The 144,179-nt window shown below is 35.6% G+C and overlaps 5 protein-coding genes across 5 annotated transcripts in view; 2 read left to right on the top strand and 3 right to left on the bottom strand.

Annotated features, from left to right (window-relative positions):
* LOC128246495 (protein mono-ADP-ribosyltransferase PARP12-like) overlaps nt 1-24,267 on the bottom strand; it is a 27,285-nt gene extending 3,018 nt beyond the window's left edge. The window contains exons 1-13 of the mRNA XM_052964721.1: nt 24,250-24,267; nt 18,434-19,209; nt 17,368-17,673; nt 15,542-15,847; nt 13,708-14,013; nt 12,924-13,039; nt 12,406-12,487; nt 6,260-6,320; nt 4,877-5,049; nt 4,170-4,344; nt 2,118-2,335; nt 1,794-1,908; nt 798-937 (exon numbers count right to left, since the gene is read on the bottom strand). Of these exons, the coding sequence (XP_052820681.1) occupies nt 798-937; nt 1,794-1,908; nt 2,118-2,335; nt 4,170-4,344; nt 4,877-5,049; nt 6,260-6,320; nt 12,406-12,487; nt 12,924-13,039; nt 13,708-14,013; nt 15,542-15,847; nt 17,368-17,673; nt 18,434-18,543 (2,108 nt within the window). The 5' untranslated portion in view covers nt 18,544-19,209; nt 24,250-24,267. The remainder of the gene's footprint in view (nt 1-797; nt 938-1,793; nt 1,909-2,117; nt 2,336-4,169; nt 4,345-4,876; nt 5,050-6,259; nt 6,321-12,405; nt 12,488-12,923; nt 13,040-13,707; nt 14,014-15,541; nt 15,848-17,367; nt 17,674-18,433; nt 19,210-24,249) is intronic.
* Nucleotides 24,268-37,043: 12,776 nt separating this feature from the next.
* Nucleotides 37,044-38,913, top strand: LOC128245819 (BPTI/Kunitz domain-containing protein-like). The gene is made up of 2 exons (XM_052964043.1): nt 37,044-37,170; nt 38,591-38,913. Exons 1-2 carry the CDS (start codon nt 37,044-37,046, stop codon nt 38,911-38,913), a joined length of 450 nt encoding a protein of 149 aa, XP_052820003.1.
* Nucleotides 38,914-54,987: 16,074 nt separating this feature from the next.
* Nucleotides 54,988-61,935, bottom strand: LOC128245544 (coiled-coil domain-containing protein 115-like). Its single transcript, XM_052963746.1, has 3 exons — nt 61,813-61,935; nt 58,975-59,155; nt 54,988-56,160 (listed from the first exon to the last, which is right to left on the bottom strand). Exons 2-3 carry the CDS (start codon nt 59,124-59,126, stop codon nt 55,668-55,670), a joined length of 645 nt encoding a protein of 214 aa, XP_052819706.1. The 5' UTR covers nt 59,127-59,155; nt 61,813-61,935; the 3' UTR covers nt 54,988-55,667.
* Nucleotides 61,936-62,100: 165 nt separating this feature from the next.
* Nucleotides 62,101-77,119, top strand: LOC128203775 (F-box only protein 42-like). Its single transcript, XM_052905315.1, has 9 exons — nt 62,101-62,381; nt 64,846-64,948; nt 65,617-65,750; nt 68,307-68,410; nt 68,975-69,141; nt 69,794-69,890; nt 70,825-70,899; nt 72,190-72,309; nt 73,915-77,119. Exons 1-9 carry the CDS (start codon nt 62,222-62,224, stop codon nt 74,698-74,700), a joined length of 1,746 nt encoding a protein of 581 aa, XP_052761275.1. The 5' UTR covers nt 62,101-62,221; the 3' UTR covers nt 74,701-77,119.
* A 1,270-nt stretch (nt 77,120-78,389) lies between these two features.
* On the bottom strand, nt 78,390-113,068 carry LOC128246856 (uncharacterized). Its single transcript, XM_052965350.1, has 9 exons — nt 112,929-113,068; nt 100,641-100,831; nt 100,086-100,170; nt 96,698-96,877; nt 94,827-95,120; nt 92,835-92,906; nt 90,251-90,329; nt 88,156-88,320; nt 78,390-87,074 (listed from the first exon to the last, which is right to left on the bottom strand). The coding sequence occupies exons 1-9, from the start codon at nt 112,996-112,998 to the stop codon at nt 86,645-86,647; spliced, it is 1,566 nt and encodes a 521-aa protein (XP_052821310.1). The 5' UTR covers nt 112,999-113,068; the 3' UTR covers nt 78,390-86,644.
* Between the last annotated feature and the right edge of the window lie 31,111 nt (nt 113,069-144,179).

Here is a 144,179-nt window from a genome sequence, read left to right as displayed (position 1 = left end):
ATATTGGTTAGACTAAACAGTATTTACTAAAGATGTTAACGATTTACTAAGCAAGGGTTCATTTAGTTTGTGTTGTAAAATGGATGTTTAAAGATATAAACTGTGTTTATATTGCATATAAAACACTCAACGCATCAGTGTGTTTTTTACTATTGAAAAGTATCGATGCGGTTAAAAATCACAGCCTTAAATGGTATTGTTATAACCTTGAGTTTTAGGTAAGGTCGCCACAACAAGACTAATTTGAGGTAACTCTCGAGTGACTTGAACGATTTAGCTTGTAATCGAACTTATAACAGACATTATGCCCGCACATATTCAGACCAAATTTTGTGATGATTTGTCACGGGCTTCTAAAGTTATTGAGAGGACAAGCCAACATTAAGTTTTTTTATAATTAAAGGGCAATAACTCTTGAGTGACTAGAGCGATATACATGGTTATCAAACTATGCTCATTCACATTCTGACAACATTTGCGGATGATTAGACAAAGGCTTCAAATGTTATTGAACGGACAAAAAAAAATGAGTTTCTTCAATAATTTAAGGGCGATAACACTCGAGTACCTTTGACAATATTGCTGGTTATCGTTTAAGATAATAGGCCAATATATATGATTAAATTTGGTGACGATTGAGCAAAGGCTTCTAAAGTTATTGAGCGGACAACATACTGGACGCCGAGCGAGAAAACGCCCGCCCGCCCGTATGCCGCTGGTAGAACTATAATATTTCCCGTTTTTTTATCAAACAAAGCGTATAAAAAGTGGAAAAACAATATCTTACTCGTCATTACCTAAGATAGCTATACCAAAGGTCACCATTTTCCACCCTGGAGATCGACAAAATAGTCTCCGTCGTGCTAGACATGGTCTCAAAAAACATGCTTTCAATCTTATTGTACTCCGTTTTCATACTGGGATTCCGCTCATCCAGCTGAAAACAGAGACATTTAAATATGTGATTAATTTTAATTCTAATATGATTAATCTCACGAAGTTAACACAAGAATTTCACCCGCAGGAGGGTGTTCAATTCTCAGCAGCGTCACACCAAAGGTGTTAAAATGTTACAGGTAAAATAGCTCTGAAAGCTTATGTTGTCTTTTTATCAAATGCGACATTTTAAATAATACATTTGAATTTATTTACATGGAAGTTGAAGGAATGTCCTTTATGTAATGATTGTAATGAAGATTACGAACACTTCTGCATTAAACATCCAGTTTAATTGACAAATATGTTGAATGCTTTACAAGATATTTTGAAAAGAATGGAAATGCAGAAAGTAATTAAAAATATAAGATATATTGTTGTAGGTGACACAATTGATAAAAAAATACACTATTGTAAACATTGTTTTAAATCATATAACCTATTGTATTTACAAGACCTACTGTTTTATTGAAAATAGAACTAAACCGATAAATAGTATATACCATATAATATGTAATGTGTTGATAGTGCTTCAAATCATTTGAAAAATAAATGCATTTCTCCGAATGAGTTTTTTAATAATAGAAGAATAAAGCAACTTTTCAAAACATTTACTGTTTAACCCAATTATTAAACTGTATTTGTTCTGCTTTATATATATATATATATATATATATATATATATATATATATATATATATATATATATATATATTCATGCAGAAGCAATTCACACCCAACCCAATTTTTATATAGAAATAAGTTAAATGGGAACGTTAAAATCGTAAAAGGAAAAAAAAATACAAATGTCTTTAGTATCTTGTTCAATACATTTTTACATAAAAAACAATCCTTACCGGAACGAGCTCGCAATGGTTCAACAGTTCATCGGTCTTTCTCAGATTCCAGTGAGGCGGAGCGACAGGAACAAACCCTGATGTTGCAGATCCTGCAGGTTTCTGTATTACTGGTCTGGCATGGACAATCAATATAGTTTATACTGTATACAATAAGTTTGAAGTGTTATACATATAGGCATGATAAATATACTTTGTTGTTTTGATGATTGTTTATAATAGAAAAAATACTAATCGAAAAGGTAAAGATCAGGCACTATCAGAAGAGTTTTTTAATAAGTGATAACATTGATTATATTGGCAAATTGGACAAAACAGACTTACTGTTTCTTGCGTCTTTCTAACTCATCTTTTGATACGAACTTTGGTCGTCTTGATACTTCTCGCTCCGTCTTGTGGTGAAGGTTACACTGCACCATTTTTGCAAAGTCTAGTTTATACTCATGCTCTTGAGTACTAAACTTTAGCTGACCATCAGGGTTTGAGATGTAAGCTTGTTCTAGGTCCTCGCTCGAGATTGTGGAACGATGTCCATCTGCATCCTGAAAAAAATATTGAATGTTTCTCGGTGAATTCTTATGTTTATATCCCTACTGTAAGTCCTTTTTATATTTTGACTGATTTGATATAAGGTTTCTGTATTGGATTTTAAACTTAATGTCAGCTCGCCAAAGTTGATTACTTTATATGGTTTCACAGAACCATTTTCTGTGACATCATTTGAAAAGCAATGAACCTGAGCTCTTAAAACGCTTAAAACCCAGGAGCTTCCCCAGACTTTACGTGTCGATACTATGAAATACCAAGAGGGAACCCATGAACTATTTTGTTCTGTAAGTGCATTATATTTGTACTTCAGTATATGATAAATACTCTCCATAGTGTATCATTAAAATATAAGTTAACTATATAGAATGTGGGTACTTAATACGAACCGGCCGAAATGGAAGGTTCAAATGGCTTTTGGGCCGGATCAAATTTGACATAAAAACGTCATTTTGCTGAAAATAGTACCCTTTTGCATCTTAATATGCACCGACGGACTGGTTTTATTTATCCAATAATGTTTTGATATTGATCTCCAAATCAGACGCACTCTGAGTACTTAGTCTGAATCGGATTGAAATTAATCTACGAAGTATAAATAAAATATTATTGACGTCAAAAAAGTTAACTAATGCTAGCGCGAAAGTTATCAATGTTGATGGAAAAAATCCTCTGGGGCCGTATTCATAAAGCATGTTAATGAAAATTGTCAACTCAGTAAAAATGCGTTTTTTTTCTAAGCTGATTTTAAAGAAAACAAAAATGTTTTTACACTACAAATAAGCAAGAAAAAAGTAAAAGTGATAAATGCAAATGAACAGATGTAATGAAAATAAAATGAATTAAAAATATTTGTTGTTAAAAAAAGTCGAAAGGTAAAAAAAATGTTTTGGAAACGGCTCCTGGTCTTATGTCAAAACCCACTGGAGTTCTGAAAAAAATGTCCAAATTCCCTGGAATTGCCACCAGAAATATGGTATGTATGGAAATGATATCATAAGGAGCCAACAATATGTTTACCGTTACAATTTTATGCGACCAATAGTTTATATACATAAAAGTTCAAAACATATTTACACATTTTCAGTTTGTGAAAGTTTTTGCAAATTTAAGAGATTTATTTCGAATTAGGACTCTACAGGAGAGGCACATTGTTTTGGCCTGTGAAAACTTGAACATTAAGAATTTGACAGAAAACGTTAGGAGTTGTGTTTTTTATTGAAGTAATATTAAGTTTCAACTGCCAAATATGTAATGTTTGTATGCATTTATATTCATAGCTTTAATCAAAACAAAATAAATATTAAATTAATTTAAGCAATTAATTATGTAAAGGCAGAAAGGTTCACATGCTGAATTAAAGCTGCACTCTCACAGATTGAACGTTTCGACAACTTTTTTTTTTATTTTTTTGTCTTGGAACGAGCTAATTGTTGTGAAAATCCATTGAACCGAGTGATACAAGTGACAAAAAATTAGATCGCAGATTTTTATATTTAAGTCCAAAAATTGATGTTGTATGCATTTTTTCTTAAACCGTTAGTAACGGTTTAAACCATAAAACATTTTTTTTTTAACGAAAATATGAAAATCTAAGATCTGTTTTTCTTTGTCAACAACCTTATATTATTGGTTTGCGGATATTACCGCAAATATTTGCTCTTCCAAGACAAAAAATAAAAAAAAGTTGTCAAAACGTTCAATCTGTGATAGTGCAGCTTTAAGGGCAGAAGGGTGCTGCCAAAAAAGGATAGACAGCAGCACCATTCCATAACTCTTTCACTAAAACGCTATAAAACATTAAACATAAAGGTTTACTATGACACTTACATCACCATATTTCTTCCATTCCCCACTCTCTGCCATCCAAAACCACTGCCAGCTTGTTGCAAGGGGGTGTGAATCCAAAATTGCCGACGACTCTGTTGACACCCGATGGAATGTCAGGTGCTTGCCTTCACCCTCTGCTTTCATGGTCTTGAACTTCAGTTGCACCGACACATCTCTATGGTGGAGAACAATTATTATAAGATAGAGTAGTATTAAGATTAGAATTTCGAAAACCTAATATGTCACATGTCGGGAACGCCCATCACAATTTTTCTACTGGTAAATCTTACAATTACCTTGAATCAACTGACCAATATATACATATATACAAGACATGACATGACCACGACCAATATACCAAGTTTAAATATTCTTTAACGATTATCGGAAGAAAAGTAATTGATCAGAAATGCCATGTGACACAAAATATGACGCTGTGGACGAGAATATCACTGTCAAAAGTGTTGTTGCAAATATATGTATATTAAATAAATGATTTGTAGATTGAATATCAATGGTTTTCTCGAATTAATACACAATACATAGACTTTTCTTCTTATGAAAATCTCTAGATAATAAAACGATCAGACAATTTCTTACTGCTACAGAACAGTTTCAGTTTGACAATTAACATGTTTTAATTCTTTAAAAATCTTCCATTAAATTGACAGAACGACAGCTTTGTCAAACTTAATACACAAACATACTCAATAAACAGACAGTATTCAACGTTGGCTGGATCGCTGTAGTGCAGTTCCATACGCATGTTTTCCTGGGGTTCGACTGTCTTCCAGTTAGAACTGTCATCAAACCGGTAGAACCACTGGTACAGTAATTCACAGTGGTAATTAAAACACTGCGCAAAGTACGAGCATCGACTCTGCAAAACAAGAAATCAATAAAACTCAACATTAACATGCAAGGCGCATTGATGAAACGTATTAGATTAGATATAGATGTGTTAACAAGGGTTTAGCTAAGTTGGATTGTGCAAACTACGGATCGCATTAATAAAATCGAATCTCAGTGTATTGATTTTTCTTAAAGTGATAATGTTCTCATCAAAATTATTTAAAATAACCTCTACTGTTCATTAAATTCATTTATATGCAACCTTTATCTGGACTTTTTTCCATTCGGAACTCCTCGGCCATTTTATCGAAAACAACCTCGGATGTATTTGGACGGTTTACATACTCGAAAAGTGGTACGTTTAAGTCCGCTGCAAGTAGATTTTATTTAGCAGTTAAACTTTGTGACTTAACTCATGGGATTCTTAATTATGTTTGCAATAATACAATTCAATGGCAATCAATTTCGACTTAGATCAATAAATACAACTCTAAAACACTACATTTAATTTATGATATAATTCAAAATTTTACGAACTACTTCAACTGATGTACGTGCATACATCCGAGGTTGTTTTTGAAAAAAATGGCCGAGGAGTTCCGAATGGACTATTTTCTTGCTTATTTTCATATTGTTGGTGTACAAACATCGTTAATTCTTTTACATTTCAAATTAGAAAAAAGGCAATTTCCTCAATTAAATGTTTAATCAAAGTTACTTTTTAAACACAGCCCTAGGAACAGGGCCCAGTCAAATGACCTAACCCCCTTTTTATTGTTTTTGGCAATAATGTTCTATCACTGTTTTAACTAACGTGCCCAGTGTGAATGGCCATATAACTGACAGCCCCCTGCACTTTTAATGCAAATTCATGTCAAATTCTTGAAGGTTTTCGAAGCAATGACCAGCATTAAGCCTTTTGTACCACCAAACTAGGACATCAACACTATCGACAAGACCAGGAAATCAGCTTCAAACTGTTTTCTTTCTTTAATTTACAGACATCAGTCTGTGGGTGATTTTTTGAATTGTCAAAGCCAGAGTTATGGGCCTCACAACACACGTACATAATGTCGTTGGTACGCCATCTGCATTAAGAATTGAGTTAAATTATTTTATATTTTCAATTATGACATAGGTTAAAGTGTTTGCACAACGCCAGCGTTAACACCATTGCTATTGCAATAACTCAACTCAATTCTTCCCTTCCATAATCAGACAAACAGGTTAACACTCACCTTCAAATTGTAAATACATATCTTCTTGTTAAGGATGTTGTCTGCCGCAGTTTCTGATACCCTTATGGGGAAAGAAAAACCATTGGCATTTCATTCATGTCATTTTCATGGTTAAATGAATAAAAACAATAAATATAAGACTACTTTTTATGATAACATGAATAAGAACTCGGAGTCTCAAATTTTCAAATATTTGGCCGTTATGATATTTTTCTGAATGCAACGTTGTATCAATGTTTTCTTTTTAATCTAAATATGTCAAATTCATGTTTTCTAACTTTGGCTAGAACAATTATAACCTCTTAAATAAATACAATAGAGAATAACACATGATCCTTAAAAGAGAAAATTTCAAGTTCGAAAGTAAATTCAGAATCAACAACTCATAAGAACGAGTTCTTACTCTGCCCATAAACTCATATACGATACACAATATCCGTTAGACATACCTGCCCATGGATCTTTATACAATACACAACTCACCATTGGCATTACTGCCAAGAGGACTTGGGCCTGCCCATAAAACCCGTATACGACACACAAAACCCCATATGTATAACTGTCAATAGGCTTCCGGCTGCCCATAGAACCTTATACGATACCTAATATCCCATTGGCGTTACTGCCAATGAAACTTGGGCTTGCCCTAAAACCCGTATACAAAACAAAATATCCGGTAGGCATACCTGCCTTCAGGACTTGGGCGTGCCCGTAGACCCGTATACAATTCACATAATGTATATAGGTTTAATCTCACCTCCTACATGAATGACGCTATCCGATTGGCCTAGAACGATCACGTGCACGACGTGTATAATCCATAGCCCCCGTGTAATTTCCAGTATTATTCATACTACCCCTGTAACTTTCATACTCCGCAAAAGACATAACAAAATGGCGGCCGAAAAATTTGTAACTTCTCTCTCGGCTTATCTTTTCACTGTACGTTATTGAATATCCATTTTATTCAAGCAATCTGTTGTGTGTAACCGACTGTTTACATGAGTCAATGGTTACAAAATGGCGACTAAAAAACGGTTTACAAGCACAACACGCGACGAATCTCTCAAAAAGGTTAAAATTAAATTCAGAAGAGACGCTTCGATGCAACAAGAAATCTGCAAATGTGCTGAGGAGATACCTTCAATACATTATTAAAAAATAAGTGTTAAAAACAGTTAACTGTTGTTGTTTTTCTTATTATTACATTTATTGACTGTGATACATCTTTCTTGTACATTTATAATTTAATGTAACCTTACTGAGAAAATATATATGCTGTCAAACAATGTTATTACTATATTTACATTGTTATTGTATTAATTCCAAATAAACTTGATTACATAAACTTTTTGTATTTCTTAAAATATAATTTTGAGACACTATTTAAGCGTCACTGAATATTTTCATAACAAATACTTTATATCTTAATATAATCTTATTATTAAAGGTACTCGGTGAGATATATTCGTTACACTGTTAGTAGCTGGGGTGGGGGGGTTCGCATGGTATGAAACCACTGGGGGTGTATATCACATACCCCCCCCCCCCCCGCTACTAACAGTGTAACTAAAAATACCTGCCAAAAGGACTTGGGCGTGCCCGTAGACCCGTATATATATATATATATATACATACGATAAACAATATGTATATAGGTATACCGGCCAAAAGGACTTGGGCGTGCCCGTAGACCCGTATACGATACACAACATGTATATAGGTATACCTGCCCACAGAACTTGGCCATGCGAATAAACCCGTATACGATACATATCAAGCCCATATCCTTACGTGAAAACAGGACTTGGGCTGCCAATAAACCAATTTACGATAAACAACACCACAAATATATAATTGCCAACATGACTGGGGCGTGTTCATGACTCACATAAAACAAACTGCACCCTAAAGGCAAACCTGCCTGCAGAAATTGGGCATGCCCATAAGCCCGTACACGATACACAACGTCCTTAATGACTTCCTGCCCATAAGCCCATACGATACACAACACCCCGAAGGCATACCTTCTCCATAAACCCCTATACCATACACAATGCCCTTTTACCTGTCCATAAACCTTTATTCCTTTCACAGCAACCTTAAGGCATACCTGCCCATAGACCTACATACGATACAAAACACACCTTATGCATACCTGCCCTTAAACCTGCATATGGTACACAACACCCCTTAGGCATACCTGCCCTTAAAGCTGCATATGGTACACAACACCCCTTAGGCAAACCTGCCCTTAAACCTGCATACGATACACACCACCCCTTAAGCATTCCTGCGCATAAACCTGCAAACGTACGATACACAACACTCCATAGGAAAACCTGACCCAAAACCTGCAGAGGATACACAACTCCCCTTATGCATACCTGCCAACATGACTTGGGCGTGCCCATAAACTCGTAAATGATACACAACACGCATTAAGCAGACCATCAAAGAGGACTTGTGCGTTCCCATTGACACAAATCGGATCGCATACCTGCCTCTAAATCCTTATACCATACATAACGCCCCTAAGACATACCTGTCTACAAAACCTTATACAATAAACAATCCCTTAGGCATACCTGCCCATAAACCCTTGTAAAATACACAACCACGTTAGGCTACCTACCATAGACCCTTATATGATACACAACACCCATGAGGTAACCTACCCAAAGACACATATTCGATACACAGCAACACGTAGGCATACCAGCCCATAAACCTGCATACCTTACACAACACACCTTATACAAACATGTCCATACACAACTATAAGATACACAAAACCCATTAGGCATACCTACCCGTAAACATGTATACGGAACATAACATTGCTACCACATATCTGCTCATACCTACATACGATATACAACACCCCTTAAACATACCTTCCAATACACCCTCATACGATAAACAACACCCCTATGGCATACATGTCCATAAACCTGCATACGTTACACAGGCCAAGTAAGGCATTTCTACTCATAAACCCTTATACAATGCACAACCCTCTTAGGCATACCTACCCATTAACCCTTATTTGATACACAACACCCATTAGGCAAACCTGTCCATAAATCTGGTATACCTACACATAAAACCGTAAATCATACAAAACATCCGTTAGGCATATCTGCCCATAAAGCAGCATACAATACACAACACACCTTAGGCCTAACTACCCTTAAACCCGTATAACATACACAACATCCCTTAGTTATACCTGTCTATAATTCTGCATACAATACACAACACCCATTAGGCTTACCTCCCATAAACCTGCATACAATACACACCATCCCTTAAGTATACCTGCCCATAAAACTTTTTAAGATACACAAAAACCCTTAAGCATACCTGCTCATAAACCTGCAAACGCTAACAATACCCCTTAGGCATACCTTCGTATAAACCTGTTTACGACACTAGCACCCCTAACGCTAACCTGCCCATACACCAGCATACGTTAAACACCCCCTTAAGGCATACCTGCCCATAAACAAGCATAAGAAACACAACACTCTTTAGATATACCTGCCCATACATATGTTTACGATACACCACACCCCTTAGTCAAACCTGCCAATAAACCCGTATACGATACACAACACCACTAAGGAATACATACCTGCCCATAAACTAGCATACGATACACAACACCTCTTATACATACCTGCCCATAAACCTAATACGATACACAACACCCCTTAGGCATACCTGTCCATAAACACTTACATGATACACCCCCACCCCTAAGGCATACCGGCCAATAAACATGCATACGATACACAACAACCATTAGGCATATCTGCCCATGAACCTGCATACGATACAAAACACCCTTTAGGCATATCTGCCCATAAATCTGCATATGATACACAACAACCCTTAGGCATATCTGCCTATAAACATGCATACGATACACAACAACCCATAGGAATATCTGCCCATAAATCTGCATATTATACACAACAACCCTTAGGCATATCTGCCCATAAACATGCATATGATACACAACAACCCTTAGGCATATCTGCCCATAAACTGCATACGATACACAACACCCCTTAGGCATACCTGCCCATAAACATGCATATAATACACAACGACCCTTAGGCATATCTGCCCATAAACCTGCATATGATACACAACAAACATTAGGCATACCTGCCCATAAACCAGCATACGATACACAATAACCCCTAGGCATATCTGCCCATTAACCTGCATACAATACACAACAACCCTTAGGCATATCTGCCCATTAACAAGCATACGATACAAAACAACCCTTAGGCATATCTGCCCATAAACCAGCATACGATACACAACAATCCTTAGGGATATCTGCCCATTAACCGGCATACGATACACAACAACCCTTAGGCATATCTGCTCAAAAACCTGCATACGATACATTACAAGCCTTAGGCATATCTGCCCATTAACCTGCATACGATGCACAACAAGCCTTGGGCATATCTGCCCATTAACCGGCATACGATACACAACAACCCTTAGGCATATCTGCCCATAATCCGGCATACGATACACAACCAATCTTAGGCATATCTGCCCATAAACCTGCATACGATACACAACAAGCCTTAAGCATATCTGCCCATAAACCAGCATACGATACATAACAACCCTTAGGCATATCTGCCCATAAACCGGCATACGATACACAAAAACCCTTAGGCATATCTGCCCATTAACCTGCATACAATACACAACAACCCTTAGGCATATCTGCCCATAAACAAGCATACGATACAAAACAACCCTTAGGAATATCTGCCCATTAACCTGCATACAATACACAACAACCCTTAGGCATATCTGCCCATTAACAAGCATACGATACAAAACAACCCTTAGGCATATCTGCCAATAAACCAGCATACGATACACAACAATCCTTAGGCATATCTGCCCATTAACCGGCATACGATACACAACAACCCTTAGGCATATCTGCTCATAAACCTGCATACGATACATTACAAGCCTTAGGCATATCTGCCCATTAACCTGCATACGATACACAACAAGCCTTGGGCATATCTGCCCATTAACCGGCATACGATACACAACAACCCTTAGGCATATCTGCCCATAATCCGGCATACGATACACAACCAATCTTAGGCATATCTGCCCATAAACCTGCATACGATACACAACAAGCCTTAAGCATATCTGCCCATAAACCAGCATACGATACACAACAACCCTTAGGCATATCTGCCCATAAACCGGCATACGATACACAACAACCCTTAGGCATATCTGCCCATTAACCTGCATACAATACACAACAACCCTTAGGCATATCTGCCCATGAACAAGCATACGATACAAAACAACCCTTAGGCATATCTGCCAATAAACCAGCATACGATACACAACAACCCTTAGGCATATCTGCCCATTAACCTGCATACGATACACAACAACCCTTAGGCATATCTGCCCATAAGCCTGCATACGATACACAACAACCCTTAGGCATATCTGCCCATTAAACTGCATACGATACACAACAACCCTTAGGCATATCTGCCCATTAACCGGCATACGATACACAACAACCCTTAGGCATATCTGCACATTAACCGGCATACGATACACAACAACCCTTAGGCATATCTGCCCATAAACCGGCATACGATACACAACCAATCTTAGGCATATCTGCCCATAAACCTGCACACGATACACAACAACCCTAAGGCATATCTGCTCATAAGCCGGCATACCATACACAACCACCCTAAGGTTAACCTGCCCATAAACTAGCATATGAAACATAACACCTCTTAGGCAGACCAGCCAACAGGACTTGGGTGTGACAATAAGCCAGATTACGATACACAATAACCCTTAGGTATAGCTGCCAACAGTACCTGGGCGTTTCCATACCCCCTATACGATACACAACACCCATAAGGCATACGTGCCAACAGGAATTGGGCGTGCCCATAATACCGTCAAAGATACACAACACTCCTTAGGCATACCTGCCAACAGGACTTAGTTGTGCCCATAAACCCGAAAACGATACACCCACCCCCCCCCCTTAGACATACCTGCCAACAGAACTAGGGCGTGCCCATTATACCAATTAAGCATACCTTTCAAGACTTGAACTAGCCCTCATCAAATTAAAAGGTATCCCTTGGTTCTGGGTTCTTCTGCAAGACGCGACTGCTTCTGCTAAAATTTAGGAACACGGGACAGATGTTATAAATCAGGGGCCATTATCAAAGTAGAACATATACTTCAGTCTTTCGGCAAATTAATTTTACAGTCCAATCAAAACACTTAAATTTCTGTTTTAAAATTAAGTTGAATCTGAATTAAGTAGATTATTGAAAATTGCCCTAGATCTATGAATAGTGTTCAAGGATTTGCATTCCAATTCAAAGTTTCAGCGTATATTACATCTCATACGCCTTTCTCAGTTCACAAATGTGCAGTACTCCTGCCAGAGTTATGTAACTTTTTTTCTTATGACCTTATTAGCGTTCTGAACATGGATAGATGTTGCATGACAATAATGACTTCTAAAGATATTTCCATATCTTGACTGCTTTGGTACTTGCCTAAATTTATCAAGAAATGAATTGATATAAACAAAACTATTTCCTACCTCCGCCTAATTGTGCAGGAGACAAAGGGGGTCTTCTGGAAGTGTGCCAAACTCCCCTGTCCTGTATAGTCATGCCTGACATCGGTCTTGTCAGGGTATCCGGAAGTGGCCTGCCTCTGTTGAAAAAGAGAAATATGCTAGCTAGAAAGTTATTGCTTGGATGCAATTCTGTTATTTGTTAATTTATAGTATGCATTTTAGCTTCTATATAGAAGGGCTTTCATGCAAGTGCATACAAGACCTCAATATAATAATCAAATATAAAACTTACAACATCATCAAAGTGCTTGAGTTTGGTGCAACACAAATCCAGAAATGCCATTTCGTGATCATTCAAGAACCATAACCCTGGTTTTACTAATTGCAGCGGGAAACAATATCCCAGGTGCACAACTTGATTAATCAATTAATATTTTCCTAAGGAATCATGACTCTCGGTGAAATAGTTTTGGAAATTTGAGCGGAATCACACACGCATGCACGAACGGACGGAAAAGAGCAAATCTGTTTGCCCGCCCCATCATCCCCGATTTTAGTGAGGGTTTTTTAAGAAATATTATTTTTTTCACTTTAATTTTAAAACATAAAGTCCCCTCAAACTGTCAAGTGATAAAATGCATTTGTAATTTGTTGTTATAATTTCAAAATAATGAAGCCAAAATTCATAGAATGAAGTGTTTGTATAGGCATGAAAAATATTGATGATTAATCGATAATTGATTGGAATTAATCATTGATATTCGATAGAAAACTTTTGTCCGATTCCCAAAACCAATGTACATACCTTCCAAACATCGGTTCAGGAATAGGTCCATCTCTTCCGGAGTAATTCCTGTCATTTGACTGCATTATTTTTCTGAATTCTGCTAAATTCTTCTTTGGTATTTTTCCCATACTGATGCCATGCTTCTCTAAGACATTCCGTACTGTACTTTCATGGATGAAATGGCTTCTTTGGCAGTTTTCTGTCATACATTCCCGTGTTATGTAGTTTTTACACAAATGCAGATATTGGCATGGTTTTCCGGTTTTATCATTTCTGCATCCCCAATTCTTGTTGTAAGACTCACATATCTTTGTGGCAGCATTTCTGTTGTTCAACAAGAGACATTGGTAGCTGATTCAGTAGGTGTTGTCTCAGAACTTCCATGTTGTTGGAAGTTGTTCATTCATGACCAAAAATAAAATGACTGAATTTGCAGTTTACATATCAAATATAAAACCTACAAATATGTTAGCCTGTGCAGAACGAGATGTTTCCCAGACAGGTCTGCATTTTTCGTATAAGTGCTAACAAGAGCGCAATCTGTTGCAAAGTACCTCCGTTTTATTTTATGACACCAAGTTTGATGATAACTGCTTGTACGTTAGCCGAATTTAGAGAGCGGACAATATTAATTTAGTTTTTTACAAATTCAAGGATCATAACTCTGGTGATGACTAAAGTGACATGGCTGGTTATCGATTCTGACCGAGATATTGATATTTTGCCCAAACACAATCTGACCAAACCTAGTGATGATAGGACACAGGCTTCTAAAGTAATTGATCAGACAAAACCGTTATTATAGAATTTCTATACTCAAAGGGTGATAACTCTCGAGTGACTTGAGCCATATGGTTTGTTTACGAACTTGTCCATGTTATATTGCCCATAGACGTACAGACTGGTTATAAAGCTTGATTGAGATATAATTTGAATATATTTGGACAAAGGCTTCTTAAGTTATTTGTCAGACATTATAGAGAAAACTAGAAATGTGTCCATAGGACAAGGAAGTCCTATACGCCGCGTTTGTCACAAAAGGAAGGGCAATTATCTTGTCCATTAACCATATATTTGCATCAAACGTTTGTGCTCCACAACTTAACAACATCAAATACCTTCTTAAAAGATATCTTGATTGTATGACAAACATTTTTAAAGTTATAACGACACAAGTTCAACTGTCATAAAATGCCAATTTTTGCTTATTCAAGGGCCATAACTCTGGATATTCTATGTACAACAGCAAACAAATCCACAGGTGCACAACATCATCACAAGATTGACATTCCCGCATGGTTTCATTACTTCAAGTAATAAAGTGTTTTAGTTTTGTGCGACAGAAATCCAGAAATGCCATTTTGTGATCATTCAATGAATATAACCATGGTTTTACTAAGTGCAGCGGGAAACAATTTCCCAGTTGCACAACTTAATCAATCAATTAATATTCTCCTAAGGTTTCATGAATCTCGGTGAAATAGTTTTGGAAATTTGAGCGGCACGAGTTCGGACGGAATCACAAACGCATGGACTCACGCACGCATGCACGAACGGACGGAAAAGAGCAAATCTGTTTGCCCGCCCCATCATCCCCGATTTTAGTGAGGGTATTTTAAGAAATATTATTTTTTTACTTTAATTTTAAAACATAAAAATCCCTCAAACTGTCAAATGAGAAAATGCATTTGTAATTTGAAGTTATAACTTCAAAATAATGAAGCCAAAATTCATCGAATGAAGTGTTTGTATAGACATGAAAAATATTGATGACTGATCGATCATTGATTGGAATTTATCATTGATATTCGATAGAAAACTTTTGTCCGATTCCCAAAACCAATGTACATACCTTCCAAACATCGGTTCAGGAATAGGTCCATCTCTTCCGGAGTAATTCCTGTCATTTGACTGCATTATTTTTCTGAATTCTGCTAAATTCTTCTTTGGTATTTTTCCCATACTGATGCCATGCTTCTCTAAGACATTCCGTACTGTACTTTCATGGATGAAATGGCTTCTTTGGCAGTTTTCTGTTATACATTCCCGTGTTATGTAGTTTTTACACAAATGCAGATATTGGCATGGTTTTCCGGTTTTATCATTTCTGCATCCCCCATTCTTGTTGTAAGACTCACATATCTTTGTGGCAGCATTTCTGTTGTTCAACAAGAGACATTGGTAGCTGATTCAGTAAGTGTTGTCTCAGAACTTCCATGTTGTTGGAAGTTGTTCATTCATGACCAAACAAATTGACTGAATTTGCAGTTTACATATCAAATATAAAACCTACAAATATGTTATCCTGTGCAGAGCGAGATGTTTCCCGGACAGGTCTGCATTTTTCATAGAAGTGCTAACGAGAGCGCAATCTGTTGCAAAGTACCTCCGTTTTATTTTATGACACCAAGTTTGATGATAACTGCTTGTACGATAGCCGAATTGAGAGAGCGGACAATATTTATTTATTTTTTTTACAAATTCAAGGATCATAATTCTGGGGATGACTAAAGCGACATGGCTGGTTATTGATTCTGACCGAGATATTGATATTTTGCCCAAACACAATCTGACCAAATTCGTTGATGATTGGACACAGGCTTCTAAAGTAATTGATCAGACAAAACCGTTCTTATAGAATTTCTATAATCAAAGGGTGATAACTCTCGAGTGACTTGAGCCATATGGTTTGTTTACGAACTTGTCCATGTTATATTGCCCATAGACGTACAGACTGGTTATAAAGCTTGATTGAGATATAATTTGAATATAATTGGACAAAGGCTTCTTAAGTTATTTGTCAGACATTATATAGAAAACTAGAAATGTGTCCATAGGACAAGGAAGCCCTATATGCCGCGTTTGTCACAAAAGGAAGGGCAATTATCTTGTTCATTAACCATATATTTGCATCAAACGTTTGTGCTCCACATCTTAATAACATCAAATACCTTCTTAAAAGATCTCATGGGTGTATGACAATTTTTTTTGAAGTTATAACGACACAAGTTTAACAGTACAAAAATGCCAATTTTTGCTTATTCAAGTGCCATAACTCAGGATCTTATATGTGCAATACCAACCAAAACCACAGGTACGCAATTTTATCACACGATAAACATTCCCTCACAGTTATAGTACTTTAAGTAATAAAGTGTTTTAGTTTTGTGCGACAAAAATCCAGAAATGCCATTTTGTGATCATTCAATGAATATAACCATGGTTTTATTAAGTGCAGCGGGAAACAATTTCCCAGTTGCACAACTTAATCAATCAATTAATATTCTCCTAAGGTTTCATAACTCTCGGTAAAATGGTTTTGGAAATTTGAGCGGCACGAGTTCAGACGGAATCACACACGCATTGACTCACGCACGCATGCACGAACGGACGGAAAAGAGCAAATCTGTTTGCCCGCCCCATCATCCCCGATTTAAGTGAGGGTATTTTAAGAAATATTATGTTTTTACTTTAATTTTTAAACATAAATTCCCTCAAACTATTCAAGTGAGAAAATGCATTTGTAGTTATAGTTTCAAAATAATGAAGCCAAAATTCATAGAATGAAGTGTTAGTATAGACATGAAAAATATTGACGATTAATCGATAATTGATTGGAATTTATCATTGATATTTGATAGTAAACTTTTGTCCGATTCCCAAAACCAATGTACATACCTTCCAAACATCGGTTCAGGAATAGGTCCATCTCTTCCGGAGTAATTACCGTCATTTGACTGCATTATTTTTCTGAATTCTGCTAAATTCTTCTTTGGTATTCTTCCCATACTGATGCCATGCTTCTCTAAGACATTCCGTACTGTACTTTCATGGATGAAATGGCTTCTTTGGCAGTTTTCTGTCATACATTCCCGTGTTATGTAGTTTTTACATAGATGCAGATATAAGCATGGTTTTCCGGTTTCATCATTTCTGCATCCTCCCTCATTGTTGTAAGACTCACATATCTTGGTGGCAGCGTTTCTGTTGTTTAAACAAGATACATTGGTAACTGATCAAGTTAGTGTTGTCTCAGAACTTCCATGTTATTGCGAGCTGTTAAGTCATGACCGAAAATACAATGACTGAATTTGCAGTTTTCATATAAAATATATAACCCACAAATATGTTAGCCTGTGCAAAACGAGATGTTTCCCGGACAGGTCTTGGATTTTCATAGAAGTGCTAACAAGAGCGCAATCTGTTGCAAAAAAAACGTTCCATTTTTAGGACACCAAGTTTTGTGATCACTGTTTGTACGTAAGCCCAATTGTGAGAGCGAATACTGTTAATTTAGTTTTTTGCTAATTCAAGGATCATAACTCTGGGCTGACTTAAGCGACATGGCTGGTTATCGAACCTGACCAAGATATTAATATAACGCCAAACACAATCTGACCAAATCTAGTGATGATTGGACATAGGTTTCTTAAGTAATTGATCAGACAAGACCTTTCTAACGTAATTTATACAATTGAATTGTGATAACTCTCAAGTTACTCGCGCTATATGGCTTGTTTACGAACATGTCCATTATGTAATGCCCATACACGTCCGAACTGGTTAAAAAACTTGTTTGAGATATAATTCGTAGTTATAATTTCAAAATAATGAAGCCAAAATTCATAGAATGAAGTGTTTGTATAGGCATGAAAATATTGATGATTAATCGATAATTGATTGGAATTTATCATTGATATTCGATAGTAAACTTTTGTCCGATTCCCAAAACCAATGTACATACCTTCCAAGCATCGATTCAGGAATAGGTCCATCTCTTCCGGAGTAATTCTCGTCATTTGACTGCATTATTTTTCTGAATTCTGCTAAATTCCTCTTTGGTATTCTTCCCATACTAATGCCATGCTCCTCCAAGACATTCCTTACTGTACTCTCATGGATGAAATGGCTTCTTTAGCAGTTATCTGTTATGCATTCCCGTGTTATGTAGTTCTTACATAGATGCAGATATGGGCATGGTTTTCCGGCTTCATCATTTCTGCATCCACCCGCCCTGTTGTAATACTCACATATTTTGGTTGCCTTTCTCTTGTTGGGACGTTTAAGGAGATCTTCAACAAGAGGCACTGGTAACTGATCCAGTAAGTTTTGACTCAGAACTTCCATGTTATGGGAAGTTCTTAAGTCATGTCCAAACATACAAGGATTGTTTATGCAGTTTCCATATAAACTATACTTCTTACAAATATGTAAGCCTTTGCAGATCGAAATGTTTCCCGGACAGGTCTGGTCTAAACAATGGATTTCACATACCTCAACTTTGATAGCAAGACGGACAAATAATTGTCCATCTTTAAACATCTCAAACTGATCGGCATAGTTTCTAAGCAGATTTTCAAATTGCCTTTCCTCGATGAGCGACTTGAAGTTAGCATGTAGATCTGTAAATCCTATCACATTTGTCGGTTGTGACGCCAGAAATCTAATCACTCTGCGAACAATGTCGTCCTGATCTTGATCCATAGCCATCTCCATTTTAAAGTACTATATGCAATGAAGCTTTGTGTGAATTGAAAATGAATAGATATTTTTGCAACAAGCAGATAAGGACCGAAAGACTGGTGAATTGGGGATAAAAACAAAACTACATGATATAAGTCCCAATGCCAACGTTGTCACAACATTTAACCTACATGTTTTAACATACGATTTAAAATTGCTCATCATTGTGTTTTTTGCGACTTACAAAGAATCCAATCCTTTTTAATAACATTATGAATATAAGACCACTTCCTAGATTTAAATCAATATGGTTTTAATTTAACAGAGTATTGAAGAGACCTAACAAATGTCTATCAGTCTTCAACTTGTCTTCTTTTGTTTTCAATCCAGAACTTTAAACTGTCGGTTTATATAAAAAGCTTGCTAGAGATTTGGAATAGAAAGTACATTGCCAAATTACCTGGGCATAGATTTTCGATCAAAAGTAGTCTTTTATCTAATAAGTTTGCTTATAATAACGCATGTTATCAGTGAAGCTGACACATATTTCATAAAACATAATGTTTATTAAAATTATGATCCTCAAATAGCCAAACAATCTGTTTTTGGTTAACGGTAACATCCCAAAATAGGGTATTTTTTATTGACTTATTTTTTTGCAAAATATTCTTTATCAATATCATGTTCGTGTACTTTTTCCTGCAAATGTTGCTGGGGTATTTTCTGTCAAACATTGGTAAATGTTAAAAAAGAAATTTCTGGTTTATTGCGGAATTCCATCATATAGCTTTTTCTTTCACATTTCGCATCGTGTATAATTCTGAAAGCTTGCTTTAGCTTGCTTTAGCTTGGACAGAGGTATTTCAACATTCAGTCAAATTAGACATTGTAAATGGTCATCTTGATTAGTCTAAAATGACTGGGTGTTTTTGTTTTTTGTCATTGTTTAAACCTCAGATATGGATGAAATATGGCTAGGGTGGTCTGATTTCCCAATTCAAGCTATTTTATATTTGGTATGTCATAGTTCAAACAGAAAAACTTGAAAAATGAGACATAAATTGGAAAAATGCTTCACTTTGCTTTACAAAATCCTTGAACTGAAATTCAAAATTTAGCGAATTTGAGTTTGGATTCATAGTTCAATTATAATAATATATAATCACATGTTTCCAGTCCAGACAGAAAAATCCGTCCAAGGGCACGCTAGTAAGCCGGTTGAGAGTAAAGCCGGGTTACCGCTCATGCAGCATGTCGGAGGGTCAGATTTTCCATTCTGGACCGGAAACACAATCATATGTGGGTTTTTTTTCTTTCTTGCATACATGCAATCCTCAATTCGTGTACATAATGACGTACATAATGACGGGAAAAATGTTCCAACCTTGTGCGCGCTGACGTTTGATTTTGAAGTGAGAGCGGGCTAAATTTTCAAAACAGTGAACAATATCAAAAAGTTTAATTTTTTGAACGCATTTAGAATATAACAAAAACGTTCGGTCATATTGTGAAATGCTTCATATGTTGTAGTATTGACATTTCTTCGTCTATTTTCTAACTATTTTCTATAAAAAAATCAAACAGAGCGTGGTTTCGATCCACGGACCGCTGGGTTATGGGCTCAGCATGCTCCAACTGCGCCACTCTGCTCAGTCATGTATAAGAAGACATCAGTTCAAAATTGATTCATTTGGCTAGTGAAACGGTGGAAGTTGTATGGAAAATGTTTTCGCATTATTTAAATGATTGAGGGAATTTAAAACCAACACTTGCCCTAACTGATCCTAACCCTTTACGTTATTCCAAGAATATCAGGGGCGGTATTCAGAAAACATCCTAAGTCATTTCCTAACTGCTATCGAATTTCTAAAAATAACTAGCAGAGCGTAGATTCGATCCACGGACCTCTGGGTTATGGGCCCAGCACGCTTCCACTGCGTCATTCTGCTTGTGTTTTTTTAAATGTTGGCAAAATGAAAACTATCAAATTCATTTTTGCATGTCCCAAACTTAGCAAATTTATTGCACTATCGATACAGCTAAATAATTATTTTTGGGGTTGACCGATGTCTCATTTTCAAGGAGGCAAGTAACTCATTTTTGTTCAATGTCCGGCATGTTATGTACCAGTCAATTGTAACCACGACCCCCAGGTCCGGGGAATAACGGAGACTTTGACCGTCGGTCCAGCCAAGCCCGGATAAGGTCCCCGCCCTGCGGAGACGGACTGCTAGTAAAATCTCCACAAAATGCCCCCGAAACCAAGGGACCCTAGGTAAGGCCGATTCCCCGCTATTTTTGGAGCGAAGACAATACCACCGCATTCACCCAGCACTGCGGGGCTACCTGGAAGGTAAAAACACGGCCCATTTCCCCGGCTATCCCCTGTATACCTCCGGACCTGGGGGTGTGGTTACAGTTGACTGGTACATTATTCATTATTTATAAAAAGAAGTTCTAAAGTTGACATTCAATTGAGTCTATTCGATTTCATGATACCCCTAATTGATGACCAATCAATAACCTTTGAAGGTTGCATAATTATTCAAAATATTAAACAATCCACTCGGAGTGTATGTTAACCAGGCAACAGTCAGTATTTGAACATAAACACATGAACATTTTGTCACGTGATCCAGAAGTGCGTAGAAGACGGAATAATAAATACCAATTTTATCGAATACTAGCTTGATTTGGTATTTGGTTAGCGTTAATTTGGCGAATATCATCATTGGAAATCCTTAACAAACAAAACGACATTCATTGAAGAATGTAACAATTGAATATTCTTTTTCTGCGTTTTATTGTGTGAACTGGCGTATTTTAACACCATGACATGTACTTGTATGATATCTTTTTTCGACATAGTAAGGTTAGTCATACGTGTTTGTACCTTTTCTATTTAGCGCTACATTGTGTGAAATGTATTCATAAATTGTATAAACTTAAACCCAAGATGAATGTCTTACTTTACCGTCTACATTTAGTCTAAACAGTAAACATCCTCAGCCAATATCGGGTTTCATTTTATTATGTTAATACTAGCCATTAACTAGCGACATGAAAGCAATGATTATATTCAGGAATTATCAGTTACTGCTATGAATCTAGCTTATTTTATTTAAACTTCATTAATATGCATTACCTATACTTATGTTATGACAGGCACTTATCGCTTATGCACCAGTCATTTGTAACCACGCCCCCCCTTCAGATCCGGGGGGGGGGTATATCGGGGAAAAGGGCCGTGTTTTTAGTTTCCTGGTGGCCCCGCAGGGCCGGATGACCGCCGCGGTGTTTTTGTCATAGCGCCAAATTTGGCGGAGATTGAGCCTTATATAGAGTTTCTGGGGTGCCGGGGTTTAACCATCAGTTAGTCCCCGCAGGGCGGGGATTTTACCCGGGGTTGGCTGGACCGAAAGTCAAAGTCCCGGCTATTCCCCGGACCTGGGGGCCGTGATTACAATTGACTGGTGCATTACAGTTTGGGGCCACTCAAAATATTTCTTGGATCGATTTCATTGACTAAGTCTTTTTTATTTTCAGTATTTATCCATTTTTGAACCATTTTTCTGTCAAAGTTCATTGACTTGATTGAAAATGAAACTGTGCATATTATCAAATTGGTTTTTCTCATTTTTCTCTTTAAAATATTAAATGATTGGTGAATGCTTAAAGGATTACAGTTATCTGTTATACTCTCGCAAGGTAGAAATACCGTGTTTTCTGCACATGTATTTCAAATTAAACTCGTAATTCTTCAAAAGAACCATTGTTTTGGACATTTATTCATCCTTTCTGGTATATTTAAACAATTGTAATAATTGTGGTAAATCTTATTTGGTGAGTAATAGTGCATCTTTAAATTTAAAGGAACTAGACACAAGATGTAAAGCATTCAAAAAATATTCTAATTCCAAACTTTTCATATCTAGTTTCGACATATTTCCAGGGTAATATCGCAACATATCAACAATGCCAATATGTTTTCCGCACTGTTTTCCAGAAGTGACTGTGGATGATTTTTGAAAACTGCGTAAATCACAGGAAATTCCATGGAAAACATATGTTTTAATGGAACATCCATTACACGTATGTACTCACATTTTACCTGAGCCCCTCTGTAAGATGTACAGACGAGCTATGCACTCGCTCAGATAAATGTATGTATTTGTATTCATTTCTTGCTGCTTTTCTAACTTATTGTTACATTCAACCAATTTGTACTTAATATATTTATCTGACATAAAGACTATCAGATGAGAAGGATCTTTATCTGCGTCCAATAAATGCATGTTTATGTGTCATATTTTACTGAATTCAATATTGAATTAGGTGAATAGACGTTACCACACTTCTTCTACAAGAATTGTAGTATGTAACCTAAGCTTTTTTCAGTTTGAAACTTTTGTTTGAATACAACGAGATTGAGATGAGTAAATGTTGGCAGATGGTAAACTTGATACTTGATATTAAGCTTTTATTATGTTTGTAATTGAAAGATATACACACACCTGTCATTAAATTTTACTGTACTCTTCTCATTTAGTATTTTTACCTTCATCCAATAGAATGTAGCAACAATAACATGAAAAATATAGACCGGAATTTTCATTGCTTATTTTGTCTTATATATATTGTTAAACTACATGTGAAAACTGATGTAAATACTTCCTTATTCTGATTTAAATGCATCGGGGTCAGTAAAATTAGAACATGTTTAGGGTAGAGCGTTAACTTGTCACGGTTGTAGGTTTTCGTTCTAGATTACACGTTTCTGTTTCCTTGTTCTCTTTTTTTGCATTTTAGTTTCATGCTTTTCTATATCTATAACCTTTTTCCAATGCATTACACAATGTGAACATTGAACATATAAACGGTTTATATGTCCGTGGCGTTCATTGTTATTTTCTCCACATATTTAAGCTACTTTCGCTTTTGTAGAGAGAAAAACAACAAAAGTATGCCGTATGAAAACGAATTGACAACAAGCAAGAGTTCAAGGCATGCAATATGGCATGACAAGTTCATTTTCACCCAAACACTGCTTATTATTTTTCTCATGTTTTCGAAAATTTATTTAAAATAAATTGTTACCTAGGATTCTAAACCGACACGTACATCTTCCGGTGATTAATCATACCCATAGTAAAGTGCTGACAAGTGACAGAAGATATTGAAATAGAGTAATACTGCTGACCATATATTGAAACGTGCTGTCAATATATTCTAACTACTAAAATGAAAAGATTCTGAAGACTTATTTTATGTACTATTAGGCCTTTTTTTTTAATAAGTTGGTTAACGGATCCGCCGCCCAATATTTTCGAAAACAGGTAAATATTGGAAAAAGTAAATCAGTTCGGGGTTTTTCGCACATGAATAATGTAAAACCTGTTGCCAGTTCCTTTGCAAAATAACGATACAGTTCTAAAACTTGTTTTCAAAATGGCGGCCTCAATTGAGCTGAGATCATACAAAAAAAATAATTCTCATTTTCAACATACCATCTGAATTTAAACTATTTTTTGGAATAACTGATATCAAAGCTGATGTCTGTATCAAAGGTAACAAATCACATATAAACCATAGTAACTGATAAAATATATTGTCCTGTGTTTGTCCCAGGGGGCATAAATTGTTAAACAAATTATATGGAAATTACTATTCAAGTAATCAAAATCTGTGGTAACTTGAATTTTGTTAAAGCTGCAGAGAACTATCTTAACTTCAAAGAATTCGTTACTGAACAGAAAGTCATTTTTTAGCTCGACTATTCGAAGAATAGCCATCACATGATGAGATTAGATAACTCCATATTATTCTTTACATAGATTATAGCCCCTAATTGACTATGGAACTTAGGATAAAGTTTTAGGGCAGGTTGGGATATTGCTTAATTACTTCTATACCCTTCATTCAATTGACTTAATACTTCACACAATTGTTCAGGACCATCACCCAATGAGGTTACATAACTCATTATCCTTAATACAAGTTATGGCCCCTGATTAACTTAGATTAAAGTTTAAGGCAAGTAAAAGTTAAGGGCAAGTTGAGATGTTAATAAAACAAATTCTATACCGTTCATTAAATGCACTTAATAAAATTCAAAATTATTTACGACCATCTTACAACAAGAAACATAACTCCATTTTAAGCCTAAATACAAATTATGGCCCTTGAATTTTTTATTATTATTTTTTTTTAATTTCCTTTGAAAGGCATATTTGTATATTCTTAACCATATTTTCATAATGGGAAATCAAGTTATTTTTAATGACTTGCGTCATTGTTTTGGCGGGCTGGTGGGAGGGCAGCATCAAATTCACCTTTTGTATCGAATAATTTTAGGTAGGTTTGACACAAACAGACCAAACTGGATATTATTACATCGTTATTGAATTATAAGTCAAAGCGGCGTAGTCGAGCGCGCTGTCTTACGACGGCTCTTGTATTATTTACATTTCATATTCCATTTAATAAATAATTGAGTCAGTGAAATTTGTTACATTGTGCTTTTTCTGTTGAGAAGAAGTAGTGCCCAGCAATGAGGAGACACAGGAATATTCATTGTAAGGTTGTTATGTGGAAATAGTATTGCAAATAGGAAAACTCTTGCAGTCAGAATGTGCTTCAAAAACATCAACAAAAAGTGACCGTAAAACTGAAAGTTTGTAATATATCTTATTATAATATTGTCTTAAATGTGACACTTTTATAAGGTGAAAGTGTATAAAATGCTTATAATTTTAATGATTACATTATTTTGAATTTGAAATTGGTTGGAGAGAAAATTGGACTATAAAGCCAAACATATGAGTATGACAAAGTGAGCATTTGAACATATCAATATTCATTCTATGAACATGTCTTCCCTTTTTGTTGTTATTTTGATCTTTTGGGTTTGAGTTTGACCACAAACGCTATGAAAAATGCATGTACATGTATTGTAAAAAAATAAGTATGAGTATGAAATCCTTTTTTTTTTTTTTTCGCACCACCCGTCAAACATTTTTTCAAAAAAATCCGTTAACCAATTAATAAAAAATGGCCTTATGTACTTGTTAAGTCCGAATAGTTGTTGTTAGTTGTTTTAGAAAGGAATTTGTTAAATATTATATAAATAATGAAATTATAAGAGATCAAGAGTGTATAGCACATTTTTCAATTGTTTGACTATAATATAGGGGCTAAACTACTAATTACCTAAAATTGATGGAAACATGAAGACATAATTAATGTTGTTGGACCTACTATTAAAAAACAAGACAATGTAGTAGAGTGTGGATTATATGCCATTGAACATGCTACATCTTTCTGTGTCGGCAAAATCCTTGTTTTGACTGAATATTTTATTCGTTTTAGCTCCGAGAACATTTATCATGCTTTGAAAAAGAAGAAATCTCCACTCACGTCAAAGAGTGTCAGTGGACGGCGGAAACAAAACAACATCAACTGAAAACTATTGTGTATGTATCTTGCAAGCCAGACCACGAACAGTGTAGTAAGTGTCCCAAATCGTACCACAAACACTGCTTTAAAGCTCTAATCACATGCTGACATAATTATGCATTTTCATTCATCCCTTCCTTCTTTTTGGTGGTCTGTCTGTCTGTCTTGTATGTGTGTCTGTCTGTCTGTCTGTCTGTTCATTTTTTTCGTTCGTTCGTTCGTTCGTTCGTTCGTTCGTTCGTTCGTTCTTTCATTAATTCATTCATTCATTCATTCATTCATTCAATCATGCATTCGAGCATTCATTCATCCGTGCATTAATTCATTCGTGCATTCATTCATTCGTGCATTTACAATAATTCACTCAATCACATGCTCAGTTAATCTATCAGTCAGTCACTCACTCACAAATTCGCCGATTTACTCTCTAACTCATTTAACAACACACGGGCCATGACAAGAGCACAATAACGTAAAGTGACCTGGATTTGGATGGAGACTGTTCATTTTAAAAATTCATCCATCATCAACTCATCGTTCTTAAAGGTAGAAATATCGATTTTGACAAATAAATAATCCATCAAAACATTTTAATAGTAAAATTTCTTATTTGATCTATATTGTAAGCACTTTTCAATATATGGTCAGCAGTTTACTTCTGTAACGGGTTCTATCAACTCCCTAAACCGGAAGTCAGCGATGCATGCCGGTTAATGTGTACATGTTACGATATTTGTTTCCGTTCTGCTCTATAAGTTTATGACATTAATCTTAAGAATGTTTAACAATTTATATTTGATTCAATATCATACAAAATTTAACTTATTTTCTTATTTAATTTATTTCAGATTTTAGCTTCAGCTGGCTATTGATAACTTAATATGCAGAGCATGTTCGTTCTATTTGTATGCGCTTATTATCGATATAAAATGTTGGCTAGTTTATTAAAGGTAGCTCCTTTTGAATAAGTTCTAACATGTTCTATTATTACACACCTATTAGGTCCGTGTAAAATTGTTAAGCTTTGCACTTTAGTTGATTAAATGATCAAATCCAGCTATGGGTTCTACAAAACAGATTTTTGCGGGGTTTACGGTGTACTTAATTAAAAACTACATCAATGTCTGTGGTATTTCAATCGTGTGGCGATACCTCCGTCATTATGTTATACATCAAGTTAGTATTCGGTTTCCCACTGGGCCATTCACCTTTTTCACGATAGGTTTTCAAATTTAAAAGTTTAAATTGTTCCTGAGATGTTAACTAACATTGTTGATAAGAGTCAGATATCATTTACTTTTGTTTGATTTTATAAAACAATGTATTGTTGAGTGTCGATTTTCGACAATAATCAATAATATTTTAAAAAGATTAATACATCAACTGACAGTCTTAAGTGTGACACAGACACATACAGTTTCATACTAGTATCACATTTATAAAGTAAACATTGAAACGGTATTATTGCCAATTAATACATGGCTTGAATATTTAAAAGATTGAATAAAACATGGATACATATCAGTCTTTTCTCACTCCCAACCTCCCTGCATTTGCCCTGTGTCGAACCAAGTTTTGCATTGAGGTTAAGATACAAAAAAAAAATAAAGATAACTTACCAATATGATATATGATCACGATGTTGCATGGTGGCAGTGATTACTGTACTGTAAGGGAAGTTACACTGAGTGGAGTTTGTATCAATAACTGTTACCTTAGACAGGTACTCAGATTATATTTTCTCCAAAACATTGTTTACCAAAATGTAATGAAGGGTACAATATTTATAAAAAAGCTACTGTTTATGTAAACTCCACTTTTTTTGTATGACGAAATTAATTGTTGTAGATCGTTTGGAGTGTTAAAGCTGCACTCTCACAGATTGAACGTTTTGACAACTTTTTTATTTTTGTCTTTGAACGAGCCAATTTTGGCGAAAATCCATGGAAACCAGTTATATAAGACGGCTGACAAAAAATTAGATCGCAGATTTATATATTTAAGTTCAAATTTAAATGTTTTATGCATAAAACATAAATTTTCGAACGAAAATATGCAAATCTGCGACCTTGTTTTTTGTCAGCAATCTTTTATCATTGGTTTGCAGATATTTACGCAAATATTTGCTCTTTCCAACTCAAAATATAAAAAAACGTTGTAAAAGTGGTATTTCTGTTAGAGTGCAGAGCTCTTTAAAACTAAGATATCAAAAGCTGGAACTATTCAGCAAATGTAAATATTTGCTTACAAATCGTCTTTGAAGACCACATTTTCATTAGCGTTAACAACGAAATTGGTCACTAATGGTAAGAGGTCAAACTATCTATCACTTTTGTTAAAGTCATGATGCCCTTGTGGTTTAGGCGTCCGTTCTCTAGTGTTTTCTTGACTTTACTGGCGTGGGTTCGCACCTCAATAGAAATACCTTTTCGTTATACTTTGACTGTATTTTGCCTTCAAATTCTATATCAAAGAGTTATATAATGATAAAATAAGTGTTATCAGATGCATTACCGGGAAAACGTAATTTTGGTCCAATAACTCGTTATGTCGAGATCGTCGGGACCAAGGAAAACGGTTCGAGATAACGAACATTCGACAAATCCGAAATACAAAAAATAGCACCAAACCCAACACATTTGAGTCCGATTTATGTCTTATTCTTACATCCGCAATCTAACGGTCTTGTTATATATTTCCGGCGGAAAAACAGCAAACTCATTATTTAGAAAAGAAGTTATTTGTGTGAATTTTATTTAATTCACGTTTATGTTTGATTTTTGTTAATTCACGTTTATGTAAACACAAACACAGATATAAAACAAACACTATTAAATGACAGGATTCATTTAAATTGGTTTGAAAAAGGGTTTTATGCCTATGATTTTCTACATGCAGTGTAGAGGAAATTCTGTGTAAAGTTACTTTCAATGCGGTCGAATTTCCCCATGATGTCATCGGAATTTTTCACATAATGCTGCTCCTTCTGATGGAGATGGTGGGGTTGGAGTAAATGGTTCTTTCTCGTCGTCTTCTTCCTCGCTTGGGTTTTTGGCGTCGGCTGATCTGGCGTCTAGGAGGTCCCTCATAATATTGCAGTCGTCCAAACAGTCCTTTATTGATATTGTTTGCCCGAGGATGCTTGCGAGCTGCGCCAGTGGTATGTCGTCGTCGGGTTTGGTTTCTTCATATTCTGTGACCGGCTCAGTCGATTTCGAAAACTCTGCGTGCCGATAGCAGTTTGCTATGGTAGCTGGTGTTACATAGCTTCATGCAGTACGCATCATTCTAAGTGCCTCTAGTTTTGTTATTGTGCACTATTGGTTTTGACGATGACTTTCTGGCGACAACTTGCAACATGTAGTAAACGTTCATGTTCCGAATGACACCCTGGTCCATCGGCTGTGTCACACTTGTTGTGTTTGTTGGAAGAAATACCAGTGTGATCGCATGCAAATTTTTGATGTGTAGGTGTGCTTGGCAATTGTCAATGACTAGCCTTATTTTGCGTTGTATTTTTACATTTTTAAACAAGCATCTAGGCTTCTTGGACTTCCCGATGACAAGCAGCGGAAGTTTTTCTGTGCCACTCATGTTGGCACAAATCATAGCTGTCAACCTTTCCTTGCTGACCTTGCCCTCATGACACGGAATCGACTGAAATTGTTTTGTCAGATAATGCCCGATCAAAAATGGCAGTTTAATAGGCATTTAACACATCGTTTATGTGTCTAAAATAGTCTGCAGGGGAACTTGCCAGCTTGTGAAGGCAGCAGCGGATTTGTCGACCGAGTTGGCCTCACTACTGATGTTCTGGTGGACAATGCCATGATGGTTTATTAATGTTCAAGCCAGCTGGATGATAAATCAAACTCAATCTCAGAAATGCCTGATTCTGTGGCTTACCATCTGGCCTTTGTCCTCATTAACTCGCCATCGATAGTGGCATTTTTCCCCTGGCGTTCTGGAAACAATTGAGAAGCGCAGTTTCCACTCTGGGATATTTTGCCCCACAAGCTTTTTTCCCTTCAGACTCGACGTCGCCAGCCAGGTATTTTACCTTGATCTGCTCTTTAGTTTTGAGCCATGTTGTTAGTATGTTTTGGGGAACGCCGTAATCTGGTGCTATCTACTTCTTGGTCTTTCTGATATCCTTCTCGACTTCGATGATGGCTTGGTACTTCTTGTTGTAAAATTTTGATGACAGTTTTCGTTTTGAACACTTACTCCATATGACCGACCCTGATATTCCACCACCCCTCCGAATTTTATACGTGTCCTTCTCTGAATGTGACGGCCAGAGCAGTGGAACTATTTATATACATGTATATCTGAAAAGGTTCAACACACCAGTTTCCGTTCTGTAAAACGAACGGGCTAATCGCAGAATTTATTGCTATTTAAAAACAACGTGTCTTGACATAAAAACGTCTTCATTATACGATTATGTCCAACTAGATGATTTACTGCACAAGGTCTTTGAGTTCTCTTGCTTTCTAATCTTGGAGAAGCCGGAACACGTACAAAGCTGTGACCCCGTCGTGGACCACATTAAAGTATATATACTGTGTAATTTGCCTGGTTTAGATAATATTTTCAGAGATTAAAGAAATGCTCAGCTTATTTTCCATCGTTAAAAGAATAAAGTATTGGTAGTTAATGTCATAGCACTGGGAATATAGTACTTCACGGTGGAGAATCGAGGCGTACTATTCACTAAGGCGTTGAAAAGGCTTTGTTTCCGGTTTCCCGACCTACCTTTTTTTGCCCTGCCCATTAACATTTTTTGCCTTGAAAAATAGTTTTATCAATTGTTTATTTTTTTTATTTTCTAACAATTTCAGTGATGCATATCTTAGTTGTATGGATGTTCTTTACCATATTATTTATCGTTTTTGGTAACAGACAAATCTAAAGACATAATTTATCTATATATATAATTCTCTTGTAACCAATCAATGTAACTTTTGGATTTAAAAGGATTCAAGTTATATATAGAGAGACAATTTGTTTTTTGGTTGTACTTAAATTGGGAAAATTTTGAACACCTTTTTGTCTGAAACCGCTAGGCAGACTCTTGCTATTTTAAATCATTCATCATTTAGTGGTTCGCTACCATGATTGTTCAAATTATGCATCTGGGGTCAAAACTGGCCCTGCCCTGGGGTCACAAGTTTCCTAGAGACTTATATAAGAAATACCTTCAAAATCTTCTTGTTTTAAAATACAAGGCTCATACCTTTGATATTTGTTGTGGAGCATGATATGATGACCATCTACCAAAGCAGTTGAAAAAATGCTCCTAGGGCAAAGCTGGCCCCACCCCTTTTGACCTACTTTTTTATTTTTAAAGCTTCAGCAATGAAATTTGGACCTTGTGTACAGTTTTGCAAACGAACATCATGTTGTCCTCGGATGACCTTGACTGTGACCTTTTGACATACTTTCTTATTTTTGATGCTACAGCAATGAAATCTGGACCATGTGTACTGTTTCTTAAACAAATATTTATTTTGTACTTTGATGGCCTTGTTTGTGACCTCTTGACCTACTTTCTTATGTTTGAAGCTACAGCAATAAAATTTGGACCACGTGTACAGTTTTCCAAACAAGTAAGAATGTTGTTCTCGGATGAATAATTGTGACCTTTTGACCTACTTTCTTAATTTTGAAGCTACAGCAGTGAAATTTTGACCATTAGTACACTTTTGAAAACAAATCTTATTTTTTTCCTCGGATGACCTCGACTTGGCACATATTAAAATAGTTCAAGCAATCTGCTTACAATTTTTTTGTCCTCAGATGTTGAACGCGCAACGTTTTCAGCTAACCAAAACACCAAATGTGAACTATATGTTTGTTGCCTATTACCCACACATAAATGCTTTGGATTGAAAATTACCACAAGATTCATGCCCGTAGGTCATAGGCCCTCATGAGCCTCGTATTATTGTAATAACACAATTACCTCCCATGATGAAGACCGTCGTCTGTAGCCTGTAGCTCATGGAAACCCTGTCTTGGGGCAATGTTTAAAAATCAAATTAATTATTTCTCCCTTCAAATGTTTACGCTTCATTCAAGACATAATTCTGCACTCTTCTCAGAACTATCTAGAGAACGATTTGACTGTTTACATAATCTGAATCACTGAGCGCATATCCATGACAATTACAAATAATCACATATCTAAAGCAAATTATTTTCATTACGCACAAAACACTTCCAGTGATAAATTGCAGTTTAACTTATTTTGTTTAACTCAGGTGGGAGAAAAAGCATCTATCATAGTAGAGCGGCCATGGAAGATACTTATAATTTTACCATGTATCCTTCATCTTTTCTGGGAAAAGTTGGTATTTAAAATCAATGTTTAAAAGAAAACAATATTAAGGGCCATTATAATTTAAGACTTCGTTATCAATTAAAGTATACAGTTCAAAACACACTGTCCTGCATATGTTGTCGTTCAACGGGGAAAATATCAAAACCATTTTTAAATTTATGAACTGGTCCCTTAGTTTAAGCTACATTTTGGACAATATCAAAATATAGTCGTTGAAGGAGGGGAGGTGAGCTTAGCAATTTAAAGATGCACTCTTACTCCCAAACAAGATTTACAACAAATAATACGATTGTTTTAATATATCAGAACGAAATAATAAATGTCGATATGAGACTATAGTAGATCACAGTAAATCTTTTAGAATTCACCAATCATTTAACAAAAAGCGTTTTAAGCTATTAAATACACAGGTATTCATTGATTATGAATAAGAGTGTCACGGTGAATCATGATTTTCAAAAAAAGGTAATTAGATATTTTCTGATCTTGAAATTTAATATGCGTGCGTGATTCCAGTTGTGAAATAATGAAGTATATTTGTATGGGGTTGAGTTTCATAACATTCTTATGAATAGGCTTAAATGGCAGTGATATCTCTGAATGGAATAATCCATATCGTTGATTTTATACGTTTATATATCTCCTCTTAAGTATAAAAGGCGATTGGAATTAGGAATATTGAAAAATTGTTTTACAATATTGAGGAAGAGAACCATCATAAACTTTATAGTTTATGACCAATCCAGAGATACAAACTTATCATGTGTAGCTGCAAAACGTTTTTGAAATGTGTGACTCTTCTCTTTATGCTCGTAGACATTCCAATAAGCTGGTGGAATTTTTACCAACTCTTCAAGGAGTTAGAAACAGTAAAAAGTAATTTCAGAAATTCTACAATGCAGAGTGCTGTCGTGATACTATTAAATCAAACAATGAACACCACCAATTCAACAGGCGAATTACCATGTGCCAACATCGATGCATTCTGGATAAGCGCAGCAGTGTTTGAAAGTTTTGGAACATTACTTAAAATTGTAATTGTTTCTTATCTCTTTTGTAGTATCTGCCAGGAAGATTTATATCGACATGTTAAAAGCCCTATGAAAAGTCTCGGTATGATTCTAGTCTTTTACTTGTATATAATTGCATCAGAAGTGATAGCAATTTCATACAGAGAACTGTGTGTGTGTCCTGCTCCTATTTCGACTAAGGACATTGGAGATACAGTAAAAGTTGCATTAAATGGAAGTGGTGTGGCGGCCTTAAAACTGTTTGTACGTTTTGTGCAAATAGTATCACGTGTAAAAAATGTACATGCGCTAGGCATATTGGGGTTGTTATTTTGTTGTCGTCAAAACAATCAGTACAGTGAAGAATTGGATAAGAAATCCAGTGCCTATATGTGCACGTCTTTCCTGTTGTTTATTATGTATGTGGCATTATTGATAACGGATATGGTTCTAATTTGGAAACAATAACTGTAAGTGTCAGAAGTATAAATCATTACAAACTATCAAACATTTATAATGGTTCTTAAGGTTTAAAATGTGTATTTTGAGGTCCAATCAATTTCATTTGTAATAAAAAAAGGATGTTTACTGCGACTTTATATTTGTATTGTTGTTTGGTTTGCATTTTCATTATATTATTGTCATTATATATTATTGTCATTATATATTATTTCATGCATATCGGTAAATTATAACTTGATCATTTCACTCTGGCTTAAGTATTTTTAAGATATCTTGTAGTGCTCGGAAAAGGCTTATCCAAAAGCTGAACGATAAAGGAGTCCCGCCTTATCAAACAGTTTAGATCAGCGGCCATAAAAACCTAAAAAATTAGAGCGGATTGAAAACCAGCCAGGCCATGGCTATTTCCGACATCGTGTCGTCGAAGAAAACTTCTGAAGTCTGCGCTCCATCCATCTCAAAAGCTTCTTAGGGCCCATCCTCGACATGCCCTCTGGGATATTTCGTAAACACAACATTTAACGGAAACGTGACATTCAACTTTAATAAATATGAAACTAATCCGCTATCTCTAATGCCATGCGGCTGCACACCGCCGTGAACTCGCCACCGAGGAAACAACGTAGGTCTCAGATAATTCCTGATTATGAGAGCAACAGTGAATAAATAAACACTACAAAAACACTGAACACAAACTCCGTAGCTTTTACGCATACATGCTATTATAAGTATATATTTGCATACACAGTATTTGTTAAATCCGTTGAAATTGTTCGTTAATGTACAAAAATATGTCACATGACTAAGTCTCATTCACTTGTATTTCTACGCGATATATTTTTTTCTTTCCACAATGCTTTTGCTTAAATATTTGTTTTGTGCCTTAATAAATGTTAAAAATCTTAGGTTTCGTTGATGGTATAAGTGTTTTTTCTAAAATTAATTTCAATTGCAACAACAAATTTCAGAAAGTAGGGAACTTCTTTGTGGACGTACTGCTCGCGCGAAAAGGAGTAAACTTGACACGGCGGTTATGCCGCAGTTACTTCCCTTCGCAAAGAGGACACGGAGAGGGACTGTCGCCAAACAAGAGTGTATCCAGCAGGAAAATATATTGAAAAAAACACGCTAGGTGCATGAAATAAAAAGAACATTTGTTGAATTCACAGTTAGATCATACTTTATATCACTAGGAGTAACAGAAAAATAATAATTTCTCTCGTGGCTATGCCACTCGTGAAAATATTTGTTGTGACCACTCGTGAAATAAAATACAATCTTACACGACTTAGCTCGACTTTCAGAAATACAACTAGCATTCTCGGATTTATCTAATTAGCACGACTTTCAGAAATACAACTAGCATTCTCGGATTTATCCAATTAGCACGACTTTCAGAAATACAACTAGCATTCTCGGGTTTATCCAATCAGCAAGACTTTCAGAAATACAACTAGCATTCTCGGATTTATCCAATAAGCACGACTTTCATAAATACAACTAGCATTCTCGGGTTTATCCAATAAGCACGACTTTCAGAAATACAACTAGCATTCTCGGATTTATCCAATAAGCACGACTTTCAGAAATACAACTAGCATTCTCGGATTTATCCAATAAGCACGACTTTCAGAAATACAACTAGCATTCTCGGGTTTATCCAATAAGCACGACTTTTAGAAATACAACTAGCATTCTCGGATTTATCCAATAAGCACGACTTTCAGAAATACAACTAGCATTCTTGGATTTATCCAATAAGCACGACTTTCAGAAATACAACTAGCATTCTCGGATTTATCCAATTAGCACGACTTTTAGAAATACAACTAGCATTCTCGGATTTATCCAATAAGCACGACTTTTAGAAATACAACTAGCATTCTCGGATTTATCCAATAAGCACGACTTTCAGAAATACAACTAGCATTCTCGGATTTATCCAATAAGCACGACTTTTAGAAATACAACTAGCATTCTCGGATTTATCCAATAAGCACGACTTTTAGAAATACAACTAGCATTCTCGGATTTATCCAATAAGCACGACTTTCAGAAATACAACTAGCATTCTCGGATTTATCCAATAAGCACGACTTTCAGAAATACAACTAGCATTCTCGGATTTATCCAATTAGCACGACTTTCAGAAATACAACTAGCATTTTCGGATTTATCCAATTAGCACGACTTTCAGAAATACAACTAGCATTCTCGGATTTATCCAATAAGCACGACTTTCAGAAATACAACTAGCATTCTCGGATTTATCCAATAAGCACGACTTTCAGAAATACAACTAGCATTCTCGGATTTATCCAATTAGCACGACTTTCAGAAATACAACTAGCATTTTCGGATTTATTCAATTAGCTCGACGTTTAGAAATACACCAAGTATGAACATTCTACGAGCACTGTCAGTGTCTTGCAAGTTAATGCATGATTGATAGAACTGACAATATTCACCGAAAAATCAAATGTAAAGTACAGAAATAAAGCAATATTATATTTTTGTTCGAAATGTATACTTTTTATATTTTAGATGCCATTCTAATAATAAGCGGTATTCCACATGCCATTCCTAGAATAAGCGATAATACGGAGGCTAGTCCTAAAATGAGTGGTATTCAGTATGCCGGTCCTAAAATAAGCGATAAAACGGACGCCATTCCTAAACTAATCGGTATTCTGGATGCTAGTCCTAGAATAAGCGATAATTCGGAGGCTAGTCCTAAAATAAGCGGTATTCAGTATGCCGGTCCTAGAATAAACGATAAAACGGGTGCCAGCCTAAAATTAAAAGTATTCCGGATGTCAATCCTAGAATAATCGATAATACGGATGCAAGTCCTAAAATAATTTAATATTCTTAATGGCAATACTACAATAAGCGATAATCTTAATGCCAGTCCTTAAATTAGTGGTATTCAGGATGAAAGTACTAAAACAAGCGTTATTCCGGAAGCCAGTCCTAAAATAATCGTTAATCTGGATGTCAGACCTAAAATAAACGTTTTTCCGGATTCCAGGAAGGATGGAGGTGACACTTTCACGTAAACACTTGTTTAACTACATTGTTTCATGTTCTAAACATCGGCTTATGTGCAATGGTCTGAATGAGCTCCATTTACGAGTGGTCTCGGGTAAAGTGTTAATGGACTAAACATTAATTTAAATTACCTTAATTATTGTTACAAAGTATGTGTGTATATAATAGTAAACTTTCCAGTGATATTATTTTCAGCACATTTCAACAACACTGCCCTAAAAAAGTAAAGTAATACAAGATTTGCTGTGTTGAGAGACCGGCGTTTGAACCTAGACCTGACATTAGAATGTCCGTAAACATGGCCCAAGGTTACAAATACTCTTCTGTGTTAACGATCTATAACGCAACTATTCATTAATTCTAAACATATGACAAAGATATTGGAAAAAGTAGTGATTGTTGATTTCGTTCATTTAAATAATACATTAGCTTTCAATTAACACCGAAGAACGGAAATGTGTAGAAAAGGACTGAGTTTTATTATTGCAGCCTTAATATGGACAGTGATATTGGCGGACGGTGGTAAGATGCTTTAAGATGCACTCTTACTCCCAAACAAGGTGTAACACAATTAATTCAAGTCTTTTAATTTACCATAAAGGTTGAATAAATATCGAAAACAATGGTTCGTATGAAGGATACCGTGTTTAATTTCAAAGAAATGTGCAAAAAACTTAGTATTTCTACCTTATGAGACGAGTTTATCACTGTAAATATTTTAGCACGCACCAGTGATTTAAATTTGTGCGTTTTCAGCTAGTAAATACACGGTTACAATCTTGTTATCAGTGAGTAATATTTTCCATAAATGCCTTATTTAGTAAGTAGTAAAAGGTTTATTACTCAAAATTTATGGTTTATTTTTATGTACTGATTTTTAATACGAGTGTCACTTTAAAATTAAATATGTTTTTATTTCACTTTTTGAGAATGTTAGAATCCTATCGACAACATTCATGATGTTGCATGATCGTAAAAAGTAATGTTTTTCACAGACATTTCCAAATGAAAAATATTTTACTGATAAAAGCGTCAGTTTTCGTAGGTGGAAATATACAATCACACCTACTGTAGCCTAGATACATACTTGTAAGGAAACTGTCGTTTCTTTCAGTATGCACGGAGCCGAAAAAGGTCGGTCCATGCAAAGGTGCTATACCAAGATATTATTACAACTCCTCAACGGAGACATGTAAAGACTTCCTTTGGGGAGGATGCAAATCAAACGGCAACAACTTTGGAACGCTAATGGACTGCGAGGACACATGCATCACGTGCAGGCTGCCGAAGAAGAAGGGGCGGTGCCGAGGGCGCTTTCCCCGTTGGTATTTTAATGCCGCCAGAAACCAGTGCCGTAGATTCTTCTACGGGGGCTGCGGGCGCAACGCCAACAACTTCCGGACAAAATATGCCTGCATGAGGGTGTGTGTGGCGTAATCATAACTTGGGCGGTGTCGGTTCTATTTTGTACATATTGCTACTGTAGTCGTCATTGTAAATGGTATGTGTTGGAATATAAACAGCCGCTTGTTATAAGGTTGTGCTAGAGAAACCGATAGCTGGTCAAGTGTTAGTTCACATATGCTATTCTATGCAAATAAAATACATGTACGTGTATAGTAAAAATGATTAGAAGTCAAGATTGCTTTTCATTACTGGAGGGAAATATATAAGTATGTATATATCACTGAAAAATGATACTTTATGGGAGTTTTCATTCATTCATGGACTGTTGTGAAGGTAAAATGTTGCTTATCACGAATAAATCTCTAAATGTCAGAGTGTTTAGATATCATACACAAACAGTGTTTAATATTGTCCAGTAAGAAGGCAGTACTTCCAAAGACATTCTTTGTATATATATATATATTGTTACTTTGATTTGCATTGTAACATGTATTATTGGCTGGGGCCTTTTATTGAATAAAATTGTGTTCGGTCATACTAATAGGTCGAATATTCAACATATTCGTCGTTCATATTAAAAGTGTAACTGTATGGGTAGTCTTTTTATTGTATATTAACCAGACGCTCTAAATGAAAATGACACTGGCAATATTGCTGTAGGACGAACAAGAGCAATTTTCGTCAAGTACTTGTGTAGAAAACCATGGCTGCAATTGACAAAATACTCAATATACTCCATTTTCCAATATGTACACCTCAACTTCCATTCCTTAAATAAACTGACGTTCGGCAGTTGCGTGTATCAATCTAACGCAACATCTTCGGATCAATTTTGTTCGGACTCCACACACTTTGACCAGCCCAATTGCGTTCATACCCCGATAATGACATCAACCCCGCAATTCATTCCTTATTTTAATTCGCAAACACATGTTCCGTGTAAGCTGAAAAAGATCAAAATTTGATTGGAAGTCGGTAATAAAATAAGTTAAACAATAATAAGCGTTTTTATGTATTTGGAGGTCTATACGATGCTCAATCGTTCGTCTGGTCCTCCATATAAACAATAACCTATACTTTTGTAATGTGCATTTTTGTGATGGCGAATGACAATCAAGTATTTTTAAATTTTCTTTTTATCAATTGTACGTATATCGAGTCTAACAAATGCACCAATAAGAGTTTCAAAATTTCAGTCAGTTTATCTAAATACCGTTAAAGGTAGCACATACTTTTTGTTCGCATTTTTATGTGGGCCAATGACAATCGACGACTTTACAAATTTTCTATTAATTCATTTTATGTACATCGATTCTGATGAATGTACCCAAAACACCAAAATAAGTTAGAGAGTTATAACATATACTATGTTTAATCATAGGAACTAATTTATGTGTGTGCGTGCGTGTGTGCGTGCGTGGGTGCGTGCGTGCGTGCGTGTGTGCGTGTGTGCGTGTGTGTGTGTGTGAAAAGTATTAAAGAAGAGTTAAGTCAAATGAAACACTGATTTCATATCCTTTAGCTGTAGTTGTCTATAGCAAATTATAAAAGACTATTATATTTATAAAAACGTTTGGTCCGGTGTATGTCTTATATTATTGTCCTCTAAAGGTTATATTATTAAATGCGATTGAGCTTGGTCAGTTATGAATCAAGAATGATTCACTAGTCTACAAATACAAATGGTATAAATAGATCATGTATGTACGCTCAAAGTCTTGGGGGTGTTGTTTTGTTGTCAAAAGCATCCATACAGTGGTAAATCTGAGAACAATTGCTATCTTTTGAACACTGACTTCAAATCCAGCTGAGCTTTAGATGCCTAAAATAAATTATAAAAGAATATTTCTTTATATGTATTTAAATGTTTGGTTCGGTGTCTGTCCTATACTATTAACTTCTATGAGCTGAGACAATTATGAAATGAATCACTGGTCTTTACCAATGGTATAAATATATCATGTTTTTGAGATTATTCATGTTTTTTTTTTAAATGACAATCGGAGTTTTTATGGTATTGGAATTCAATATGAGTGATTATGCAATAATGCAATGTTTTAATTTAGTAGTAAAAGAATACTTATAAATAGATTTCATTTTATACAGACTGATAGTTTGGGATCCCTGAATGTAAAATTATATAGACATTTATATATGTATATATATGATATATAATCATTCATTGATTTTGACGTAGTTGGCATTAGGTATTGTGTCCATTGACTTTGGACTTTGATTGTTTATTTATCAACACCTTATCAACGCGATTGCGGTTGTTAAAATCAATCTCAGTTATGCTTTTTCTTGCAGAATTCTGTGAATTTACTAAGTCAGACAACTAACAACACGAAATCCACAGTTGAAATACAATGACGTTAACTGTAGTCTGTCATGGTTCGTTATGAGTATTCGAACCAATATTTGAACTTCAGTATAGTTGTGCTCTCTAATTTGTATTTGCAACGACAAAGGATAACAATCGGAATTTCTATGGTCTTTGAATTCCAACTACGTGAATATGCAATAATGAAATATTTGAATGGACAATTATGTTATAAAGTACTTGTTAATATATTTAAAATGTTTACAGTTTAGGAACCCTGAATGTTAAATTCCATGTATCAAGAGTAATTAAAAACATTTATTGAACTCCTTCACAGTATAAAAGACGCGCTGAATTATTTTAGAAATATGATATCGATACCTTTGCCCTTATTGTCAGACATGAGAACAACAGTTGAGAAGGATAGAAGCGAAAGAAGGGAATGGAATAAGAGGTGGGATGGAAGTGAAAATAGAAAGACAAGAAAATTTAAGGAGGGGATGAAGAGAATGGGTAGAGGAGAAGAAGGGGGAAATAGAACAAGAGGAGAAGGGATAGAGGAGAACAAGGGGAAGAGGAGAAGAAGAGGAAAAAGAGAAGAAGGGATAGGAGAGAAGAAGAGAAGAGGAGCAGAAAGGGGAAGAAGAAGTGATAGAAGGGAAGAAGGAGAAGAACAGAAGAAGGGAAAGAAAAGAAGAAGGGATAGAGGAGAAGAAGGGAAAGTGAAGAAGAATGGATAGAGGAGAAGAAGGGGTAGAGGAGAAGAAGGGATAGAGGAAAAGAAGGGATAGTGAAGAAGAAGGGATAGAGGAGAAGAAGGGATAGAGGAGAAGAAGGGATAGTGAAGAAGAAGGGATAGAGGAGACAAAGGGATAGTGAAGAAGAAGGGGGAAGAGGAGAAGAAGGGGGAAGAGGAGAATAAGAGAAAAGAGGAGAAGAAGGGATAGTGAAGAAGTAGGGATAGGGGTGAAGAAGGAATAGGGGAGAAGAAGAGATGGAGAAGAAGGGATAGAGGAAAAGGGATAGAGGAGACAAAGGGATAGTGAAGAAGAAAGGGGGAAGAGGAGAAGAAGGGGTAGAGGAAAGGGGTAATGAAGAAGAAGGGATTGAGGAGAAGAAGGGGTAATAAAGAAGAAGGGATAGAGGAGAAGAAGGGGTAATGAAGATGAAGGGATAGAGGAGAAGGGCATTAAGAGAGAAGTTATATCCACGAGAATGTTTCTTCTTATATTCAAACATTACATTTTTACTAAATTGGCCATACAGTCCAAACTCGCTATGTCGACGTCGGATATCTCGACTTTCTGGTTATGTGAACTTTTTTCTCCGGTCCCGAATTTATTCCTTCTTATTCTATATAAAATAAATCTGCTTGTGTCGATTTTTCTATCTCGATTTTTTTGCTATGTCGACCACCTATTTTAGTCCCATTGATCGAATTTCATACGTTTTACTTGTCCCTTATGTCGAACTGTAGATCAAGTTGTAGGTGCTAAAATTGTCATGAAGGTTTGCGGCATGTCGCTAAATTATCGTGCGTGTCAAAACAACAAACTTTCATAATTCGAGGTTAACTGGTTAGTGTGAATAATTAAAGTTCTCTGTTTATGTGTTTGATTAAAGAGACATTTATTGACCAAGCTATACATTGAAAAGCACATTTAAATCGACAATGACATCAATAAAATTCGACATGTTTCGTGACGAAGTAATTTCTCTTTACTGCATGCAGAAAACAAACGGGCATATCATATGTGCTTTACCGTTTTCTTAAATATAAAAGTGTATATAATTGTGGTTTAATATTTGATATGTGTAATCCAATAACGTGAATAAAATTAATTTTGCACAAAAAATAGTTTTAAATCACTTTATTCTTGCTGTGTCCATGACCATAACAAGACCGTTCAATTCAAGTTGGATGTCGAACATATATCAAACTCATATGTGTTTGGATTGGTGATACATTTTTGTAATTCGGATGTGTCGAATGTTCGTTATTTCGACTTTTTTTCCCCTAGGTCCCGACAAAGTCGACATAACGAGTTTCGACTGTATATAATAGCCATCTGTTTTTATCATTTTTAGCTAATTCTGAATGTGTATGGGTCATTTTGAATGGTAACAGAATATAGGGTTCATGCAACGGACTTCAAGTATATTGAAACGGTTAATTAAACAATTTCTGAATTGGAGAGTACAAAAATAAACTTAATCTGTACATTATCCATGTTAACTAAATCAACATTAATATCCTTATTTTTATCATAGAGCATATTCTTAGTGGTTGGTAGGCAGAGCCTATCGTTTACACATGTAATTCAGACTCAACATTTTGTTTACATGTAAAACTGATGTTTCTACTACAAATGTAAGTATACCTCTTGAAATTTGAAGAGTTAGTAATAATAATAAATGATTAATATTTTCAATAAATGCATTATTTAGTAAGTAGTTAAAGGTTTATCAGTCAAAATGTATGTTTGTTATACATAGTTATGTATTGATTTTAAATAAGAGTGTCACTTTAACGAATTGTGTGTCTTTCCGTATGATCAGGTTACTCCATTACTTTGTTTTCTTTAGAACTCATGTACGTATTTAAAATTGATTTCATTTTGATCTACGTGAGCGTAAATTCCGATATTGTAATTAAGAAGTATTTGTATGAGATTGAAATTCTACAATAAATTGAGAATACTAGGTTAGTGCCGTGGATGGAGGAAGTTTATCTGGCAAAGCGGAGGAATTTATCGGGTGAGCCGAAGGCATTTATCCTGTCACTTGTATACAAATCGGTCCAATAACAAGGTGCCGTGTAAACTTAAGTTTATTAGGATAGTAGACCACGTGATGTTTATCTACAGTCAGGTGGTCATGTGACCGCGAAAACGAACTTCTTTTCTATATTCTGCTATGTCAGAGAAAAAACACAAAAACTGTTTCAGTACCATTATATCAATAGACCGCCACCAATCGAACACAACAATCACTCGCCCATAAACTCCCATCAATCTGCATAATAATGACACCGACAAAACAAACGATCTGAAAATCTACATTTGATGTGAAAATCTTAACTCACACGCAAACACAGTTACGTGATATTTTGACTGCATTTTTGGCCAGTCGAGCTATCTCAGAAAGTTTATCAGGCTCGGCTACGGATTTTAATTCTTCCGCCTTGCCAGATAACCTTCCTCCATCCATGGCACTTACCTAGTATTCTCTATATAGTGTCGGACATACTGACCGTTTGGAAATCGGGGGTCGTATATTGTTGATCCGCTCGAAAAGTATAAAAGAAAAAGAGTTCAATAAGATAAAACACTGATTAAAAATCCTTAATTTGTAGTTGCCTAATGAAAAAAAAATCATAAAATAATATTGTATTTATATAAGTGTTTGGTCTGGTGTCTGTCTTATATTATTTCAGTTTAGCAGTTATTTCTTATTTTTTCCTTTAAAAAAGATTACTGGGAATGTCTACCAGGTAGAATTATTTCCTTATGCGTGATTGGCTAGTCGGTGTCATCACGTGATATTACCGGGGTAGGTGTATACCTTAATTATGTCACCAAATTAGAGTAAGCCGTCGTAGCTCAGTGGTTAAGACGCTGGACTGCAATTTTTGGCGACACGGGTTCGAACCCGGTCTCAGACACAATTTATTTTTTACATTTTGGTACTTCTTTTACAATTATGATATCAAAGCGTAACACACTCTATTAGATAATTGTCCTGAGATTCGTTACAGAAAAAAAGTTTTTGGTGTCCCTCTGGTGTACAGTCCCTTTAATTGCGATAATACTTAGTCAATTATGAAAGGAATCACTGCTCTTTAAAATGGTATAAATAGATCATGTTTTGGAGATTATTCATGGTTTTCGGGAAATAGCAAGCGGAATTTCTAACGGTGTTGGAATTCCATCTGCGTGATTATGCAATACTGCTATGTTTAAATTTAGTAGAATAAGAATACTTTTGAATTGATTTCATTGTATACAGTCTGGTAGTTTGGAATCCCTGAATGTAAAATGCTAAAAATATATATGATATACGTAATCATTTATTGATCTCCTCCACAGTATAAAAGACGCGTTTAATAAAGATTTGAAAAGTCGTGTGAGACACTTAAGGTTGAGAACAGTCTGTCAAGTTTATGACAAGATATTTTTATCATTAATTAGATATTTAAGAACCAGCAGGGTAACACATATATATACATAGATATATTATTACAGCGCTATCAGAGACCATGGATTACAAAATGGTTTTGACATGGTTGACATTAGGTATTATTTGCATTGATTTTAGAGTTGGATTGTTTAATTATCAGCAGCTTTGCGATGAGATTGCGGATGTAAAAAGAAATTCCAGCTATGCTTTTTTGCAGAATTCTGGTGTGAATTTATTAAATAAGGCAACAAACAACACGAACTCCACAGCTGAAACGCAGTGCAAATACATTGACGGCTATTGTAGTCTGTCGAGGGTAGTTGAAATGATTGGGAACATTATAAGGTTTCCAGTATTAGTTTACCTTCTACTTTCGATTTGCAACGACAATGCAGATCAACTCTTCACAATCCCCATGAAAACTGTAGGAATAATCGTGCTGTTTTATCTGCTGTACATATTTCCTTCGGAAGTGATAGGAATTACATATAGAGAGCTATGTATACGCCAAGCACCGTTTTCGTTCACCAGTTGGGTTAAAAACATCGGGGGCACTTGGAGGATCCCTCTGAATGGAGGTTGGGCTGTGGTTTTGCAGTTGCTTATACATTTGGCACATATATACTCACGTGTGAAAGAAGTCTGTACGCTCAAAGTCTTGGGGCTATTATTTGGTTGCCAAAAAGATTCGAACAGTGGAAAATCGGAGGAAACAAATTGCTATAATTGGACATCTTATGCGTTCTTTGTCGCTTATTTTGTTGTATTCATTAAGTAATTTTAATTTGGACTTGAATAAATGTGATAAATGTTCGTGTCAAATGTAGACAGTATTGTCTATAATTATTTTAGCTAGTTGAAGAACACATGTATGAATAAAACAGTGTTGTTGTTGTTTGTTTAAAATGATCAATACTATTTCAGTAACAGTATAGTTGATATAAACGTACATACTTGTATACTTATGTCTTTGAACTCCATTTTGGATTATTTATTTGTAAAATAAGTTGATGCTAGTTGTGTATTATGATGTAAAATGTTATTTGATATATTAATAATGTACGCATATATATATATGCACTATATGCGGACGTTTTCCTTTGTGTGTTTCTTACGTGGTTAGTTGCATTAAATACCGGTGTAAGCTATTAACCAAGTCTAATCATAGATACCCTAAACACTGCTACAAAATGTTAAAATCGATTAATGACGCCTGCCGGAATCGTTGGGCATCCAACATCAAATCTTTATTATTCACATACAGTTTTTGGTAGCATTAGACAAGATTAATTGACTGTATCGTCCAAAGCTGACATATCGATTTTAGTAATTCTTCTTTAGTAAATGTCACCATTATAAACATTACAATTATAATTAAATACAGAAAGGAACCTACATCTAGAAATTCCATTAAAATATCAGATTGCTTTTGCTAGATGTTCATGTACAAACCATAAACTAAATATGGAACTTTGTAGATATATAAATACGCCACAAGATGAGAGACTTTGCATTTTGTATATATTGTATGGATCAAAATTTGACAGCCATTGATTGTGATTATCATGCATTCTTTCAATGTCATAACTTCGATATTATTCGTAGACAATATATTTTGAATGGGCATTCATCAGGTAATATTGTTAATGATTTTTGCCCTTTTATGTCTACTGCAAATGATAATACAATGTTTAAGTTAACAATCTATGTATACCATCTGTTAAACATGATATTTATGTATATCTTATGTTGCAACTACAATACTATGGTGTGTTGCTTTTTGTAAATGTTGTTTATTTTAGGCATGTGTCCTTCGTTCACTTGAATAAACTGAATTGAATTGAATTGAATTGAATATATACTGTATGAAACACTGAATACAAATCCAGCTGAGATTTTGACGCCCTTAAAACAAATTATAGAAGAATATTATCATTATTTAAATGTTTGGTCCGGTGTTTGTCCTATATTATATTAAAGTCTATGAGCTAAGACAATTAAGAAATGAATCACTGGTCTTTACAAATGGTTTAAATAGATCATGTTTTGGAGATTATTCATGGTTTTCGGGAAATAACAATCGGAGTTTTTATGGTATAGGAATTCAATATGCGTGATTATGCAACAATGTTTAGATTTACTATTAAAAGAATACTTATAAATATATTTCATTTTATACACACTGATAGTTTGGGATCCCTGAATGTAAAATTCTGTAGACATTTATATATATATGTATTTTTATAATATATAATAATTTATTGATTTTGACGTAGTTGGCATAAGGTATTGTGTCCATTGGGTTTGGACTTTGATGGCCTTATTATCAACAGCTTATCAATGAGATTGCGGATGTTAAACTGCAGTTATGCTTTTTTTAAGAATTCTGTGGATTTACTAAGTCAGACAACTAACAACACGAAATCCACAGTTGAAATACAATGACGTTTACTGTAGTCTGTCATGGTTCGTTATGAGTATTCGAACTATTATTTGAAGTTCAGTATTGTTGTGCTCTCTAATTTGTATTTGCAACGACAAAGGATAACAATCGGAGTTTGTATGGTCTTGGAATTCCAACTAAGTGAGTATGCAATAACGAAATATTTGAATGGACAATTATGTTATAAAGTACTTGTTTATATATTTAAAATGTTTACAGTTTAGGAACCCTGAATGTTAAATTCCATGTATCAAGAGTAATTAAAAAATCATTTATTGACTCCTTCACAGTATAAAAGACGCGCTTAATAAAGAATTGTGCAGTTGTGTTTATGACAAGATATTTACATAATTTATGTTTGTTTAGAACATACAAGATTATATCTAATAGTTAGATGACCGGAAGTAAATTCTTATTATTAAGAATGGGCGGAGTGAGTGTAACTGACTTAAAACAGAACCTGATCATAGGCTGATATATTTTCAACACGAAATCTCATACAGGGAGTGTTTATGACAATAGGCGGACCTTTTAATGGACTGTACACCTGATTGGCACCAACAAAATGGGTTTTTTCTGTAACGAATCTCAGGACATTTATCTAATAGATTGTGTAACGCTTTGATATTATAACTGCAAAAAAGTACCAAATGTAAAAAAAAAATATTGTGTCGGAGTCTGGGTTCGAACCAATGTCGCCAAAATAGCAGTCAAGCGTCGTATCCACTGAGCTACGACGGCTTCCTCTGATTGGGTGACATGATTAAGCTATAAACCTACCTAGGTAATATCACGTGATAACACCGACTAGCCAATCTCGCATAAGGAATGATTTCTACCTGGTAGACATACCCAGTAATCTTTTTTAATAGAAAAATACGAAATATCTGCTAAACTTCAATAAATTGTAAACTATGTGGTACTTCAGTTAATAAGTTTCAATGCATTGTACACATCGATGCCAAGTTTATGTCAGTTTTCGACAACTTTTTGTTATTTCCGCTAGTTTATCAAACAGAGTACAGAAATTCTTAATGATTGAGACAAGAACTAAAGACTCCGCTTATTGCAACTTTAAAAAACTTGCACACCCTATCGGCAAAATATATCTGAAAAATATCGAATTATGGCTTTTTTTCATTTACTTTGCTGTCTGATCTTTCTTGAGTTCTAATCATTTCTGTTTTATTTGTTTATCGAAATGAAATGCGTTATTCTTTTTAATTATGTTGAAGTATGTTATCGATACCGCCGTCCTCATTGTCAGACGGTGAAGAACAGTTGGGTAAAAGAAAGGCGAAAGAAGGGAGGGATAAGAGGTGCGATAGAAGTGAAAATAGAAGGAATATAACAGAAAGGAGAGGAGTAGGAGAAGGAGGGACAGAGAAGAAGGACGGGAAGAGGAGAAGGAGAAGAAGTGTGGATAAGGAGAAGAAAAAGGGGTAAAGGAAAAAAGGGGTAGAAAAGAGAGATAGAGAAGAAAAAGAATGGGTAGAGGAGAAGTGGTAGAGGAGAAGAAGGGGTTGAGGAGAAGAAGGGGCTGAGGAGAAAAAGTGGGTAGAGGAGAAGAAGTGGGTAGAGGAGCAGAAGGGGTAGAGGAGAAGAGCTAGAGGGAGAAGGGACAGAGGAGAAAAAGTGGGTAGAGGAGCAGAAGGGGTAGAGGAGAAGAGATAGAGGGAGAAGGGATAGAGGAGAAAAAGTGGGTAGAGGAGCAGAAGGCGTAGAGGAGCAGAGATAGAGGGAGAAGGGATAGAGGAGAAGAAGGGGTAGAGACGAAGAAGGTATTGAGGAGAAGAAGGGAGTGGGCATAGAGGAGAATGATGGGATAGAGGATATTGGGTAGAGTAAAAGAAGGTGGATAGGAGAAGAAGGGGTAGAGGAGAAGAAGGGATAGACGAGGTAGAGGAGACGGATAAAGGAAAAGAGATAGAGGAGAAGAACAGGTAGAGAAGCAGAAGGGGTAGAGGAGAAGAGATAGAGGGAGAAGGCATAGAGGAGAAGAAGGGGTAGAGATGAAGAAGGTATAGAGGAGAAGAAGGGGTAGAGGAGAGGGCATAGAGGAGAATGATGGGATAGAGGAAAAGAAGGGTAATAGAAGAAGGAGAAGAATGGGTAGAGGAAAAGAAGAGACAGAGGAGAAGAGAAGAAGAAGGGGTAAAGGAGAAGGGATAGAGAGGAGAAGGAGTGATAAAGGAGGACGGGTAGAGAATAAGTGGTAGAGTGGATAAAGGAGTGGTAGATTAGAAGAAAAAGAAAAAGGGACAGGAAGAGAACGAGGGATAATGAAGAAGGGACAGAGAAGAAAGGGAAGATGGGGTAGAGAAGACAGGGTATATTTTTGAAAAATAGGGTAGAGGAGAAGGAGAAGACAGATTAGGAAGAAGGAAAAGGGGTAGGGTGGAAAGAAGGAGGGGTAGAGGAGAAGCAGAAATGTTAAGAGGAAAAGATACAAGAGAATGAGTAGAGAAGGATTGGTTAGAGATAAAGTAATGAGAAAAGGAAACAAGAGGAATCGAGAAATATAACGACCATAACTTAAGTGATAGTATTAAGGAAAAGGGATTGGAAAGTGTTCGTAACATGAGCGACCACATACGCATGTACGTTGGAGACTCCGAGAGTCAACAGAAATACAGGAGAGAAGACAGATCTCGTACCATGCACGACCACACGTACGAGTGGTGGCTCTGTCGTGAGCCAGGCTCGAGAACCAGCATCGCTGGTTCCCGTACAAATTTGTCCCAGATTGGAAACCTGAGAAGATTGTGTCACAACAGAAAATTAGCAGGTTTAAATGGCCGATTTCTATATCTCTGTCCGTGAATATAATATTTGTATAAACGTTCGCAGTGGAGCACAGAAAACGAACATGTTGTAACATCATATTTTCAGAGCCTTATTCTTGAGCGATAATTCTTCAAAATTTATTTTTCGGTTCTATTTTAGCGATTTAGTAATAGTTTTATGTCTTCCGGTTTGACTTTCTTCAGTATATTTATACAATTAATAAACTTAATAAATAATATTCTATAAATAAATGTATGATTATAATAACAATGCTTTACTGTAGCGCGTTTGGCCATTACAATAAAAGGTGTGAATAAATTGCCTTGGATGTAACAAGGTTTGAAACTTAAGTTGCATATCGGTTGTACAATTCTCATAGTTTATTTATGTCTCATATGTACAAAGATGACAAAACATTACATACATAATTTATATCTAAGAATTCAGTGCACAACCATTCATAGAATTAAAAAACAGAAGATTGAAAGTCATATCTTAAACTTGTTGATAAAGATAAAACAATTTACTCTTTCCTAAAATAAAAACTCGTATTTACGTGTCTTTTTTAAAAAGCTAAGAAACTAGTATACATCTAAAAGGAGTTGATATTTGTTTGTACAAAAATACTAAAAAATATAAATAAAGCATAGAGGTAGTTAAAAATGGGTGTCACTTATCAGTATGCACAAAGCATTAAAACGGACTTTAAGTATATTGAAACAGGTTTTTGCGGACAATTTATGGAGAGTACAAAAATACACTTATGTACTTCATTCATGTCAACAAAATCAACATTGATATCCTAATCTTTGTCATATACTATAGCATATTTCTAAGAGGTTGGTAATCAGAGCCTTTTCCCATAAAACATGTTATTCTGATTCAACAACTTGTTTACATGTGAAACTGATGTTTCTACTACAAATGTAAGTACAGCTCTTGAAATATGAAGTGTACTTGCTTTTTTATTGATCCAGAGTACGTCACAAAATACGTATGTATCGAACTCAACGGCATGATTTTGTTGTGTGCGTTTTTTTAGGTAAAAATATGATATAATCATTTTATATTAGTGAGGCATTTTGAAACTTATCCTGATAGCTTAAAACTGTTAATTTGAAAGTGATATCGGATTTAGACTAAATCATATTTTTTTAACAACTTATGAATATGTTGGTTTATTCCATACTGACTATTTGGGATGATTTTATGTGAAAACAATGATGAAAATAAAATAGAAAGCCCGGGACACTTTGTAATAGTAAGATTGCATAGAGTAAAATCTTAATCAATAAGAAGTGGGGGTTGCAAACGAGCCTTTCTTAATCATTAAGATTTTACTTCAGATCATCTAACTGACTATGAATATAAATTCATTGGCTGACCAATTGTCAGCGCAAAATCTGACACAGGGAGTGTGCATCGGATGAGTGGCAGTAGGCGGACCTTTAAACACCCGCGAAAGTTGAAATTCTTTAAGATTAGGTCTAGTACTTAATGATTCCCTATATGCAATTTCATTGGCTGATAATGTTGGTTGTATTCTAAATTGATAGCGAGCCTTAAGGTTAAAGTCGTAAATTATAGACCACAAGATAAAACAAAACAAAACTTATTGAACATTATAAACATATATTGCCATTGGAAAAGACGAATGCGGCTGTAGCGCTACTGAACAAGCCGATTGGACGCGGGCAAAGTAGCGGTATTTCCGGTGGTAGCTGATCACGCGCAGACGGGCTTTTTTGTACATACACACTGCTGAAGGCTTCGTGGTGGACGGTATACAGGGGAGCATATACTTCCTGGAGCAGCAGCTACGGTTCTGGTAACCCAAGTTTGAACAGGTGGCGACAGTGTAATTTTGTCATCACAATGCGAACATTCCATGAGGGGGGGGGGGAATTATCAAAGTGTCATAGATTAACTATTTCGCTACATGTTAGCATACATACATGTAGTTGAGGATTTTTTTAGATTAATTGTAATTTGTTATGTTTATACATATTTCAGATAATTAAAGTTACGACTAAATTCATTTGCTGAAACGGCCCCCGAAGCTTTTTGAACTGTACGCCAACAAACTTGAGTGAATCGTGGAGATGTGAATGTCGGTGGTCTCTAAATGTTATAAGGCGTAAGAGCGGGGCAGGTGAATGTCGGTGGTCTCTAAATGTTATAAGGCGTAAGAGCGGGGCAGGTGAATGTCGGTGGTCTCTAAATGTTATAAGGCGTAAGAGCGGGGCACGTGTCCCCTTGAGATTGTGTTGACGAATACAACAAAGAAAGAAAAACAGCACAACGTTGTTTGCATCTACAACTCATTCGCCTTCAGGTCTTTTTTTAATTCCTAATTACGAAATTAAGCACTTGTTTTTTATGAGGAACCCAAAGTGATTTGTACGCCCGGCCGTTCTGGAGTATGGCTAGGTACACCACTGCCAAAGATTAGGAAACTTTATCTTTAGGTTGTACGTGATCTGTAGCTGGACCATGTTGTGTTTTTGGTGGTCAGTATATGTCGAAAGTCAATATCCAATATTGTTTGGAAAACTTCGTCTGTGTAATAGCGTTAACATAGGACTATAAAACGTCCTTGTTAGGTTGTCCTTGACAATTATTAAACCCTTAAACATTTAGTTTATGGGTCATTTCTTTGGGTCAATATTTAAAGGTCAAGCTCATCGTCAACAGTGTTATAAGACTTTTTTCACAATATTTAAAAAAATGGCATATGATCATTAAACTTCACTGATAAATTCACGTAAGAATTTTATTTTTGGTGTCCCTAAATCAGTTTGCAAAATTAGAAAACTCTAGGGAATGTTAAACTTGACCGGTAGGTAAACCATATTGTTTTAGAAGCAAGATGATCAAAGGTCAAGGTTACAGATTGTGTCGAGTTGCTTCTTCTTAAAACATTATAATAATGCTTTCTAAAATTGTTTCTGACAATACGGGCTACAGGTACTAATGTGTTTCACCAATACAGTCGAACCCTCGAGTTCTTCGTTAGCTCGAACTGGATGTAAAGGACCGATTTATTTATATTTTAGGTAAGCATTTCCGGGATTCGATCGATAAGCCATGCCATTCAAACATTCGTAATACAAACCCGTTCATACCGACCATGACCTTTACCCTATCGATGAACTTTGTAACACTGTTAAATGGTACTGATGAAAGGCGAGGTCTTATAACGCGTACTGCATGAAGGTATATAAAAAAAAAACATGTCATGTATGTAATTGTAATACAGTTTTAGTTACATTTACTCACTTGAAAATGTAGTGTGTTGGTAAGAAAACGCCTCCCTGTTGGTTAAAGCGCCGTGCTAGTGTTCCGGCGGTCGTGTGTTGGAGCCCCGCATCAGCCACGCTTAACCATCCATGTTCATTTTACAGAAAGTCAGAAGTAAAAGGCAAGAGTGTCTAAAATGGGAATGGGGGTGGAGTGTAGTGTGTGTGTGTGTGGGGGGGGTAACCAGCCGCAAGGGTAGCTCAGTTGGTTAGAGCGTCGTGGTGGCGTTCCTGCGGTTATAGGTTCTAGCCCCACACTGGCCACACGTATCCTCAAGGGATTTACTTTACTGCTGTCAGACGTAAAGGGCAAGAGTGTCTGGATCGGCCTTTAAAGTGAATGGACAAGGAATGTAGTGTGTGTAGGTAAGAACCAGCCGCAAGGTTAGCTCAGTTGGTTTGAGCGCCGTAATAGCATTCCCGCGTTTTATGAAGTATAACAGAATTAAGTACTCGAAGTAATATGCTTAAAAACATTGTAGCAAAATTTCCGTAAAGATTGGATAACCAACTCTCAAGGGCAATAACTCTGGAGTTAAAAGTGTGCTCTTGCTGTTGAGATATTATGCCAATAAACAGTGTGACCAAGTTTGAAATAGATTGGAAAACAAACTCTCAAGTTAGAAAAGGCGTCCACATTAAAGTGTGACGCTAATGTGATAATAAGCAGACAATGGCACCGAATAGCATAGCCCCTCTATGTCTGCCATGCTACGAAGGCAACATAATACAATCAGTTTAGTCAATTGTTGTATAGTCTAAACACAAATACACTTATGGTAAATGCATGAACCAGTTTTTATTTCACAGATGCAGTTTCACGTCAAAGGTACATGTCAGGAATGGCGAGGTTTTTATACATTTGTATACTTAGGCCAAGGTTTCTGCTAACATCAGGTAGGTGGGCATAACTCTTTTTTTGAGAACCGGGATACTAAACCAAACCGACCTTTAAGTATGCAATGGTCAAATTTTAACATGTTCACTCCAAAAAAAAAAATTACACTACAGAAAAAAGGTGTAGGGTTTGGAGGAAAATATAAGGTAGGTAGGGTTATTGGAAACAAAAAATATATTTTTATGACTTTTATGTAAAATAACAACGATTGCATAGCTAAATTCGAGTCCATTTATACACAAAACAGCCATGTTGGCACTTCAATGAAACCATACAACAATCCATGAAGTTACAGGGAAAAACAGTTTAAAGACTGGATGCAATGTAAGTTTTTTGAAAACAATGGGCAGTTTTTCAATCAGCACCTTTATAGAACAAATAGAAATGACAACTGTTTATAATTACATTCTTCTTTCTTATATTTACAATCATTGAAACGTGAGTGAAAATGTCTGAAATCCCCCCCTCCATTTCCCTACAAATAGATTAAATTAACTCAACATGGCGTTGTTTGTGGGTTAGCATTTTTGACAACTACTTCACTTTTAACCACTATGTGTTCTTTGTAAAAGGATATAATTAATGATTCTATGGCCATGAACACTATTTCTGAAATGTTTATATTCATGTTTACAGCATTATACATATAATATATTCACTGAACACTTCATTTACATAAACAATTAAAAGATCATCAAAATTCACAAATACAAATAGAATTAGCCAAAAATTCACATAAATTTAAAAATATCTCCAAAACTCACAAACGCAAATAGAATATCCCCAAAGTTCACAAACACAAATAGAATATCACCAAAGTTCACAAACGCAAATAGAATATCCAACACATTATATTCAGCTCAGTTCTTCCTTTTTCAACATAAGTTCTTTATATTCCTTTTGCAATTCTTGCAGCTTTATTTTCAAGTTAGCAACAGTAACAACCGCATCTACAGTTGCCTTAAAGTCTGATTGACTTTGCCTCAAAGTTGTTGGCACCAGAACACCGAACCATTTTATTGGATCAAACACTTTCTTCCTGGTTTTATCACTAAGGTCTTTTAGTTCTACTCCATTCTCACCAGCTTTGTTAATAAATTCTTCAATATGAGAGTCCTTCTTTTCATAATAATCTCTTTCCGGCTTTCTCACATTTCTTTTCCGTAGATTCGACTCAGTGTCAGGAATTTTACCTTCAAGGTCAAGGTCGCTAAATTGAGATTCAATGTCAAGGTCAGGGTTATAACTCTTCAGCTGGTTTTCTGGAGTGACCTTCACCTTGACCACAGCTGACATGTTGTTTTCATCACACTGATCCATGCTCACAGATTTAACTCCCATGGTGTATCTGGTGAGAAAAAAGATAAAAAGTGAATTCGTAAGTAAACATTGAATTTTGACATTGTAATTAAATGGACTCTTTCTCGTTTTCATTTTCTGTTATGGAATAAGCCAATTTTTGTGTAAATCTCTGAAAACCATTGATATAAGACAGCTGAAAGAAGGTCAGATCGCAGTTTTCATATTTACGTTCTAAGTGTTACTAAGGCTTGAATTTTTTTTACTGATTCTAAGACAAACAAGAGCTGTCACAGAGTCAGCGCGCTCGACAATTAGGCCGCTTTTCAGTGTAAGGATTGAAAAGTTTTGGCGAAACATGCATGGATCACTTTTAGATTAGATTTCAATGCAATACATGATGTGTGGAAGTATTAACATAAATGTGGTTACATGCAAAATTTTAACCAGAATTTTTAAGTGTAATAATAAAGGGTCATTATTTGCAAAACACAGTTATCTAACTTGGTTATTCAATAAGGTTGGGGGGTTGAATACCATTGTATAAAGTCTCAATGCAATACATCAAGTAGTTGCTGAGATATTATGTCCTCACATGCAAGACCTTAACCAGAATTTCGCATAATAAAGGGGCAAAAATTATATAATATGAAAGATAGAGTTATCTTACTTGATTTAATAAGAAGGTTAAATGGTTGGGAGCCTGTGTGTAAAGTTTCAATGCAATTCATGATGTATTTGCTGAGGTATTGACTTAAAAGTGGTTACATGCAAAACCTTAACCAGAATTTCTGGTATTGACTTAAAAGTGGTTACATGCAAAACCTTAACCAGAATTTCTATGTCAAATAAAAAAGGGGCCATTATTTGAATTTAATGCAAACTAGAATTATCTTACTTGGTTATTTAAGTAGATTGGATGGTTGAGTACCATTGTATCAAGTCTCAATGCAATACATCCAGTAGTTGCTGAGATATTAACCTATGTGTGCTTACATGCAAAACCTTAACCAGAATTTCTGAGTCGAATTATAAATGGCAATTATTTGCATTAAATGCAAACTAGAGTTATCTTACTTGGTAAATTAAGTAGGTTGGATGGTTGAGTACCATTGTATCAAGTCTCAATGCAATACCTCAAGCAGTTGCTAAGATATTAACCTATGTGTGCTTGCAAGCAAAACCTTAACCAGAATTTCTAAGTCAAATAATAAAGGCCTATAATTTGCATTAAATGCAAACTAGAGTTATCTAACTTGGTTAATTAAGTAGGTTGGATGGTTGAGTACCATTGTATTAAGTCTCAATGCAATACCTCAAGTAGTTGCTGAGATATTAACCTATGTTTGCTTGCACGCAAAACCTTAACCAGAATTTCTAAGTCAAATAATAAAGGCCTATTATTGGCATTAAATGCAAACTAAAGTTATCTAAAAAAGTCGTCAAAACGGTGAATCTGTGAGAGTGCAGCTTTAATGGGGTCATTGCAAATCTGAATCTTGTGTGAAATGTGAACACATACATATTTTAAAGGAGATTTTTTCACTGATTTTATGTAAATAACTATTTAAATTTTGTTGAAATCAGATATTTTAATCACTTTTATCAACTAACACCAAACAACATCTGACAGATATTCGTTTAAACAGAATTTTGTAAATCTAAACTTAAAATTATTTTTCCATAGTGTTACTAAGGCTTATGTGCAAAATGGAGCATTTTCTATCTCATTTTTAATTGGTACAAGTCAATTTAGGAGAACCGCAAACAGCAAAAACATGTCTTAATAGTCAACTTGACGTGAATTGGAAAGATGACATCATTGTTTCCTGCAACTAAAATAGAATGGCAGTATACATATATTTAGGATCCATGAATTTTTAAGGTTGTTTACGCTTCCTTTTATGGAAAAACTTACTGGACGGTATTTCATACGATAACAAAACTGATAATTCATAAATTTACGATAGGGGACCCATAGCTGCTGGTCAAAATACGGGGAACAGAAGCAAATTATTTTTTTATGTTTTCCTAGCCAATACAATGTATGTACTATTTGGAAACTAGTCATTTCGTACCCTAACCATTTCATACCCTCCGATTTTTGGTCATTTCTTACCCTCCGATTTTTGGTAATTTCGTACCCTCCCATTTTTGGTCATTTCGTACCCCCCGATTTTTGGTCATATCGTACCCTACGATTTTTGTTCATATCGTACCCTCCGATTTTTGGTCATTTCTTACCCTCCGATTTTTGGTCATTTCATACCCTCCGATTTTTGGTCATTTCATACCCTTTGGATATAAGTCATTTCGTACCCTCTGGATATAAGTCATTTCATACCCTCTGGATATAAGTCATTTCATACCCTCTGGATATAAGTCATTTAATACCGTCTAGATATAAGTCATTTCGTACCGTACCTATAGTCATTTCGTACCCTTTTATTTATACTTGGAAGTTATTTTTTTCATATGAAAAACATTTAATTGAATGAAAATAGATGTATTGTATTAACACATTTATAAATCTTATATGACTTTTGTGTTTTAGTTCGATCAAAATTAGTTAAAAAGACTAGTCTTATACCAATGAGAACTATAGAGATCGTTCCATTCATACTTACATTCATCATAAAATTCCATAAATGTAATTCCTCGATTTACACTTACGTCTTCAAACATTTAGATATTATTATATATATATATATATATAGGCTAGGAAAACATAAAAAATAGTTTGCTTTATGTGTACATAGTATGTACAGGCTAGGAAATCTTTAAAAACAGTTTGCTTCTGTGCCCTTTGATCGCTGATTCAAGGCATGTACACTTAAGGTTAATGTATTAACGATTATCATACCTTGCTCGGGACATGTTTAGGAAGCCACTCTTCAACGAAGCTTCCAATCTCGCCTGTTCAGCGTACAAGTCTGAAAGCGTTGAAAACACCTGGATCACAATGTTGTCCAGCTGTTCACAGACGGTCTGCAGATTGCTTTCAACTTCTGCCATGTTTCTAAACTGCTTCTTGATCAATGGAACTGAAGAAAAAGAATCATGTTTTAAAGAGTCATTTTTTAAATAATTATTACAGTCTTTGCCATAAAAAAATTTCAGCACTTCTCCTTTCGGGCAAGTAATTGAAAAAAAAACACTTAACCCAAAACAGTTGTACTTGCCCAAAATAACCAATTCATGGGTAAATATACGAAGGCAATATTTCAATATAATAGTAATGTTCAATCAGGACTTGTGAATTGTTGCTGAAGAAATTATGAAAACAGAGAGATCTACATTTCGGAAAATGCACTTGCCCGTTCGAGCAACCACGTGGAAATTTTGACTTGTCCGAAACAGTATTTACTTGTCCCGGGCCTTGGGCAACCCAGTTACGACAAAGACTGTTATTAATTATTAACTACCTTTTTTTGTTAAAGGGGCACAATATAAAATCATATCATATGACATTGGTTGATGCAAACATTTTTTTTTAATTTCACTGCATTATTATGTAATTATCTCTTTTTACTTGAAAGATAAAAAAAAAAAAAAAGTATATAATTTGTGTGCAGTTAATTTTTTTAGCCTTTAATTAAATAAATAGCGGATTATATAGCTGTATGAGCACAAATCCATTAGTTAAACATTAGGCGTTGGAATGAATCAAGTGTCAGACATCATTTTAAATTCTGAATACCACTGATATTATAAAAATCAGGACCAATGGAAATGCTTAAAATTGCATTGACCGGAATTCACCTTAAGAGTTCGGACACTCTACATATTTCGGACACCCATATGTCATCAATCATAACTTTCACAGTTACCAATTTTCACATACAAAGATTATTGATCTCATCTTAACATTGCATTTGCCTGGCTAGATTACCTAACCGCATACACAACTACAACTTGTAACCATCCTAAACCATTTATTGCCTGTAGAAAAAGGAAGTGTGATATATTTACTGGAGGATTAAACAAACAACAAGGGCAAAAACAAGGACATGAAATGTTTGCATTAAAAACGATCTGCCAATAAACTTTGAAACTTGTACTACATTTATAGACTGTATGAAGTAATAATCATACATGTACAGTTATACTCATTGAAACCATTAATAGAATGATAAAAGTCAACACATTCAATGAAACAGGTAACTATTTAACATACATGCCATATCCCCAGGTGGGGGGAAAAATCTCCCGGAATTTCGATCCATCCCCCGGTCTCCCGGCGGGAGATAAAAATCCCCCGGAATTTAAAAAAAAAAAATTTTTTTTAATTTTACATCAGGCAATAATGACAAAGTGAAACCACAGTATGTGAGTGAAACTCTCCAAAAGGAAGCTTTTACAACAAGTGATCAATTAATTTGTAGTAATTAAGGCAAAGAAATATTACTCTTTTGGAAGGAAGAAACTAATAATATTTACTCTATTCTCTTATTGTCTGAAAGTCATCAAAGCTGATAGAATTAAGCACAATTTTTTTAAAGACTTTGGAGGAAGGTAAATTTAATTTAATTGTCTCGAAAACATATTTTTCCAATGACATATTTTGTGCTGCAAGTGCATTACAGTAGGACATGACAGTGTATCATAAAAATATGATAAATCATGACATAAAATAATTCTGTATAATGAAAAAGTTCAGAAGTTTTCAAAGCAAACTATATGTGAATACATTTTTTCATACTAAAATGCGTCTAAAAATACTTTAAAATTTCGCCAACTTAGACCTGCTAAAAAAATCCCCCTTAATACAACCAAAATCCCCCTGAATTTTCAGCCTTTTGAACAAATCCCCCTGAATGGTCTCCAGAAAATATATAATGTATGATTTAACGTTAGTTAATTAAAGTTAGAAATGCCACACTGAATTTACAATCGAAAACACCTCTCATCAAACATTAATCCTGCATAACAATGTCCATCCTCTCCACGAGATCCTCGTGGGTAAAACTTTGAGTTATGTGCGTCACACAGTGTGATCTGAAGCTGATAGAAGGTGTTGATTCATTTCAATGCATGTATAAATTGGTGTTTAATAGAATTTTATTTTCTTGATGAAGGATTTACACAGGCGTAATAAATAACTTTATAAATATTGATAACTATGGATAAATCAATAAGTGGTAAAATGCAAACACGAAGAAATAAGGCAGGTTTTATTTTTATTTCAGACAATGTAAAAAGGTAATTTTCTATGAATTCAGACAGCTAAAAAATCTTAAAAAGAAATCATGGGCATCTATTTATATAAGCCACAATAATGGGCATTATAAGGGAACTGCGTAAGCAATTGGACATTCATAATGTTCCCCTTAAGTTAACGGACAGTTGCAAAAACAAAAATTGTCAAGGACTATGAAGCAGCAGCTGTTTATATGGACTACTATTTATACGACCCTGAACACCCAGATTGAAGTGATAAAAAAAAAAAAAATCATCAAATTAAAAAATATATATTAGTAATAAAAAAATAAAAAAATATATATTACACAATACAATGATTCTGATGTCACATGATATGACCACATTGCACACATCAAAAATTGACAAATAAAACACAAATTTGCTAATTTTAAAGTAAAAGGGGGCGTTTCCGAAAGAGCACAACACTATGAACAATATATTATCCAATAACACTTTAAATAAAATATGAAACTATATTTAAAATAAAAACGATATTTACATTCAACCACAATAAACGGTTGTGTTGTCCCTCAAATACGGATTTGTTTACAGTTCATTGTTTTGGGCGGAAGTCGGCACATGACAGATGTTTTGACTTAATAAGCCTAAATCAGTTAGGTGTATTTTCGGATCTTAAGGAAATCGGTAGTTAATTTATAATTAATTTATGGAATAGAACTATAATACTTTTCTTCTTTCTTAAATATGTCTAATATTATTAAATTTCATATGTTGATCCATCTGTAATCTCTTATTTGCTAATTTAGGCTTTTGACAACACCAAATATTTAAGATGGCCGCGCCCATGCACAAATAAGTTTATTTCGGAAACATTGCATTTAATATTGTGTCAGAACATTTTAATTGCCTTTACATCGCACAACACATAATATTAAGATTTATCCAAAATGGAAACTTCAGAACAATCCTGTGAAATTTCCGACAGTAGTGGAACAATCACTGATTTGCCTGAGGAAATTCTGGAGTTCATTTTTATGAAGTTGTCACCCTACAAAGACCTTAAATCTGCTAGTTTAGTGTGTACACTGTGGCACAGATTAGTTTCAGGTATTGTTTTTGTATATATTGGGATTTATTTTGAATATCCATTGGAAACACTCTGCTTCATCATGTCTGATGGTATAAAATGACTGTTCATGGTGCCACAGAGTGTTATTGACAATGTTTTCTTTGCAGACTCTGACAAGGTAACTCAACAAATTTCCAAACATAAAAACGTTTACCTAAATACTCATTGTTAGCTTGACTAAACGAAGAATAAGGAGAGCTATATACTACTAACCCTTGTGTCAGTGTCGGCATCGCATGTTGGTTAAGGATTTTGCGTGTAAAGATTTTTATGTCAATATGTCAAATACTTCATGTGTTACCTTGAAACTTGTTCCCAACAATCTATCCTGCTTATTAAAGTAGTCAAGATAACTGTCTTGAATATTATACAAATTATTGCCATGTGTACAATGTTAGTAAAATAGACTTTCTGGCTTTAAAAGTATTGCATGTAAGCACGTTTTACAGTATACAATTAAGCCAATATTTCAGCAACTACATGTACATGATTTATTGCATGGAAACTTAAGACAAGTGTTCCCAAACATCCAACTGAAATATTGATTATGCTATATAACTGTCTTGCATAAAATGCAAATTTGCAATTCTTGTTAAGTTTTTGTAGGTAAGAATATATAATTTAATAGCTAAGCAACTTTGTACAATCAAGTTTGATAACTCTTTCTAGCATATAATGCATATTTTGCCCCTTTATTATTCAACTTGGAAATTCTTCGTAAGGTTTTGCATGTTAGCACATAGAAGTCAATATCTTAGCACTGCATGTTTCACTCAAACTTTGCAATCCTTTAACTTAAAAGTGGTTAAAAACCGTAAATGACTGGGTATTAGACGCACTTTTTTCCCTCAGATTTTGATGCAAAAAAATGCCTGCGTATAATACCCAGTAACAATTTTTTGAACTTTTTTTCTGATGTCAATTTCAAGCCGAGAGTTTGTTAAGATTTATGTAGAAAGGGATGTTACTCGCGTCATATTGATCGAGTATATACGGGTTAAAACGGCAGTTGAAGATCGGGATACGGTATATCGTAAGACGTTTATAATTTCAACAAAAATATTTTATATTTGGACACCCATAATTATTTCCCAAAATAATTTATTTTGCGTACCTAATTTTCGGACACCCAAAGGACATCAATCATAACTTTCATAGTTACCAAGTTTCACAGACGAAGAATATTGATTTTTATCTTTACACTGCCTGGCTAGATTACCTAACCGTATACACCACTGTGACAATTTAATTAGTTACTACCCGTCCTAAACGATTTATTGCCTGTTGAAAAGGAAGTGTGATATATTTATTTGAGGATTAAACAAACAACAAGGGCAATCAAGGGATTAAGAAAACATCGACATGGCATGTTTGTAAAACGATCTGCCAATAAGCTTTTAAACTTGTATCACACTTATGTGATACAATATATGAAGCAATAATCGTACAGTTAGTTATACATTAATCCTGCATAGCAATGTCCATGCTCTCCACGAGATCCTCGTGGGCATAACTGTAAGTTATGTGACGTCACACAGTGTGACTCTTTGATCAGAAGCCGATAGAATGTGTTTATTCAGTTCAGTGCATGTATAAAATGGTAATATGTTTATGACCATTGATTACTACGGATAAATTAATAAAATGGTAATATGTTTATGACCATTGATTACTACGGATAAATTAATAAGTGGTAAAAAGCAAACATGATGAAAAAAGGCAGGTTAAACAAACATGTAAATAAAATGTAAAAATGATTTTCTATGTATTCGGAGAGCGAAAAAATTAATTAATTTATGGTGTCCAAACTCTTGTGAATTATGGTATTCAATATTATTTTGAATAATAAATTGAATTAAACAATAATCAAACTTACATATAAAAAAGCAAAGTTGGGCACTGTCAAAATATTTTTTGCTTAACATAACTTTTCATTCTCGACAGTATGGTTTTAAAGATAACCATCGCCATTTTCACGATTTTTTTTTTTTTGTCACTGTCAACAAACATGGTGGCTGAAAATGCCGGACGATTTTGACATTTTTTCTATGCGTCTTTTAACCAAAAACATAGATTAAATGTTTTTTTCTCAGATTTTTCACAGATTTTTTTCCCTGCGTCTAATACCCCCTATCGTCTTATACCCAGTCATTTACGGTAGTCAACAGTGCTGTTTCTGTGACAGTTCTCTTGACTGGTCAGCTTAGTGGGTAGACCATCCTAGTATTTATGTTCTGGAGGTCGCCGATATGAGTCCCACACAGTGCTTACTTTTCCTACCAGGTTTAGCTTAGTTTCATTGCTGCACATCATATACCATACAATCAATTTTTCTACTGCAACCAAAAAGGGAAACATGTATACTTAATTCATTTGTGATTGCAATTTTTGTTTTCATATCATATATTATATATACCTTTAATTCATTCATATTTATTACAGTTGTTCAGAGAAAGCTGAAGAGCTACTATGAGCAGTGTGTGTTTACCTCAAACCTTGAGTGGTCTGTCATTCGGCCTGAACCAGGTTGCAGAGTCACTGAAAGGTATTAAATTATATATACATTTAAATTAAATGATTTAATGGTCTAAATGAACAAAGAAATAAGTACAAATTTGTATTGAAGTTTTACTCAAGTCTAACAGATGTGTTGCTGATGAAAGAAATGCAGGACGTTCTGCCAGCAACACAACCTAAAATGAACTTTAAAGGGCCGAGACACCAGATGATACAATTGCTAGAGAAAAAGAAAATTGTCAAAAACTAACATAAAATTGACGTCGTTGTGTAAGACATATTGAACCTTACTTAATGATATATCACGCTGCTTATGACATGCATCTTTCGAATTTTTCTTGCACATTTTTCCAATTTGAAATTTTCAACAGTTGTCTACCACATAAATCCCAGTAAGTTTAAAAGTAGCTGCAGTATATTTTTCTGTGCTTATAAACAGATACGATTTAAACTGGGAAACTGTTATGCACTATTTGAAACGGAGAAACACATTTGAGACAGCAACATTATAGGTTTATTATTTAACCATGTTAAGTGATGGATAATCGGCCTCTTGGCATTGACAATTCTAGGCATGTTTTGAGGACATTCTGTATTTGCCGTTTTTTGGAGCATCTGGTGTCTATCCCCTTTAACATTTACTGTAAAAAAATATAAGTTGATATAGTAGGCTTAAATGATTTTCCCTTCAATCAGGTATTCCCACAGCTGTTGTTACTTCGACAAAAGTCTGTACGTATTTGGAGGGTGTACGGCCACCAATACAACATTGAATGACCTCTGGAGGTTTGACCTTGCTAATAGGGAGTGGATTAGGCCCTTGGCCAGTGGTAAGATTAAGGCCTGAAAAAGTAGATGTAGTTTAAACATAATATATTTTACAACGATTGTGAAAAAAGTTATGCTAAATTATATTATAAAGTCACTCTCGTTGGCCGATGTTACATGATGTAACGTGTGGTCTTGTGTTTTGAGGGAAACCTCTTGGTGACCACTAACCAAACTCTCATGCACCCAGGCCGGAAATCGAACCCGGGTCGCTTGGTGAGCCATAACCACTGTGCTAACCGGACAACTAAAATTAAAAATTAAATTTGTTTCGGATGAAAAAATATGGGCGATATTTTTGCTCTTTGATATACTGGGGAAATTGTGGCGACCTAGCTTTTAATTGAAAAAAAACAACATTTATAAAGGCTTTTGCTGTTTTCTTTATCGTTAAAGTAAAATGAGTTGAACATGAAAATTTATTTGTGTGCATCTGTCAAAACTGCGTTCCTTTGATAATCCTGTACATGATTCAATAATTTATAAACATTGAGCCTACTTCAATAAAGATTTCAGTTGTAAAACAAAAAAAATATCTTAGGTAAACAATTTTATCTTTTTGGTCTGTATTTGTTCCAGTTGTAAATTAAAAATATTTTAGCTAAACATTTTTATCTTTTTGCAGTACATGTATATTTATTTGAAGTGAATGAAATCAAGTGGACAGTAAGAGAGTGGAAGCGAAAAGGTTCTAAGTGACATTGAAAATTGAAGTAGTTGGCAATTACCACTCAAATAACATAGAAGTTAATAACATTATCGAGAAAATGAAAACAATCAACTCATTGTCATCCTTCTAGCAGATTCTTAGAAACGTGAAAGTTGTCAGTTCAAGTGAGGGTTTTTGAGTAATTTCTATTTTATTTCATTGAAATGAACCTAAGGCAACAACATTTGGGCCCCAGTATCACGAAAAAATCAAATTGCAATCTCGATCTCATCTCATTTTCCCACATTACAGTATAACATTATTAAAAATTACTAATATTTTACTATTTTTAAAAGCACATTTTCACATGCACTATGTTGATTAACATGATTGGTCAATATTCTAAAAATAATAATTCTACAGCACAAAATGTACTTGTGTAAAACTCACAAATAATAAATTTGACTCAAGTACAATTTTTGCTCTCATATTTTTTCTCCTTTTTTTCCTATATTGACCAAATTTTTTTACCATATATAATGAATGAGAGAGTGCGATTTTAAAAACAGTAAAACATTTACAATTTTGGATCATATGATGCTGTAATTTGATAAAAAGAGTTGAGACTGAGATTGAGATTTGACTTAAGTAGTTTCATGATATTGGGGCTAGGATTTTGTTTCTTGACTACCTTCTGTATTCATTTTTATACTGGCTAAAAGTACAGTTCACACAAATACGTTACAAAATAGCGAAAATATGACACTAGGATAGTTATAGTTTATGACATTTTCATGACAAAGATTGTCTAAGATCTATCTAGGCATTTATCAAGACAACTGAATCAATCTTTGTGACATTTATACAGATTTAAGATTATTAACGTTTCAAGTAAGATCCTTTAGTTTAATGGGCCCAGAAGCCCCGTATCAGTTACATATCTTAGTTGTAAATCTTTCGCTGCTTAAAGCTGCACTCTCACAGATTTACCGTTTTGACAATTTTTTATTGTTTGTCTTGGATTGAGCCAATTGTTGCCTAAATATCTGCAAAACTAGTGTTATAAGATTGCTGACAAAAGATCAGATCACAGATTTACATCTTTCTGTTCGAAAATTAATGTTTTATGGCCTAAAGCGTTACTAACAGTTTAAGAAAAATGCATAAAACATAAATTTTTGAACTGAAATATGAAAATGTGCGATCTGATTTTTTGTCAGCAGTCTTATATCACTTGTTTCCATGCATTTTGGCATAAATTGGCTTGTTCCAAGACAAAAGATATAAAAGTTGTCAAAACATTCAATCTGTAAGAGTGCAGCCTTAAGAGTGCTCAGGTTTACCCATAAAGTTACTGAAAGAATCTATGCAATAAAGGTCATTATGATATTTTTATTGAAACAGAGTTTACACCAAAAACAAGGTTACGCCTGGTAATTAACAATCTAAAGCACTAGTGATGTTCCGATGATCGATTATAATCAAAAATCGATTGGTTTGGCCTGAAATCGGCGACAATCGATAGTATTTAGTTAATATAATCGATTATCGAAAAAAAAAAAAAAAAATAGTAAGTGTTCAGATGATATCTTAAAAAAATGGCTGATGAAAGCCACAATGAGCAAGAAAATGAACTATTTTTTATACAACAACATTTAATAACTTCAATCATAGACATAAGGTATATATGCATATAATGATTAAGAGTTTAAAACTGTACATGAATAAAACTACAACTCGGGTACTATCTAGTATTTTAAAAAACGATTGTACTATCGATAATCGGTTACTTGAGTGGAACCAATCATCGATAGTAAAATTGCAACCGATTCCCAACACTATAAAGCACTATGATCTTTATTGGAATACCGGGCCGAGGTTTTCATTTCTAAGTGATTTTATGATTCAGGTACATACCCGTTCCCAAAAGCCTGTGCTACAATGGTGGTATACAAGGACAGTCTGATTCTGTTTGGAGGTTGGAGTCACCCCACCCCCTTCCCATTACACCAGGTACATGGTTATAACAGTTATTTTATATACACAATGGCAGTTAATGCCCTTCCAATTACACCAGGTAACGAGGTACACAGCAAAAAAAGCACTTTCATACCCATAGTGACTGTTTTTTTAAGAGAACAAAACATATTTACATAAGTAATTATGTGACCTTTTCTAATTATTTTTTTGGCACAAATTTGGCCCCATTTCCCACTTTAAAAAGTAAATATTTTTCCCCAATTTTGTGTCTGACAGATTTCTTCTTTAGGTCCATTTTTATAAAAATATTTCAAAATCAGACAAAAAAAGAAATGCATTTTTAAGCCTGCAATGTGCTTTCATTAGAATCAATTTATACTAAATAAATGGTAATATGATTGTTGACACAACAATATACTTACAATTAATCAGTCATCAAAATTAGACTTTTTGTGTTAATTCAAAATTCTGTTTTTCTGTAAAAAATCAACTTTGATAGCGCCCTGGAGCCATTCCCCGAGAGACTGCCCTGTGTATATATGAGTTACATTGAGAACAGAAACCTTACACTTTAACTTATTATAATAATTATTCCAGGCAGCGAGATTCTTCTCAGAGCTACATGTCTATAAACCGTCCCTGAATCGGTGGACCCATCTCACCACTCTGTCCCACCAGAGTCCCCAACCATTGGCTGGACATTCTGCGTCTGTCGTTAGAGATACCATGGTGGTGTTTGGAGGCTCACAGGTTCCCGGTGTTCGGTAAGGGGCTTTTGTGTTTGCAGGCATGTGATTTGTTTGTGGAGTTCCGATGAACCGATAACTCCAGGGAACCTCACATGCAATAACTTAAAATTTTCTGAAAAACCTTTCATGATATTCAAAAGATACATGGATCACATGTTGCCAATGACTATGGGCACATGTACAGCAAGGGAAATAACTCAGGCTTTAATAAGGATGGATTTATGCCTCTTTTTCCACTGAAAAACAACAACTAAATATTGGCATTTGTGCTGCAGCAAGAGACTATAGGCAAGGACCATAACTGGCTTGAATAATGATTGAGTTATGCCCCTTCTTTGACCGAAAAATAACAGACAAACAGTGTATTGGCTGCATCCTGTAGCAAGAGACAATAGGCAACAGCCATAACTCTGACTTTATCAGTGATTGAGTTATGCCCCTTTTTTGACTGAAAAATAATGGAAAAACATTGGCATTAGTGCTGCAGCAGGATACTATATGCAAGGATCATAACTCTGGCTTTTATATTGATTAGTTATGCCCCTTTTTACTGAAATATAACAGACCAACATTGGTGTTCGTTCTGAGTGGCTCTTGTTAAGGAACTGACCTGCAAGTCTCTGTAAGGCTTTATGGAGACATAGCTTTATACTGAACTTTGTTTCAGAATAAATGAGCTGTGGATGTTTGATTTTAAAACGAGCGAGTGGCGATTTCAACGGGTCAAGGGACGGCTTCCTGAACCAAGATATGGACATACACAGGTAGAGACTTAAAAGTTCTTTTATATCTCAAAATAATGTCAAATGTCTTTAAATGTCAAAACATACTTGTTTTGATTTGGGTGGTTTTTACTGCAACTATTGTTTTCATTCGTCAATATATATAAAAGAATGTCATTCACTTATTGAAGTTACACAATGACCTTGAGTATCCTCAAATTCTAAGTTTCCTTATTTCCTTAAAGTCTCTTAAAATTCCTTTGTATGTATCCTGAAATTCCTGTGTTTATCCTGAAATTCCTGTGTTTATCCTGAAATTCCTGTGTGTGTATCCTGAAATTTCTGTGTGTGAAGCCTTAAATTCATGTGTGTATCCTGAAATTCCTGTGTGTGTGTATCCTGAAATTCCTGTGTGTATCCTGTAATTCCTGTGTATATCCTCAAATTCCCATGTATATCCTCAAATTTCTTAATGTATCCTGAAATTCCTGTGTATATCCTTAAATTCCTGTATGTAATCTGAAATTCCTGTGTGTGTATCCTAAAATTCCTGTGTAAATCCTCAAATTCCTATGTATATCCTCAAATTACTGTGTGTATCCTGAAATTCCACTGTGTATCCTGAAATTATTGTTAGTATCCTGAAATTCATGTGTGTATCCTGAAATGCATGTGTGTATCCTGTGTGTATCCTGAAATTCATGTGTGTATCCAAAATTCCTGTGTGTATCCTGTGTGTATCCTGAAACTCATGTGTGTGTCTCCTGGAATTCCTGTGTACATCCTGAAATTCATGTGTGTATCCTCAAAGTCTGTTATGTTTCCTCCAATTACTGTGTGTACCTCAAGTTCCTGTGTATTTCCTTAAATCCTTTTTTCATCTTCAAATATCTTTGGGTATGCCTTAATTCCTTTTTGTATGTCTCAATTCCAATTAAATTGAATTTAATCTATACATTCTTTACCATACCCTCAGGTGACCCTGGATGACAGTCATGTGCTGATCCTGGGGGGCAAGGGCGGAGGAACGGGACAAGTCATTCCCAATGTGGTATATTAATAACTGTTTTTAGTTCTGATTTTCGAATGAAAAAAATTGAGTCATTGTCATGGCCTGAGGCAAAGTCATGCTTTCTTGAAGCTAAGTCTTTTGTCTTTGTCTGACTATGTAAAATGTATAAGATGAATCAATTGGAAATCTTTGACGTTGTTTAGGGCAATATTGTTCGGGGATTTCTGGACATGTTTACCATATATATTTTAATGATATTTTATATTTTATGAGTAAACTTCTTAAAATTGTATTGAGATGTCATAATATTACTTTCTAAAGGACTTATCAAAGGACGGAAGGGCCATATTTTAGTGTCCATGCTATGTGACCATCTTCTTTGTCAGCACTATCCTTATGTAAAAATTTAAATTTGGTCCTAACTCTTATAGATATTCCAATGAAACTTGGTACATATGATGCCAGAGTAAATAGGCATATATTAAAGAAGGCCCACAACTCTGGCTTTAGTTATTGTTGAGTTATGCTCAATTGTCCACTGAAAAAAAGAGAAGGGCGTTAGCTCCGTGTTGCTCGTTTTATGTTTGTTAACATTTATATTAGTGTTGGGAACCAGTTTGACTAATGATAACTAGTATCAATATAATTAGGCCTAAAAAAATAAATTTGGTTCGGGTTACCCGACCCTACCTACGGAATAGGCACCGACCCTATCGTTTTTATAGTCAGTTTGAAAAAAAATGAAAAACTAAAAAAAATAAAAAAAATAAAAATTTCTGAATTGCTTTTCAATATGTAGTTTAAACCTTAAATGCTTCTACAGAAGATACTTTTTACACCATTCTCCAATGATGAAAAATGATATTCTTATATAAAGCCTAATAAAAAAATAAAATAAAATAAAAAGCCTACCTACCCTACCTATTTTTGAAAAGGATGTAACCCTAACCAAACATATTTTTTTTTAGGCCTTATCAATAATACAAGCGGCTTTTGACAAAACCTTAATTGTTGTTTCATAATTGTATAATATCTTGTAATCCTTCTTTTATCGCAGGTTTTACAGCATTTTTAGTACAAAATTACTCCTCTGGCCAATATCCCATCTACCAGTGGAGGCCAAACTCCCCCTTTGGCATTAAGTCATACTTAAAGATGTGATGGGGTCAAGCCATACCGCAGCCTTTAAAGGGCTTGTGCAAACCTTTATAAACTCAACAACAACATCTCTAAAACTGCAAAGGCCAGATAATAAAAATGGTGTACTAGTTTTCCAAATGCGTATATCAAAGCCAGCTGCCTGAACATTTCCTATGTCTTACACAACAGGTATTCAAAGATTGCTGGCTTCTGACCATTGGTGATAATTCAGAGTGTAAATGGGAAGAAGTGAGTGTTGAAAATGAGGACCAAGGACCACCCCAACTCTGGTGCCATTCTGCTTGCAAGGTAGGTGTAGAACAGGTTGTATCATCCATCTGTTAATAGGAGAGAGTGACCATTGAAAACACTGACCATGGTCCGTCCTAAATCTGGTGCCATTCTGCTTGCAAGGTAGGTATATAACAGGTCATATCATCCGTCTGTGTTGATAGAGTGTTTAAAGGTCAGATTGAACATTGAAAACTACCTGACTACCTGACTATGGTGCCATTCTGCATGCAAGGTAGGTGTAGAACAGGTCGTATCATCCATCTGTGTTAATAGGAGGGAGTGACCATTGAAAGCACTGACCATGGTCCACCATGACCAAGTAATACAGTTGAACACCGTTTATCCGAAATTATTGCTATTTCAAAATTATTTTTCGGGTTCTGATTTTACTCCTTCTTTGTTTAACTAAATTTTTTACCTTTAATCTGAAATCGCTATTTCGAAATAATCGCTATTCCTAAGTAAAAATTACAGTCCCGATTTGGTATTTCACACCCATTTATCAATTCTTATTTCGAACTCGATGATGTCATAGTTTTTCACATCATACTGCGAATGCACTCGGGCATCAGCTTGAGGTGACAATGGAGCACAATTAGCGCTTGTTAAAGAATGACATTGAGCACGTGTATGTTACAAAAATCTATGTCAGGATATGAGAGATTCATTTGGGTGATGAAGTGTGTTACTGTGTATATAATAGCTGGTTCATACAATCTAAATATCATTAGAAAAGGTCTATCTCAGCAGTATAAACCGTGCTATGTTGCGAATGCATACATGTGCTATCATTTTGTTTTAAATGTTTTATGTTGTTTTAATAAATGAAGTATAATAACAAATTATTTGTCAATTAAACACTTAATCAACAAATATTTTTGTATACGAAAGATAGCTCAAACCAAGTGTAACGTGTAACTGACATTGCAATCTTCACGACTTAGTATTTCACGTTGTTATTTGCGAATGCTGTCATTTGCGGAAAATTGTTAATCCGAAATATCGCTATTCCGAAGTAACTTATTGGGTCCCTACGATTTCGGATTAATGGTGTTCAACTGTATTTAGATGTAACATTTTAATGATCAAGAATGGGCAGAATGAGCATAACAAACAAGTCCTTCTTAATCAAAAAAATATTTCTTTAGGCCATCTAACTGTCTAACTCATTGCCTGACATATGTCAATGCAAAATCTGACGCAGCGAGTGTGTATCGGACGAGTGGCAGTAGGCAGACCTTTAAACACCTTGAAATTTGAAATTCTTAATAATTAAGCATAGTACTGAATGATTGCCTATGTGCAATTTCATTGACTTAAAATGTAAGTTGTATTCTAAGGTGCCATTCTGCATGCAAGGAAAACCACATGATTTTACGCCATATGTTAACAGAATGTTGATGGATATTTCGGACATTTTAAGCTGGAAATGACTGTTAGTCACTTATCATTATTTCCCATAAACAACCAATGCTTCAAAATCAAGCACAGGATGGCAGCTGTAGGAATAGGTATTTAACCTTTTAATATTGTGACCATAATATATTTGGAAATTTTCTTTAAACTAATGGAAGTGCTAATGTCAACTCTTCTTTATCTTTTGTTTGTTGTTCATTTCAGATAGGAAATATGATAGTGACTGTCTGTAGGCCTTCAAAAGTCCCAGAATCCTTAACAAAACCGCAAAGAAGTCCCAAAATATCAGTGAAGCAGAAAAATGTTTGGATCCCTCCTAGGGAAGACCAAATTAACCCACCAGCCAATCAGAACTCAGAAAATACCTCTGAAGAAGATATGGACCAATCAGGAGCCTCTGGTTGCCCACGTGATGATGCATCATCCAATGAAAACCCTTTATTTGAAAATTTGAATAGTGCTGACCAGTCAGAGCAATCAAGTGATTCTCTTAACCAAATTAGGGAAAATGGAAACACAACATTTAATATAAGGCCAGGATTACCAAGTGTTAGACCAAATGCAATGAAGAATAGACAAAAACAGTTAGAAGCTTTGTTGAAATACGAGAAAAAATTCCGTCACTCAGAAAATTCAGGACCCTCCGCTAATCTCAATGAACAAAAACCAAGTATGTCTCAAACACCAAGTAGCAACCAAAATAAGCCAACAAAATCTGTAAACCCTGCGTCTTTAATGGTTCTTCATGTCTTAGACATTTCAAAGGTATTGGAGACAAAAACTGTGCAATGGCAGAAATTGAACTTTGACCATCTGGCTGGGTCTTCCCCGGAGACATTGTTTTATTCACTGGTCGAGGGTCGGGGAGAAATTCTCATGTTTGGTGGCATTGAAAAGGACATTCATTCCCTACAGAGAGGGTTCGGGATAAAATCCCATACAGTGAGAAGCTCACTATATGTTTTGTCCCCTGTGAAACAGTTACTGTAACTGATTTGGGAGAATGTTTTGTTTTTTACTTCTTGGCATTTAATGATGTTGTTTTGCATGTGGTTTAGTTAAGTAGATGTGATACATGTTGGCTATTTTAATGAAAAGACACCTGGACTTAGAGATTAATTCAATCTGGGAATTTCATGTCTGGTTTAAATCACTTAAAAGATGTTAACGTAATAAATTACAATTGAATGACATACTATTTTGTATTAGGACATCATTGGAACATCACAACATGATACTTACTGTGAAATCATTAATGTTCGTGGGCATGAAATTTCGTGGTTTGCCGAAAAAAAACAATTTCGTGGGTACTTGAATTCGTGGATTTTCTTTTTTGAAAAAAAAATAAATCGAAGATGCGATCGTCCTAGATCGTCTGCATAATATCCACGCGCTGGCCCGTGATTTCTGTCTTCTACGTCACTCGGTTTATGACACTCGTTAATGTGGTACGACATGCCAATTAGTGCATATACCCATGTCACTTATCGATTTAATTGGGAATAAAGGTAATAAAAGAAGATGTACCCTGATCATAAATACAGATAGGGGAAGCCATTGAATGCCAATTAAGAATTTTGCAAACTGTGAAAACACCGAAAAGGTGCTTATATTGTCACGTTCGGTGCTTAGTAACCTTCAATATACTAGTAATTGATTAATTATTTTATTAAATAAAAAAAATCGAGTATGGACACTCATCACGCACATCTTGTAAACTTGGATAATCTTGTAAACTTGGATATTTTCATTAACAGCACACGTTTAAACACGTGCTTATAACTGTCATTTGCTGCATAAAACACATTTAATTGATTTGGTTCGTTATTATTTGTTAAAGGCAGTTATAATATATTAACAGAATAATGATCGTAAGTTATACAGTGAGACAGGTTTTAACACTGTATACTGACACCTCTGTAAAGAATATACTAGAGTATGTACGTAAAAAGGCAATTGAAAAAGTGAATAAAGGGTTTATATTTCGTGGGATCTTGAATTCGTGGATCACCCAACCCACGAAAACCACGAACATTAATGCCCCACGAACATTAATGATTTCACAGTATCATAGTTTAAGTTTAGTAGAGTGGAATGCTTTAGCTTAAGCACTCCACGAAAACCATTTAAATTACTACGACTTAAATTGTTACTGCATATAATTTTATGCCACCACAAAAATGGTTGCATGAAGATTTGCTCTCGTCCATCCGTACGTCCATAAGTCTATAAGCTCGGGCCAACTTAGGGTGGTTTAGGGAATGAGTTCATTAGTGTTAGGAGTTTATTTGTTATGTTTTCTTTTGAAAAACCCATAAAAATACATGTTTTAGGTGCTTTTTATGTTAAAGAAGGAAAAACCACATACACAAGAAATGTTGAAACGTCCATGTATTCGTCCGTCCATAATTCCATTCTTAAGTATTATGCGAACTTGTGTCACTCAAAACTCCAAAACCACATAACCTGGAGTCATGAAACCTTAGGGAAATATTAAGTGATTAAGTTGTGCACCTGGGATTTGCTTCCCGCTGCACTTAGTTAAATCAGAGTTATGGCCATTGAATGAGCTAAAATTGGCATATCTGGTCTTGTGTTGCCACAAAACAACTCCAAAATTGTTTCACCAAGAGTCAACAAACCTTTGGGAAATGTTAATTAGATGATGAAGTTGTGTACCTGGGATTTCGTTTCCCACTGCACTTAGTTTTTGAACACATAATTTGGATGCACGTTTATAGAGAATAGAATAGAAAAAATAATGGCCCTTGCTTTCTTACGGACACATATCTAGTTCATATTAAAAAAACCTTGACATATATGACTTATTTACAGTGTTAAAATATAATTCTGGAGAACGGAACAATTTAATTTCTCCCTTTAACAGTCTTGTATGGTTCAAACAGTTTGAATCATTCATGTGTTATAGCCCTTTAAAAATAGAATTACCTAAAATTGGTATTGTCCAATCATTAACTTTTGACGCCATTATCAAATCATCACCAAATTAGGTCAGAGTGTGTATGGCTAGATTTTCTTGGTCAGGTTCATTCACCAGCTACATGTATGTAACCTCAGTCACTCAAGAGTTATGACCCTTGAATGGCAAGAAACATATTTATCGGGTCTGCTCTCTCAATTTGGCTTTACCTACAACCACATATCACCAAATTTGTTGTCCTTTAATAAGCACACACATATTTTGTGACAGTTGGCGCTTCTGTTTCACGTAAACTCATTATATTGCTTAATTATTGCTTAAGTCTGGATGTTTTTGAAAACCACACACAATGTTATAATTTAATGTACACACAATGCTATAATTTAATGCATTGCATAATTTTGTTTTGTTAGAAATTTTACATGTTTAAACACATTTGATTTCAATAAAATTATATACTTGAATCCATTTTTGACTAGCCTGGGGTTTTTTTTAAGATAATTTTAAACAAGTGGCAAATCTACAGCAAATTGGAAAAGGCATGACTTCTATGTAAGGGCAGCAACGGCTTACTTTTCAAAAAACACTTTATGTAAACAAGAGCTGTCCTAGGACCACATGCTCGAGTGCTCGACTATATGCCGCTTTGTCTTGGAAATGAATACAATAATGATGTTATATGTGCCTGTCAAAAGAAATAAAAAGAAAGACTTATAAAAAAATAAACAAGAAACATGCTGGCAATGCCACGAAACCAGGTTTTCAACAACTAATAACAACTGTGGGAAATGTTAAGTGAAATGAATGAAGGGTATTGGAGTTCTAAGTGAAAATGCCAACTTGCCCTTAAACTTTAATTAGACGCCGTCTTTAATGCCAACAGTGAACACCGGGGCGAATATTCTTCAATAGTCGAGCTAAAAATAGAATTAGTTAGTTAGGAATGGAAAATGTGTTAAGCACTATTTCATTTCATGATGATCGTGTTGATCAAGTTTCAGAAGATTACATCAGTGGGACTTGGGTCTAGTCTCGTGTGGAATTAGGTATCGCAACAAAAATTTTGCTGCTGGCTGACCGACCCAATTTTATAGTGACTGAAATATACCACAATGTAAATATAGGCAAGGTTAAACCATACCTTTAGAAAGTCCACATGGATTTAACAGTTCATTTAAGATTGAGATTTTTTATACAATGACGTGTAACACGCCAGACTGCAAAATTCTCCCCACAGCCACTTATGGCTTTCAGTCGTAACATAAATATGCATAGAAGTTGGCCAGAGAGCAAAAACCACACAACACAGCCATTGTTCTCTTTGTTTTGGTTAAGTCTTAATTCTTCCCACAGGGATATAGTTTAAACTTATTTATTTTTACAACGATTGTTATACAAGATATTGCAACTTATATTAATCACTCTCGTTGGCATTATGTTACACGAGTGTGGGCTTGTGTAGTTGGAGAAACCCGAATAAACCCACTTGTCGGACTTGTTGACCACAAACCAAACTCACATGCGCTCAGACCAGCAATTGAACCCAGGTCGCCTAAGTGAGAAGCCAGTGCGCTAATCACTGCACTAACCGGACAACCAAAAGGGCTTTTTGAAGTAACGTAACTTTGTACAGATGTTGGCCATAGAGCAAAAACAACCCAAGGTTCTCTTTACTTAAGTATAATCTTAAGGACATTCAAAATACTTTAAGTATGATTCTCGCATGAACAACAAACACTTATTCTTTAAACATTTATTAGAAAATGTTGTAAATAATGCGAACAATTTTTAATATTGCCAAGTTAATACATTATACATTAAATAATAATACATTACTTCATTGTTACATCAAAGACAGAGAAAGAAATTATTTCTTTATTGCTACAAATAAATGGATTAATAAAGGATAAAATACATAATCTTGTTAACAGTAAAGGAGTAAGATTATTATTAAACAATATCTTGATACAGATCATGGATTAATTTAAGATAGAGGGTTCATAATCTCAATGAGCGTACAATACGATCAATGATCTTTGTAAATAATTAAGTCAATGTCACAAATTAAATCAAATGTTTCAATAAACTTTGTCTGAACTGACCAATTATTATTCCCGTAATGATATTATTACTACATATAAAAATTGTTTTGAAAAAGCTATCATATGATACGATTCGTAATAATATGGCCACAGTAGGGTCAATTAATTAACAAGTGTACCACAAAATATCGTTACGATTAAGAATTTCAATTATGTTTTTAGTGAGTATCACACATCAAATTAAAAGTTTGAACTTGTATAATGATATTAACTGTCCCAAGGCTGACCAATAAAGCTTGTTTAACTAAGTTTCGAAATAGATATTAGAACTATTCAAAAATATTAATTTAAAAAAGTGACTGTACGATAAGATCGCTAATAAGATGCCAATAGACCGTTAACATGTAACTAACCTCAAATTCTTCTCTAAAATTTGAAAATCTTAAAATTTTATATCTTAAAATTTTAGATAAATATAACAAAAAATCACAAGAGGAAAGACCAAGAGAACCGCGGAGGGAATCCCAACACTAGTCTGTTTTTGTTCAGTGGAAAACCTAGCGATAATTTATAATTATTAAAGCCAGAGTTATCGGCCTTGGCTTACATGCGGAAATCATCTCCGGCAACATGTGTGTCCAGTTTCTGGCAATATTTTTAAACTGTTTTTTAGATATGGCTTAAGTTAATGTTATTGCACGTCAGCAACAACACCAAGGCTATGACATTACCACAATAGCTCAAATGTTTATCGGAAAAAAAAGACAAGCTTAATATCTGATAAGAATAAATTGGAAGAAGAAAAAGATCACAAAAAGCATGCAAGTTTTGGCACGAGGATATGCGAGACCATTTCATGAGATTTGTGAAAGAATTTCTTATAATTTGATTGGTCAAAAGAGATGTTGCACCCTCTTTATTATGTATTTCTCTTGTAATTCTTAATGCAAAAGCCCTCAGCTGGTCAACAGCACTGAACATGAGAAATTTTCGAATATAATTATTCGCTATCCCTGTGATGGATGTGGTAAAGTGACATCAACCGTGACCAATCTTGCTTTAAGGCCAATTTCTTTTTAATTAGTTTGTTTTCGAAAAAGTGCCTTGATCAGATAGGTTAGGTAGGACAGGAACTGTTTTAGTGAAATCAAACTGTGTCAAATAATTATTTTCACACTTTCTTTGCTGTGCAATAATCTTCCAGAAATATACACCCAAAATGTGAAAACTTTCATTGGCATAAAATATTTATCAAAAGCTTAAACAAAATTAGGATTGGGGGCAAAAGGTTAGGGTAGGTCAGATAAAAAGAATGAACGCCTAATAAAATTCTGCTCACTTCAGAAACTTGCAAATCTCATGAAATGGTCTTCTTTATGATTTGCTCTAAATGAATATAAAATCTACTTACAACTTTCATACAAATGCTAAATGTTAGATTACATATTCTAAAATGCTTGAATACTTATGCCAGAGATCCTCTTATATACAATCTCGACTATTAAACATACATACATAATTATTTCTATGATATATTACTAACAAAAAGCAATGAAATTACACAACTATATTATTTACAAGAAATTCACATAGCTAAAGTAAGCAAGCAAGTGCATACGCACCAAGACTTTTGAAGTTCGAAAAGTGAAAACAAATTTGATAAAACTCTCATTGAAAATATATACCGTCAAGAAAAGGTAATGTGTACATGTATAATGCATCTGGGGGCCAATGTCATCAAGAATCTCAAGGGGGCAATTTTATACCTAGGAGAGATTTTCAACTGTTTAAAATCCTTTCAGTGTTGTTGTTTTTTCAGACCATATTGGGGGCTGAAATTTGGCCCCTGATAAAGGTTATATGTTTTTCCAACCTAGATTAAAAAAATCTCCCCACCCCCAAATAAAATAAAAGAGTTTTTTTAAGGAGAATTGACCTGTATTCATTTAATCATTTAGCAACTATAGTGATTTAGTGCCATTCATGAATATGTTGATATATTAAGGTTTGTTGAGTAAATGGTTTGACAACAAGTTGAACATTAAATGAATCATATAAGTATTTTTCAAAAGCCAAAATGAAGCTATTTTTCTACTATCATTTAAGGGCCCTGCCACCATTCCCTTAAAAGTGGAAAAACCCTGCCTTCCTAGGTATTGAATAGTTCCTTGAATTCTTGATGAAACTGTTCCCAGGTATACTTAATTTACTTATCATTATGAAATTACATAAAATACATGAATATATTTCTTTTATTCCAGAGTGATATTAGGCCAAACAAATAATTCTTTGTTTCTGATTTCAAAGCTAATCTAATCTATTTTTTAGTACCTTAACTATAGGGCTCTATAAAGTCAATACATTTAAGCATTTTTCTTATTCAAGAAACTATAAAAACAAAAGGTGTTCTCAAAAGGAAAATAAAAAATAAGTTCAGAATTTTTTTTCTCCGATGATAATAACAAAATTCGAGTCAGGTGGATTGTGTAATATAGGTTGTGAAAGAAGAAACAAAGTAAATGAATAGTTACATCTTAAAATATAATACATATTTGAAAGTCCTTTACTAATGTAATGTAATGAGATATTTGTTAGGGTGAATATTAAAAAGACAAAAAAAATGATAACAAAAATACAATTCATGGGTAAATCAAAAGATATGTACATTACTGCAAAAAAATTCCAAACATAGTAAAATTGACATTTTTTTCTTCAGTTTATGATATATTTTTTTCTGAATTTTAAAGCTATACTTTATATATTGTCATTTATAAATTTTATAATCGCCTTATTAGTATAAAGTACCGGCAGTCACTTAGTAGCTAAACTTGAATTAGATTTTCACATAAAACTTGTTACATAGATATATATAAATAATTAATTTTTTTTAATGGGTGAGTCATACAAGATTTTTTTTAAACCCTTTACTTTATCAGAGGGTAAAGAGTGTATTTAAATCATAAACATTAAAGATGCACGATTGAGGCTGATTAAAAAACAGCTTTACACATGCAGTAGGTTATAAATAGCAACAAGTTTAAAAGTGAAACTGAAAGTACAAAATTCTTAAAAACTATGTTACACTTATGCATTCTTGATTAAGTTGATATTTAGATGTATCTACATTAGGCCAACATCTGCTTGAATACACAGGTTAAAAAACACAATTCTTTTGTCTGGATTAAGATAAGGTTAGTTTTCATTATGATTGACAGTGGAACCTTAAAATTAGAAACACACATTGAAGAGGACCAATTACTTATATAATAATAAGCAAACAATTATTTCTCAGCAATTTTGCTATGAGCTTTTTACAGCCTAGACAGAGTTTCACAAAATAGCTTTAAGGTACTCGCTCACTTTAATGCTTTGAAAACACTAATTTTACCATTATTTTATACCATGATATTGAAACAGCAGAAAAAAATAGTTATTATCTAAAAAAAGTATTTTGGTTTAAGTGGGGTGCAAGCCCACGCCCATAGAGTCAAGAAAAAACTAGAAAAACAAGACCTTAACCACAAGCTCACCAGAATGTCAACAAAAGTAGTGGATTTTTTTACCTCTTAACAATACATTGATAACATCATGTGATAATGTAAATGAACCAATCACGCAACAACAAAGCTGTTATTAAGTGACCAATTGAGTTGTAAATGCTATTTAAAAATTGTGGTCTTCAAAGACGGTATTTAAGCAAATATCAACATTTGCTGATGGGTTCACGCTTTTGGTATCTTAGTTTAAACACTTCCAATGATTTGCCACACTTTATTTCGTCTTACAAAAAAGTGCATTTTACAAAAATATGAGCGAGTACATTTAAGTCATAGAACAAACTAAGCATGAACTCTTCTGCTACCTGATTGGTGTGTGATCATCACTGTACAAAAAGATTATAGGATAATGGATTGGAATCAGGAAAATCTTTTCTCATGCATTTCCTAAGTAGAAACCAGTACAGGTGTCCATTTTGAGCGACCATGAGAAAGTATCCCTGGTGGGGCTCGAACCCACAACCTCTTGGGTGAGAGACGGACACCTCAATCATTAGACCCCTCTCACCCAGGTGGGGCTCGAACCCACAACCTCTTGGGTGAGAGACAGACACTTTAATCCTTAGACCACTCTCACCCAGGTGGGGTTTGAACCCACAGCCTCTTGGGTGAGAGACGGACACCTAGATCATTAGACCCCTCTCACCCAGGTGGGTCTCGAACCCACAACCTCTCGAGTGGGAGACGGACACTTTAATCATTAGACTACTCTCACCAAGGTAGGGCTTGAACCCACAACCTCTCGAGTGAGAGACGGACACCTCAATAATTAGACCCCTCTCACCTACATCTTGAGCATAGACATGATATATTTCTTGAATCTGATCATTGGTATTTTAAGATTAATATTTTAACATGATCTAAAAAAACAATATTTTTTTCTTTATTCAGACTTAATATTTAGGTTTGTTTCCATTCTGAACACTGAAAACATTACCCGTGAGATGACGCTTAAAACTATAGTCAGGAACTCTTTGGTGTGTCTTAATATACATTATAATTCAAATTGAAACACACAAATTTGAAAGTGTTTGAAAATGTTTGGTAGGCAACTCATGGAATGAAAAGAATGGAAATTTACTTCCAGTAAAAAAATAAAATCATTGAAGGTCTAAGTAGATACGATTTTATACAAACTAATATTTTCTAACGCTTGAGATCACTTATAATGAAACATCTTAGAACTACATCTGGTAAAATAATTCATTTATAATCGAAAAATGACATTCAAAACAAACATTTCCAAGAAAATACAGAAATTAAAAAAATATAAATATTCTACCGGTAAGATGTGTTAAATATTCATTAATATTTCAAATCATATAACTTTGACAAGTAATACTTAGTCTAAATAAAAATGGAAGAAGTTAACAAAAATTTAAAAAATGCAACATTCGTCTTATTTTGCACACACAGAGGGTAGTCCAGAAAGTTCCGAGAAATTTTATCCCAAGAATAATGTTGTTGAATGTGTTTGTGTACTGGAACAATTTATGTTTAAAGCTGATCTCCATTGATGGTTAAAAATTGGTGCAAGTTACCTATCTCTTCAAAAAGAACTCTGGTATCCATGACAACACAAAAGCATTTGGGGGGTTTTCAGTTAATGTTCTGTAAACTTCCAGAACGACCCTCATACATATAACTGCGGGCATACACAACCAGCTAAGCAAATTGACTAAAAATAAAAATTATAATAAGCATTTTACTAGCAATTTCTTGTGGTTGATTGCAAACAAATAAAGTTTTGCTAGCTCGATTGTTACACAATTTTTAAGACTTAATTCATTCAGGTGTTGATATTAACAAGAGCGCTGTAGAGAGAACACAAACGTTTGTCTGTTCTTGATTTTCCATTTGAATAAGGGGCTCAACCAATCATATTGTGCACAATACCATACATATGCATACATGCTATATACCCCAGCGGGGGGGATAATCTGCTGGAATTCCGACCCAGCCCCTGGTCCCCCGCTGGGGGATCCATATCCCCTGGAATTAAAAAATAATATTGTAATTAGGGTTTGTGTGTGTTTCTGTATTCATTCTTATATCATGAATGTAGAGCCTCTCAGAAATATGGCATGTATGCATTATAAGTAATGCCACTGACAACATGTGTACCTGCCATCTTCAATTTGAACATCTTGAACGATTTTTGGGTTATGGGAAAAGTTAATATTTTGCATGACAACGACGCCTGGCAGCGACACCCAGGTTTTATATATATCACAATAGGCAGACATTTTTTCTTCAAAATATCAGGATAGGCAAATATATATTATTTCTACTCTGATAACATAGACAATTTAGTTTGAACTCAAATCCAAAAAACAACAACCTGACTAGATCCGAAAACTTTTCACTTCAAAAGCTGTCATTATAAATTGAATCAATAAAAATATTGTGATTAATATTACAAACAACTCTCAATTAACAAACAAATATAAGAAAATTTGAAAACACCTGACAAGTATTCCTTAAAATTATAATTCCCTGTATGTTTTAACTTAAATCATATAATTATAAATATAAACATTTTATACTTCACATACATAACAAATACACATTAATAAAGCCTTCTTTATGTACCTTGTATAAAGTAACAAGAAAAAACATTAACAGATAAAACTCACAAATACGAGGCTTATTTAAAAAACATGGAGCTTAACTCATAAATAAGGGGCTTAATTAATGCATATGGGAGTTAACTCACAAATAGGGGGCTTATCTCACAAATAAGAGGCTAAACTCACAAATAGGGGGCTTATCTCACAAATAAGAGGCTAAACTCACAAATAGGGGCCTTATCTCACAAATAAGAGGCTAAACTCACAAATAGGGGCCTTATCTCACAAATAAGAGGCTAAACTCACAAATAAGGGCCTTATCTCACAAATAAGAGGCTAAACTCACAAATAGGGGCCTTATCTCACAAATAAGAGGCTAAACTCACAAATAAGGGCCTTATCTCACAAATAAGAGGCTAAACTCACAAATAAGGGGCTTATCTCACAAATAAGAGGCTAAACTCACAAATAGGGGCCTTATCTCACAAATAAGAGGCTAAACTCACAAATAGGGGCCTTATCTCACAAATAAGAGGCTAAACTCACAAATAAGGGGCTTATCTCACAAATAAGAGGCTAAACTCACAAATAGGGGCCTTATCTCACAAATAAGAGGCTAAACTCACAAATAAGGGCCTTATCTCACAAATAAGAGGCTAAACTCACAAATAAGGGCCTTATCTCACAAATAAGAGGCTAAACTCACAAATAGGGGCCTTATCTCACAAATAAGAGGCTAAACTCACAAATAGGGGCCTTATCTCACAAATAAGAGGCTAAACTCACAAATAGGGGCCTTATCTCACAAATAAGAGGCTAAACTCACAAATAGGGGGCTTATCTCACAAATAAGAGGCTAAACTCACAAATAAGGGGCTTATCTCACAAATAAGGGGTAAACTCACAAATAGGGGACTTAACTCACCAAAAAGGGGCTTAACTCACAAATAAGAGGCTTATTTCACTAAAAAGGGGGCTAAACTTGCCAAATAATTTATTTATAGGTGAAGCTTAAGGTTCAAGTTTTGACATGAATCCACTGCAAAAATGGAAGCTAATAAAAGGCTATAACAAATACCTTGATTTTTTCTGCTTAAAATGACATATCAACCAATTAAATTACAATAGAGTTTTTACAGAAATTACTCAAATTAAACATTTAACCCTGATAAGCAACTATTCTTAGAAAGTGAATTTTAGTTTTAATACTGAGTATAGATTCTGATTAAACAAAGTATGTTCAATGACAACCTGGTATTTGTATAAAAAAAATTGTAAAAGTTTACAAAATACAGTTGAATATTTTCTGAAGAATTAAAGCATATATTAGGTAAGTAAAATATAATATAATTATGATACAAATGTCATTGAATAATTAATGTATAGATGTTTTACAAATGGTACAAAAAAGTTTAAACAACATATTACAAATTATGATTACAAATCTATAAATTCAAATTTCTATGAAAATGATGGCACCTTATATTACAACAAGCCAAGCCAAGTCAAAACGTTGGCACATATTCTTTCATTTCATATAAACCCAAAAATAGTTTGTCAGCATTATATATGAGCCTTTCACCACGGACAACAATACATTTTGATCACACAAAAACTCAGAAATGGTGTTCTGTAATATTAATTTTTGCAGCATTCCATTTTTCTTTTACATTGCAACTCAATGAGCGCTTCAAAGCTAACAACATAAATTGCAAATTCTACTTAGCTCCAGCCACATATAGGGTCAACTTTTACCTTTCTGAGAAAAAACTAAACCCATGTTTTTTACAGAAACACCATGGCAACACGTTCCAAGCATTAATGTTATTTATGGTAGCCATAGAGATTGTTGGAGTAAGCCTGGGAAACATCAGTATCTTTCTTCAGAAATTCTGGAGAAAAGGGCGTACCCCCAAAGTGCCTGCAAGGAACAGGGGGTGGCACACCTGTCATTTCTGCAGCTGCCCCCTCAAATTCACTAAACTCCTCGTCGTCCTGTTCCGCTCCAATGACTCCGCCCTCTGGCTCATCATTTGACCTTGACCTAGATTCTGCACTTGGCTCCTCCTCATCACCGTCCTTCTCTGACCAACTGTCTTTGACTGTGTCATAGATGTTTTGATTGACACAATTTACTGTAAATGACTCCGCCTCCTTGTCTATGTCTTGACAAGTGGGAAGGTCTACAAATTTAGCTCCCTTGACATTGGATAATCCACAAGGACCATTTCCAAGGTCAGCTATGTCCACATACCTGAAAATACAACATTTTCCAATGAAATCAAAAAATATTTAACTTAACAAGAAGCCTGTTCACAGCACTCGTCCTGACCTTTTCAAACAAACGGTCAACATTATAATAATGTTCTGACAATTGCATGGAAAATAAGCTATTTGACATTGTGTAATGACAAGCAATTATTAGTCTGTTCTGTGATTAAATATGGCAGCTTTTCTTTAAACCACTACGGACATTGAGACCAAGTGCTAAGCAAGTGAGGTGTTCTTTTACTTGAAATACCAGTTCAACAGTATCTGTTTCATTGTCAGTGTGGAGGTCATCTTTCCTATGTGAGGCCAAGATGATATTTGTGTTCTTGACCTTAAGAGATCAGATATTCATACTGACTCAGAGCCTAAAAATTAAATTTTTCAACAAGGCATACTTAGGATCTGTCATGGTCATCATGCCTTTATTTGGCCAAGATCTTATTCGTGTCCCTGACCTTGCGAGGTCAGATATAAAATAAAGCAGCATTGCCACCTGTATAAAAAAATCAGCAACACCTGTGGTTTGTATTAATATCAAGGTCATTGTGCCTCTGTGTGACCAAGATGATTAACGTATCTGGACCTTAAGATGTCAGATATTCATAAAGACTGATACACAACTGCCACCACTATAAAATTCTTCAACAAAGATACCTGATCTCTGTTTCAATGGATAATATGGAGTTGTCTAACCTCATTATGTGATGGGCGTGAACAATTGTGTGAAGTATTTAGTCAATTGAATAAAGGGTATTGGACTTATAAGTGAAAATCCCAACTTGCCCTAAAACTTTAACCGGACGCCGACGCCGAAGCTGGGGCATGTTGTATAGCCCTCCTTATTCTTCGAAATAGTCGAGCTAAAAACCATATTCTAAATATGAATACTTCACATTTTTACACAATATTACCTGTGCTCTGACTCAGTGTCAGTGTCAAGGTCATCATTCCTGTGTGTGGCCAAGATGATATTTGTGTCCTTGACCCTTGAAACTCAGACAGTGAGGTAGGCTTATAAAACACTACTCTGAATATGAATACCTCAAATTTTTACACAATATTACCTGTGCTCTGACTCAGTGTCAGTGTCAAGGTCATCATTCCTGTGTGTGGCCAAGATTATATTTGTGTCCTTGACCCTTGAGCCATGCAGAGGAGATGTAAGGGCAGGCTCATACAGCACATTGTTGAAACCAACAACCATGCTTTCTTCATACTTGTTTCTTCGCCTGTAAATTAACAAGGCAACAATGAATAGATGGAACTTCAATAAATACAGACAGAAAAATTGATCATCCAGTAAAGGCTTCTGTACACTCATAAACATTCTAAAATAGTGTGTGTACAAAGCAACAAAATGCCATGGCTGGATGTTCTTTTTTGTGTGTGTGAATTCATATTCCACAAAAGTACACAAAAAAATATTTATATCTTACAACAGTATATCAAAACATTTGACAGGAATGACCTGGATATTCTACCATTATTTAACAAAACCAAAAAAACAACTTTGACAGAGATAGATTCTATTTTTCATGGTAAAGGTCAGGAGATCTTTATGATATAGTTTTCCACCTCGCACAAAGACATCAGAGGTTTGGGACTCACTGAAGGCACGTTATTCGGACCCTGTATGTATGTATGTATTGTATGTATTGTACGTATGTACGTATGTACGTATGTACGTATGTACGTATGCATGCATGCATGTATGTATGTATATCTTTCGACATTGCGGTCAAGGATAACCCATAAAAGTGCAAGCACTTATTTCCAACTGGATCCTTTGTTTTTGCTGAAGGGAAATGTTTAGCACATGGAAGAGATAGTGGTGGGATACAAGGAAGACCGGGTGTGTTACCCTAGCTCTTCTTCGAAGATACTCCTTGGTTCTTTTATGTGCTCGGTGTAAATACACAGGATACAACTTTCTTGGGTTGAACCAGTACTGAGTCCACCACTTTTCCAAGCACTACCTTTTAAATGCCGAGCGCCAGGCAAGGGAGCTACTTGTACTTGTACAGCCAGGGATCGAACCCACAACCTACTGTCTCAGCGTCAGACGCCTAAACCACTTGGCCATGGAGACGTATTCAAGCCAAAGTAATGGGCCTTACTAATCAATTGTGTCATGTCTCTGCCAACAGGTGTATTAAGTTTCCTGTTAATATCTCGGAACATGGCCAACGATAAAAGATTTGCATGACACAAATACAAAAACATCAAAGCCACACTACCATTAGGCCTAAAAATAAAATATGTCTGTTTTGGGTAACCCGACCCTACCTATAAAAATGCACCGACCCTAACTATTTTTTCTGTTTCTGAGCAAAAAAAAATATTCGTTAACGAATAGAGTTACGAAGGGCGGATAAATGCAGATTTTAATAAGAATTATTGTTTATATGATGAAACAAAATCAGGCAATGACAGTAATGTAGGAAATACTGCCATGTGCAAGAAAACACTGAACTTAAGACAGATTTTGAAAAAAAAAATCAAAAAAAATCCCTACCTACCCTACCTAGAAATTTTGGGAAGGTTACCCTAAACAAACAATTATTTTTTTTGGCCTTACTCTTTTTTCTGACTTGCTAAAAATAATCCTGATGTCAGTTCTGATTTCTACCTAGGAAATCTTAAAGTGATACTCGTATTTAAAATCAATACGTACACATGTATAACAAACATAAATTTTGAGTGATAAACCATTAACTACAAACTAAATAATGCATTTATGGAAAATATTAATTACTGCTTACAAGATTGTAATGGTGTATTTAATATCTGAAATCGCACAAATATTAAATGACTAGTGGTTCCTAAATTATTTACATTGATCAACTATCGTCTCATAATGTAGAAATACTGTATTTTCTGCACCTTTCTTTTAAATTAAACACAGTATCCTTCATAAGAACCATTGTTTTCGGTAAATTTAAACAATTATATTATTTGTGGTACATCTTATTTAGGAGTTACAAAAAAGAGTGCATTTTTAAAAAATCGGGTGAATTTCCTACCTTCCACAGAATAGTATTGGGATGACTAGACATTCTAACCAAGTTTGGTGATGATTGGACAAAGCCTTCTAAATAATTGATCAGAGAAGACCGATATTAGGCAATTTCTATATTTGATTTGATTTCCTATGTATACCTCCTACAGAAGAATAATCCAATGACCAGCCCAGCGACGAACACGAGCACAAATGACACAATCAGTGCTACCAGACTCCCTGAAATCAAATATAACACATTATGGACAGAGTGCTCAGAACTTTGTTAAAGTAAGCAACGTTGTTAGCGTCATCATTGTTAACTTTCAAATCTTTACTGTTCTGGAAGTTTATTGGATACACTTGTGATCTGCAGTTTGTCTAATAAGATATCAGATAACTGTTTCAGCTGTGCTTGTTTTATTTAAATTTCAAATTGATGAGCTTATAATTAAGTATTTAAAATTTATTGCATTATTCACGTGACGGTTGTTTATTTAAAGAATTTCTGAACAATCAGCCCATCGAATCACACAAACCGATGCCAAGAGCAATGTGTTGCAAGAGTGAGCAGAAGACAGACATAACTTTATATAAAAATATAAGGAAATACGTCTGTCTTCTGGGTAGCCTTGCAACATGCTGGGCCGATTGTTCAGAACTTTGTCAAAGTTAACAACATGATAAATGACATCGTTGTTAACTTTTTAATATAAAACATTTGATGATGTCCTCACATATTCAAATAAAAGTACTTCAGCTGATACATTTGTCTCCTATGTCTTGTTAGAAAAAAGCAGATCACAAAAGTATCCAGTAAACTTCCAGATCAGGAACAATTTTAACAACGATAATGTTAACAATGTTGTTAACTTTAACAAAGCTCTGAGCAATCGACCCGTTATGTCGTTTCTTACATACATATCTATGCAGGACACTGCTTCATTGCTTTGCTCGCTCGATTTTGGTTTTGTAAGATGACAAAATAAAGATATCAAAACTTGTCTCCTCAACGTTCCATAATTAAAAGTATCATTTATAGATGATCGAGAAACCAGTTTTATCTAATGTAAAACTGGGAAAGAAACAAGAAATGGGCAAATTTAAAGGATGGCTAAATAAGTTGTGAATAATGGGAACCAAGTTTGAGTGAAATTGGTGAAAAGAGAGAAAAGTGTGGTGTACAAAATGTTTATAAAGTATTTAAACATATTTTAAAGCTGCACTTACGAACGTATAAATGAACCGTTCTGAAATAATGAGAGGAAAGACAAGAAGAGCTGTCACAGAGAAAGCGCTTGACTATTCCGCCGCTTTTCAGAATGTTAGAATTGAAAAGTTTTGGTGAAACATGCATGGATCACTGTTAGATTAGATTTCAATGCAATACATGATGTGCTGAGATATTAACATAAATGTATTAACATGGAACATTTTAACCAGAATTTTTTAGTCTAATAATAAAGGGCCATTATTTGCAAAAAAAAGTTATCTAACTTGGTTATTTAATTACGTTGGGTGGTTGAATACCATTGTAGAGTCTCAATGCAATACATCAAGTAATTGCTGAGATATTATCCTATGTGTGCTAACATGCAAGACCTTAACCAGAATTTAGTCGCATAATAAAGGGTCAAAAATTATATAATATGAAAGATAGAGTTATCTTACTTGATTAAAGAAGAAGGTTAAATGGTTGGGAGCATGTGTGTAAAGTTTCAATGCAATACATGATGTATTTGCTGAGATATTGACTTAAAAGTGGTAACAAGCAAAAACGTAACCAGAATTTCTATGTCTAAAAAAGAGGCCATTTTTTGAATATAATGCAAACTAGAGTTATCTAACTTGGTTAATTAATACGGTTGGATGGTTGAGTATCATTGTATAAATATTGTGTGTTATATTGTCTTAATGCAATACCTCAAGTAGTTGTTGAGATATTACCCTTTGTGTGCTTGCATGCAACACCTTAACCAGAATATCTTAGTTGAATAATAAAAGGCAATTATTTACACTAAATGCAAACTAGAGTTATCTTACTTGTTAATTAAGTAGGTTGGATTGTTGAGTACCATTGTATCAAGTCTCAATGCAATACCTCAAGTAGTTGCTGAGATATTAACCTTTGTGTGCTTGCACGCAAAACCTTAACCAAAATTTTTAAGTCAAATAATAAAGAGCAATTATTTGCATTAAATGCAAACAAGAGTTGTCTAACTTGGTTAATTAAGTAGGTTGGATGGTTGTGTGACATTGTATCAAGTATTAATGCAATACCTCAAGTAGTTGCTGAGATATTAACCTATGTGTGCTTGCACGCAAAACCTTAACCAGAATTTCTAAGTCGAATAATAAAGGCCTATTTTTTGCATTAAATGCAACTGGCAGTTTTCTTACTTGGTTATTTAAGTAGGTTGGATGGTTGAGTACCACTGTATAAAGTCTCAATGCAATACCTTAAGTAGTTGCTGTGATATTAACCTATGTGTGCTTGCATGCAAAACCTTAACCAAGGTGTGACGCCGACGCCGACACTTGGGTGAGTAGTATATCTCTCCATATTCTTCGAATAGTCGAGCTAAAAACCAACTCGCCATTTAAATTGATGATCGATTATGTCCAAATAGAATCGTTTGCCGCTGGTTTCAGGCCCTACCAATCAATTTTCGATTTTAATCGATTTTTACAACTTTAATAACCTGTTGTAGGAGTACGGCCCCAAATGTTGCCCAAGCCTCTCACCTGTTTTGATCCCTGCGGAGTCCTCCTCCATCTTACTGGCCTCCACCTGTCCAGCATTACCCACCACTGGCTCTGAGAAATAGAAAACGGATTAAACATTATCATATAGCGGCTTATCTGTGTGAGAAAACATTTGGTCAGTGCACATAAAATTGTAAAGCCTGGGAATGTTATTATCTACACTCATTATTTAGTCTATACTAATTTCTTTTAGCTTGATTGTGAAGAGAGCTGACAGCTTATAGAATCATGCTCCAGTACCTTTCCTGGGTAGAAACAGTACTGGTGTCCTTTCTTGAGAGGTCATAAGAAAGTACCCCTGGTGGGGATCGAACCCAAAACCTCTTGGGTGCAAGGCGGACACCTATACCACTAGAGTCTAAACTGTCACTCGATCATTATTTGCAAAGTTGTTTTGGGATATTTATCAAACAAAAACACAGTAAATTGAAAGCTTAAAAGACAGATAAACATCATAAAAAGTAAGTATTTCAATAGGAACACCACTGAACAAACACTATCACTGATCTGTTGTTGTTTTTCAGTTCATAAAGGGGCTTAACTCAAATAATTATTAAGTCAGAGTTATGGGCATTGCTGTGAAAGTGCTTATTGTCCCTCGCAACATTTGTACCAAGTTTCATATCTTGAACAATTTGTAAAATTATGGTCGAACATCTTTATACAGACGATATTAATCACCAAATATGTTTGACGCAGTCTGTATTTGGTCTGAATCATATAGGCGCTAAAATATAAGAAAATGGTCAAATTCGGAGATGCAAGCTTCTAAATGATTTGACTTCCCCATTGTGAACTGTCAACTTTCCAACAATTTGAACAGCGTATGAAACATGAAGAAGAGAAAGATTGACAAGAGCATGTATTATATGTACACAGGTTCAATTTTTACATAAAATTTTACTTTAAAATGTGCCATAATATGGCCCAGAATGTTGGAAATGAAGCCCTCAATTTGAAAAATGTCAAGGGAGTCATGGCACCAGACCCCCCTAGCTGGCCAGTTTACATTATATTAGGCACCTTTAAACCAAATCATATTGAGAACCCTACTCCTCAGGAATTAACAGTTCAATTGTGCAGTCAGTCAAAACACGTGGACAGGGATTTATCAACTTCAGAGTTTTTGTTAGCCCAGCGGTAAACTGTATATTTGTTTTGACAGTTTGACAATGGCTTTTGGCACCCACTGTGAGTGTGAAATCAGTAAACCACTCTGTTAATATGCACAAAAACACTATCAAACTATCGTTTGATATTGACACACCTGGTAACTCTAATATGACCAGCAAGTGCTCTTGTAAATGATCAAATATAACTGCTGAAAGAATGAAACCTTGCATTTAATGGCATGAATTAACTGTAATTCATATTTTTCACCTTTAACAAAGTGTGTAAATTCAAAAACACCCAAATTGACTCATTTTTGTTAAGACTGAAAAAAAGCACCTATGAATTTAAAGTCCTATACAGTTCATCAAATATCTTTATCTTGTAAATTTCATAACTGCTGTGCTCCGGCCTGAATTTGAAAAAGGTGAGAAAGGGCATTTTCGATGCGCATTGAATGAGCCTTAATGGGGCACTTGCAAGGGTCAATGTTCAATTCTTATTGTAATGTATGCTATAGGCATAATTACGTGTATGTATTAAAAGTTGTTGTTGTTGTTGATGATGCTGTTGTAACTTCTTTCAATACTAACAGTTTGTTATGAATACCTTTAAGTTAGCTGTTGTCTTTACTTTAGTGTCTAAATTATGTATATTTATCTTTATTTTATTCTTATTTCTGAAAATCAACTCTGTCAAACAAAAAAGCACAGCAAGGTTGTTTTGTTTTTTGGTGTTGTAAAAAGGTGAAGTCAGCAGGGTGCTGGAAAAGGGCAGCGGGTGCCCCACCCTGCTTTTAAAATATGCCTAACTGAGGCACCAAAATTTTACTTTTTATATCAATAGGATCAAACTACACACCTTCTACATCTGGCCTCTCAGTTGTAGTCTTTAGGGTAGTGTCTTTTACCAAGCTGTCCAATATGGTAGTGGATTTGCTGAAATCCTTGGATGTCTGTACTTGAATCGCCGGTGAAGTTTTAGATGGTACCGCTGTCGTTGTGGTGGTCTTTGTTGTTGTTGGTGGTGTTGTTGTTGTTGTTGTAGTTGTTGTTGGCACTGGTGTTGTTGTTGTTGTAGTTGTTGTTGTTGTTGTCAGGCGTTTGATGGGGGAAGTAACAGCCGGTGGTTGAGGTTTCGGTGTACGAATAACGTCTGAAAGCATAGAACAAACAGTGATAAACATTTACTGCAGATGTGAAAGGGCAGAAAAAGCGAGTAGGGATTATTAAATGGCACCCTTAAGTTTTAAAGCTATACTCTCACAGATTGACAGTTTTATCCACTTTTTTTATTTTTTGTCTTGGAATGAACCAAGGTTTGCGTCAATGTCTGGAAACCAGTGATATAAGACTGCCGACAACAGATCAGATCACAGTTTTTCATAATTATGTTCAAAAATGGATGTTTTATGGCAAAAAGCGTTACTTACACTTTAAGATAAAAAAAAATCGGCAGTTTTCTAAACAATTCAGATGTGTTCTTTAGTGAGATTTCTTATATGACTTAATTGAATGCACTGATGCCAAAATAAGCTGATTCTGAGACAAAAAATAAAATAAATTTCAATGAGAGAGTGCAGCTTTAAATATTTTTGATAAACAGAAAGAATAACCCCACTTTTTATCAAAATCTCTAACATGATGGTTTATGATTAATAATTTCCTTCTTGATTACCGGGTAACTGGGGCATTCCTCTTCCGAACACACAGGCAACTTTTAAATTGCTAGGATTATGATTACGTTTTACATCTTTTAGTATATTGTGAATTTATGGGGTTATTCTTTCACATCTTTTGGTATAGTGTTAATTACTTGTGTTGCGTTCGCACGTTTTAGTATATTGTTCACTACAAGGATTGTGTTTCACACGCTTAAGTATACTGTTAAAAACTAGCATACATTCCGTGTTTCTGGAAGATTACCAAGATAATTTTGCTTAGAAAACCAGGGGATTTTTCTGAGAAAACCAGGGGATTTTGTTGAGACACAAGGGGATTTGGCAGAGAAAACTAGGGGATTTGTTGAGAAAACAAGGGGATTTTGACACTGACTAGATTATCATCGATCAACATGATTTGATCTGGCAAGAGTATTTTCTTGTTTGTGTTCTACTTTAGAATGCACTTTATTTAACTAGCAGTTTATTCTTAACTGAAAACCACTGTATTGTGTATGTATCAGGGTGAGGAATCACATGACTTCAAAGGGGTTCTCACATGGGTCACCACGGGTAACAACTGATGTTAACAAACAAGTAAATGATGTTGGTTCCTAAATACCTTTATTGACAGAAAAGATACATCGAATATGACCCATGGTGACCCATGTGACAACCCCTTTGATGTCACATGATTCCTCACCCTGTCTTTATTCTACATTTTTCCCAATCACACACTACATAAACCAAATTTTTTTTTATTAAAAATCAATAACATAATATTTATCCTCTCCCAAGGAGGGCCCCAGGATGGAGCGAAATTCTTAGGACACCCCACCCGCCCAACAAAGTGGCATGGGATCGAGCATTTATGTACATGTACTAGGTTTATTTTTCCGAAACAAATTAGCATGCTTAACTAATAAAGTTTAATTGAAGAACATAAAAATAGATTACACATTTAAAACAATGTATTGAAATATTGTTTGTACTGATTCTGTTAATTGGGACTTAATTTAAAGTAGCAATTTAATATTTGAGCTAATACATAAAAAGAATGAATGTCTCTTACCATATTCACAAGCAAATCCATACTTAAATAAGTCAGAGGAGCACAAATAATCATGCCACTTGTAGCCCTCGTCAATTCTCAGACACGCACAATCCTCGTGGCACAGGAAGTTCGGGAGAAAGCAGCTCGGCTGACCATGGTCCCAATTTTCAAATTCTCTGCCGCGGTACGCCTTTTGACCTTAAAATATTCAAGTTTAAACTAAGAAGTCCAACTTCAATATAAAGTTATTAAAATGATGGTCAGCCATGATGGCCTTCATCTGATTGTATGTGCATAGTACTTACTAGTGTCTTAGCTAATGTGGACAAGACTGTGGCTGCTCTTCCCTTTTTAACCCCCTCCTTCTTCCTCCTGCCCTATTGTATTTTTCCATGCCTTCTTTGGCCTTCTGTTTTTTTAGATTGTTGCTCAAAACCGTGATACACAAGGTCACGCCTAAATATGAATTTTATTGGTCAGTGATGCAGTCGCAGTTATGATGGTTATTGATCAGCACGCGAAATAAATCGGGGAGGGCATGATAGGTGATGATTCACGCCAATAAAAGGTGCTATTTGTGGGTCACAGTTACAACTTGCAGTCGCAGCTATGGTGATGTGACTGATCAGTATATAGTGCCCAAGCTATGCCTTAATAGTAGGGTGGGGCACCCTTTTCCAGCACCCTGCTGCCTTTTTTTTCACCCTGCTCATGCCCTTATGTTTGATGTTATTTTCAGAAAAAAAAGTATAAAAATAATAAATAACCATATATTTGACACTAAAGTAAAAAATAAGAGCAAAGGTTTTCATAACAAGCAATTAGTATTGAAAGAAGTTACAACCCATACACAATAAGCTCCATTAAGGTTCATTTATTGCGCATCAGAAGTGCCCTTTCTGACATACATGTATTATGGCACCCTGCCCAGTCCTCAAATCCTGGCTGGAGCACTGATTATATGATATAACCATGCAACCTATACCTGGGAGGGCCTGATAGATGGTTGTTCAGCCAATAAGGGTGCTAATTACGGGTCACAGTTAGAACTTCATTGCAGTCGCAGCTATGATGGTGTAACTGATCAGGATATGATAAGCATGCATCCTTCATCAGGGTAAGGGCTTGATAGATCTATGTGATTCACGCCAATAAGGGTGCTAATTGTTGGTCACAGTAACAACTTTATTGCTTTTTCAACTCAAGCCTGTGACATTGAAGTGGTACAAAAAAAATACATTATAGGGTTTAAGCAAGCTGTTTAAAGCTGCACTCCCATAGATATACCATTTTTTCAACTTATTGTCTTCGAAAGAGAAAAATTTTGCGTAAATATCTGCAAACCAATGATAAAATATTGCTGACAAAATATCAGGTCGCAGATTTTTATATTTCCATTCGAAAATTAATGTTTTATGACTTAAACCGTTACTAACTGTTTAAGAAAACTGAATAGGACATTGATCAATTTTTTAACTTAAATATAACAAGAGATGTTAGTGAAACATTTATGCCCCCTTGGGAGCCAAATTGTTAGTAGGATTTGGACACTTAAATAAAATATGGACAATCAGAAAACCTTTTTTCAGCTTACAGTCACACTGACCTTGACCTTTGACCCACTGACCTCAAAATCAATAGGGTTCATCTGCTGGTCATGACCAATAAGCCTACCTAGTATGAGGTCCCTGGGTCAAAGCGTTCTCAAGTTATTGATCGGAAACCGTTTTTCATGTTAAGGTCACACTGACCTTGACCTTTGACCCACTGACCTCAAAATCAATAGGGTTCATCTGCTGGTCATGACCAATAAGCCTACCTAGTATGAGGTCCCTGGGTCAAAGCGTTCTCAAGTTATTGATCGGAAACCGTTTTTCATGTAAAGGTCACACTGACCTTGACCTTTGACCCACTGACCTCAAAATCAATAGGGTTCATCTGCTGGTCATGACCAATACACCTACCAAGTATGAGGTTCCTGGGTCAAAGCGTTCTCAAGTTATTGATCGGAAACCGTTTTTCATGTAAAGGTCACACTGACCTTGACCTTTGACCCACTGACCTCAAAATCAATAGGGTTCATCTGCTGGTGATGACCAATACACATACCAAGTATGAGGTCCCTCGGTCAAAGCGTTCTCAAGTTATTGATCGGAAACCATTTGGTTAAACCGTTTTTCATGTAAAGGTCACACTGACCTTGACCTTTGACCCACTGACCTCAAAATCAATAGGGTTCATCTGCTGGTGATGACCAATACACATACCAAGTATGAGGTCCCTCGGTCAAAGCGTTCTCAAGTTATTGATCGGAAACCATTTGGTATTCCGACCGACCGACAGACAGACCGACCGACCGACCGACCGACCGACCGACCGACCGACCGACCGACCGACATGTGCAAAACAATATACCCCACTTTTTTCAAAAGGGGGCATAAAAATCTGCAATCTTATTTTTTGTCAGCAGTCTTGTATCACTGGTTTCCATTGATTTTCGCAAAAATTGGCTCGTTCCAAGTTAACAAAAACAAAAAGTTGTCAAAATGTTCAATCTGTGAGAGTGAAGCTTTAAAAGGATTGGGTGTTTCAGAAAAGGGACAGGGTGATTATGTTAAAAAGGGCTTATTGTATTGAGCTGTGAAGAACTTAAGGAAAACGGGCGAGGTGCTGCGATTAGTGATGTTCCGATGATCGATTATAATCGAAAATCGATTGGTTGGGCCTGAAATCGGCGACAATCGATAGTATTTAGTTATAATCGATTATCAAAAAAAAAAATTAAAAAAAAAAAATTAAAAAAATAAAAATATTAGTAAGTGTTCAGATCTTATCTTTAACAAAATGGCTGATGAAAGCCACAATGAGCAAGAAAATGAACTATTTTTTATACAACAACACTTAATAACTTCAATCATAGACATAAGGTATATGCATATAATGATTAAGAGTTTAATACTGTACATGAATAAAACTACAACTCAGGTACTATCTAGTATTTTAAAAACCGATTGTACTATCGATAATTGGTTACTTGAGATGAACCGATCATCGATAGTAAAATTGCAACCGATTCCCAACACAAGCTGCGATACGACTCATAAGTAAGTTTCAACTTATTTATTTTACACAAGGATTGTGAAACAAGTTAATATTTTAAGATTATATTAATCACTCTCGATGGCATGATGTTACACAAGAGTGTGATCTTGTGTTGTGGGGGAAGCTGGAGTACCTGGAGACCCACTTGCCCGGCTTGGTGACCACAAACCAAACTCACATGCTCCCAAGCCAGGAATCGAACCTGGGTCGCCTAGGTGAGAAGCGAGTGCGCTAACCACTGTGCTAGCCGGACAACCAAGTCGGAAAAAGTTATTTCACAGACTAAACAATAAGTTCCACTTACCCGTGACCCATATCCAATTCATTTCATCGTGGCGATCATGAGCTCCAATCCACATCCCGTTATTCCTCCATATTTCACGTAACACCTGGAAGAAGACGTAAGAAAAGTAAATAATTATGTAAGGTTATATGAAAACATTTAAACTAAGAGATTAATTACTGTACAGAGTTGTGATTGACCTAGTGGCTGGAGAAACCATTTCAGCAATGGGTTTGGGCGGCACTTTTGGCTCCTTGAAGGATGTCAAAACCGGGTGAAGCACCATGCTGCAGAAGCAAAACTGGCTAATAAGAACTCCTTTGAGGGTTTTACTTAAATTTGAAGCAAACTCGAGTCTCAAATGAATAAACACACTTTAGAGAAAATATGAGAAAAAAGTTTTTGACGGCTGAAAACTACTATAACTTCATTTAACGCAATCTCTTACATTTCCTGTTAAATTAATAATAATTTAAGCTTTTTACAGCCTTAAATGTGCCTTATTCTCCCTTTTTCTGCAGCCCCCTATCCTTTATAATTACGATTTACAAAGTAAATATTGCTAATTTAAATTACCCCTTCTACGAAGATCTGCACGTCCCTACTACGTATTGTGATCAAGTCTCCGCCTGACTGCCTGCATTTGGATCGAGCCTGGTTCCATTCAAGTTCCCGAGTCTCAAAATAGTAGCACTTGTCCCCATTGCGTCGCAAGTACTGATTCCGTAACAAATGTGGTGGACATTGGCTCACATCACTGGCACCGGCTGAAATAGATGATAGAACAAAATGTATACTATACGTCTAATTTTAGGGGTTCTCGTGCATTTACATAGTGCTCCAGCTTAAAGCTTAAATAGCAGGGTGGGACACCCAACTGCCCATTCCAGCAATCTGCTGACTTTTTAGTGCACCCTGCTCTTCCCTTTTGTTTGACAGAGTCAATTTTCAGAAATAATAATAAACATAATAAACATAATTATGACACTAATGTAAAGAAAAAAGCTAAGGTATTCATAACAAACTATAAGCATTGAAATTGTTAAGAACACAAACACAATATGAACTGAACATTGGCCATTGCATTTAGTGCCCCATTAAGGCTCATTCAATGCGAATCAAAAGTGCCCTTTCTGGCCTAGCTTTAAAAAATCTTGGCGGAAGCACAGCTTACAATACTTAATTTAACTGTTTGATTGAGCAGACACATATTAAGGCAATCTGATCTTTGACCTTTAACTACAAGTGTGACCTCGACCTTTAAGATAGGAGCTGCAATGGAAGCTGAAATCTGCACTTTTGATTGATGTGGTGTACATTTCGATTGTGCAGTCAATTTATTTTGAAGCCTTCCATCAATTAAAAAGTTATGAAGCAGCGAGACACAACAAAAATGGATATCTGAACTTGACCCATAAATGTGTATATGACCTTAAAGCTAGGTGACTGGTGGAACATGAATACTGCACTAATTGGCTCTGTAGGGTGAACATATGTGCCAAGTTGTTTGAAATCCTTCTCATTGGCTCTTACCTGGTGAACAGTATAATCAAGTTTTATTGAAATTCTTCTCATTGGCTTTAAATTGTGAACATTTTTGCCAAGTTAATTTGAAATCCATCCTATTCGCTCTATCTTGTGAACATTTGTGCCATTTTGAGGAGTTATGGAGCAGACACAATTTGTAAAGTACTGCATAAGAAGTCAGGACTGCCAGGTTTAACCAGGTCTTATATTGACAACTTAAAATCTCATGAAATACAAAATGTCAAACAGTTTGTTATTGTTCATTTAAGTTGTGGGAAAATAGTATGTATTAACCAAAATAAATGATTTAATGTGATAAATTTGAGTTTGAAATTACCATCCTTAATGTATTATACATATTCAATTTCAAAACAGAAACAATATAAAAGTGACAGAAAAATTTACAAATTTGAAAATGGACAAAAAAAATATATCCATCATTCTCACTTACATGAAATGATGCAAATTTCAAACTCTTGTCTTATATCAACTTTATTTTAGTAAATGCATACTTAAAAACCTATAGCCATCAAGTGGTTGAGATTATATTTTGTCTACTTGCCCAGCATCCGATTAAACCTAAGATTCACCTGATTAAAATTGATAACTGCTGATCTTCAGAAACACATGAATAGTTTATTTGATAATACTTCAATCCAAATAGACAAAATATAATTATGACCACTTAGACAATCAATTTCATTTTCATTTTTTGCAGTTAAAAGACAGAAACTTAGATTTTATATTATGACAAACCAAGAAATTTATGGTAAGAAGTTCAACATGAACTTGCCAATACATAACAATTCTATCCCTCATTTGTAAAGTACATTATATATTTAGGCAACTATTTATCAATTTCATAAGAATGAGCACAAACATATATTCAATGGTGAAACAGTCATCTAAAAAAAATACAAAATAAAATGTCCCCCCCCCCCCTCCGCCTCCATTTAAAAAAATCGTATGAAAATCTAGCAATTAATTTATGTCAGCCCTAATATTCACCCTGTAGAATCTATCATAGTACTAAATCTTTGGTAAACACCTCATTTAAGAGACATTATTAAACGCCCACTCACTCGGAATGACATGTAAATAAATTTGAAAATATATATTACATGACTGTATATATAAATAAAGCATAAACAGCTCACTGGATTTATAGTACATCGATATAAAGAAAACGCCAATCCCACAGCTGTTTATATTGTAAGTTGATTCACAAACATGACTAAATGTAACTGTATTTAAATGATCTGTATAACATGTACAGGGATGTGATTGACCTGGCGCAGCTGGAGGGCTGAAACATTTTCGGCCATGGGTTCATGGGGCGCTCTTTGGGTCAAAAGCGCACTGCTGTAAAAGAAAAAATGGCCTTTTAGAGGCTCTTTTGAGGGCTCTCCTGACTTTAAATTTGAAGCAAACTGGAATACTAACTTAAACAACTGTAAGCAAACAAATATTTTTTTTCAGGTAAAAAAATATTTTTTTACCTGAAAAAAAATATTTGTTTGCTTACAGTTGTTTAAGTTAGTATTCCAGTTATATATATATTTTTTTTCTTTTTTGGTGGGGGGGGGGGGGGGTCTCTGGGGCCATTTGATCCACAGAATTCCGTGAATCCGCGGACATATCACATCCCTGATGTACATCGAAGTACTCGATTAGCTCATGTTATAAATCAAAGATTTAAACATACAGTTAGATATTTCATTGTGTGGTAGTAAAAGATTTCAGCATTAATGAAAATTAATTTAAGAATTATGTATTTTATTCCTAATTTAATTTGAAAAAAAATATTAAGTGGGGTTTTTTATTGGAAATACAAGCTGAAACTTGCTTCTATTCAAGATCCATTTGTTTGTGTGTGTGTTTTTAAATAGACTCAAATTTCACAATCCTAACCAAAGTGAAAACAAAGAATACAACCTTCATTTTCAGCCAATGAAAATGCAAATAGGCAATTAATAAGTACATGTAGTAGATTTTATCATAAGAATATCAACTTTCACGGGTGTTTAAATGTTCGCCTACTGCCACTCATCTGATACACACTCCCTGTTTCAGATTTTGCATTGACAAATTGTATCATCCGATAAGGTTGTATTCTTAGTCAGGGGACTCAGTTCTGAGTCGCTACGCTCACTCAGCCCATTCTTAATCATAAAGAATTTACTTCATGTCATCTAACTATTACTAATACAACAATTAGTAAAAGTAGTATTGATTATGTTTAAACAAAATCTTTATATTTCTCATGAAAGATTTAAAATCCAGAATCATCAATGCAGCCACAACTTTTGAGGTTTTGTAGAAAAAGTACTGATGGTTAATTCACAAATTAGGCATTTTGTTGCCATTTTCTGAATATAGTATTCTACATATATGTTCATGTATAACATTGGATATTTTCAGTTTGTTCTAGTAGTTATATATATATATATATATATGTTAGTTTCAGGGGCGGATCCATTTGATTATATAAAGGGGTGCAGCTCACGGCATATGCCTCAGTCCCCTGGAACCCCCAAAATAGGCTGTATAAACCAAAACAGTCATGAAAAAAATAAAAAATAAACTTATGCTTTCACCACTTGGCCACAAGGACTGATACAATAGCTGATGTATATTTTAACATTTTGCTAAAGACTACTTTGGATCATGTGATAAGATCCATCAACTAATCACGCTACAAAAAATGTTGAATTGTGTTTAACTACTTACTGTATTCATAATTGTGACCTTCAAAGACAATATTAAAATGAAAACCAACATTTGTTGAAGGGTTACAGCTGTTAGTATTTTAGTGTTGACATTTTTGATGATTTGCCAGACTTTATTTTGTAAAAAAAAATGTTAAAAAGTGCATTTTACAAACCATGAGCAAGTCCATTTAATTAAAGATGTAAAGTGGTTTGAAACATAAAATTTAATTTCTGAAAACAACTCATCTTTGAAACATAAATTCAGCCTCTTTTTTCAAGTTTATTTTACACTTCGTATAATTAAAGATTTAACTAATTTGGAACCCGGTAACCCTTATTTTCAATTCCCTGACTCCCTATCCCTTTTTTTTGCACCCAATTTTTATCTGTACATTCTTTACAATATGTGTGCCAATCTTACATGAAAGCGACAGGCAACAATTTTAGAGAATAAGTTCACCACAAGACCAAAGCAAATAATACTGTGGTTCCTGTCACATGCTGACAGAAATAACAGGCTATGTACGTAGGGAAACATTTATTTTTGAGAGAAAAATGAGTTAAAAGTATGTTACATATCGCTGTATTATTTACAATGTACATCAGTACACATTCTTAGAATAATGATGCCAAGAAAGCAACACACAATTTAAGAAATCTTTGAACTTAAAGAATACAAAATCATGCCAAAATAGCTAATACCAGTAGATTGCTCTTTTTTTTTATGTCTCTCCAATTTTGTGGTCACAGGTGATAAATATTCAATGATAGACATGAAATTAGTACTTTTGGACTGGAGACTTATAAACATAGGGGTCATCTACTTAAGTCATAAAGTTTGAAGTTCCTGGATCCAAGTATAAAGTTTCTGGGTCGGAGTTATGAAGCTCCTGGGTCGAAGTATTAAGTTTCTCGGTCGAAGTATTAAGTTCCTGGGTCCTGAATAGCATTCTTCAGTCATTGAGCAGAAACAAGTATGACGTACAGAGAGGTGACCAACAAATTGGTTTTCAAATGCAGGTCACTTTGACCTTGACCTTAAAATCAAAAGAGGTCATTTACTAATCATGACTAACTAACATAGCAAGTATCAAGTTCCTGGGCCCAAGCATTCTTTAGTTATTAAGCGGAAACCCTTTTTTCACCTCAAGGTCACCACCGTGACCTTGAACTATGACCCCACTGATCTAAAAATCAATAGGGGACATCAACTGGTCATGCAACTCGTATACCAACTCGCATACCAAGAATTAAGTTCCTGGACCCAAAGGATAACCACAATATTATTTCTATTTTGCCTTACTTTTTGTTATGAATTAAATCAGACAAAGTTTGCATGTGAAGTAGCAGTTTTATTACAGAGAGAAACCACAACTAAGACTTTTCAAACATAAGTGCATATTAATTGCGCAGGAAATGGAGCCCTTATTTCAGAGGGCTGTTGATTATTGATGTTGTTTTGGTTGTAGTGTTTTTTTTCTTCAAAACTGCACTGAACGCTTCTGATAAAAAATGTAGTGCATCACCACACAACACTGAACATTGGCTTACATTTAATAAACAATCAACAAATCATGGTATATATATTGTAACAATGAACATTGTACTTTCAGTTCATAAAAAGATGTACAATACATGGCTTAAAGGCCACAGGGGCCGGGTACGTTGTTATGCCACACCTTATGACCCCGCCCCCCCCCCCCAAAAAAAAAGAAAGAAATAATACAAAAATAAAATATTCTCAGGCTTATCAATTATAATGATGGGGAAGGCAAGCTAACAAAAAGTTTGGATAATTTTAAAGTGCATAATTTTCATATTGACATTAAATGTTCACAAAAAGAGTTGGGTGCGCACCATGTCCCCCCTTACCCCCATCCCCAACCACCATGGTTCATTCTGGCCTGTTTAAAAGTAAAATTTGAACAAAATAGATATCATAGTGATCTGGGGAAAGGTGCCCAATTAAGCAGATTCTGGTGCCCTCCCCCAATAAAATAATTGCCCATTTGAACTTGTTTTGACAAAAGTAGAATGAATGTGCATATTATGATACACACAAAACAACACCATGTCAGTTTAATATTAAACAAATTTTCCAGGAGGGAGGTCAACAAAACCCTTCTCATTACATTAAAAGACTCTATTTTTCAGTATCAGGGGAAGAGCAGGCGCACTAAAGAGTTGTCGCCACTTCCCTCCCCCCACCTAAATTATGCACCAGTCAATTATAACCAGGCCCCCCAGGTCCGCAGGTACACCTGGGATAGCTGGGGAAATGGGCCGTGTTTTTACCTTCCACTGAATGTGGTGGTTTTGTCTTCCCACAAAATATAACGGGGGATGGGCCTTACCTAGGGTGCTTGGGTGCGGGGGGCATTCGGGTGGGATTTTACCATCTGTTCGTCCTCGCAGGACGGGGATTTTACCCGGGCTTGGCTGGACCGAAAGTCAAAGTTCCCGCTATTCCCCTGACCTATGGGGGGGGGGGGTTACAATTGACTGGTGCGTTACGCTCCACTCTAATGTGAAATCCTAGGACCGTCCCTGTTAATGGTGTTCTTAGAATAAGCAGAAAATTGTATTTTATATACCAACATGACATATATATATCAAGCGTACCATTCAGTCCTTAAACAGATAACTTATTCTCTAACCATTGTGCTTCATACAAGAACGTGATAGAAACCAGGAGTCAGTGACACTATTAATGAAACAACAGAATTATTTGTGATACAAATGTACGTTTCAATGGGAGGAAAACATTGTTGCGTGACTGCAAACAAACAACACACCAGACAAGAACACTTTGCTACCCCAAAAAGGATTCAATGGGCTGATTGTTTTGAACTTTGTTATGGTTAACAACTTGTTAACCCCATGCTTCTTTGTCAACTTTCAAATTGCTACTGCTCTGGAAGTTGAAAAAGATACATGTACACTTGTGATCTGCTGTATTTCTAATAATATTTGAGACAAATGTTTAAGCTGAATTTGTTTATATCTAACTATGTGAGCTTATCATCGAATAATTCTGGTTTAAAAGTTAACAACAGTGTCGTTGATCAAGTTGTTAACATAAAGTTCTAAACTTTCAGCCCATTTTTTTTAATATATATTAATAGTTCATCTAGAAAATGCAATCCAGGTGTCTGAATATGAATTAAGGTTTGGGGTATGGCAGAAGTTCTATTTTGTTCCTCTTTTCAGCAGTATGTGACTGGGTGTGGGCTGTTTATAGACATGGTTTATAATAAAAGTAAGGTTCAAATAAGCAGCATCGTACACAACTTTATCATTTTATGCAAGTTTCTGACAATTTTCCTTTTTCTTGCAATGGTATCATCTGGTGTCTAGTCCCTTTAATTTTACTGCAAAACTGATATTTTGATTAAAATAAACCAGGGTGCTCTTTAAAGGGGCTGTACTCCATATGCTAAAATAGCGAAAAAAAAGAAAATTGTCGAAAACTGACATAAACTGACATCGATGTGTAAAATGCATTGAAACTAACTGAAGTATCACATAGTTTACAATTTATTTAAGTTCAGCAGTTATTTCGTATTTTTCTATTAAAAATAATTACTGGGTATGTCTACCAGGTAGAATTTATTCCTTATGCGTGATTGGCTAGTCGGTGTTATCACATGATATTACCAAGGTAGGTGTATAGCTTAATTATATGTCACCCTAAAAGAGTAAGCCGTCGTAGCTCAGTCGATACGATGCTGGACTGCAATTTTGGCGACACAGGTTCGACACAATTTATTTTTACATTTTGGTATGTTTTTTACAATTATGATATCAAAGCGTAACTAATTCTATTAGATAATTGTCCTGAGATTCGTTACAGAAAAAAACTTTTTTTGGTGCAAATCTGGTGTACAGTCCCTTTAAGGAAGACATAGATATTGTCCTTGTTAATCCTATGTGCCCTTTAAAGGGTAAAATTGTCATGCCCTGTATCAATCCTGAAGGAAAACAATAAACGATGATTAATAATTCAGCAAAACAATTATGTGAATAGAGTGTAAACTAATACTTGGAACTTCACAATGGAAAGCTACAGGAAGAGAGTATTATTTCGGTTAAGTGGTCTGATTTAAGAGCTACATGGTCTGATTCCCTGGCCTGAGATGTGGGGCGATGGAGTGGTTAGAGTAAACTTGTTTATACACACAATTCATGTAAATTATTTACATCATACGAGTAACTTGAGTAAGATGATTGCATCAGATCAGTGTTTTTTGGCCCTTTTTGGGGGCTGATTTTCAGCCTATTCACTCTTCTGAAAAAGTATACATGTTTCCCCTAACAGGGTGAAAAAAATCACCTTTCAATTTTTATTTTTTGGAGGAGGAGGAGCATTGCCCTCTTAACATTTAACAAATGAAGCAACGAATATAGTGCCATTCATGGATATGTTGATATGTTACTTGAATAAAAGGTTGAAAACAAGTTGCTGAACATACGAACCCTGTAAATCTATAAAAATATTTAATCAGGGCCTCAAGAAGTGTGCTCAATTATGATCTTTGATCTTTGAACTTGTGAAAACCCAAAAACTATTTAAAGAAGTAGAAGAAAAACCTTTAATCTCCAGATATTTCCCCTTTCAACGAAAATATCAATTTTGTTAAATGCATAATTAACCACCAACTGAATGATCAAATGACTCATTGCACTTGATATGTGGTATTTATTTCATTGTATTGTTATCATAATATTATCTTATAAAGATGATTAGGAAGTTAGGTAAGCAACTTAATATTGAAACAAGTGTTTTGTCAAGGATGATGAAGCACTTTAAGTAGATAATATTCAGACAGTTTTTTTTAAAAGCAGTTGAAATTTGATCAGGGCTTTTGTTAAGGAATTTTGGAAGTATATTAATTCCTATAGATTTAAACTTCCAAAATTGAGTCTTCAGGATTACAATTCTTTAATAATTTAGGAAAAATTTTTTTTACTTCCAGTGGTGTGGGCTTGGAAGTTTGGAAGTTCAAACTAAAAAAAAGTGGGTGTCAATGTTGTTTTTATGGCCATATCTTAATAAATCATGAAGTAAAATGAATTATTTGAAGACAATTTTGTAAAGTTGGCAAGTCGTTTTTATGGCCATATTTTCAAAAAATATTGAGGTGAAATGTATTATTTGAACACAATTTTATTAAGTTGGCAAGTGCTAAATTACAAAAAAATCAACATTTTACATGTACGGTGGACAATTGTCGAAAACAAAAATCGTCTTTGAGGGACCTTTAACTAGAAAAACTGCCTATCATAATGGCAAAGACGTTTCAAACTATTTAAAGCCCCATCTGATAACTAAGATTTTGTTTTATTAAATTCAATTTATGCATGTACAAACAGCAGACATCCTAAGGAAAGGCTGATACATATATTTACATGTATAACATAATTCTATAAACAAAGGTAATTTAGCATGTAATTTAGTTGACATGTATACAGGGTTTTTTTACCTTGTATAATAGGGGTAATTTAACGACCCTTTTCTCTAGGAAAATAAGCTTCATAGTTTTTCTCTTAAAATATTAATTGCCCTCCAGTATAATCTTGAAAAAGAAATGTTTTTTTTAAATTTATATAACGTGAATCTCAAGATGCATTAAATGAAGATTCTGAGCCACATATTCACTGCTTTATTAATATTTAGTTTAAACATTATATATTTTACAACAATTGTGAAGAAAGCTATGATAGCTTATACTAAGTCACTCTCGTTGGCACGATGTTGCGCAAAGTGTGGTCTTGTGTTGTGGGGGAAACCGGAGTACCCGGAGAAAACCCACTTGTCCGGCTTGGTGACCACTAACCAAACTCACATGCGCCCAGGCCGGGAATCGAACCCGGGTAGCCTTGGTGAGAAGCGAGTGCGCTAACCAATGTGCTAACTGGACAACCATTTATTAATATTTTACTCAATTTGATCCCAAAAAGTACCGGTTCTCTGAGATGTTTCCCAAAAACTAAAAAAACTTGGGGGGGGGGGGGGGTCCTCATTCAAAAAGAACTTCCCCATGACTGATAAGAGGCCCTGAAGACTTTACATTAAATTTAAAGTTAAACCTGCACTTTATAAACAAAATTTTTTTTTTTACTAAAACACTGCAAAATTTTCCCCTGCTCAAAGGCTCAAGGCCCCTTCCCCTTTTTCAGAAAAAAATCATTGTCTATAAATGTATTTACAGCAGTGGTCAAAATTACGTAGCACCAAGCCAGCAAACTCTTTGGTGATAAATGCACATGTTGGTTGGGTTTGCTGAAAGTTTGATCAAAGCTGATGATCGAGATAAAGAAGGGTGCTGCACTCTGTTCGTTTTTGGTAGCACCCTTCTGCCCTCGTTGCTTTAGAGAATCAAATGTTTCCTTTGCTTTATTAAATGATTATTAATAACAATACTGTAATTATACACATTTCTCTTTGTTAGAATAACTGAATTTTAGATAATGAAGTTGCAGATAGGCAATCATTATGTACTTAATAATTAAGAATTTAAACTTTAGCTGGTGTTTAAAGGTCTGCCTACTGCCGTTCATCCAATCCCCACTCCCTGCGTCGGATTTTTCAGGGTATAGTGTGTCTACCAATGAGGTAGGATTCTTAGTCAGGTAGAAGACATGAATTAACATTTGAATACAACGATCACTCTGCCCATTCTTAATCATAGAAATGTTACTTCATGTTATCTAACTGTTACAATATTATATATTATATACATTTCCAACTTTTTTTGCCAAATCAATAAATAATACTATAAGTTCTTCTCAGCCTGACACAATATGCCCTGTTCCCCCTTACCACACCCTTACCACAGGGCTTCTGTTAAAGGAAGTTTGGAAGTATATTACTCCCTAGAAACGGGTAAAAACTTCCAAAAATGATTCCTTGGAAGTACAAAAACTTCCAAAATTTTGAAGAAAACTTCCAAAGTTGAAAGCTTGGAAGTTCATCATATCAAAACCTTTTGTCAATATTACTTTTATAGTCATAATTTCATTCAGTTTAAGTGTCTTTAAGTAATGAATTTTAATAATATAACTTAAAGTGCAAATTATTTGATTTTTAAAATATTTGTTGAAAAATAGTTGAAAAAGATATTGTATTATGGAGACTTAAACTTCCATTATTTAGTGTAAAACTTCCAAAAGTGATAGACAGGAAGTTCATACTTCCAGTTTCAATTTCTTAATGGAAGCCCTGCTTACCACTTCACCCTTAACACTGTGTCTTTTTTCTGCAGCACTCTGGCCTTTTAAAAAAACTGGCTAAAATGTGTCTACATTCATGCAACATTGTTAGGAGGTTTTATTATTCGTAAACAATTTATGATTGCCGGTATGTAGTGTATTTATTGTAAGTACAAACAAATTTGAACAAAAGAAACTGAAATGAATGCTGCAATGCAACCTTTGTTGCAGTTCAACACTTTAAATGTCAGAAATAGTTGAAGACAAATTCTGTCAGCACTGCCACATTGTGCTTGAAAACATCTGAATATAATATCTAGTTTATCATGAAGCGATATTTAATTTTCTCAAGTTCTGTGTTTTTTATAAGACATTTTAACAACTTATTTTCTTAAGTACATTCAATATAAATATAGCTGTTTTTTGAACACTCAAGAGTTTTCAATTGTCATTTCCTCATGCTATTTCTTATTGTATCCTTCCTTGCCAACTTCAAACAAATCTTATCTATTTATTATGATGTTAAGCCCTGAAAAACTATCTGCGTTTATGGCACTCGGGTTTCAAAAATGCTCGCTAGGGTAAGGATAAGGTTATTTTTTGTGTTATGTCCAGTCAAAACAGCAAAGCAAGTCACAAATGCTTACCATGACATTTCAGTATATAGTGTATTCAATAATTGATACCATGTGTATACTTTATTAATACTCTGTATATTTTTAATTGTATACATTACAAATGGTCAAAAACAACTTAAAATTATAAAATCAGAATAACAATTATCTAGGCGTAAAAAAAAATCTAGGGGTCAAGTGGCTTTGCCAAGTAGGGTTGGTCTGCACTACACAGAGTTATTAGGCCAAATCACTATGTTTTGTTTTTTTAAATTCATATTGATCTGGTGGACATGCACTAAGAATCTTGAAGCAATCAGCTGTCAACATCTATTTTTCAACTTTAAGCAGGCATTGTTTCAATTTAAAATATTAACCGATCTTTGTATGTAAAACTCGACCTCGACAAAAAATAAGTGTTAATGATTTGGAGAAATTATGAAACAGAAAACAAAATATCACATTCACAATGAGTTTGCCAAAATCATAGTGGCTCGAATGTTGGCCAAAATAATCATTTTGTCAATTTGTTGCAATTGCAAGATAGGCAGACTGTTTCTTAATTGTAACACATATAGATTATAAACAAAATACATTGAAATGAAGAGCTTTCTTAAGTGTTTTCAGTCAGGTGCATAGTAAAATGTACATGATTATCAGTGTCATTTAGGTAAACAAATATCAGGGAAATCCCATTTTCCCTGGAGTCTATTTCAAGTGAACGTTCCCTTTTGCTTTTAAAGATTCAAACCAGTGAAATAAAGATCAAATAACACGAATACGAACCAAATTATGCTTACCACAATAAATCCCCGATTTAAGCAGTAGAATAAATCCAAAACAACAAATTAAACCTTTGTGTGTCAACATCTTGGATCTGTTTATTTTCTTGTAGCACTCCTGATTGTTCGTATTTGCTATCTTTGAATCGATTAGCGCTAAGCGATAAACCGGGTCAACACGATATACGAAATATGTGGGTTTTATACATTTAAACTAGTAACTACTAACAATAACAATTCCTTTTCGCAGAATTTAATGAAAATAAGCTATGATTGTAGTTTCAATATTTTTATCGCAAGAAAAAACTTTAAAGAAAAGAAGCGTGTATGAATTTCCAATGTTGATTTAATTAATTAGATACCCGTTACCTTTGTTACCGTGCATGTGCCCCAGTATCAATACAACCTTTGCCGCTTGTCCGTGTACACATATAACATTTTCCACCGTGCCCCTGTGTTCATAAAATATGTGTCACTGTTAAAGCAAACTTGGGAGGGAAAAGTGCGCCCAGTGTGAGGCTCTAACCGACGACCACAGGAACACTAGCACGGCGATCTAACTTTCACTGAGCTAACCGGGAGACTGGTTCTTACCCTCGAACACTACACGCCTCCCCCATTAACCTTTTCGGCCGACTGAGGCATTCCTGCCATTTACCGCTGTCACCATTAAAGTGAACTTGGGAAGATAAGTGTGCTGGGTGTTGGGCTTGAACCCACTATTGCCGCAACACCAGCACGGCGCTTTAACCAACTGAGCTAACTGGGCGGCTTTTTTTTAGCCACACACCCTACACAGTGTTCATAAGTCTTTGTCACGGTGCCCATGTATCAATACAAACATTGCCACCGTGCCCCTGTGTTCAAACCATTTTTGTCACCGTGGGTTGTCTATCTGTTGCCTGCTCCTGGTCACCATTTCATCGTTAAGTTTTGTGTTGTGTTATGTATGTGTGTTATTTATGTCGGAAAAAGGGTCATTGGCACAATGTTTTTTTATCATTTACCCGAATTTAAATAAGGATTCTTGTATTTTGTATAATGTATTTTGAGCGGTACACCTGAATCAATACAAACTAAGTTACTGTTAACCCTGTGTTAATGCAATCATTGTCATTGTACTCTTGTGTTAAAACAATCTTTGTTACGGTGCCCCTATGCTAATAAAATATTGTCGCTGTGTCCCTGTATCCATACAACCGTTGTCACTGTGTCCCTGTTTCCTCAGAACCGTTGTCACTGCGTCCCTGTATCCATACCACCGTTGTCACTGCGTCCCTGTATCCATACAACCGTGGTCACTGTGTCCCTGTATCCATACAACCGTTGTCACTGTGACCCTGTATCCATACAACCGTTGTCACTGTGTCCCTGTATCCATAAAACCGTTGTCACTGTGTCACTGTATCAATACTACCTTTGTCACTGTGTTCCTGTATCCATACGACCGTATTCATTGTGCCCTGTATCCATACAACCGTTGTCACAGTGTTCCTGCATCAATTCAACCGTTGTCACTGTGACCCTGTATCCATACAACCTTTGTCACTGTGTCACTGTATTCATACAACCGTTGTCACTGTGTCACTGTATCAATACTACCTTTGTCACTGTGTTTCTGTATCCATACAACCGTATTCACTGTGTTCCTGTATCCATACAACCGTTGTCATAGTTCCTGTATCAATACAACCGTTGTCACAGTGTCACTGTATCCATACAACCGTTGTCACAGTGTTCCTGTATTCATACAACCGTTGTCACAGTGTCCCTGTATCCATACAGCCGTTGTCACTGTGTCCCTGTATCCATACAATCGTTGTCACAGTGTCCCTGTATCCATACAACCGTTGTCACTGTGTCCCTGTATCCATACAACCGTTGTCACTGTGTCCCTGTATCCATACAACCGTTGTCATAGTTCCTGTATCAATACAACCGTTGTCACAGTGTCACTGTATCCATACAACCGTTGTCACAGTGTTCCTGTATCCATACAACCGTTGTCACAGTGTCCCTGTATCCATACAGCCGTTGTCACTGTGTCCCTGTATCCATACAATCGTTGTCACAGTGTCCCTGTATCCATACAACCGTTGTCACTGTGTCCCTGTATCCATACAACCGTTGTCACTGTGTCCCTGTATCCATACAACCGTTGTCACAGTGTCCCTGTATCCATACAGCCGTTGTCACTGTGCCCCTGTATCCATACAACCGTTGGCACTGCGTCCCTGTATCCATACAGCCGTTGTCACTGTGTCCCTGTATCCATACAACCGTTGTCACTGTGTCCCTGTATCCATACAGCCGTTGTCACTGTGCCCCTGTATCCATACAACCGTTGTCACTGTGTCCCTGTATTCATACAACCGTTGTCACTGCGTCCCTGTATCCATACAACCGTTGTCACTGTGTCCCTGTATCTATACAACCGTTGTCACTGTGTCCCTGTATCCATACAGCCGTTGTCACTGTGTCCATGTATCTATACAACCGTGGTCACCGTGTCCCTATATCCATACAGCTGTTGTCACTGTGTCCCTGTATCCATACAACCGTTGTCACTGTGTCCCTTTATCTATACAACCGTGGTCACCGTGTCCCTGTATCCATACAGCCGTTGTCACTGTATCCCTGTATCCATACAACCGTTGTCACTGTGCCCCTGTATCCATGCAACCGTGGTCACCGTGTCCCTGTAGCCATACAACCGTGGTCACTGTACCCCTGTATCCATACAACCGTTGTCACTGTGACCCTGTATCCATACAACCGTTGTCACTGTGTCCCTGTATCAATACAACCGTTGTCACTGTGTCCCTGTATCCACACAGCCGTTGTCACTGTGTTCCTGTATCCATACAACCGTTGTCACCTTGTTCCTGTATCCATACAACCGTTGTCACAGTGTCCCCTATATCCACACAGCCGTTGTCACTGCGTCCCTGTATCTATACAACCGTTGTCACTGCGTCCCTGTATCCGTACAACCGTTGTCACTGCGTCCATGTATCCATACAACCGTTGTCGCTGTGTCCCTGTATCCATACAACCGTTGTTGCTGCGTCCCTGTATACATACAACCGTTGTCACTGTGTCCCTGTATCCATACAGCCGTTGTTGCTGTGTCCCTGTATCCATACAACCGTTGTCACTGTGTCCCTGTATCCATACAGCCGTTGTCACTGTGTCCCTGTATCCATACAGCCGTTGTCACTGTGTCCCTGTATCCATACCAGCGTTGTCGCTGTGTCCCTGTATCCACACAGCCGTTGTCACTGTGTTCCTGTATCCATACAACCGTTGCCACTGTGCCCCCTTTATCCACACAACCGTTGTCAACGTGTCCCTGTATCCATACAATCATAGATACTATGTTCCTGTATCTATACAACCGTTGTCACTGTGTCACTGTATCCATACAACCATAGATACTTTGTTCCTGTATCCATACAACCGTTATCACAGTGTCCTTGTATCCATACAACCGTTGCCACAGTGTCCCTGTATCCATACAACCATAGATATTATGTTCCTGTATCCAAACAACCGTTATCGCAGTGTCCCTGTATCCATACAACCGTTGTCACTGTGTCCCTGTATCCATACAACCGTGGTCACCGTGTCCCTGTATCCATACAACCGTGGTCACCGTGTCCCTGTATCCATACAACCGTTGTCACTGTGTCCCTGTATCCATACAACCGTTGTCACTGTGTCCCTGTATCCATACAACCGTGGTCACCGTGTCCCTGTATCCATACAACCGTGGTCACCGTGTCCCTGTATCCATACAACCGTTGTCACTGTGTCCCTGTATCCATACAACCGTTGTCACTGTGTCCCTGTATCCATACAACCGTTGTCACTGTGTCCCTGTATCCATACAACCGTGGTCACCGTGTCCCTGTATCCATACAACCGTGGTCACCGTGTCCCTGTATCCATACAACCGTTGTCACTGTGTCCCTGTATCCATACAACCGTTGTCACTGTGTCCCTGTATCCATACAACCGTGGTCACCGTGTCCCTGTATCCATACAACCGTGGTCACCGTGTCCCTGTATCCATACAACCGTTGTCACTGTGTCCCTGTATCCATACAACCGTTGTCACTGTGTCCCTGTATCCATACAACCGTTATCACAGTGTCCCTGTATCCATACAACCGTTGTCACAGTGTCCCTGTATACATACAACCGTTGTCACCGTGTCCCTGTATCCATAAACCGTTGTCACTGTGTCCCTGTATCCATACAACCGTTGTCACTGTGTCCCTGTATCCATACAACCGTGGTCACTGTGTCCCTGTATCCATACAACCGTTGTCACTGTGTCCCTGTATCCATACAACCGTTGTCACTGTGTCCCTGTATCCATACAACCGTTGTCACTGTGCCCCTGTATCCATACAACCGTTGTCACTGTAACCCTGTATCCATACAACCGTTGTCACTGTGTCCCTGTATCCATACAACCGTTGTCACTGTGTTTCTGTATCTATACAACCGTGGTCACTGTGTCCCTGTATCCATACAACCGTTGTCACTGTGTTCCTGTATCCATACAACCGTTGTCACTGTGCCCCTGTATCCATGCAACCGTGGTCACCGTGTCCCTGTATCCATACAACCGTGGTCACTGTACCCCTGTATCCATACAACCGTTGTCACTGTGACCCTGTATCCATACAACCGTTGTCACTGTGTCCCTGTATCAATACAACCGTTGTCACTGTGTCCCTGTATCCACACAGCCGTTGTCACTGTGTTCCTGTATCCATACAACCGTTGTCACAGTGTCCCCTATATCCACACAGCCGTTGTCACTGCGTCCCTGTATCTATACAACCGTTGCCACTGCGTCCCTGTATCCGTACAACCGTTGTCACTGCGTCCATGTATCCATACAACCGTTGTCACTGCGTCCCTGTATCCATACAGCCGTTGTCACTGTGTCCATGTATCCATACAACCGTTGTCACTGCGTCCCTGTATCCATACAACCGTTGTCACTGCGTCCCTGTATCCATACAACCGTTGTCACTGTGCCCCTGTATCCATACAACCGTTGTCACTGTGTCCCTGTATTCATACCACCGTTGTCACTGTGTCCCTGTATCCATACAGCCGTTGTCACTGTGTCCCTGTATCCATACAACCGTTGTCGCTGTGTCCCTGTATCAATACAACCGTTGTTGCTGCGTCCCTGTATCCATACAACCGTTGTCACTGTGTCCCTGTATCCATACAGCCGTTGTCGCTGTGTCCCTGTATCCATACAACCGTTGTCACCGTGTCCCTGTATCCATACAACCGTGGTCACCGTGTCCCTGTATCCATACAACCGTGGTCACTGTGTCCCTGTATACATACCGCCGTTGTCACCGTGTCCCTGTATCCATACAACCGTTGTCATTGTGTCCCTGTATCCATACAGCCGTTGTCACCGTGTCCCTGTATCTATACAACCGTGGTCACCGTGTCCCTGTATCTATACAACCGTGGTCACCGTGTCCCTGTATCCATACAACCGTGGTCACCGTGTCCCTGTATCCATACAACCGTGGTCACTGTGTCCCTGTATCCATACAACCGTTGTCACCGTGTCCCTGTATCCATACAACCGTTGTCACCGTGTTCCTGTATCAATACAACCGTTGTCACAGTGTCACTGTATCCATACAACCGTTGTCACCGTGTCCCTGTATCCATACAACCGTTGTCACTGTGTCCCTGTATCCATACAACCGTGGTCACCGTGTCCCTGTATCCATACAACCGTTGTCACTGTGTCCCTGTATCCATACAACCGTGGTCACCGTGTCCCTGTATCCATACAACCGTTGTCACTGTGTCCCTATATCCATACAACCGTGGTCACCGTGTCCCTGTATCCATACAACCGTTGTCACTGTGTCCCTGTATCCATACAACCGTGGTCACTGTGTCCCTGTATCCATATAACCGTGATCACCGTGTCCCTGTATCCATACAACCGTTGTCACTGTGTACCTGTATCCATACAACCGTTGTCACTGTGTCCCTGTATCCATACAACCGTGGTCACTGTGTCCCTGTATCCGTGCAACTGTTGTCACTGTGTCCCTGTATCCATACAACAGTTTTCACTGCCAACCTGTGTCCGTACAACATTTGTCACTGTGTCCCTGTGTTCATACACCATTTACCCTTGTGTTCCTGTACTCATGTATACGACCTTCCATGGTGCCCAGGTTATTTGAACAATCGGTAAATTGTGTTTTATTTAACCCAGCACCGGAGCGTGGAATACGACAGAAGCACCTGGGTTGGGTGTTTCATACATTACCAAACATGTTAATTCTAACGGGCTGCGGTCTGACCAGCCTTTTAAAACCCTGCTTGTCGGAAATCACCGGTGTCTGTGTAAGGTCCCATATGAGACAAACATTGATAGTTGCAAAACTGCCACCTATGGCAGCAAGAACATAGTCAACAAGATATGTAGAGTTGATACATGGATGTAAAATGTATCTTATGCTATTTTTTTGGACATATTTCGTCAAAAATCCAAGGATATCGTATCTAACACATATTTTCAACAGTAGTACTTACTGCACTGTACAAAATCGTTCAAAGATTATTTGTGAAAGGCTCCCCGGATTGGACATGCCGCTCTAACACCGAGAGGTCTCAAATGGTGTTGTTCCATATCGTAGATTTTTGTTTGTTTATTCTCACACTAGAAGTGACCGTGCAATAATTAGGGTGCGGATAAATAGCAACGATATTTTAATATACGCACTCGTTTATTGCGCGGTAAAACTTTCACTAATAGTTCCTCACCCACTTCCCTGGTTATTCAAATACACAATTTATACAACTCTCGTCTCGCGCTCGTATGGTAATTTAAATAAGTCGGATAGTTGTTACAATAACGATTACTTCGATTGGATACAGGCTTTTCGTGAAACAGAATCCATCAGTGTTCATACTGGTCAGCAATTGCCGGTCATCAGCTGAAGAGCAAAAATAAGGGCTTTTCAAAAAAAATAAAAACTTGAAAAAAAGATCGGGCCGGTGAGGGACTCGAACCCCCAGCCTGTGCTTTAGAGGAGCAATGCTCTAATCCAGTTGAGCTAACCGGCCGTTGAGGATTGTGGTCTTTCTTCTTATTTAAAAGAAAAAGGGTATTTTTTCGTCCGGTTGTGTAATTTCAATTTTTTTCTTTCGAGTTCATATAGTGGATGGCAAGGTGCGCTACTCAATTTTGAACAAAAAATAGTTTGTAAGAGTAACTTCCCTTGGAATAAAATTTGTGCCATTGCCAATCAAGAATAAAAAAAAAAAACATACAAAAAAGTTGTTACGTGTTGAGACCGTAATTTTAGGCAATCTAAGATTAGTTTTGGTCGAATCCATAATTATATTGACAAATGGAAAAAAGAGATATGTCATGCTGTTTTTTGCAGTGCTCACTATCTAACAAGATACGTAACTTTAAACAGCAATGACGAACAATTTACGAGAGTTGCTTCCCATTGAATATATACAATTTACAAAGAGAGTTTAACTTCGGACATTGTACATGCAAAAAACACCAATATGTTTGCGTAATATGTTTACAATTCTCGGAACACGTATTACGCAAACATTTTGCTAAAGTTTTTACAACGTGTGTTACGTAATTTCTACGTATGCAAATTTCGCCACGCATAGATTAATCATATGACGCGTGGGCGGGATTTCATTGGTTGGGATGGTCTGGAATGCGACCTACGCAGACGATTCATTCACAAAGAAGAAAGAATGTGCAGTGTGACACCGTAAATATACCGTAGTTGTTCTAAAAGATTTATACGATAAGTTACAAATTTGTAAACTTTTTTGCTGAGTTATTTTATTTGAAATTATCGTTCTATTTCATCAAGCCATGATTTGCTTGTATCACTATACTCGAGAAAAGACAAAACTATTGTAATGTACATAGCAATGTTTTGCAATACCGTGTGTGTGTGTGGGGGGGGGGGGGGGCACACCACAATTGTATATTTTTGTTTCAATCATAACCATGGTGCATGGACATTTGTCCAAGTATCTTGGGTCGGAGGTGTTCCAGGACAAAAGTCCTTCACCCTTTTCAGGGTGGCGATCTCACCTAGCTCAAACAAAAGCCAGCTTCTTGGGGGTCACCACTAGCGGATCCAGCTACGCTCACGCCGCCCATTCTTATTCATTTTGAATTTACTTCATGTCATCTAACTATTACTTAGATAATTAAAGTCAAATGCATGAAGTACGCTGTTCCATTAAAATAACAAAAACATGGCATCAACCTGTTTAGAATACGACCTACATTTACAGCCAATGAAATTGCAGATAGGCAATCATTAAATACTAAACTTTATAATTAAGATTTTTAACTTTCGCGGGTGTTTTAAGGTCCACCCACTGCCACTCATCCGATACACAATGCATGCGTCAGATTTAGCGTTGACTATGTATCAGCCAAAGAGGTTGTATGAATACGCTCACTCCGCCCATTCTTAATCATTTATATTTTAATTCATTTCATAGAACTATTACATAATACCCCTTTAAAACTGTTCTACGTAAACACACGTTCACCGACACAAATTTGAAATATGATACGGACCTATTATCATGTCTCGACGGAGTATTATAGAAATAATGCACAATTATAAATATTTGATAAAAAAAAACATTCATTTAAAAGATCTTGTTTACCGGGTTTCGCTGAGAGACAGACATACCATATAATCAATGATGATTCTTGTTTGTTTGAGATTCTGGACCGAGTATGCAAAATATTTGTCAAGTCACGTACGCTCATACATGTAAACATTTAGTAGGATTACATCACACGCTAACTACTACTAAATTTTAGATTAGGCGTATAAAAATATATATGTTTGTTTCTGGTTTGTTTCTGGTTTTTCCGACCTACCCTATTTTTCCCAGACCCTAGACGTTTTTTTCTAGCACAGAGAAATATGATTTTTTTTCTTTTACTTAGTGTATTTGGCTTTTTACAATACCAGTTATGCTTATACTGAATGTGTAAAGTCCTTAAGCATATACTTCATAGTTTTTGGTTACAGAAAAAAATCAAGAATCAATTTGCCTAATAAAAAATGAAGGATTTTTTTACAGACTCAAACTTTTTTTAGGGGGGGGGGGCACAAAACCGGAAACCAACACATTATTTGTTTACGCCTTATTATCTACATTTCTAGCCAGCTGTTATATATAGCGCTAAAAAAATCTTTGCAGCAATACATTGCGAAGCAGAAACATCCTAGTTGTATTAAAATGGCTACCCCACAAATGTACATGGTAAGAATAATGTGCATTGTACATACTATTGAGAAAATGATAGTTATAATCATTAATATTCATATCAGGAATGTATATAGCGGACCAATGCGGATGAATTTTATTTTCAAATTTCCGTGTCACTTCACGCTTCCGGGCCAATGACGTCAGAAAGACATTTAATTAATTAAGAGCTCATAAGCTGTATACTACCCTTTATAATCCTCCCCTACATATTCGACTAAATTCCTCCCTCATAACTTAAATTTAAATTATACGTATGGAGGTTTGACGGTATTCCCCAAAGAAAACTTTAATAAGTTATAGTCCAAAATGGTCAATTTTGGCCTTTATTTATTACTTTTTCTCCTATATTAAAATAAAACGTATTTAATTTATGTTGGGTTTTTTTTTTTTTTTTTTTTTATTTTTTTTTTTTTTGGGGGGGGGGGTAACTGAATACTACTTTCATTATTTTATATTTGTGTTAACAGTATGTATGCACTGTAACGCCGCCTTTTATGTAATTTAGTTGCCCTTGTATTTGTGAAAGTATACAAACAGGGCGATAAACATACGATAAACATACGTGTTTTGAGTTGAGTTGAGTTGATTTGAGTGGAGTTTCGAAGAGAGGGGGGGGGGGGGGATACGATGATTATCAATTCTTACTTAAACTAAATAAAACCTTTCGTTCTTTATAAAATAGTCAAATACTTCATAGAAACCCTTTCTTAAATAAGAATGCACAGAGCAACGATGATATTTATACGCGCCATGGTCAGGCACACACCTGTATATTGGATGAGCATCAAAACCTCCGACCGGACACTAGCCCTCAAATGACCGCTGCCCAGTCAGGTCATGCCCCTTCACACCCGTCGTTTAGGGTCAACCCACGTAACTTACCGCGCGCAAGTATGTGAGAATCATTCAAATCGGGCCCATCCCCTTGAAAAATGACGTAACAACTCTTGTCTGCTGTTGGTAGAGACGGGGTCACGCGAGGTCTCACCGGTCTCGCCAGCTCGTCCCTAGGGGTCGTTCTGAGCTCACCATCCCTGAAGTCTGAGGGTCAGGCGCTTGGGTCATGGTTAATATGGTTTAAGGTTAAAGATAGGTCATTCCTTTGTGATATCACTCATTCAAGCGATGTTGTTCAATTTCTCTAACCGCAAGAATTTCGTATTGATTTGCCTTTGTTGGCTAAGCAGATGACTTAATACTTTGAAATCTGAAATGTTCAGCTGTATGTAAAAGGCTTTTTTTAATCTTCCAATATTTGATAAGAGCGCCAAAAATACCTACGCTAGGCCTAAAAAAATGTTTAGTTAGGGTAACATCCTTTTTAAAAATAGTTAGGGTTGGTAGGCTTTTTTTATTTATTTTTTAGGTTTATATAAGAATGTCATTTTCATCATTGGAGAATGTTGTTAAAGTTATCTTCTATATAAGCATTTAAGGTTTTAAGTAGGGTCGGGTTACCCGAACCAAATGTATTTTTTTAGGCCCTATTACTTTTAATGTTATGCGTGATCATAGGGCGAAAAGGGTTAGGAATGTTTGTAAGTTGTTTACTTTAAATTCGGGCTGACACGATCGTTAATATTATTCAAGATTTGCAAGATGTATTCTAATAAATCTTGTTTCACAAAAAACGCAAGCTTCAAACTTCATTGACATAGTACTTACGGCACGAAATCTTCAGGCCACCATGTGGTCGGTTAAAGTGACACTCGTATTTAAAATCAACACATGCACATGTAGATTACCACTAAATAATGCATTTATGGTAAAAAAATAATTACTGATAACAAGAGAGTAACCATGTATTAACTAGCTGAAAACGCACAACTATTAAATGACTGGTGGGTCCTAAAAGATTAACAGTGGTCAACCATCGTCTCATAAGGTAGAAATACCGTGTTTTCTGCACTGTTCTTTCAAATGAAATCATTTTCGGTAAATTTAAACATTTGTACTTATTGTGGTATTATTTGTGAGTAAGAGTACATCTTATAACAAAGCTCTGAGGTTGGTGTGTGGTCACCAAGCCGGAAAGATTAGTTTTCTCCGGGTACTCCGGTTTACCCCACGACACCAGACCACACTGTCGTGTAACATCGTTCCAACGAGAGTGATTAATATACCGTTGTGATAGCTAGTTTAAAAAGTTTAAAACTGAACTAAAACACTATGTGAGCTTATGTTTATTGTACCTTGCATTGCCGACTTAAAATAATCTCATCTTATTTTATTTAGCCGGAAAATGTTAATTCACTACATGTATGTTATATGACCTTGAACGTTATTAGCTTATTATAATGGGTGAACCAAGGTCATTCCGACTTCCCATGACAAGAGGCACAAACTAATTGCATGTTCCCTACCATTAATTTGAAACCGATACACATTAGCCCCTCCCCCCTAAAAACAATGTTGGGAGGCCGATGCCAAAATGTATTAAGTAACATGGCATTATGAAAGCTGTTGATATCTTGTGGCATAAACCTGACAATTTGTACTTTTAGCTACAAAGCAATATGATTCCATGCATTTGTTCATCTTCAAACAAACGCAATTATCTGATGCTTTTTAGCACCTTTTACGTCGAAAAAGATCCGAATGTCGTTATAAAATTACCGTATATTGAGCTGTACCGCAGAGTGCGAACCTATAAACACGCTATCCTCGAGGTCGATTTTAAATAATTGTCACGTGACTGGGAGTGTTTCCGTTCCGGAAGATTCCATTCATAAAAATCTCATTCATAAAAAAAACTTAATAAGCCGTTAAAGCGACAGTCCCGTCAATGTAAAACTAGCTTGTGCTGAAGTAGAACTGGCTGCCATAACATTTTACCTATGTTACAATATTATGTGTACATCGTTGTACGAGTATAGGACAAAATCCCCGCGGAGAAAATCCCACATACCAAATGTTTCATAGACCGACACAATCCCCCAATGCATTTAAACTATATTTTGTATCATTTGTAGGTTAACATGTTGTAAAATGTTATGATGAAATATCATTAAAGTTACATTATATATATATGGTAACTAAACATTGAAATGGGTAAGAAATATTGTTTATAATATGAAGGACATTTTGTCCGCGTAGGCAAAATCTCGGGACGGAGTGTGAGGGGTCAGGGTGGCCGAAGGGATGTTGTCCGTCTCCCATGTCATATTCATCATCATCATCATCATCAGCAGCAGCAGCAGCAGCAGCAGCAGCAGCAGCAGTAGCAGCAGCAGCACTAACAAAAGGGACAACAACATGATAATTAAAGTAGCCGTCACAGCAGCCGTAGCAGCAGCACTAGTAGTATCATCATCATTATCATCAACAACAACAACAACAGCAATGATAACAACAACATGTTTACCTTTATTTACCATGGTTTTAATTTAGTAATAGCTAAAGCATAATAGTCGATAATTACCCTTTACAGTGACAAAGGCAACACCAACACCGACTTCAACAACAACAACAACAACAACAGCAACAACAGCACCAAATATTATTTCTTGATAAAACAATACCATAACAATTCAACGGGGAGTTTAAATGATATTTTTCTAAATATGCTGTTGCTTTAAAGACTCTGGGAAAACAAACTAAAGTGTCCATGCTTAAACTGCCATGAACCCACACTAATGACAGCAACTACGAGTGATTGCACTTTGAGAAACCCTTTGATTATTGAGAAAAAAACAAGGGTTTTCTCGGTACATGTCAATCGTAACAACTCGGCCATCTCCGGCAAGCTTCGAGATAAACTTCGTCAATATTCTGTTGTATAATGGCCGAGGTTTTCCGATAGGGTACATGTATGTTTTGTACTTTTGTGTTGAGTGCTGCGTGCATGTAATAATAGCTTGTAACTTTCATATCCACTCGGCTGCATCATTCCGTTTGCACTCTACGCATTTGCTGTATTGATTCTAGCGTGATTTCTCAGGCTCTGGTGATATTATCATCAATTAATTACAAAAAAGTAAGTCCGCAGAAAATGTGTAAAGGATGGGAAATCTTTGATGGTCGCGAATGATGCATGCTGGGTATTTTTTACATGCGTTAAAGTTTATTTGGTGCAGAATATTATTTTTTTCATATAAATTATTACAAGAAACCGCTGTTGTTGAGAAGTTTCATTTGAATGAGTTACGGACTAATTCACCAGGAAAATGTAGCATTGTGTGGTGATGGAGAGAAGTTGGTGATCGATTGATTTGTGGAAGTGATCTACTTCTTGAAAAGTGAGGATAATTTCTAACATGCAGTGTAAAGTTAAGTTTGTAGGCAAGAAAACATCCTTTTTATACCCCCTCCCCCCCCCCCCCCACACACACACCAGTTTTCATTTAAATTAAATTTTATGACGCTTTTCGATGAAAATGTTTCAAGTGCAACAATATACATCTTAACAACTTTGAATAAGGTATATATAGTAACAAACCTTTGGAAATGGCAAGAAAGATGAGTATCATCATCTTTTTATTGGGAGATTTATCCGGGGGGATTTTATCCATGTCACTTAAGTTACACCCTATCTATCATATTTTGGGTTTGGCTTTGAAGCTGCACTCTCACAGATTGACCATTTGACAACTCTTTTTATTTTTTTGTCTCGGAAAGTCTTCTTTTGCATAAATGTGTGGAAATCAGTGACATAAGACTGCCGACAAAAGATCAGGTCACAGTTTTGTTTTCATATTTACGTTACTAACGCTTTATGAAAAATGAAATCTTCGGCGGTTTTTCAAACAACTGGGATCTGTTCCATCGTGAGTTATCTTGCATGACTAAATTAAAGGCATTGGTGCCAAATAAGCTGATTCTGAGATATTGTGTTTAAAAAAAGTGTCAAAACTGTCAATCCGTGAGAGTGCACGTTTAAAGGTTGAATATACGATGATTTAGTTAAAGAAAAATATGTTAAACGTAAAATGATATTGTCACTTACGAGCCATATTCATTAAGGTTCATCAAAAGTATGTTTCCGAAGCAAGCCGAATGAAATCCGACGTTTTCCGGAAACAAACGAAGTTAAACGACGTCGTTACGGTTGGAATACCTTAAATATCTTTCTTTTTTAAATATTTTCATTAATTAGTTCAGAAATTATATTTTTGTATTTTTTGTTTATTATAACATCATCCATCTCAATCGTGGGTCATCCCGCTGGACATATTAAACACTTCAATTGGTGAACATCAATGTTACTCTCGTCCAATCAGATACCTTCTATTCATTGTGAAACAATTTTTAGCAAAACTTCCTGAAATGAGAACTCAGATTAAGGTTTTCGACCAACAATTTTGATAAATTTAGTATCAAAGTATCACGCAACAAGTGAATTTTGAATGCTTTGAGCAATCGGAACACCTCGTCTTTAAAAATAAACCATACTGGCGGCGCCTATATTGCATTGTGTTGTGTGTGTTTTCAACTGTCAAGGGACATATTTCGTGTTTTAGAGAAAAGAAAATCAAGATGTTTATCTTTCTACAAGTTACTCGAAAGCATAATTTAAAACACGAATCAGCTGTGTGAAGCACAACATTCGATTTTGAATGTCCAATGTCGTGCTAGCACGACTTTCACTTTTGAATGTCCAATATCCAATGTCGTGCCAGCACGACATTCGATTTTGAATATCCAATGTCCAATGTCGTGCTGGCACGACAATCGTTTTTGAATGTCCAATGTCCAATGTCGTGCTAGCACGACATTCGATTTTGAATGTCCAATGTCCAATGTCGTGCCGGCACGACAATCATTTTTGAATGTCCAATGTCCAATGTCGTGCCAGCACAACATTCGATTTTGAATGTCCAACGTCCAATGTCGTGCTAGCACGACTTTCACTTTTGAATGTCCAATGTCCAATGTCGTGCCAGCACAACATTCGATTTTGAATGTCCAATGTCCAATGTCGTGCCAGCACAACATTCGGTTATGAATGTCCAATGTCCAATGTCGTGCCGGCACGACAATCGTTTTTGAATGTCCAATGTCCAATGTCGTGCTAGCACGACTTTCACTTTTGAATGTCCAATGTCCAATGTCGTGCCAGCACAACATTCGATTTTGAATGTCCAATGTCCAATGTCGTGCTAGCACGACATTCGATTTTGAATGTCCAATGGCCAATGTCGTGCCGGCACGACAATCGTTTTTGAATGTCCAATGTTCAATGTCGTGCCAGCACAACATTCGATTTTGAATGTCCAATGTCCAATGTCGTGCTAGCACGACTTTCACTTTTGAATGTCCAATGTCCAATGTCGTGCCAGCACAACATTCGATTTTGAATGTCCAATGTCCAATGTCGTGCCAGCACAACATTCGGTTATGAATGTCCAATGTCGTGCCGGCACGACAATCGTTTTTGAATGTCCAATGTCCAATGTCGTGCTAGCACGACTTTCACTTTTGAATGTTCAATGTCCAATGTCGTGCCAGCACAACATTCGGTTATGAATGTCCAATGTCCAATGTCGTGCCGGCACGACAATCGTTTTTGAATGTCCAATGTCCAATGTCGTGCTAGCACGACTTTCACTTTTGAATGTCCAATGTCCAATGTCGTGCCAGCACAACATTCGATTTTGAATGTCCAATGTTCAATGTCGTGCTAGCACGACATTCGATTTTGAATGTCCAATGTCGTGCCGGCACGACAATCGTTTTTGAATGTCCAATGTCCAATGTCGTGCCAGCACAACATTCGATTTTGAATGTCCAATGTCCAATGTCGTGCTAGCACGACTTTCACTTTTGAATGTCCAATGTCCAATGTCGTGCCAGCACAACATTCGATTTTGAATGTCCAATGTCCAATGTCGTGCCAGCACAATATTCGGTTATGAATGTCCAATGTCCAATGTCGTGCCGGCACGACAATCGTTTTTGAATGTCCAATGTCCAATGCCGTGCTAGCACGACTTTCACTTTTGAATGTCCAATATCCAATGTCGTGCCAGCACAACATTCGATTTTGAATGTCCAATGTCGTGCTAGCACGACTTTCACTTTTGAATGTCCAATGTCCAATGTCCAATGTCGTGCCAGCACAACATTCGATTTTGAATGTCCAATGTCCAATGTCGTGCCAGCACAACATTCGATTTTGAATGCGCAATGTCCAATGTCGTTTGTTTAGCTAACTTCACACAGCTACACGAATCAAAGTTCATTGTTTGACGTTACTAAATGAGTCTAATTTGAATTAATCGCCGGCGACCTCAGCTACGATTGTTTTCATTTAAAGGCCTAGTTTAAGGAATGTTTGCCATGACAATCCCGGTGCCGGCTGTTCATCTTCTGCTAATTGCACTGATGTCACAGTAGGGGCCGATTTCCTGTGTATTTGTTTATTGGCTCAGGGCCATTTAGGATCCAATTTTTATAACAAAACCTCAAAAACTGCACCGCAGGATACTCAGGTCGGAGATCTGATTAGGCAATTAGGCAATTAGATTAAGATCAATACACAGAGGTTGTGTACTATACACAGTTTGGTGTGTGTGTGTGTGGGGGGGGGGGTCACTTATAGAAGGATTAAACTAGGCCTTTAAGGCTATCAGGCGATCAAGTCAATAACTGTTTTGTTTTTGTATCCCTGTTATAACGTTACGTATACACTGCAAGCGGGACGTTAGCTAGCGTTAGTGACTGTTAACCTAAACGGAACGTAGGGCAGTATTCACGTTACAGTTTTGAACAGAGAACTTTTTCAGTAATAGTTTGAGTGTATTTAGGAAACGCAAAATGTTGGATCAAAATTGTCTTTAAAAAGTGTATAAACGTTAATTTGCGGTTGAAATATACAAGAGTTTACCTTAGAAATTATATATATGCATTTAGTTTTATTCAATTAAAGACCTATATTCAAAAACGCGTTTATGATAACACAATTATAATATAGGGTAGTGGGTATCTAATAACAACATTTCGTTAATCTGGTACATTTGTATTAGGAAGTAAGCTTACTGGTAGGTAGAATACCTTTATTTCAAGGAAGTATTCGTAAAACCAATGGCAGTGTTTTATTGTTACAAATAAACATGGTTGGGGATTTTTTGATCATTTCTGTTTCAGTGTTCCGCAACATCATCTAATATACATGTATATCATATCTGCATATCATATGTGATTAAAACTTCCTTTTGTCCATTTTCTAGGGTGGCACAGAGGTGACATACGTGTTATTTTTATCTCGTTAAAACCTCTTAGTATCTCGTAAAATCTACTTAATATCTCGTTTAAATCACTTACGTATCCCGCTATCTCGTTAAAACTACTTAATATCTCGTTTAATCTATTTAATATCTCGTTTAAACGACTTACGTATCTCGTTAAATCTTCTTAATATTTCGTTTAAAAGTCTTACGTATCTCGCTAAATCTACTTATTATCTCGTTTAAACGACTTACGTATCCCGTTAAAACTGTTTAATACCTCGTTTAAACGAGTAAGCACGTATCTCGTTAAAAATACTTAATATCTCTTTTGAACGAGTTAGCACGTGTCTCGTTAAAACTACTTAATATCTCGTTTGAACGGCTTACGTATCTCGTTAAAACTACTTAATATCTCGTTTTTAAAAACGACTTACGTATCTCGTTAAAAAGATTTCGTAATTTGTTAAAATTGACATAATTGGCCAATCAGAATGCTGTGATAATTTCACTCGAATTCGCGACATTGACAACATAGTTGATTCAAGAGATGATGTTATTTCATAATTATAATTGGCCAAATATGTCGTTTAAACGAGATACGTAAGTCGTTTAAACCAGAAACTAGAGATAAAAATATCACGTATGACACCCCTATGGCACCGTAATTTCCGTTCACAGATACACTGTTTAGACCCCGAGTAGTGCATTTCTGACACTAATATAACATCCTGTTTATGTTTTGATATTTGGCCACGTAGATAAGCACAAAAGCGTAATATGCAGAAATTGGTCCATTCCTCAACTGGATTTTGTTTCTTTAAAGTGACACTCTTATTCAAAATCACTACAAACACATGTTTTATAACAAACATCAATTTTGACTGATAAACCTTTAACTACTAACTAAATAATGCATTTATGGAAAATATTAAATACTGATAACAAGATTGTCACCTTGTATTTAATAGCAGAAATCGCAAAATATTAAATGATTGGTGAATGCTAAAAGATTTACTGTTGTCTACTGTAGTCTCATGAGGTAGAAACACCGTGTTTTATGCTCATTTCTTTCAAATTAAACTCGGTATCCTTCATAAGAACCATTATTTTCGACATTTATCCATCAATTTTGAATATTAAAGTAATCGAATTAATTGTGGTAAATCTTATTTGGGAGTAAGAGTGCATCTTTAAAACAAGTATTAAACGTAATATATTGCCACTTGATACGTCTATTTTTTATGATTTAAACAACGATCTGTTTTATATTTGTACTTTTGAGCAAACAAACAATAAATTTGGAACAGGATCAAAAAACAAATCTCTTCACGCAAGGTTTCGGTGTATGTAACACAGTTTGTATGGTGAGGGTCGCAGACAAGCCCTTTGTGGCTTCAGCGAAGCTCGGCGGGTGTGGTATGAAGCCACTGATATTGTTGATTTTAAATACCACACATTCAAATCTACTAATAGTGTAACTATTTCAATATCACCAATTACCCCCTTTGTATTTCAAACATTTGGGATCTGCTCTAAAAGACAACATCACACATACTGAGTAATAGTTGAATGTAACCTACATTTTTACTTTCAGTTTCAGGGCAAATTACACCAATGCGGAAGTGCCTACTCATTGTTACATCTCTTCTTTTATGACAGTGGAACAAAGCATGGTTATACCATCTCAGACCATTGGCTACTTTCAATCTTTATAGGTTTTAAAATTGAATGGATTGTGGTTTCAAAAACTCGCTGAACATTCCGGATCTACTTGATCTACTTTATTGTTCTACATTTTCACCGCATTCTTTGTACTCCTACACCGGATTTGGTAACCTAATTGAATACATAGTGGCTACGGTCAACCAATTCCATTTTTCTTTTCTTGAAACTTTTTTCTTACGTCGTTTAATGTTTCGTTCAAATGTGGTAGTTTCTTCTCAGTATATGGTGTTGAGGGTCGAGAAGCAATAGAAATCAGGGTTGGAATTCAATATTAGTCGTAGTTGGATCTAAGAACGATGTAGCTAATCGGATTGCATGATATAAATAACGAACCTATACAGTAAATGGAGACAATGATGTTTGACCATATGATTGACTTAAATTGAATATTCAATACCACCCCAGTGTTATTTCGCGTGCAAATTGGTCATTTTTTTTAGAATAAAGAGGAAATTGATTTAGTATTCTCTGACCGTCAATAACGTCGCAATCGAAACAGCCTCAGCCATTTTCCGTCGTATAGCGGAGAAAGCCGAGGTGTTCCGATTGAGAACGCCGGAGTTTTCAGACGAAGTGTGAGTTCATTGTTTTTATGAATATTATTTGTTCATGAGCTTGCTTGCATTGTTTAATAAATGTCACTAGCGTATTCAGACGGGGCGTACTCGACGGGCCCCCCCCCCCCCCCCCCCCCCCCCAGTTTACCTTGAATGCCAATATCGGAGACGCTACAAATGCACCATTTCTGACTTAATTTGTTAAAAATTTCGTGGGAGGGGGGGGGGGGTACTTTAAAAAGGGGTAGCATGTCAAAAGGTTGCGCCACTACGTAACGCTCCCTCTAGCGTCAAACCGCCCCTGAATACACACATACACAGGTTGGGATTATTGAATCATATATGAATAACATATGTTTGTAACTATTACACATGTATGCTGATGTATCTGTTTGATGGTAAGTACCAGTAATTCGTTAGCAATTTCTTATGTCAGCCATTTTCAGGTGTATTGATATGTACTCTGCCGGTATGCCATGGTAAATCTTAATCCTGTGACCCACACATGGGCAATCGTAATTTTTGTAGGAGGTGAAATATACATTTATTATGACAGGTCCTATAATGTATAGTACGCGGGTCCTTGGTCTAGTAGAATGACCCATGAATGGTAAGCAACCGCCCCGATAGCAGAACAGCGTCCGCACTGCCCTGGGTTCAATCCCGGCCTGCACCATACCGAAGTACGTTACAAAAACTATTACCAGGAGCTCCGTCGCATAGCAATGGGCATAAGAGGCTAGTTCAAGGACATTTGTTTTAACCCATAGATGTTGTCTCCAATGTTCCAGTGCTTTACACCCGTTCCGTTAAAAAAATAAAGACGTCTCTTGTAAAGATCTAGGAAATTGCACCGGAGATCATTGTGTCTTATTCGTCACTTTGCTACTGGGAAGTGCAGTAACATGACACATTTAATTCACTTTAAGTCTAAATGGCGCCATGGCGGGGTCAATGCAGCCAATGGGTGTGGGGAGACCTTCAATAAATCCGAGACACAAACAATGCATAGTACGTATGCCGTAAATGAAGATGAGTATTTGCCCCAGGAATCTTTAAAGAAATGGTGGTTACAACCGGGTGGGTGAGGGAGGTGTGTCCCCACCGTTTTGCCAGAACATTTGTCTTGCCTCAATCTGACAGGGTGCAGTCTGACGTATATGTTTCGTAACTGTTCCAACTTTGAGTAAACATGCGTCCGGTAGTCGGAGACTTATTAAGTATATTTCGGACTTATTGTGTTTATGCGCCAGGGGCCCGTTTAAATTAAAGGCCTAGTTTAATCCTTCTATAAGTGACCCCCCTCAAAATCGTGTATAGTACACAACCTCTGTGTATTGATCGTTATCTAATTGCATAATTGTCTTATCAGATCTCTGATCTGAGTAAGTTGCTGTGCAGTTTTCGAGGTTTTATTAAAGAAATGGATCCTAAATGGCCCTGAGCCAATAAACAAATACGGTGACACCAGCGCAATTAGCAGGGGATGCACAGAAGGGGATTGTCATGCCAAACATTCCTTAAACTAGGCCTTTAAGGGTTTTAGTTGTAACTTTATTAATCTTTAAACAGTATATAAACGTCAAAAAAGGCAGCAAGTTTTTTTTTTTTATTTCCTTAAATTTGTGTTATAACTGGCTAAAATTAAAGTCTTTCAAATAAGTCACCAGTCAATTGTAACCACGACCCCCCAGGTCCGGGGGTATACCGGGGCTTGGCTGGACCGAAAGTCAAAGTCCCCGCTATTCCCCGGACCTGGGAGGGGGGCGTGGTTACAATTGACTGGTGCATAAGTAGCTTGATAATGAAACTATGACACTTTTTAGACGCGTTTTCACGAACTGTGTATTTGTTGTAACAGTTTCAAATAAAACAAAAACCAGTTTTATTGTTTGTTTCTGGTTTTTGAAACATCGAAACCCCTCTCCGGAGGCCGTTTCGTCGGTCGGATCCATTTAAAAAATAGTCACTTTAAAAAAAATAGCGGACTGTGTTCTAACACGTGTGTTGAAGCACCATTTAGTTAAAACAGGCAAACGACCATCTGCGATATCATTGTTTTGAAGAAATTCAGAAATATTGGCTACATGCAGAAGCTCCACCATGTTGTTGAGGCTGTTCACAAAACTATGCATTTGTTACTTCAAGCAAATTTTTCGAAACAGGTTTCCAAACCGCCGAAACCCATGAATCCAAAAACTGAAAATAGTTTGGTATCAACAAAAACGCCCGAAGATCATTTCAATTTACGACCCAAATGGACTTATTAATCTTTTTGAAACGTCAAGGTGGTCCCTTGATCTAAGAATCTCATAATTGTACAAGATTACAGCCGAATACGGTCAGAGTTACACTACCACCGATCTTTTATCACTATAATGATAACAACAACAGTTCGCAGCAGGTTGTTGAATAAGAGCTCTGAATTAGTCAAAATACATGTTTCAATGCAAAGGTGAATAAGTATGAAACTACCTTGGAGAGCTGTATTAATATTTTCTACAAACTGAATAAAGTGTTTTCATTTGAATAACATAACAGCTATCTGCACTGAATAATCTTCATGACTATTAAAGGTTTTCATTCACAAAGAGTTGTATAAATGATAAAAATCTGTTTTGAACATTAAAAAACCGCAAATTCCCGCCATCGAATGATCTTTGCTAGCGTAAACAACTATACCGCATTTGAAATAGAGGAATATTTTTAAAGATTATTATGATATATTCTGAGCGATTTGTGAACAAACACTCGAAAAAAAGTTCTATTTAATAACGTTTTTTGTAATCTTGAAAAGTGAAAATAAAATCGAAAAGTGCAAGCTTATTTTCAGAATGGCGCGGATGAATATCAGATATATCGGTTATTCATAACATAAAATGATGACTGTGCGATTTGAAATTTTGGTTCGAACCCAAAAAGCGGTCTTGACTTGAATGCGAATTTGAATCGTGTGGTTTTGGATTTTTTGCACACGCTGCTGAAGAGAAAGCGTGTTAGCCAGACGCTTTGTTGTGCAGTCATCGTTGTGGCCGTAAGCGTCACGACCGACCTTCGTGTGTGATGGCGACTGGTGCGCTTTTACTGGCTACTATGACAGTCTGCGACCATGCTTTGCAGCAATAATCAGATGGTGCTGATAATGATAATGATAATGATAGACGTCGGAACCGACAACACACACTGACTCAGATGACTACACAAGTTCGCGATGAAGCGCATTAGGCTACGGGGTGTGATCCAGTACCGGGCCGGGGTTTCCGACGATGCAAAATGACATCAAAAAGTGGAACGGAATTCCCATTGCATTTCGGTAATGACGGACAGAAAGCGAGGTAATTAGTTTCCAACCAAGGAACGTGCGTTTATTCTATCTGTTCTGCCTGGGAGAAGTTGTTACCTAACACGTCAACAACGATGGTTCAAGGACAATATGGCCGACACAATGGCGCAGACGACGGCGCTGTTAAGATGATCACGAAAACGCCAAAAGGTAAGTGCTATTTCATAAAGACAAACCGATGATCTTACATCTAAAATATTTTTAAAATTCATCGGTTACAATGGTAAAATGATGGGTAGCAATTTTAATGAAATATGTTTTCATTTATTATCACTTCAAGTTGCATTCTCACAGATTGACCGTTTTGACAATGTTTTTGTTTTGTTTTGGAATGAGCCAATATTTGCGTAAATGTCTGGACACCAGTGATATAAGACTGCTTATAGAAGATTAAATCGCAAGTTTTCTTATTCACGTTCAATAATTAATGTATTATGTCTAAAAGCATTACTAACGCTTTAAAAAAGACAAACATGAATCTAGTAATATATAGGTATAGAAAGAACCACGGTAATATGCAAATTAAAGTGACACTCTTATTCAAAATCAATACATACACATGTATAACAAACATCAGTTTTGACTGATAAACCTTTAACTTCTTACTAAATAATGCATTTATGGAAAATGGTAATTACTGATAACAAGATTGTAACCGTGTATTTAATAGCAGAAAGCGCAAAAACAATTAAATGATTGGTGAATACTAAAGATTTAATGCGATTTACTATAGTCTCATGACATGACAATACAGTGTTTTATGCTCATTTCTTTCAAATTAAATTCGGTTTCTTTCATAAGAATCATCATTTTTGACATTTATCATCATCCTTTTTAAAATATTAAAATAATATTATTTAATGTGGTAAATCTTATTCGTGAGTAAGAGTGCATCTTTAAAGCCTGGATAGTAGCAAACTATTTCCATGTTTGTAACCGTCTCACAGGAATGTTCGAATGCCACAACTATGGCCAAAATCCATGGGATTGTCTTGATTGTGGTTAACAGCTTTATACACTGACCACAAGTACAATTAACATCAAAGTTGTAATGCGAACATCTGACCGCAGTGTGGGGTGTTTAGTGTAAGAAACCGAGGTTTATTTATAAAAGATGCATTTCATTTGCATTTTGGTCTCGTAAAAATCTCGTATGTTAATGCGATGAATGAGTTCAAAGGACTGTTACAATGATAATGGTATCCAAAATGGTGCAATTAACTTATACTCTAATAAAATTATGCGCCATATTATGCTCTTATCTTTAATCTAAAGTGTCCCTTTACCTGTATATGATAATATTAAGTTTCAAACATGCATAACATTACGAGCATTGCACTGAACATATTATACATATGGAGGAGAAGTATTAAGAAATGCAATTTAAGCATATATACTTATTAACAGAATTGCACAAGAGTAGAACATTTTATTCTTTTATAGGTTTTATATCTTTGCTAACAATATATTTCGTGAATTTAAACAACTTTCAAATAAAAGAAATATGAGCAATATAATGATATTTATCAGGGTATAATTTACATTCAATTCATTTTTAATTTGTATTTAAAACCTTTTTTACAGTAAATTTTCATTTCTTTATGTTCAAAACTTTCTTTCAGTAAACATACATTTCTTTTTTTGTACTCAAAACTTTTTTGGCAGTAACTATACATTTCTTTTTTATACTCAAAACTTTGTTGCAGTAAATATACATTATTTTTTTGTATTTGAAACCTTTTTTCAGTAAACATACATTTATTTGTATTAAAACATGCTTTCAGTAAATATTCAGTTCTTTTTTGTATTTAAAACCCTTTTCAGTAAATATACAGTTATTTTTTTGTATAAAAACTCTTTTCAGTAAATATACAGTTATTTTTTGTATTTAAAACCCTTTTCAGTAAATATACAGTTCTTTTTTGTATTTAAAACCCATTTCAGTAAATATACAGTTCTTTTTTGTATTTAAAACCCTTTTCAGTAAATATACATTGAGTATTTATAAAAAAAAATAGTTAATTAGAAATATTGTGTTACAAATATTGTATGCATTTTTATTTGATATATAATACCATTTCTATATCATTTTTTAATAAGATGGTAGGGGATCTCTGACCCCATTCAACAGCCCACACCATGTTAGGTGGAAATACAAAAAGTCATTGACTTCAAAGAGAAAGAAAAACAGACGAATTAAATGCAATATTTTTATGATTGATTAAGGAAAAGTTTTAAAGGTGCACTCTCTTTCTCTCAAATACGATTTACCAAAATTAATAATATTGTTTCAATAGTCCTTAAAGGATGAATAAATGTCGAACACAAAGGTTCTAATGAAGGATACCGAATTAAATTTGAAAGAAATGAGCATAAAACATGGTATTTCTACCTAGTGAGACTATAGTAGATCACAGTAAATCCTTTAGCATTCACCAATCATTTAATATTTTTGCGCTTTCTGCTATTAAATACACTGTTACAATCTTGTTATCAGTAATTGATATTTTCCATAAATGCATTTTTGGTAAGTAGTTGAAAGGTTTATCACTCAAACTTGATGTTTGTTATACATGTGTATGTCTTGATTTTGAATAAGAGTGTCACTTTAATCTACACGACCGTGAGGTTGCATACACATGATGACACAACGTTTTCTTTAGACTTTCCGTGTTTTTTTACTCGTATTTAAAACCAGTACAAACACATGTATAACAAACATAAATTTTGAGTTATAAGCCTTTTACTACTTACTAAAAAATGCATTTATGGAAAATATTAATCACTGATAACAATATTGTAACCGTATATTTAATACCTGAAAACGCACAAATATCAAATGACTGGTAGGTCCTAAAAGATCTACAGTGATCAAATATTGTCTCATAAAATAAAAATACCGTGTTTTCTGCACATTCCTTTCTAATTAAACACGGTATACTTCATAAGAACCATTTTTTTTCGGTAAATTAAAACAGTAGTATTATTTGTGGTATATCTTATTTGGGAGTAAGAGTGCACCTTTAAAGCTGCACTCTCACAGATTGAACGTTTTGACAACTTTGTTATTTTTTGTTCTGGAACCAGCATATTTTGCACATGCTTATTTTTAAGTTAAAAAATCGATGTTTTGTGCATTTTTCTTAAACCGTTAGTATCGGTTTAAAACATAAAACATTAATTTTCGAACAAAAGTACAAAAATCTACGATCTGAATTTTTGTCAGCAATCTTATATCATTGGTTTGCAGATAATTACGCAAAAATTTGCTCCTTCCAAGACAAAAAAAAAAAGTTGTAAAAACGGAGAATTTGTGAGAGAGCAGCTTTAAAGAACACATAAGCCTCTAAATTGATGTTATCAACTTTCTTCTTTAAAACATATCAATGTGTATAAGTTGAGACATTAATTTAAAAAAAAAAATGATGCAAACAATCTTAGCACGAAGAATAAATATATTCTGCCGGCAACAGGATTCAAACCCGGATAGTCTTGGTCTGCCGTGAGGGACCATTAAATTACACCGATGCGGACAAATGAAACGAGAGGGTATTACGTACCATATATAAAAAATAAAAAAAATGGCTAAACACAATTAACACGAATTGTCAACATTAACACGGAAGTAGTCAATAGTTTGATGTTTGTTGTTAATGTTTACGGTTAGTGTTTGAACAAACTAGATAACAAAGCTATTTGGTGACAGGTCTTGTTATCAACTATTAAAGCTGCACTCTCACAGATTAACCATTTTTACAACTTTTTTTGTTGTCTTGGAATGAGCAAATTATTGCGTAGTATCTGCAAACCAATGATATAAGATTGCTGACAAAAATCAGATCGTAGAATTTCATATTTCCGTTCGAAAATTAATGTTTTATGGCCTCAACTGTTACTAACGGTTTAAGAAAAATGCATAAAACATCAATTTTTAAACTTAAATATAAAAAAATGAGATCTAATTTTTTGTCAGTAGTCTTAGACTGGATTCAATGGATTTTCGCAAAAAATGGGCTTGTTCCAAGACAAAAAAATAAATAAGTTGTCAAACGTTCCATCTGTGAAAGTGCAGCTTTAAGATAATGCGATGTTTTCAAGGCGCCTTATTCAACCTGCTTTTTATTTCTTTATTCGTAAATATAAACAAATTAACTCGCCAGATCTTAAAGTTCCTGAATTATGTATAAAAAAATATCCGCAACTGTATATGCGTTTTGTAGCGGCCCATCCGTATACCATTTGGAACTCTTCGGCCAGTTTCCATTGAAAACAACCTCGGATGTATATGGGCGGTTTACAATGTTTAAAATCTTTACATTTAACTACGCTGCAAGTAGATCGCGTAGTAATTTCATTTTAGCAGATAAACCTGATGATTTTTCTTGGGAATCTTGATAATATATGCAATTATTCACCTAACTGGCAATCAATTTAAACTTGTATATATACAAAATACTCGTTAAAACACTATATATTAAATCAATTTATTCTATTATTTCAAAGTTTACGAACTACTTCTACTGATGTACCGGCATACATCCGGAGTTGTTTTGATGGAAATGGTCGAGGTTTTCCGAATGTATGTATACATCTCCATATTTTTCATCAAAATTTCAATACTCATTCTGATTTATTTTTCGGAATCACTTGGAAATAAAAACTGATAAATTAATGAAACAACATTCGAAATTTGCTTCGGATGAATTAAGTGGAACGAAAAACATTCATAATGACAAATCCAACGCGACAGACAACATAGAGCTGCTTAAAATGTAGGTTATGGTACACTAAATTATGTGTTTAAAGATCACTCCTGTATTTCACCAACATCACTGAACGAAATACCGAATACAGCTAGTCACCTTGGCGACCCGGGTTCGATTTCCGACCTGGGCTCACGTGAGTTTGGTTTGTGGTCACCAAGCCGGACAAGTGGATTTTCTCCGGGTAATCCGGTTTCCCCCACAACACAAGACCGCACTCTCGCGCAACATCGTGCCAGCGAGAGTGATTAATATAATGTTGTATAATCGTTGTGAAATAGATAAGGCCTAAAAAATACATGTGGTTCGGGTTACCCGACCCTACCTACGAAATAGGCGCCGATACCATTTTGTATAGTCAGTTTGAAAAAAAAATGAAAACTAAAAAAAATTAGTTGAAAACCTTAATTGCTTATACAGAAGAAAACATAAACACCATTATCCAATGATGAAAATGACATTCTTATATAAAGCCTACCTACCCTACCTATTTTTGAAAAGGATGTAACCCTAACCAAACAATTCCTTTTTAGGCCTAAGTTTAAAGATGCACTCTTAATCCCAAATAAGATTTTACCACAATTAAAATAAATGTTTTAATATTCCAAAAAGGATGAATAAATGTTGAAAACAATGATTCTTATGAAAGATACCGAGTTTAATTTGAAAGAAAAATGCAGAAAATAGGGTGTTTCTAGCTTATGAAACGATAGTAGATCACAGTAAATCTTTTAGCATTCACCAATCATTTAATATGTTTGCGTTTCCAGCTATTAAATACACGGTTACAATCTTGTTTATCAGTAGTTAATATTCTCCATAAATGCATTATTTAGTAAGTAGGTTTTTTTACTAAAAATAATTGAATCAAAACGTATGTTTGCAAAGATCTGTATGCATTGATTGTGAATAATAGTGTCACTTTAAACTAAACCAAAGACCAAATAAAGCCTCTTGTGTTTCCATGTTGCATAAAGCAACGCAAAACCTGTTCTGCTATGTTTGTTACAATATCCGGGAGACTAAAACAGGTTTATAAAAATAACATTTTGTGTATTGTTTGCTTAGACGTTCATCGGGAAAGTTGATTTATGTTGCAATCCGGGATAATTATTCTAAATATTTATTATATAAGAACAAGTAATTTCGCCTTTTCCGTTTCTGTTTTAAGTGAAATCCTTCACTCGCCAAAAAAATACAATTCAGCCAAATTCCGAAGAAATTGCGGTGTTCTTAAAACTGCAGTCTTAAAGATTGACAGTTTCGACTACTATTTTATTGTTTGTCTTGCCGGAATGATCCAATCTTTGCGTGTACGACGGATGATCCACAAAAAAAGAAGAATTGTTTTCGTTTAAAAAAGTGGTTTAATAGTATACATCAAAGTGTACATTAACAAGACGCGGATAGTATCTGCTACACAAACACTGAACATAGTATAGCAATAGTATGTACGATGCAAAAATAACAGGGGTCTGAAAGGGGTCACTTACGCAGACCCGGCGCGCGTCGAATGCATTGGAACGACGTAAACAGCGTAAATGACGTCAAACTGGTGTTTTTTCAAAATACTCGCCGTCACACTGAATGCACCGTTGGGGGCGATAAATCCAATGGTGTCGGAATACATTCCTATGCCACTCTGAGTCAATTTCTTTGATTATTTGAGATGTCACCATGCGGATGTCTGTCAACAAATCAAATCGACTTCCTTTCAATTGGATTTTTATTGTCGGGAAGATGGCAAAAGCAAAAGGTACCAAATCATTCGGAGCTCCTCGGCCATTTGTATCGAAAACAACCTCGGATGTATGCCGGTACATCAGTAGAAGTAGTTCGTAAATTTTTGAATTATATCATTAATTAAATGTCATTTTTTGGCTATGTAAACCGTCCATATACATCCGAGGTTGTTTTCGATAAAAATGGCCGAGGAGCTCCGAATGGGTGCCAAATCTGGGGAATATGGTAGGTGGGAAATTGCATCGAATCCGAGGACCCCGTGTCGTCTCTGCATATATCTGGAAACCAGTGATATAGGACTGCTGACAAAATATCAGATCGCAGTTCTTAATATTAACGTTCGAAAATTGAAGTTTTCTTGCTTAAGCGCTTTCAGAAAACTGAGGTTTTCCGCATAAAACATTAATAAACGTTAATATGAAAAACTGCGATCTGATCCTTTGTCAGCAGTCTTGCACTGGCTCGCAGAATTTTACGCAAAAATTGACATCATTCTCATTCTCATTCAGACAAAACAAAATAATAAAAAAACGGTCAATCATTGCGAGTGCCGCTTTAAAGACAAAACGTGACTTTTGAGAAGAAAACATGGTGTTTATGCGTTTTGCATTTGAATAATATTTTTTTCTGGAATTTCAAGATTTAAGTTCTTATGCGATGTTGAACGTAAAAACATGTAGGCATAATTTCAGTTATTTTTTTTAATATTACACTATGATAAATAATTTGAATCCGCACCATAATTTTAAGGTCTAACATATAACAAAAAATAATATCAAGGTTTTCGTTTGAATATATCTACCGTAAAATTTATAGATAACTTCGCATGTTCGCAAGTTATTTTTATAACTTTTATCAACCACAATGGATATGAAAGAGATTTTTCCTCATATCTAAGTGTTGCAAACATATTCAAGCCCTTTTTAGCACGGGGTCAAACAGACTCTTTGATTGTTGTTGTCTTTCTCTTTAATATACAAATCGCATGAACACATACAGTTTTTCTTTCGCATACAAGTACTTTTTTGAAAATGCTTTTCCTTTTTATTTTTAATCAATAACAGACACCGCGTGGAAGAAGAAACAGTGTTTTTTGGAGGCCTAGAGATTTGCTAAAAATGTCTGAAAATATTCCGAATATCTTCATGCTCAGATAACCTTGAACAAAAGCAGGTTATATCTTGTGAGTAACAAAACTCAGCTATAAAAAAAAAACCTGTTGCCTCACCAAAATATGCTTACTCTGGAAAAATGTTCATACCATATAATAAATCACTTTACTCGCGATGCTTACTCCATACCGAACATTTCATCGGGAACCGCAAATCGAACCGCAAAGTTCTGACTCAGAACCGGTTTAACCGATGAATCACAAAGAATAATCAAGGTACACTCATATATTCATTTTTACCACCTAGCGGGAGAGAAAAAAATCGGTCAAAAATCTAAGAGACGCACGCTATTTCCTGCTATTGGAAATGTCAGCATTGTTATTCTGCGTCGCAGAACTTCTGCTCTTTGTCAGACAGCTAGATGGATTATTTTGTATATAATAATGGAAATGTCCTTTAAGGAAGGGCCAGTCCTACCGATGTTTTGCCGCACCCCCGGGTCGGGTGGGT

The sequence above is a fragment of the Mya arenaria genome, chromosome 9, assembly GCF_026914265.1.
Source record: "Mya arenaria isolate MELC-2E11 chromosome 9, ASM2691426v1".
Lineage (NCBI taxonomy): Eukaryota > Metazoa > Mollusca > Bivalvia > Myida > Myidae > Mya > Mya arenaria.
The sequence above is the reverse complement of the archived record's forward strand: the minus strand, read 5'-3'. Positions and strand labels throughout refer to the sequence as shown.

Coding starts and splice junctions, on each gene's coding strand:
- LOC128245819 (XM_052964043.1), top strand. CDS start 37,044: ATGAGTGGTATTCAGTATGCCGGTCCTAAAATAAGCGATAAAACGGAC. Junction 37,171..38,590: donor GGCTAGTCCTAAAATAAGCG/GTATTCAGTATG, acceptor CGTTTCTTTCAG/TATGCACGGAGCCGAAAAAG.
- LOC128245544 (XM_052963746.1), bottom strand. CDS start 59,126: ATGGCAGAAGTTGAAAGCAATCTGCAGACCGTCTGTGAACAGCTGGAC. Junction 56,161..58,974: donor CTAAACATGTCCCGAGCAAG/GTATGATAATCG, acceptor TTTTCTCACCAG/ATACACCATGGGAGTTAAAT.
- LOC128203775 (XM_052905315.1), top strand. CDS start 62,222: ATGGAAACTTCAGAACAATCCTGTGAAATTTCCGACAGTAGTGGAACA. Junction 64,949..65,616: donor GGTTGCAGAGTCACTGAAAG/GTATTAAATTAT, acceptor CCCTTCAATCAG/GTATTCCCACAGCTGTTGTT. Junction 70,900..72,189: donor GACAAGTCATTCCCAATGTG/GTATATTAATAA, acceptor CTTACACAACAG/GTATTCAAAGATTGCTGGCT.
- LOC128246856 (XM_052965350.1), bottom strand. CDS start 112,998: ATGTTGACACACAAAGGTTTAATTTGTTGTTTTGGATTTATTCTACTG. Junction 95,121..96,697: donor TGGATTTGCTTGTGAATATG/GTAAGAGACATT, acceptor CTATGCTTTCAG/ACGTTATTCGTACACCGAAA. Junction 88,321..90,250: donor GGATTATTCTTCTGTAGGAG/GTATACATAGGA, acceptor GTTAATTTACAG/GCGAAGAAACAAGTATGAAG.